The 137438-nt window shown below is 46.5% G+C and overlaps 10 protein-coding genes across 19 annotated transcripts; 8 read left to right on the top strand and 2 right to left on the bottom strand.

Annotated features, from left to right (window-relative positions):
* The first annotated feature begins 3608 nt into the window (after positions 1-3608).
* TXNIP (thioredoxin interacting protein) lies at positions 3609-8525 on the top strand. 2 transcript variants are annotated; one of them, XM_034965509.3, is made up of 8 exons: positions 3609-4934; positions 5484-5556; positions 5669-5816; positions 5930-6032; positions 6161-6417; positions 6524-6680; positions 6794-6945; positions 7075-8525. In XM_034965509.3, exons 1-8 carry the CDS (start codon positions 4685-4687, stop codon positions 7108-7110), a joined length of 1176 nt encoding a protein of 391 aa, XP_034821400.1. In that variant the 5' UTR covers positions 3609-4684; the 3' UTR covers positions 7111-8525. The 2 variants fall into 2 exon arrangements, with proteins under 2 accessions (XP_034821400.1, XP_063462130.1); XM_063606060.1 differs by having other exon boundaries at positions 4359-4934; positions 6794-8525.
* A 13609-nt stretch (positions 8526-22134) lies between these two features.
* POLR3GL (RNA polymerase III subunit GL) lies at positions 22135-71727 on the bottom strand. 2 transcript variants are annotated; one of them, XM_003806186.6, is made up of 11 exons: positions 71647-71727; positions 54616-54707; positions 40148-40245; positions 34490-34653; positions 26004-26170; positions 25559-25688; positions 23835-23903; positions 23447-23503; positions 23135-23208; positions 22890-23003; positions 22135-22622 (listed from the first exon to the last, which is right to left on the bottom strand). In XM_003806186.6, exons 5-11 carry the CDS (start codon positions 26127-26129, stop codon positions 22536-22538), a joined length of 657 nt encoding a protein of 218 aa, XP_003806234.1. In that variant the 5' UTR covers positions 26130-26170; positions 34490-34653; positions 40148-40245; positions 54616-54707; positions 71647-71727; the 3' UTR covers positions 22135-22535. The 2 variants fall into 2 exon arrangements, with proteins under 2 accessions (XP_003806234.1, XP_034822917.1); XM_034967026.3 differs by lacking the exons at positions 23835-23903; positions 40148-40245; positions 54616-54707; positions 71647-71727 and having other exon boundaries at positions 34490-34627.
* Positions 34352-37267, top strand: LOC134730468 (uncharacterized). Its single transcript, XM_063604736.1, has 6 exons — positions 34352-34373; positions 34507-34595; positions 34774-34903; positions 36291-36443; positions 36624-36831; positions 37225-37267. Exons 1-6 carry the CDS (start codon positions 34352-34354, stop codon positions 37265-37267), a joined length of 645 nt encoding a protein of 214 aa, XP_063460806.1.
* Positions 36691-39811, top strand: ANKRD34A (ankyrin repeat domain 34A). Its single transcript, XM_008950996.5, has 2 exons — positions 36691-36831; positions 37373-39811. Exon 2 carries the CDS (start codon positions 37493-37495, stop codon positions 38981-38983), a length of 1491 nt encoding a protein of 496 aa, XP_008949244.2. The 5' UTR covers positions 36691-36831; positions 37373-37492; the 3' UTR covers positions 38984-39811.
* On the top strand, positions 39898-65860 carry LIX1L (limb and CNS expressed 1 like). Its single transcript, XM_003806190.5, has 6 exons — positions 39898-41615; positions 51468-51631; positions 56394-56534; positions 61557-61652; positions 62268-62345; positions 62701-65860. Exons 1-6 carry the CDS (start codon positions 41324-41326, stop codon positions 62941-62943), a joined length of 1014 nt encoding a protein of 337 aa, XP_003806238.1. The 5' UTR covers positions 39898-41323; the 3' UTR covers positions 62944-65860.
* An 89-nt stretch (positions 71728-71816) lies between the features above and the next one.
* Positions 71817-73587, top strand: RBM8A (RNA binding motif protein 8A). Of its 2 annotated transcripts, none has more exons than XM_008951022.4 (6): positions 71817-71945; positions 72230-72289; positions 72424-72498; positions 72690-72826; positions 73131-73267; positions 73381-73587. In XM_008951022.4, the coding sequence occupies exons 1-6, from the start codon at positions 71879-71881 to the stop codon at positions 73424-73426; spliced, it is 522 nt and encodes a 173-aa protein (XP_008949270.1). In that variant the 5' UTR covers positions 71817-71878; the 3' UTR covers positions 73427-73587. The 2 variants fall into 2 exon arrangements, with proteins under 2 accessions (XP_008949270.1, XP_003806237.1); XM_003806189.5 differs by having other exon boundaries at positions 71821-71945; positions 72421-72498.
* Positions 73588-74072: 485 nt separating this feature from the next.
* On the bottom strand, positions 74073-80091 carry LOC100995783 (putative gonadotropin-releasing hormone II receptor). Its single transcript, XM_003806194.7, is given in 4 exon segments — positions 74073-74491; positions 74941-75151; positions 79405-79883; positions 79886-80091. Coding segments are annotated over 4 exon segments (1137 nt in total). The 5' UTR covers positions 79914-80091.
* A 446-nt stretch (positions 80092-80537) lies between these two features.
* On the top strand, positions 80538-87975 carry PEX11B (peroxisomal biogenesis factor 11 beta). 3 transcript variants are annotated; one of them, XM_003806191.4, is made up of 4 exons: positions 80538-80672; positions 81489-81604; positions 82291-82492; positions 86759-87975. In XM_003806191.4, the coding sequence occupies exons 1-4, from the start codon at positions 80617-80619 to the stop codon at positions 87162-87164; spliced, it is 780 nt and encodes a 259-aa protein (XP_003806239.2). In that variant the 5' UTR covers positions 80538-80616; the 3' UTR covers positions 87165-87975. The 3 variants fall into 3 exon arrangements, with proteins under 3 accessions (XP_003806239.2, XP_008949276.1, XP_034822428.2); XM_008951028.7 differs by having other exon boundaries at positions 80583-80668; XM_034966537.3 differs by lacking the exon at positions 80538-80672 and adding an exon at positions 80819-81350.
* Positions 87976-88108: 133 nt separating this feature from the next.
* ITGA10 (integrin subunit alpha 10) lies at positions 88109-110641 on the top strand. Of its 4 annotated transcripts, XM_003806195.5 has the most exons (30): positions 88109-89362; positions 91672-91783; positions 91987-92096; positions 92310-92401; positions 92626-92740; positions 94324-94451; positions 94935-95083; positions 96162-96312; positions 96504-96669; positions 96804-96877; positions 97101-97245; positions 97458-97606; positions 97844-97987; positions 98129-98332; positions 98935-99065; positions 99781-99947; positions 100044-100186; positions 100899-101012; positions 101222-101307; positions 101469-101610; positions 101783-101875; positions 102035-102111; positions 102264-102353; positions 102770-102854; positions 103026-103139; positions 103411-103491; positions 103729-103842; positions 105499-105594; positions 105860-105973; positions 106271-110641. In XM_003806195.5, exons 1-30 carry the CDS (start codon positions 89311-89313, stop codon positions 106334-106336), a joined length of 3504 nt encoding a protein of 1167 aa, XP_003806243.3. In that variant the 5' UTR covers positions 88109-89310; the 3' UTR covers positions 106337-110641. The 4 variants fall into 4 exon arrangements, 3 of the variants coding, with proteins under 3 accessions (XP_003806243.3, XP_063461921.1, XP_063461918.1); XM_063605851.1 differs by lacking the exons at positions 88109-89362; positions 91987-92096 and having other exon boundaries at positions 89744-91783; XM_063605848.1 differs by lacking the exon at positions 88109-89362 and having other exon boundaries at positions 91669-92096.
* Positions 110642-113269: 2628 nt separating this feature from the next.
* ANKRD35 (ankyrin repeat domain 35) lies at positions 113270-132629 on the top strand. Of its 2 annotated transcripts, XM_008951042.4 has the most exons (14): positions 113270-113454; positions 119808-119938; positions 120717-120805; positions 121164-121228; positions 122335-122392; positions 122569-122639; positions 122962-123068; positions 124200-124384; positions 125014-125051; positions 125221-127224; positions 130800-130889; positions 131144-131209; positions 131804-131909; positions 132431-132629. In XM_008951042.4, exons 1-13 carry the CDS (start codon positions 113416-113418, stop codon positions 131864-131866), a joined length of 3006 nt encoding a protein of 1001 aa, XP_008949290.4. In that variant the 5' UTR covers positions 113270-113415; the 3' UTR covers positions 131867-131909; positions 132431-132629. The 2 variants fall into 2 exon arrangements, with proteins under 2 accessions (XP_008949290.4, XP_034817578.3); XM_034961687.3 differs by lacking the exons at positions 113270-113454; positions 119808-119938; positions 120717-120805; positions 122335-122392 and having other exon boundaries at positions 121183-121228.
* The last annotated feature ends 4809 nt before the right edge of the window (positions 132630-137438 follow it).

The following is a 137438-nucleotide window of genomic DNA, read 5'->3' as shown; positions in this document are numbered from 1 at the left end:
GTTCATTATAGGTGCTTAATAAATGGCAATTACTTAAAAAGTCACTTGGAACTCTAACATGCTATACAATTTCTTTTTTTTTTTTTTTGAGATGGAGTCTCACTTTGTCGCCTAGGCTGGAGTGCAGTGGCGAGATCTCGGCTCACTGCAAGCTCCGCCTCCCAGGTTCACGCCATTCTCCTGCCTCAGCCTCCCAAGTAGCTGGGACTATAGGCGCCTGCCACCACACCCGGCTAATTTTTTGTATTTTTAGTAGAGACGGGGTTTCACCGTGTTAGCCAGGATGGTCTCAATCTCCTGACTTCGTGATTTGCCTGCCTCAGCCTCCCAAAGTGGTGGGATTACAGGCGTGAGCCACCGCGCCCAGCCTTTTTTTTTTTTTTTTTTTAAAGAGAGATGGGGTCTCACTACAATGCCCGGGGTGATCTTCTTGAATTCCTGGCCTCAAGTGATCTTCCCATTTCAGCCTCCCAAAGTGCTGGGATTACAGGCATGAGCCACCACACCTGGCTTACAATTGTTAATTGATTCTTATTGATCTATGACTTGGGGCAGTCTTCAAACTCTTAATTTGCCTCTAAATTCCTTAGGGAAAAAATTGAAAGGGAAAAGGGTGCCTATAATCCCAGCACTTTGGGAGGCCGAGGTAGGCGGACTGCTTGAGCAGGAGTTTGAGACCAGCCTGGCCAACATGGTGAAACCCCATCTCTACCAAAAATACAAAAATTACCTAGGCGTGGTGGAGCACATCTGTAGTCCCAGCTACTCGGGAGGCTGAGGTGGGAGAATCACTTGAGCCTGGGATGCGGAGGTTTCAGTGAGCCAAGTGACACTGCATTCCAACCTGGTTGAGAGTGAGCCCCTATGTGGAAAAAAAAAGAGAGAGAGAAAGGAAAATGGGTAAGGGTAAAAGGGAAGTTTACAGAGTAGAGGTGAGAGAAGTGATTAAAAGGACCAAGAAAGGGCTTTGTTCTGCATTAAGAACTATGAGTCTTCATGTTCTAAATGTTTGTCAGGCCAGAGGTTAAAGAAAAGAGAAATGCAATCAATGTCTTGTCTCTGACTGGCAACAAAGTGCTGAGGGCACTTCCCTCCCTGAAACTGCTGGCTTTATTCTGTCACTTGCAGTAAAGCAAACAAACAACAATCACCACTTGGTTTCCTGTTGGCACTGGGACTGAAGAGGGTAGAGAAGGGGCAGATACAGATGATCCAACTTGCAAAACTCTTTGACTGTGCCCTACTTTGCTGTTCCTCCTTGGCCCACCCCTTTTCCCAAACCTCGCAAGTGTTTTTATACCCTGAATTTAGGACAAGAGTTTACAAAATTTCTTTCTTCTTAGACCCAAGAACTGGGAAAGGAGAATCGGGGCAGGTTTTTATCAGAATACCAGGTTACAAGGTGAAAGGTCGTAAACAACTGTGTCCAGGAGGACTCCACTTCACAACATGCCTTGGCTACAGGCCTGGTAGGCAGCAGCTGCTGCCAAAGCTAAATAATTTTTTGGCATTTAAAGGAACCCAGGCATAACACAGAGCAACGTAGTCTGTAGTGAGCTCTGCAAATGGGAAGATACAAGGAAACCAGAGCCCAGAAGAGAAACTTAGAACGAGAGAATTGTCATAGGATTTTTTAAAACTCAGCAATTCAGTACTTCAGAGATGTGCCCAAATAAATATCAAATAAATTGAAAGGGAAAAGGGTGCCTATAATCCCAGCACTTTGGGAGGCCGAGGTAGGCGGACTGCTTGAGCAGGAGTTTGAGACCAGCCTGGCCAACATGGTGAAACCCCATCTCTACCAAAAATACAAAAATTACCTAGGCGTGGTGGAGCACATCTGTAGTCCCAGCTACTCGGGAGGCTGAGGTGGGAGAATCACTTGAGCCTGGGATGCGGAGGTTTCAGTGAGCCAAGTGACACTGCATTCCAACCTGGTTGAGAGTTGGATGTCTTAAGATGTCCCATATTACCACCACCCTGATCCATCACTAGCCACCATCTTTCCTATTCCCTCAAAATGTATGTAGTTAAGATTTAACAATATTTAACAATATTGACTATGTAGTTAACAATATTGATTCATATATTTGTCAGCATTTTGATGTTTGATAGTTACACTTTCATACCCATCAAACTAAACGTTCTCCCAGAAGCCACAATTTTGAACTTTTAAAATTACTTCAGTCAGGCCAGGCACGGTGGCTCACGCCTGTAATCCCAGCACTTTGGGAGGCCAAGGCGGGTGGATCACCTGAGGTCAGGAGTTCAAGACCATCTTGGGCAACATGGTGAAACCCCATCTCTACTAAAAATACAAAAATTAGCTGGGCGTGGTGATGCATGCCTGTAATGCCAGGTACTCAGGAGGCTGAGGCGGAGAATCGCTCTAACCCAGGAGGCAGAGGTTGCAGTGAGCTGGGGTCAGGCCACTGCACTCCAGCCTAGGCAACAGAGCAAGATTCCACCTTAAAAAAAAATTACTTCAGTCAGAGTTCCACCTCCTCTGCTCCCAGTAACTCAATCAATATTGTTAACCAACTGAAAACACCTCAAGCCTAGCTGGTTAAGTTTCTAGAACAGGGTGCCGCCTCAAACACACCCTAAGGATCAACATGTTCCTGGGGTTTCATGCATGTGTGTGTTTTCCAAGAGACTCATGATGCCTATTCTTGAGCTTGCTTAATATTGGGGTTGAGTTGTAACTCTCGTTAGCCTTAGGGTGTCAATCCAGCTAGGCTGTCTGAGGAAGGAAGAAGGCTCTTTAACAGCAATGAATAGGTTTTGTTTTGTTTTGTTTTTTTTTTGCTGATTGGGTAGGGTTTCAATATACTTGAATGCTTCTTAATTACCTCCCCATCTCAATCTTGGGACATTATCTTCCTCTTTCCAGCACAAGGAATTAAATAATAATCTTCTGATACCCCAGCACAGATATAGGAAGGGTCTATGAATCAAAAGGAGGAAGAATCCCTGCACTTTTGCATACAGGTTTTTCCTATTACATTTAAGAGTAAGTTCTCAGTACTCAGCTCCTAAAGCATCTCACAGCCAGCAGGGGAAAATCCATCTGACAGCTGGCCAAACGAAACCAACAAAGAATGAAGACAGAGGGTAGGGTCTCTTCTGGCTTGAATTTATAGTGCTCTGTTGACCGATCTTTCTTCTCTTTTCCTTCTTACTGTTTTCTAAACCGTTTAGGGAAAAACCTTTGAAAATATTTTTTAAAATTGTTCCTTCAAACAGGTGTGTGGCCATCTCTCCACTGAAAATTTGGATATAAACAAGAGGACTTTCTCACTTTTAACCAGATTTATGGATGTACATTTGATTTAGTGAGTTGGGAGAGGGGATGGAGACAAGAAAGAGTGAACATAACTGGAAAAAAGTGAAAAGAGTGAAGCATCCTTTTTTTCCCCCTTTTCCTTTTCCTCCAGAAGCAGGTAGGAAGTGGGAGATAATGAGCGCCTGGACACACCTCACTAAAGAGGTAATGAGGTAAATGGGGAACATAGACAAAGTGTTCCCCAACTTTGCAGGTAGAAATTGAAGAGATGACAGGATAAGCAACAGGATGTAAACACGCCCCTCCTATTTCCGTTCCACAGAACAGAGAGAACAGAAGAGAGGGTACAAGCTGGGGGTGGGTGACGAACAGCACAGGCACGCAGCCCCCAGCCCTAGCCCCAAGGGACTGGAACGGGAAGGAGAAGACATCAGTCCTACACACACAATGAGGCCTGAAAGTTCTCCTTTCCCTCAGAGACGGTGGTGTTTTTTATACTTAATAGGGATGCGGGGCAAGAGAAGGACAAAGGGCTGTTCCTGAACAGTAACACCAAGCATTCTGCGCTCCACAGCCCCAAACCTGAAAGTATTCTTGGAGCTATGGGATTTTCACACACTTGCTATTTATGAGCCAGGAATAACGACAGGCTCTAAAGTAACTGCACTGGCTAAGACTAGGCATGAAATTCCCTCATAAGCACATTTTCCTTTTACCTCAAAACACCGCTCTCAGACCAGAAACGTCCACACCCGCCCTCCGATGGCCTGTCGCCCTGGCTAGGTTTTAGGGTCAATGGGATCCTCCTTCCACTGGACCCGGGAGAAGACGCTCAACAGCCCCCTCCTTCCCCTCCTTCCTCTCCTTCCCCCCTCCCTGTGCCGCTGCAGAGCGCAACAACCATTTTCCCCGCCAGGAGCACACCGTGTCCACGCGCCGCAGCGATCTCACTGATTGGTCGGGCTCCTGGTAAACAAGGACCGGGCAGCCAATGGGAGGGATGTGCACGAGGGCAGCACGAGCCTCCGGGCCAGCGCTCGCGTGGCTCTTCTGGCCCGGGCTACTATATAGAGACGTTTCCGCCTCCTGCTTGAAACTAACCCCTCTTTTTTTCCAAAGGAGTGCTTGTGGAGATCGGATCTTTTCTCCAGCAATTGGGGGAAAGAAGGCTTTTTCTCTGAATTCGCTTAGTGTAACCAGCAGCGTATATTTTTTAGGCGCCTTTTCGAAAACCTAGTAGTTAATATTCATTTGTTTAAATCTTATGCTCAAACTGCTTAAGAATACCTTAATTCCTTAGAGTGAAATAATTTTTTGCAAAGGAGTTTCCTCGATTTGGAGCTTTTTTTTTTTTCTTCCACCGTCATTTCTAACTCTTAAAACCAACTCAGTTCCATCATGGTGATGTTCAAGAAGATCAAGTCTTTTGAGGTGGTCTTTAACGACCCTGAAAAGGTGTACGGCAGTGGCGAGAAGGTGGCTGGCCGGGTGATAGTGGAGGTGTGTGAAGTTACTCGTGTCAAAGCCGTTAGGATCCTGGCTTGCGGAGTGGCTAAAGTGCTTTGGATGCAGGGATCCCAGCAGTGCAAACAGACTTCGGAGTACCTGCGCTATGAAGACACGCTTCTTCTGGAAGATCAGCCAACAGGTAAGCGGCCCAATTCATTGTTGGAGGGTGAAAGCTGATTAGAGAAGAGAATTGAATACACAAAACCTGTACGAAATGTTTTAAGTTGCTCAGTTCGAGTGGTTTGAATTACGTGTTGTTGCTTCCTTTTTTCTGTTTTAATTTGCAGACATTCTCCGGCCCCCCCCCCACCAAAAAAAAAAGGGTGATTTGTACAATTTTTTATGGTGCTGTGGTCCTAAAGGGGATCCTGAGGGGCGTTGCCTCGGGTAGTTAAAGTCTTATGTGTGCATAAGTTGCTTATTCTTTGTCTACTTCCTGTTTGAGATGTTAGTAGAGAACTGTCCTGGGTGAATCTTTCAGTATTGCAGGGCTTGGCAACTTGCTGCCCGACAAAATACATCAGAATTTCTCTTTAAGAACAATATGGGATGGATTAAAAAATATATATATGGGATGAAATTGGGGGTACTTCAATACCTTGCATGCCACCCAAGCATTCCTTATCACACAGATGCATTTTAAGTGTAACAGGAAGCCTAATGGCTACTCGATTTTCTTTCCCTTCAGGTGAGAATGAGATGGTGATCATGAGACCTGGAAACAAATATGAGTACAAGTTCGGCTTTGAGCTTCCTCAGGGGTAAATATCAGCTAAATGCATCTTTGAACTTTTCTGTCTAAAATATCTTGCCCTCCTTTGATCACTTACTGTTCTTGGAGAGCGTTTTAAAATTTTCATTTTCTTGACACAGGCCTCTGGGAACATCCTTCAAAGGAAAATATGGGTGTGTAGACTACTGGGTGAAGGCTTTTCTTGACCGCCCGAGCCAGCCAACTCAAGAGACAAAGAAAAACTTTGAAGTAGTGGATCTGGTGGATGTCAATACCCCTGATTTAATGGTGAGATCCATTTTAAAGATTCTATTCTCCTGGGTCATGAGGATGATAAATCAGACGTCTTGGGCATTAGATTGAAGCATCTCAAAACACCTTTTTATCCCCTTCTATTATAGGCACCTGTGTCTGCTAAAAAGGAAAAGAAAGTTTCCTGCATGTTCATTCCTGATGGGCGGGTGTCTGTCTCTGCTCGAATTGACAGAAAAGGATTCTGTGAAGGTAAAATCCTAGTGCTTATGGCAGTTAAAACAGGAACTGGGTTTAGGGGCAAGGGCATGGGACTGGGGTAGAGGAAGTGTCATTAACTATACTGAGTATCAGTAAGTTTTCATCTTTCTCATTGCTAGGTGATGAGATTTCCATCCATGCTGACTTTGAGAATACATGTTCCCGAATTGTGGTCCCCAAAGCTGCCATTGTGGCCCGCCACACTTACCTTGCCAATGGCCAGACCAAGGTGCTGACTCAGAAGTTGTCATCAGTCAGAGGCAATCATATTATCTCAGGGACATGCGCATCATGGCGTGGCAAGAGCCTTCGGGTTCAGAAGATCAGGCCTTCTATCCTGGGCTGCAACATCCTTCGAGTTGAATATTCCTTACTGGTGGGTAGATGCAGGGTGGCTTCAGCAGAGAAATTGTTCATCTGTTACCACAACTGTCTTGTTTCTCCAGACCTCTGGTGTAATAAACTGCCATCTTCCTTTCTAGATCTATGTTAGCGTTCCTGGATCCAAGAAGGTCATCCTTGACCTGCCCCTGGTAATTGGCAGCAGATCAGGTCTAAGCAGCAGAACATCCAGCATGGCCAGCCGAACCAGCTCTGAGATGAGTTGGGTAGATCTGAACATCCCTGATACCCCAGAAGGTGAGCCAGACCTAATGTCTTTTCTTTCTTTCTGGTCTACCTGGGTTTGTAAAATTGTGATGGTCCAGCATTTCTTGGGCAGGATTCTTATGTGGCCATATTTTCTTTTCTAGCTCCTCCCTGCTATATGGATGTCATTCCTGAAGATCACCGATTAGAGAGCCCAACCACTCCTCTGCTAGATGACATGGATGGCTCTCAAGACAGCCCTATCTTTATGTATGCCCCTGAGTTCAAGTTCATGCCACCACCGACTTATACTGAGGTGAGGATTGTCATCTTTACTGTTAAATTTGTCCTAAGCTTTCTATAAGAAGTTGACTTAGACGGATTGCTAAACTGGTTTGTTCTTTTTGTTCTTACCTGAACTGAAATAGTCTGTTTCTTTCTTTAGGTGGATCCCTGCATCCTCAACAACAATGTGCAGTGAGCATGTGGAAGAAAAGAAGCAGCTTTACCTACTTGTTTCTTTTTGTCTCTCTTCCTGGACACTCACTTTTTCAGAGACTCAACAGTCTCTGCAATGGAGTGTGGGTCCACCTTAGCCTCTGACTTCCTAATGTAGGAGGTGGTCAGCAGGCAATCTCCTGGGCCTTAAAGGATGCGGACTCATCCTCAGCCAGCGCCCATGTTGTGATACAGGGGTGTTTGTTGGATGGGTTTAAAAATAACTAGAAAAACTCAGGCCCATCCATTTTCCCAGATCTCCTTGAAAATTGAGGCCTTTTCGATAGTTTTGGGTCAGGTAAAAATGGCCTCCTGGCATAAGCTTTTCAAGGTTTTTTGGAGGCTTTTTGTAAATTGTGATAAGAACTTTGGACCTTGAACTTATGTATCATGTGGAGAAGAGCCAATTTAACAAACTAGGAAGATGAAAAGGGAAATTGTGGCCAAAACTTTGGGAAAAGGAGGTTCTTAAAATCAGTGTTTCCCCTTTGTGCACTTGTAGAAAAAAAAGAAAAACCTTCTAGAGCTGATTTGATGGACAATGGAGAGAGCTTTCCCTGTGATTATAAAAAAGGAAGCTAGCTGCTCTACGGTCATCTTTGCTTAGAGTATACTTTAACCTGGCTTTTAAAGCAGTAGTAACTGCCCCACCAAAGGTCTTAAAAGCCATTTTTGGAGCCTATTGCACTGTGTTCTCCTACTGCAAATATTTTCATATGGGAGGATGGTTTTCTCTTCATGTAAGTCCTTGGAATTGACTCTAAGGTGATGTTCTTAGCACTTTAATTCCTGTCAAATTTTTTGTTCTCCCCTTCTGCCATCTTAAATGTAAGCTGAAACTGGTCTACTGTGTCTCTAGGGTTAAGCCAAAAGACAGAAAAAATTTTACTACTTTTGAGATTGCCCCAATGTACAGAATTATATAATTCTAACGCTTAAATCATGTGAAAGGGTTGCTGCTGTCAGCCTTGCCCACTGTGACTTCAAACCCAAGGAGGAACTCTCGATCAAGATGCCCAACCCTGTGATCAGAACCTCCAAATACTGCCATGAGAAACTAGAGGGCAGGTCTTCATAAAAGCCCTTTGAACCCCCTTCCTGCCCTGTGTTAGGAGATAGGGATATTGGCCCCTCACTGCAGCTGCCAGCACTTGGTCAGTCACTCTCAGCCATAGCACTTTGTTCACTGTCCTGTGTCAGAGCACTGAGCTCCACCCTTTTCTGAGAGTTATTACAGCCAGAAAGTGTGGGCTGAAGATGGTTGGTTTCATGTTTTTGTATTATGTATCTTTTTGTATGGTAAAGACTATATTTTGTACTTAACCAGATATATTTTTACCCCAGATGGGGATATTCTTTGTAAAAAATGAAAATAAAGTTTTTTTAATGGAAAAAAAATGTCTGTGAGATGGCTTTGGAAAAGTTTTTGGAAAGAAGGTGTGTCTAAAGGAGTTTTCCTCTACTTAACAATCCACACTAATGAAAACCGTGTGGAAAAAACACTCCCTATGGACCCTAAGGAATGTCGGCAGAGTGGGGGCTAGAAGGTGAAGAGGGAAACAGTTTGAGGCATGTTTCAGATTCACTGAAGAACTATACTGGGATTTTCCGGTTGTCTAAACTAGTTTTCCAAATCCATAGGTAATCATTACTAAATTCCTTCAGTTTTGGAGTTCATGGGTTCTTGAAATACAGGGAGATGATGTTTATGAGGGCATTTGAAAGAAAAGAGTGGCGGTTCCTTTTTTTGAGACAGTCTCACTCACCCAGGCTGGAGTGTAGTATGATCTTAGCTCACTGCAGCCTTGATTTCCTGGGCTCAGGTGATCTTCCCATCTCCGCCTCCCACATAGCTGGGCTACAGGCATACACAACTACGTTCAGTTAATTGTGTGTGCGTGTGTGTGTGTGTATGTGTTTGTTTTTTCTACGCTCAGCTAATTTTTTGATTATTTGTAGAGTTCGGGTTTTGCCATGTTGTCCAGGTTGGCCTCAAACTTCTGGGCTCAAGTGATCTGCTGGCCCTGGCCTCCCAAAGAGTTGGGAATACAGGCGTGAGACACCACACTCAGCTGAAGATCCCCTTTTTACAATATGGTTTTATCATAGGGTTTCTTCCCAATGTAAACTTGATTTATATACTAACAAGGATAACTTCAGGACTTAAGAGGTTATAGAGTTATGAGTATTAAATTCTTTGGAGGCAGCTAACCATTTTTTATTTTCACAGTTCCTAACCAAGCACATAACTCAGTAAATGTTTGCTAACTATTCAACTTCACCCTCATCCCTTAGATGCTTTGGTGGTTCCTATTCCTTGTAGGGTAATAGTAGTAGAGTAATACCACAATCCCATGTTTAATTGGTGTGATTTTCTTTCTTTCTTTCTTTCTTTCTTTTTTTGAGATAGAGTCTTGCTCTGTCTCCCAGGCTGGAGTGCAGTGGCCCAATCTTGGCTCAATACAATGTCCGCCTCCCAGGTTCAAGCGATTCTGCTACCTCAGACTCTTGAGTAGTTGGGATTACAGGCATGAGCCACCACACTCAGCTAATTTTTGTATTTTTAGTAGAGACAGGGTTTCACCATGTTGGCCAGGCTGGTCTCGAACTCCTGACTTCCCGTGATTCACCCGCCTCAGCCTCCTAAAGTGCTGGGATTACAGGTGTGAGCCACGGCGCCCAGCAGTGATTTTCATTCCTAAAGAACTGACAGGTGGAGAAACCCTGGGATGGCCAATTTAAATATTTGCACAGATCTGGTCCTGGTCCTTATTTGGGAATTGATTTTTCTGAGGACTTCCACAAACTAATTCCAAATAACAGGCTCCTGGAAATTCTACATGAAATCAGTGTGGGGTGTTGTAGCTCTAGCTACTCACAAGGCTGAGGCAAGAGGATCATTCAAGCCCAGAAGTTCTAGGTTACAGTGAGCTATGATTGCACCACTTGCACTCCAGCCTGGGGGACAGATTTTGTCTCAAAAATAAATAAATAATAAGCAAACTAAAATCAATGTGAATTTAACAGAAAGTGAGATTTAAAAGATCCTTTTCCATTTCAATCCTCATTTTTCGTTTATCTTTCATTTTCCATAGCACTCTCCTCCCTCTCTTTGTCTCTCTTTCATTACCAAAGTGTCAGTCTCTATTTCTCCCTATTGCCAGGGTGACTTTCACCTGAACTCCCCGCCCCTTTCTCACCTGTGCAAGAATTTAGTGGCTCCTCTCCTTCAAATCTGTGACCAGGAAATTAGGTCAAAGTTGATGGAAAAGTTTTTTCTGTAGCTTGTTTTCCAGGGACTAGAGGGGTGAAGCAATGATAAGAGCAGGCCGGAGAGCAGGACAAAGGAATGGAGAGACCATGGAGTACATGAGCCTGCTTGTGTGCACAGTTGGGCTACCAGTACCCAATATGAGAAGAGGGATGGCTTCGAAAGGATAGATAACTTTATACCCAAGGCCTCTTAGAGATCTGATCCTAGGGCCAGGCGCGGTGGCTTACACCTGTAATTGCAGCTACTCGGTAGGCTGAGGAAGGAGAATCACTTGAACCCAGGAGGTGGAGGTTGCAGTGAGCCCAGACTGCACCACTGCACTCCAGCCTGGGCGACAGAGCAAGACTGTCTCCAAAAAAAAAAAAAAGAGATCTGATCCTGGAAGGGCCAGAACATGGGCATCTCCTCCGGATACCCTTAATATCCTTTATCCAGCTGTCCAAATAGAACTTTCTATGATGATGGAAATTTTCAATACAGTAGCCACTAGCCCTGAAATGTGGCTACTATGACTGATAAACTGATTTTTTTTCTTATCTTTTTTTTTTTTTTTTTTTTTTTAGATAGGGTCTCATTCTGTCTCCCAGGCTGGAGTGCAGTGGCACAATCTTGGCTCACTGCAGTTTTGACCTCCCAAGCTCAGGTGATTCTCCCACCTCAGCCTCCCAAGTAGCTAGAACTACAGGCACATGCCACCATGCCCAGCTAATTTTTTGTATTTTTTGTAGAGACAGGGTTTCACCATGTTGCCCAGGCTGGTCTTGAACTCCTAGGCTCAAGCAATCTGCCCACTTCAGCCTCCCAAAGTGCTGTGCACACATTTTTTTTTTTTTTTTTAAACAGGGTCTTGCTCTGTCTCCCAGGCTGGAGTGCAGTGGCATGATCTCTGCTCACTGCAGCCTCCACCTCTCAGGGTCAAGTGATTTCCCATCTCAGCCCCCTAGTAGCTGGAACTACAGGTGCATGCCACCAAGCCCGACTAATTTTTGTATTTTTCATAGAGATGAAGTTTTGCCATGTTGCCCAGGCTGGTCTCAAAACTCCTGGGCTCAAGCAATCCTCCCACCTCAGCCTCCCAAAGTGCTAGGATTACAGGTGTGAGCCACTGTGCCCAGCCTGTAACTGAATTTTTAATTTTGTTTAATTATTTATTTATTATTATTATTTTTTTTTTGAGATGATGTTTCTCTCTTGTTGCCCAGGCTGGAGTGCAATGGCGTGATCTCGGCTCACTGCAACCTCCACCTCCTGGGTTCAGCGATTCTCCTGTCTCAGCCTCCCAAGTAGCTGGGATTACAGGCATGCGTTACCACACCTGGCTAATTTTGTATTTTTAGTAGAGATGGGGTTTCTCCATGTTGGTCAGGCTGGTCTTGAACTCCCGACCTCAGGTGATCTGCCCATCTCAGCCTCCCAAAGTGCTGGGATTACTGTGCCCGGCCCAATTTTGTTCAATTCAATTAAACTTTAGCTTTCTGTGACTAGTGACTGTCACATATGTGACTAGTGACTAGTGACTGCCATATTGAATACCACATCAAAATCTAAGGGAGTAAGCAGCTAGAGCTGTTCCCCCAGAGGAAACCTATCCTTCTCTTACAGCACAAAAACTCCGCTCTACTTCTTTTTGCCTTGTGTATACAACTTCTACCTCACCCCAGGACATTTTCCGCGTACAGGCTTGCTTCAGTACACTTCCTTGGGGAGTGGCTTAGCTATTTCCCCACTTAAGTGGGGGAATATTCTGGGTCTTCTTTGCCTATCCTCTTCTCACGTGCCTTTTAATTTTTAAGTAGCTATGACCTACATGTACAATCATTAGAGGAGATGTGGTTCTGAGTATCATTTATTCAGTAGGTTTAATCTGGTATAGGGAGATCTGAGAGAACTAAAAAAGAAAACTACCTAAAGAGAGAAAAGGGCAAGAAAATAAAATTAACAAGAAAAAGGGGCCAGGTGCTGTGGCTCATGCCTGTAATCTCAGCATTTTGGGAGGCCAAGGTGGGTGGATCATTTGAGGTCAGGAGTTTGAGACCAGCCTGGCCAACATGGTGAAACCCCGCCTCTACTAAAAATATAAAAAATTAGCCAGGCATGGCAGGCACCTGTAGTCCCAGCTACTTGGGAGGCTGAGGCAGGAGAATCGCTTGAACCCGGGAGGCAGACATTGCAGTGAGCCAAGATCACGCCACTGCACTCCAGCCTGGGAGACAGAGAGAGACTCCTTCTCAAAACAAAACAAAACAAAAAACAGGTACTTCAACAACCAGAGTCGTTGGCTGCCTTGATTGATACCTCTGAACAGACTGGAAACACAAGGATCTAACTTGGGTTGAGGCACTGGGAAGGAAAAATGTGGAGGGGAGGATCTGACAAAGCACATGTTCAGCAAAAAACAATCACACAAGAGCTGAAGGGCATGAAGTGGAGTCAAGGAGTGACCTTTGCACAATTCTTTTTTCTCTTTTTGAGAGAGGGTCTCACTATGTTGCCCAGGTTGGAGTGGAGTGGCTATTCACAGGCACAATCATAGCAAACTCTGACCTTGAACTCATAGCCTCAAGGGATTCCCCCTACTCAACCTCCCGTGTAGCGGGGACTACAGGCACACGCAACCTTGGCCAACAATTCTTTCAACAGACTACAGATCCCTCTTAGAATTATTTTCTTGGGCTACCTCTAGGTGATAAAATGCATAAGGTGAATAAGGAAAATATTTTACTGACCTTCCAATGATCACAAGTCCCTGCCCCCAGGCATCCTGGCCTCAATAGTTTGGGGATGGGGGATGGGAAGTTTTTTGGTCCTTTCTCTGTTGTGACCTCACATCGACCTCCATTTCATAAGCTGAAACACTCCTTTTCAGAGAGCTAAAGATCCAGGGCTGCAGGTCCTGGCACAATAGGTAAGTCTAGAACCCAGAAAAAGTCCAAAGATTAGTCTTCCTATACTATTAAGAAAAAATAGGCCGGGCACGGTGGCTCACGCCTGTAATCCCAGCACTTTGGGAGCCGAGGTGGGCGGATCACCTGAGGTCAGGAGTTCGAGACCAGCCTGGCCAACATGGTGAAACCCCATCTCTACTAAAAATACAAAAAATTAGCCAAGTGAGGTGGTGCGCACCTGCAGTCCCAACTACTTGGGAGGCTGAGGCAGGAGAATTGCTTGAACCCCAGAGAGGGAGGTTGCAGTGAGCAGACATCACACCACTGCACTCCAGCACCTGGGTGACAGAGCGAGACTCTGTCCCAAAAAAAAAAAAAAAAAAGAAAAGAAAAGAAAAGGAAAAGGAAGAAAAAATAGCATAGTATAGTAGTTAAGCACGTGGACACTGAAGCCAAACTATCTAAATTAAGATCTTACTTCTACAATTTAACCAGCTATGTGACCTTGGGCAACTTGTTTAAACCTCTCTATGTAACAGTTTGTTCATTTATAAAATGAGAGATAATAATAATGCCTACCTCAGAAGATTGTGAGAAATTTAAAAATATATGTAAAATTTAGAACAATGCCACATAAGTGATTGTTATCTAAAATAAAAGAAGAGACATATCCCTCATTACCCCCTTGAATAATTTACTTTCTTTCTTTCTTTTTCTTTTCTTTTTTTTTTTTTTTTTGAGACAGAGTCTCACTCCATCACCCAGGCTAGAGTGGAGTGGGGCGATCTCAGCAACCTCCTCCTCCTGGGTTCAAGCAATTATCTTGCCCCAGCCACCCAAGTAGCTGGGATTACAGGCATGCACCACCATGTCTGGCTGATTTTTTTATTTTTAGCTGAGGTGAGGTTTCACCATATTATCCAGGCTGGTCTCGAACTCCAGACAGCTCGACTCAAGCTATCCGCCTGCCTCGGCCTCCCAAAGTGCTTGGATTACAGGAGTGAGCCACAGCACCCACTTAGCCTCAGGGTGTTCTTTTTCACACTTCCAGTGTGCTTCACAAGCCTGTGGATTAAACCCTGTAACCTTCTAAAAATCATTTGAACTTTCTTAACTTTTCAGTACACAACTCCAAAGAAAAGCTTCCCACCATTTGGAGTGATAAACTGAGGAACAGAGAGTGCTGGATATACAATGTGATGCCACAGGTCTTCCAGACTTTTTCTTTCAAGGTATTGCATTCCATTTGATTTTTCTGTGGGGTGGACTAGACTGAGGAGCACAAAGGTCAGTGGAGGTGAGTCCACGGATGAGGCCCAGTTTAGCCTATTTAGGCTATTCTTGTTCTGTCCCAACCTTTCCCTTTGCTTGACCCTTCCCTACTCTCTGCTGGGCCTGTTATGTAAGGAGAAAAGAATGAACAGACTTTGACTATCAATTGATTGGTCATCTCCAGGCAACAGAGTGATGGGAGAAAGAAGACAGGGAAAACAAAGGTACAGGATTGTGAATTCCATGTGCCCTGAGTCCTGAGATGTTAGGCAACGTCCATTCTCAGTCCTTGTTGGGCTATGAAGTTGCTGACAATCAAAGTTAATCAAATGGTCAGTAAACAGGTTCTTGGAAATGTCTGGCTAGGTTCCCAGCTGGGATATTTTTAACCTCCTGGACAGATGGATAGAGCAAGGATTTCAGCTGCTGAGAGGGGAGGAGGTATTCAGGGGCATGAGAACTGTGCTTCCCTTTTTTTTTTTTTTTTTTTTTTTTAAGAGATGAGTCGCACTCTGTCACCAGGCTGGAGTGCAATGGCGCAATCTCGGCTCACTGCACCTCCGCCTCCCGGGTTCAAGTGATTCTCCTGTTTCAGCCTCCTGAGTAGCTGGGATTATAGATGCTCACGACCACGCCTGGCTAATTTTTGTATTTCTAGTACATACGGGGTTTCACTATAGATCCGCCTGCCTTGGCCACCCAAAGTGCTGGGATCACAGGCGTGAGCCACCGCGCCTGGCCAACATTTGTGCTTCCCTTATATGGTTCTGTAGCTAAAGATCCCTCCCTCTCCACTTCAGATTCTGACTTCCTCCCTCATCTAGCCAGACTCAGGGTTAATCCTTTGTTTCCTGCTCTCCCATTTCTCTTTATTCCCTGTCTTTCATGCTTGCTTCACCTTCCAACTCTGAGGAAACTCTGGTTTCTGTTTTACCTCTGGATTCCTGTAGATCAGGAAGAGGGTGGTTGGGCAGGGGCCAATGGCTCCTTTGTTTCCCCTGGAGATAGGTGTAGCTCTGCCAGTGGTACTCAGAGGCTTCTCTGCAGTTCTATCTCCTCAAGCTGTCCCGCAGGACAGCTTCAAACTCTCCTGCAAACTCATGCATCCCACTGCCCCCAACTCTTGGGAACAGAATTTGACACCCTGCAAGCCCAGGCCTGTGCTTCACATACTTTTGGAAAGTAGAAGAAATGATCGTGAAGGTCAGAGAGGTTGGAAATGGTGACCAAGTCTGACAAGGCAAGATCTGCTATCTCTGGTTTGGGAAAATTAGGTCACCTGGAAGGTGGAAGGGCTGGGAGAGAGGTCGATCATTAGCAAGTTCAGAATATCTTTTTGACTGTGAGGGAGGCCTGGAGGTTAGGAATGAAAGTGAGGAAGGAGAGACAAAAATTATGATAATTCCCTATTTGGGGTTTCATCTTCCCCTGGTGAATACCCTTTAAACTGAATACCCTTCTATATCCAAAGACTGCTTTCTTCTTTCCTCTTGTTCTTTCCTGTATCTCAACACCATTTCTGATAGTGCCCACCCTGCTTTGTGGTTGGAGGAGAAAATCCCTGACATAAGTGCTCCAAGATTGACGGGAAGCTGGTGGGGAGATGGACTTAGGTAGGGAAGGGAGATCACACTGTGATTCATGTTTCTCTTCTTTTGTCTTGATTTTAGCTGATGATGAACCTAAGCAAAGCTGGAGGAAACACTAAGCCAGAGGCAGCAAATCAGGGGCCCATAGGCCAAACCAGCTTGCAGATATTTAGAAACCCATATTTCCGGCTGGGTGCGGTGGCTCACACCTGTAATCTCAGCACTTTGAGAGTCTGAGGCAGGCAAATCACCTGAGATCAGGAGTTAGAGATCAGCCTGACCAACACGGCGAAACCCCATCTCTACTAAAAATACGAATTAGTTGGGCATGGTGGTGCAGGCCTGTAATCCCAGCTAGTCAGGAGGCGGAGGCAGGGGAATTGCTTGAACTTGGGAGGCGGAGGTTGCAGTTAGCCGAGATCGCACCATTGCACTCCAGCCTGTGCAACAAGAGTGAAACTCTGTCTCAAAAAAAATTAAAAATAAATAAATAAATAAATAAACCTGTATTTCCTTTCCTAAACATTTGAATCGGTTGTAAACATTTAAAAATCAGATTTCACTAACATCTACCGTTCTGGTGTCTCTTAAAAAGCAATCATATTTGGTAACACTGAGTCACATTCTTTCATGGCATTAATCAGCTGGAGCTGAAGGGGCTAGACAGGCTCTGGTTTGCCAGTTCTCACCACTCCCTATTGCATTACACTCGCATGCTTCGATCTTTTATATCTGCCTGACTCCTGTTTAGTGTTTAGGTTTGTCTTAGCTTGTTACCTCTGCTCTAAGTAGAGCTTCTCAAATATTTCTTCTGCAGGACCCCTAAGATACAAGAGAGTGAACCATTTTCCCCCAGGACTCCCAAAGCAGTCTAAAGTAGCCTGTCATAAGCCAGAAATGTCTTTGAAGTACCTATTTTCTTTAAAAAATGCAAATTTTGATTTACACTGCATAATATATTTGTGTTGGTTTTAGCATAAAAATGATTTATCTTCCCCCACCAAATCTTAAAAGTAAAATTAACACTCTGGAAGATGTGCCATGTGTATTCTGTGGCTCCAAATAGTCCTCACCATATCACCCTAGGAATAATCCAATTTAAACAGCACTGTATAAAGGCATGAGGTAAAGAGAGACTTGGAGAAAAGACACAGAGAAAGAGTCAAAAAGAGGAAAAGAATTTGAAAAACAACAAGAATGAGTCTGAGTGACAAGCTTTCTGTCTGGTCCTCAGCCAACCCTCCAGGCCTGGCCCAGTCCAGCCACTGAGAAGTGTATAAACATCCCTGATATCTCTGCACAGGTGTTAGTGTGGTGGCTCAGGGTAGAAAGCAAGACCCAAAACAGGAGCCAAGCCAAGTAAGGGAGAGGTGAGGGATCCAGAGCAGCCAAGTATGGTCAGATGAGAAAGATTGTCTAGGTGTGCCAGGAAAGAGGCTTGGAAAGGAAATGGAAGATTTAGAAAAGGGCTGATCAGCATTTGCCCTTTCTCCCACTGAGCCCATTTTGTGTCACTTCCTCTTATCACTCTGCCTAAGAAAAATGAGGTACAAGCATTAAATTGTCCTCCTTTGAAGAGGGAATTTCTTCTCCAAAATGGCTACATCTCTGGTCATACCAGAGCCTAAGGAGGATGAGTACCAGGGCTTCTTTCCCTGTCCAAATGGGACTCTACCTATTCTCTCCAAGACAGGAAATACCTCAAATCCACATCCCTAACTTAGGTGAGTTTCTTCCACCTACCCCTTTTGGTAAGACAAAAATAGGTCTAACTCCCTCCCTCCTAATCTAATATTATCAGCACTGCCCTGAGTGTACCAAAGAATATCAGAGACAGGATTTGGATATTTTCCCCCTTTCTCTACTGTAAACCAAGATCAATGTGGAATCACAAGGATGGGAACTATTCAGGAAAGGGCTGGGAGCACAGCCCAAAGCTGAGGATCCTGGGAGGAGGAGAGGTTTGAGAATGGAGAATAATCCCAGACTCTGAGGTCGTGGGGACCTAGCCCCTTCCTGCATTGGTTGGGATCAGGCCTGAGGAATCTCTGGATTCCTTCCCCAACATCTTGACATCTTGGATTCCCAAGGTGAGAGCACCTAGCCATTAAGGTCCCACAGTTAAGTTGGATCATTGTCTTCCCACTGACCCCCATTAAGGTTATGAGGGGGACCTCCCTTCTTTCCTAGATACAAAGAGGCAAATTAAAGTCTATTGGAGATGAGCCAAAGGCCTTTCTGAGGTGATAGCAGGAAACTGGAACTTATTTCCAGTTTTGTGGTCCCAAATAACCTTGAGGAAATGTGAGCCCCAGAAGGGGAAAGGTCAGTGGAGAAGAGGTCACTACTGGTTTGGCCAGATTAGTTAGTGGAGCTATTCTCGTTGAGCTCATTTCTCTTCTCCATCCTCTGGCTGGACATGACATATGAGGGGAGATGAAGAGGACATGCCCACCAGCCCCTTCTTCAGTCAGAAATCTACTGGTGGCCTGTTTGATTTGAGTCCTGGCTTGCAGATTGTGACCTTGAACTCTGCTGTAGGTGGTGTCCCTTTCTTGCTAGTTGATGGAATTGTTGATCTTCTTGCTACCCAAGCTGAAGCAGGTTCTTGGAAACGACTGGCCAGATGCCTGAGGTATCTTTAGTCTGCCTAGGCTGAAAATAAAGTGGGGAAATCCAGCAAATGGAATGTGTTCAGCCAAAGCTAGGCACATCCTGCCTTTGTTCTCAGGCCCATTTGAATTCTTACAGATGGATCAGCATAAGCCCTACTATGTGAGAGCTAGAAGGGCTCCCAGTGGACACATCTAGTCCAAATTCATATTTCACACATGAGGAATACTGAGGAGTGGAGACATACATGACTTTCTGAAGGGCACGAAGCTATGGAGTGGTGAAACTAGGACCACAAAATAGTGTGAAACACTGTCTCTTAAAAAAAGTGAATTGAGGAAAAGAACTGTCTGTTCCTTACCAAATTATAGGTGCCCAATTACCTTATTCATCTGACCCTCCAATTTTCTTTGGTCTCCACTCCCAATCTAAACTACATGTTGCTTCCAGGTCTGCCATTTAGCCTCCCTCAAACCACTTGAGTCACTGAGCCTGTTTGCAGACCCCTCTTAAACTGCCCACCTGAGATGGGAGAAAAATCATGAGGCTAGGGATGGAACATAGCATAGAGAAAAATAGGACTCTTTCCCTTTTTTTTTTTTTTTTTTTTTGTAGAGGCAGACTTAGGGAAGACTATGTTGCCCCAAGCTGGTCTTGAACTACTCGCCTCAAGCAACCTCCCACCTCAGCCTCCAAAAGCTGTGGGATTACAGGTGGGAGCCACCATGCCCAGGATAGGATTCTTGACAGAGAACCTACCCTGCCTGGGGCCAGTGCAGCCCAGGCTGTGGACATGGCAGCAATCTGTTCAACATAAGCCCTATCAGGCGAGTAGTACTGGGCTGAGCAGCACTGTGTAAGTCCTCTGTAAATGTTTGCAAGCAGGGGCTGGGCACGGTGGCTCACGCCTGTAATCCCAGCACTTTGGGAGGCCAAGGCAGGCAGATCACAAGGTCAGGAGTTCGAACCAGCCTGACCAACACGGTGAAACCCCGTCTCTGCTAAAAATATAAAAATTAGCCGGGCATGGTGGCACGCGCCTGTAATCTCAGCTACTCAGGAGGCTGGGACAGCAGAATCACTTGAATCCAGGAGGCAGAGGTTGCAGTGAGCTGAGATCGTGCCACTGCACTCCAGCCTGGGCAACAGAGTGAGACTCCATTTCAAAAAACAAAACAAGACAAAACAAAAAAAGTTTGCAAGTATGGCCTCAAGCCCTAACCTCTCAGGGGTTCTTCCAAAGTGAATAGGAGCCGTGACCCTGTTTACTAGGTCTTGGGCTTCAGGCCTGCCTGATAGTACCTATGGAAAGTAGGGGAAAGGTTGATGGAAACAAGTCTAGCTCATGCCTGGAACCACTTCAGAATCTGGGAAAGCTGCTGGGTCCTGTGTCCCTGGCTTTGTCCGGCAAGGTCACCTGCAGACAGGGCAGAGTCCAAGAATAGTCTGATCTTTCTGACACTTTGAAGTAATACAACTGATCTCAAGTGGTCACTCCAACCTTTGTCCTCATTTCCCCAGTTTCATGGGAAAAGGATGTGTGCACATAGGATGTGTGCTGCTTTTCCAGAATCTTCTTTGTTCCCACTCTTTTAAGTTCCCAGGCTGACATTGTGGGCTTTATGGGGTGGCTATGCTCCCAACACAGACACATATAGTTGACCAGGTTAGGACTTGGTGTGTGTATGTAGGGAACAATGCAAAAGGAAAATTTTCAATAGCTTTTACTTTTGTTTTTGCTGATCTCTCCCTAGCTATAATCACAGGCTGAAGTACAGCTATGGGAAACCCGTTACAGGTCCCCTATTTCCTTCCTGCCACTCAACACAACACCTCAGGAGGACTAAAAAAAGAAACACATCAATCATCATAAATTGCTCAATGACTCTAGAATGTTCTGTTTCTATTCCTGTTTCCTTCACTGCTTCTACTCTTTTCTTCTTTTCTTAGAGGCGGGTTCTTGCTTTGTTGCCCAGGCTGGTGGTGCAATCATATAGCTCACCGCAGCCTCAAACTCCAGGGCTCTAGGGATCCTCCCGCCTCAGCCTCCCTAGTAGCTGGGACTACTAGGGAGTGCCACCACGCTCAGCTATTTGAAATATTTTAAAATATTTTTGTTGTAGAGACAGGGACTCGCTTTGTTGCCTAGACTGGTCTCAAACTCCTGGCTTCAAGCAATCCTCTTGCCTCAGTCTTCCAAACTTCTGGGATTACAGGCTTGAGCCATGGCACCTGCCATTGCTTCTATGTAAACACTAACACACCCAAACTAGGCTTTTAAGGTGCTTTCCCTCAATGGAGTCACAGTCTTTCTTCATTCTTTACAATGGGGTCAGACATATTCAACCTTAGATTGACAGTCTCTATCACTTGATGCTGTAGGGAATTCAGTCGGCCTGCCTGAATGCAGTTGGGGAATTTTTTGAAGGTTCTTCTATACCCCATCTTACGGCTTTCAAATGCTCAGCAGGGTTGCTATGATAGCATGCCTTCTTATTCAGTTCCTATTCTGGACACGCAGCTTGCCCGTGACTGTTGCATGTCAAGTGGCTGGAACCAATCAGCTTATCTAAGGCTTCCTCAGAAGCCAATCAGAGCCTCGGAAAGTGACCTCACCCAAGGGAGAGCTCTGTGGGCGAGAAAGCATCTCTCAGATCTGTGAGTGTCCCTAAGTCACTCCCTTCCTCCCCACCCTCCTTACTTCCTGTAAAACAACACCACACCGCCTACCTCCCTTCCCCCAAAGAAAGGGAGTGAGAAAGGCTAACTAAATTCCACAAAGGGAAGAACCAAAAGAGAAACTGCAACTGCAACTCAGCCACACACTGGTTTCTGTAACTGGAGAACAGGATATTTAGGGGGACTTGCTCTGCACAGACATACCTTTCAAAGTGGCATCTCCAGAGTCTGGAAGAGGAGGGAGTATGGTGAATAAGTCAGCTCCTCCTCCCTCCTCATACCTGGTTTTCTTGCCTTTCCCCACAAAAATAGCTGTAATCATTTTTTGTAAATAAGGACAAGATCAAGGTCAAGTGTGGGAAAGACAGGGCCTATGTCCTTGTGAACATGTGTGAACAGACACAATCATGTCCTTGTGGCCTGAGGACCAGAGGCTCAGAAGTCAGCTGGTCTGCAGGGGGCATAGGCTGTTCTCTACAATTTACTTTGCATTGCCCTACAGATGAGGCCTTGAATATTCCTTGGCTGGGCTCGATTGTGAATATGTGTCCCACCATGGGGGTAGAAGGGAAGGGACAAAGGACAAGCAGGCTGTAGGGCTGTAACCCTCCAGTGTGTCACACCAGACCCGGCTTAGTTAAGCATTTCCTTCATTCCTCCAGACCTCTGTCACCAGACCTCACCCACAACAGAGAGACAGATAAAAACACTTTATTTAAAAGTATAAAACCAGGCTTACTCCTTCAAACTGCTCCCACCCCTAATTATCTCCACAAAGAGCTATATAAATTGGGCAGGGGTATGTGCACAGTCATCTCAGCTCTAACAACCCCAGTTCTTCTTTCAATTCTCCTTTCTCCCTTCATACAATTGAGATGTTTGTCCTTTGCACTTTCCCCAAGATAGCAAAGGTGATACAAATGTGGAAGGAGGGGAAGTGTAGAAAATAAACTGTCATCATCCTCTATTCCCATCTCCAGGGAACAGACAGATTATATGAACTCTGACCAAATGATTTGCTTGTCTGAAGAAACAAATAATAGGTACAGTTACTCTCTGTATCCTAAAGAAAGACACGAGGGTCCAGAGTCCTTCTTCAGTATATAGCCTCGTCCATATTGTCATCACTGTCACCACCAAAGTCCTCTCCATTGTCAAAATATGACATGATGTAATCAGTTTCCTGAAATGGAAAAAAAAAAAAAAGTAAAAGTCAATTTGGCATTCACCTTCCTTCCTGTGTACCAGACCCCTTTCCTCTCAGTCACACCATTCCAGGCCTGAGACATCTCTTCCAGCTGTAGTTTGTAGAAGGGGGGCAGATGAAGTAGAGAGAAGCCCCTACCCTGGGGGGCACTATCTCTGTTGGCATGCCAACCCTCTGAGGAGAGCAACCCTAGTATAAAGAGGGTAAAGGGAGGGGGACTAAGGTGGAAGGAGTCCCCTTCACCTCTTCGTGTTCTTCTTCATCATACTCTTCTTCTTCCTCCTCTTCCTTCTCTTCTTCTTCTTCTTTCTCCTCATCCTCCTCTGAAGTTACTTCTTCTTCCTTCTTCTCCAGGGTCTCATGTGGGGATGAATAGGAATAGAAACTCAGGTTCAGTTCACAGAAGGGAAAAATTGAGGCACACATGGGCCAAGAGAGAGGGAATGGATCCAGGGCTCAGGTGGTCTCTATGCACACTTCCTCCTCACCTCTAGTTTCTGTATTGTTTCCTCCTTATCTTCTGTGGTCTTAGGGGGCCTCTTGGGGAGCAGAATTGTAATCCCTGGTGGAGGGATCAAAAGGTAAACCTTCAGAGAGCAAATTTTGCCAGCTTTATAGCCCATCCTCATGCAAAGAACATGTCACTCTGCTGCCCTCATGTGGCCACTATGACATCTAGCAACAACACTTGGTAGATTGGGTATAGGAACTGGGATGGAAGGTGAGACCAGCAGCAGCCTCCGCCCTCAGGCTGATGAAGGAAACCTCTCTTCTCCCTCCTTTTTTCCAGATACACTCACGTTCCTTCTGTAGCTTCCGCACTCGGATCTTTAGCTCCCGGGGTAGACGCCGCCAATCTGGGAATAGTGGGAATGTAAATGTCAATAGGACCCTGCCTGGGGTCTCCAGTGAATACTGACTGGTTTTAAAGGGGGGTGAGGGTTTTAAAGGAGAGGAAGGAAGGGGCTGGGTCAAAGTTGTTCAGTGGCTTGGATATCTCCTGAGTAGTGGGAACTATTTAATAGCTTTTTCAGGTAGAATCTGAGAATGTGTTGGACCATAACTAAGGCTCTAGCTTACAGATGCTGGATCGGGGGAATGGGGTGGGGTCATGGGCGTGGTGGGAATAGCTTGAAGCATCCCATGCATTTGAAAGAAGGGCAGTCAATGAAAGGGCCCATCACCTACCAGGGTTCCAATCGATGGCATTGTCAATCGGACCTGACATCTGATATTTGTCTGAATAACGCTCCACATCTGAGGGGTGGAAGGGTCAAAGTTTTATCCCTTCAGAGACCCAGAACAGGACTGTTCCTGAGAGTCCAGCCCTCTCAATACTGAGGAGTTATCTGTTTCCTTACCCCAAACCCAGAGCCCAGGGGGTCAGCTTCAGTGAGGACCTTATCACTTTTTTTTTTTTTTTTTTTGAGACAGAGTCTCGCTCTGTCCCTCAGGGTGGAGTGCAGTGGTACAATCTCAGCTTACTGCAACCTCCACCTCCCAGGTTCAAGCGATTCTCCTGCCTCAGTCTCCTGAGTAGCTGGGACTACAGGCACACACCACCACGCCTAGCTAATTTTTGTATTTTTAGTAGAGACGGGGTTTCACCATGTTGGCCAGGATGGTCTCAATCTCCTGACCTCGTGATCCACCAACCTCGGCCTCCCAAAGTGCTGGGATTACAGGCGTGAATTACTGCGCCCGGCCCCTTATCACTCTTCTAACCTGTTCCTTTTCCACCCAAAATTACGATTTTTTTTTTTTTTCAGACAGAATCTCGCACTGTCGCCTGGGCTGGAGTGCAGTGGCGTGATCTCAGCCCACTGCAACCTCCGCCTCCCAAGTTCAAGCAATTCTTGCCTCAGCCTCCCAAGCAGCTGGGATTACAGGCATCTGCCACCAGGCCTGGCTAATTTTTTTGTATTTTTTGTAGAGACGGGGTTTCACTATGTTGGCCAAGCTGGTCTTGAACTCCTGACCTCGTGATCTGCCCACCTCAGCCTCCCAAAGTGCTGGGATTCTAGGTGTGAGCCACCACACCTGGCCTTTTTTTTTTTTTTTTTTTTTTTGAGACAGAGGTTTACTGTGTCACCCAGGCTAGAGTGCAGTGGCAAGATCTCAGCTCACTGCAACCTCCACCTCCCAGGTTCAAGCGATTCTCATGCCTCAGCCTCAGCCTCCCGAGTAGCTGAGACCACAGGCACACACCACTGTGCCTGGCTAATTTTTATATTTTTAGTAGAGACAGGGTTTCACCATATTGGCTAGGCTGGCCTCAAACTCCTGGCCTCAAGTGATCCACCCATGTCAGCCTCCCAAAGTGCTGGCCATTACAGGCGTAAGCCACCGCACCTGGCCATGATGATTTTTTTTTTTCTGTCCCTTAGTTCAAAGGCATGGCTATATTAAGAAATAGCGTGGTGCAGTGGAAAGTATGCTAGGGAATAAGAAACCAGGATTTCAGTATTCTCTTGTTGGTTGGTGCTTATAATATCCAGATTGTTAAAAACTTTGCTGGGCGCAGTGGCTCATGCCTGTAATCCCAGCACTTTGGGAGGCCAAGGCAGGAGAATCTCTTGAGCCCAGAAGTTCAAGACCAGCCTGGACAACATAAGGACACCCTATCTCTATTTTACAAAAAATTAAAAAATATATAATTTTTTAGAAAATACATCCCCCTACTTATACACGTGAAATGGGATTTTAATATTTAACCTCCTGCTGTCCCAAGACTATCATGAGACTCAAAACAAACCATGAATACTATAATGCATTTCAGATACAGGGGTAACTATTATGATCTCCCCAGTTAGATAGTATGCTTCCTGTGCCCCTCTGGCCCCCAGTGGTGCTGAGCACAGGGCACTCCCCATGGAAGGCACTCAGAATATGATGCTAGCATTCCAACTGACCTCTCTTGGGGACAGCTGGCCGGATGAAGTAGGGGAGCTGCCTCATGGCTCCTCGTAGCTCTTGCTTCAGTGCCAGGACATATTCCCCTTCCTCTCCTGAGGGCAAAGGTACTGGGTGGAACTCCAAGGGCTAAAGAGGCAGGGGCAGTGGTCAGTTCAGGGAGAAAATGCTACTACAAATTTAGGAAGACCCCTCCTCCCAATTTAGTCTAACACTCCCACTGAGCAGAGGGCCAAACGAGAATCGAGGGAGTAACATATTATTTTGAAAGCTGGGGAGAAGTAAAGGTGGACACTTCTTTGCCTGCAAAACATCCCTGTGCATTGGGAGTATAGAGAGAGGGCCAAGGCGAGGATGGTTTTATGATGGTCCAGGAGGAATTCAGAATCATGTACAGTCAGCCAGGGGCACATGAGAGTCTGGGAAGGGAGTGGAGAGACTCACAGGGAAGAGTGGAGAAGGCTGCAGGGTGGGTGGGGGCAAAGCATCCCCTTTCCCAATGCCCACGGCCTCCACGTTGAAGGTCAACTGGCCCCGGCCACGACCCCGGCCCCCACCCCGGCTGGCCATGGTGGAGGGGGCCTGGGTATTCAGAGATCCAGTGAATAAACCTAATAAAGACAAAAACAAAGAGAAAAAGAAATGTAGTAGAATGGACAGGAAGCCAAGGAGGTACAAGACATTCAATCTTTTATCTCTGGGACATGAAAAGTTAATGTCATTCAACAAATTTTGACTGAGAAGGCACAGTGTCAGAGAGAGAATTTCTGGAAATATAAACATGAATGAGACATGGTCCCCCAAACAGGTCAGATAATTACAATATAGTTTAGCACAAAGGAGAAAGTGCTGACACCTTTGGACAAAACTCTACATCCCTAAGACAATTTGATGTTTATCTCTATCTGCATTTCTTTATTTTTATTTTTAGAGATGCTCTGTCACCCAGGCTTGAGTGCAATGGTGCAATCACAGCTCACTCTAGCCTCGAACCCCTGGGCTCAAGATCCTCCTGCCTCAGCCTCCCAAAGTGCTGGGATTACAGGCATGAACCACTATGCCCAGCCACAAACTGCATTTCTACATATAACCTTTGAATTCTTTCTATCTCTGGCCTTCCAAACCCGACCAGGCCCCAATTCAATCCAATGCAATGCATTCGGCAAAACATTTATTAATCGTCTACCATGAAAAAGATAGTGTGTCAGGCACTGTGGGAGCACAGGGATGAGTCATCAATTTCATTGTACACCAGGGGAAAAGACACATTACAATCAAATTGATCTTTTTATTTTATTTTATTTGAGATAGGGTCTCTTTCTGTCATCCAGGCTGGAGTGCCGTGGTGTGATCATGGCTCACTGCAGCCTCAACCTCCTGGGCTCAGGTGATCCTCCTGCCTTAGCCTCCCAAGTAGCTGGAGCTACAGGTGTGTGCCACCATGCCTGGCTCTTTTTTTTTTTTTTTTTTAAGAGACTGGATTTCATTATGTCAAGTGATCCAACTGTCTCAGCCTCCCAAAGTGCTGGGATTACAGGCATGAGCCACCGCGAGAGGCCAAATTGATCTTTTTAAACACCACTTGGAAGCATAGAATCTTAGAATTGGGAGGACCCTTATAGAGGTCATCTAGTCTAAACCCCTCCCAGTGCAGGACTTCACTCTGTAAATTGTTTTGTTGTTGTTTGGTGTGTATGTGTGTCTTCTTTTTTTTTTTCTTGAGACAGAGTCTCACTTTGTTGCCCAGGCTGGAGTGCAGCAGTGCAATCTTGGCTCACTGCAACCTCTGCCTCCCAGGCTCAAGTGATCCTCCTGCCTCAGCTTCCTGAGTAGCTGGGACTACAGGCATGTGCCACCAAGCCTGGCTAATTTTTGTATTTTTAGTAGAGACGGGGTTTCACCATGTTGGTCAGTCTGGTCTTGAACTCCTGATCTCATGATCCGCCTGCCTCGGCCTCCCAAAGTGCTGGGATTACAGGCGTGAGCCACTGCACCCGGCCCTCATTCAATATAATTTAGGAAATCAGGAGGAATATCTTTACAGTGGAGAGACCAGAAAAACACTACTTCAACCAGATGACCAAGGTCAGCATCAGTACTCATAAATCATGTTTTCGGTATGTGCCCTTAAAATTACATGATAAAATGGTACTTCACCTCTGTGATCATCCTCCTAAAAACCCATAACCCCACACTAATAAAGAGAAAAACATCAGACAAATTCCAGCAGAAAGGCATCCTACAATATACCCAACTCCTCAAAACTGTCAGTCATCAAAAACAGTAAAGTCTGAGAAACCCGTCACACTTAAGAGGAGCCTAAGGAGACGTGACAACTAAATATAATGTGGAATCCTAAATGGGATTCATGTACAGAAAAAGAACAATAGGTAAAAACCAAAGAAATGTCAATCAAGTATCAACCTTAGTTAATAATAATGTATCAGTATTCATTCATTAATTGTAACAAATATACGAATCTACTTTTTTTTTTTTTTTTTTTTTTTTTTTTTGAGATGGAGTTTCGCTCTTGTTGCCCGGCTGGAGTGCAATGGCGCGATCTCGGCTCACTGCAAATTCCGCCTCCCAGGTTCAAGCGATTCTCCTGCCTCAGCCTCCTGAGTACCTGGGATTACAGGCATGCGCCACCACGCCTGGCTAATTTTATACTTTTTTTAGTACAGAGGGGGTTTCTCCATGTTGGTCAGGCTGGTCTCCACCTCCCGACCAGGTGATCCATCCGCCTCGGCCTCCCAAAGTGCTAGATTACAGGCGTGAGCCACTGCGCCCGGCATTTTTTTTTTTTTTTTTTTTTTTGAGATGGAGTCTCCCTCTGTAGCCCAGGTTGGAGTGCAATGGCGCGATCTCGGCTCACTGCAAATTCCGCCTCCCAGGTTCAAGCGATTCTCCTGCCTCAGCCTCCCGAGTAGTTGGGATTACAGGAGCCCGCCACCGTGCCCGGCTAATTTGTTTTTGTATTTTTAGTAGAGACGGGGTTTCACCATCTTGGCCAGGTTGGTCTCGAACTCCTGACCTCGTGATCCACCCGCCTCAGCCTCCCAAAGTGCTGGGATTACAGGCGTGAGTCACCGCGGCCGGCCAATCTACAATGTTAATAGGGGAAACTGTGCACTGGGACAAATGGGAACTCTTGGCACTATCTGCTAAATTTTTCCGTAAGTCTTAAATTGTTCTAAAATATATAATCTATTAATTAAAACAAAAACAAAAACAAAAAAAACTCGAGGCTGGGCGTGGTGGTTCACACCTGTAATCCCAGCACTCTGGGAGGCTGGGGTGGGATGACTACTTAAGTCCAGGAGTTTGAGACCAGCCAGGGCAACATAGTGAGATCCCATCTCTACAAAAAATAAAAAAATTAGCCAGGCATGGTGGCACATGCCAGTAGTCCCAGCTACGTGGGAGACTGAGGTGGAAGGATCGCTTCAGCCCGGGAGATAAGAGGATTCAGTGAGCCATGATCATGTCACTGCACTCACCCTGGGTGACAGAGACCTTGTCTCAAAACAAAAAGCTAAAACAAAAATCAAGTAGCAATTCAAAATTCCCAAGAGATTAGTTGGTGAAAAAAATATTTAAAAATAATATGTAGAAGGTAATCTTCTGTCAGAAATGCATACACACATATGAATTAAAAATCTGTTATAGAAGGATATGTACCAAAAATTAACAATGGTTAATTTGAAGGATGAGGGTTTTTTGAATTTTTTCTGGTGGGGAGAGTTGTGTATCTTTTTTTTTTTTTTTTGAGACAGAGTCTTGCTCTGTCACCCAGGCTGGAGTGGTGCAGTGATGCAATCTCGGCTCACCGCAGCCTCCACCTTACGGGTTCAAGCAATTCTCCTGCCTCAGCCTCCTGAGTAGCTGGGATTACAGGCACCCACCACCATGCTCAGCTAATTTTTGTATTTTTAGTAGAGAGGGGGTTTTGCCATGTTGGCCAGGCTGGACTCAAACTCCTGACCTCGTGATCTGCCTGCCTCAGCCTCCCAAAGTGCTGGGATTACAGGCATGAGCCACCATGCCCAGCCAGGTTATGTATGCTTTGTTTTTTTCTATACTGAATAGAATACTATAACAACATTAAAATATTAATTTAAAAATTTTTGGCTGGGCATGGTGGCTCATGCCTGTAATCCCAACACTTTGGGAGGCCGAGGCAGGTGGATCACAAGGTCAAGGGATCGAGAACACCCTGGTCAACATGGCAAAACCCCATCTCTACTAAAATACAAAAATTAGCTGGGCATGGTGGTGTGCGCCTGTAGTCCCAGCTACTCAGGAAGCTGAGGCAGGAGAATCGCTTGAACCCGGGAGGTGGAGGTTGCAGTGAGCCGAGATGGCGCCACTGCACTCCAGACTGGCAAAAGAGCGAGACTGTGTCTCAAAAACATTTTTTTTTAATGGGCCAGGTGTGGTGGTTCATGGAGGTAATTTCAGCACTTTGGGAGGCCAGGGCAGAAGGATCACTTGGGCCCAGGTGGTCGAGGCTGCAGTGAGCTATGATCACACCACTTTGCACCAGTCTGGGCAACAGAGTGAGACCGTGTCTCAATAAATAGATAAATAAAATTTAAATGTCGTAACAGAATACTAAATGAGATTAATAATCTGTAGCTAGGAGAGGGTAGAAAAATGTATATCTGAGGAATCTGGGAAGTTTCAAGCCCAACTGCCATAAAAAAATTGAGGAAACAATGGCTGTTGGTTAAGATATCAAATTGCAATCTGTTTGAAAAGAGCATATTAAGGGAGAGAAGATGTCTCATGGAGACTAGAGAAATAATAAGAATTTGTTGGCTGGGCGTGGTGGCTCATGCTTGTAATCCCAGCACTTTAGGAGGCTGAGGTGGGCGGATCACGAGGTCAGGAGTTCAAGACCAGCCTGACCAACAAAGTGAAACCCCGTCTCTACTAAAAATACAAAAAATTAGCCAGGCGTGGTGGTGCACGCCTGTAATCCCAGCTACTCAGGAGGCCGAGGCAGGAGAATAACTTGAAATCAGGAGGCAGAGGTTGCAGTGAGCCAAGATTGTGCCACTGCACTCCAGCCTGGGCAACAGAGCGAGACTCCGTCTCAAAAAAAAAAAAAGAATTTGTCACCGTGTCTTCAGCCCCTTTTAAGCGAGAGAACATTTTAACCAGCTGGTTAAGTATCTTTCCACTTGACAGATATAGTTCTGGCAGTGGAGATAGGAGCTGCTGTGACTGCAAAGCAATGAAGAGTCAATAAATGGCCACGAGCTTTGAGGTTAGACAAATTCGACACCATTTCTACATATTAAATGAGTGATCCTCTAAGAATGCAGGGGAAAAAGAAGACAAAATTTTATTTAATACAGGTTGGGAAATAAACCATCCATCTACCCCATTCATCTTAGGAATCTATAGGGAGTCTCTGCTATTAAAGATTGTGATGGAGTTAAAATTCTTGAGGATACTTAAGGTCTCCCATAATCTAGTCACAATCTGCTCCTCCTTAACATCAACCTTTCCAGAGAGTTTACCCCTGTACTCTGTTTTACTCCAAACAACACTCATATACACTATGCTCATTCCCAATTATTCATACATATATATTGTGGTGGAAGTTACTGAGAGGCAGGTTTCAACTAAACATACAGAAAAACACTAACAATTACATCAAATTTAAGGAAGGCAGTACATGTAGAGGTTAAGAATATGGTTTTGAATCCCAGTTCAATTTCCTAGCTACAAAACTCTGGTAATTTATTTATTGTCTCTAAACCTGTTTCCTCATCTGTAAAATGGGAATAAAAATAACAATAATAGAATCATTTCACTCAACAAATATTTACTGAGTGCTTACTATGTGTGCTAGGCACTGTTCTAGATTCTATGGATATAGCAGTGTGCAAAACAGACAAAAACGTGCTGCACCCACGGGGTTTAAATGGAGCTTTCATTCCAGTGGAGGCATCAGCAAACAAACAATACTTCAAACCATGAGACTAGGTGAGACCCCTAAAGGAGTGGATGTGGACAGAGAAAATAAGAAATCCAGGCACTGAGGCCTGGGGCACGCTGATGTATAGAATTTGCTACACATGTAATAAATAAAGCAAGAAATTAACACCCTTAAAATCTTGGAAATCCAAATTTTTAAAAATCATCTCAATAGAAAAAATGGGCAAAGGACATGAACAGGCAACTGGCAAAGAGAATGGCCATGTCTGGACATGGTGGCTCACTCCTGTAATCCAGGGTTTTGGGAGGCTGAGGTGGACAGATCACTTGAGGCCAGGAGTTCATGACCAGCCTGGGCAACATAGAGAAACCCTGTCTCTACTAAAAATACAAAAAATTAGCCAGGCACAGTGGTACACACCTTTAATTCCAGCTACTCAGGAGGCTGAGGCATGAGACTCACTTGAACACAGGAGGTGGAGGTTGCAGTGAGCTGAGATCTCACCACTGCACTCCAGCTTGGGCAACAGAGCAAGACTCTGTCTCAAAAAAAAAAAAAAAAAAAAGGAGAGAGAATGGCCAATAAAACCACTCTTCACCTATGAAAGTGACAAAGATTTAAATAATAAGCAGGCTGTCATGAGTTTTTTTTCAAATGGACACTCTCATACCTCACTGGAAAGACTATAAACATAATATTTCAAGGGGAGCAATTTGTCCAGTTAAATCAACAGCCTTTGAAATGTTTATATCCCTAATCCAGCAATCCCACTTTAAAAATATATTCCAAAGACATCAACAGATATACAGTCACAGATATAAGTAAAAGGATATTCATCAAAGAGCTATTTATGGTAGCAAAAATTCTGAAATAACTGAAACAATCTAACAATAAATGAATGGTTAAAAATACCCATTTTATTTATTTATGTTCTTTTTATTTTATTATTTTTTTTTTGAGACAGTTTCACTCTTGTCGTCCAGGCTGGAGTGCAATGGCGCAATCTCAGCTCACCGCAACCTCCACCTCCCGGGTTCAAGTGATTCTCCTGCCTCAGCCCCCCGAGTAGCTGGGATTACAGGCATGCGCCACCATGCCTGGCTAATTTTTTTTGTATTTTTAGTAGAGATGGGGTTTCTCCATGTTGGTCAGGCTGGTCTTGTACTCCTGACTTCGTGATCCACCCGCCTCGGCCTCACAAAGTGCTGGGATTACAGGCATGAGCCATCACGCCCCGCCTCTTTTTTTTTTTTTTTTTTTTTTGAGACAGGTTCTTGCTCTGTCGCTTAGGCTGGGAAGTGCAGTGCAGTGGCAATTTTGGCTCACTGCAGCCTCGACTTCTCCAGCTCAAGCAACCCTCCACCTCAGCCTCCTGAGCAGCTGAACTACAGGCCTGAGACACCATGCTTGGCTATTTTTTTTGTAGTTTTTGTAGAGACAGGGTTTTATCATGTTGCCTAGACTGGTCTTGAACTCCTGGGCTAAAGTGATCTGCCTACCTCAGCCTCCCAAAGTGCTGGAATTACAGGCATGAGCCACCACGCCCAGCCAGAAATGGCTTGCTTTTAAGAATGCTACCAATTCCACTGTAAAAGGACAGATTTCCCTTTTTTTTTTTTTTTTTTTTTTTTTGAGACGGAGTTTTGCTCTTGTTGCCCAGGCTGGAGTGCAATGGTGCGATCTGAGCTCACTGCAACCTCCGCCTCCTGGGTTCTAATGATTCTCCTGCCTCAGCCTCCCCAGTAGCTGGGATTACAGGCATGCGCCAACACGCCCAGCTAATTTTTGTATTTTTAGTAGAGACAGAGTTTCTCCATGTTGGTCAGGCTGGTCTCCAACTCCCGACCTCAGGCGATCTGCCCGCCTCGGCCTCCCAAAGTGCTGGGATTACAGGCATGAGCCACCGTGCCCAGCCATATTTCCCTCTTTTACAGTGGAAGTGTGGAATGCATTTCCTTTAGCTATATATTTCTTATTTAGAATATCTGTTGGATATTGACTAAAGAACAGGTATCAAAAAATGGAATGACCTACAAGAGAGATAAGAGAGTTCCCTTACTAAAGATGTTTACATAGAAGCTGGGTAAAAATTTACTAAATAGGGTTTGTAAGAAGGATGCATGGCTCTAGTAGAGGATTCCCTATGATCAGCATGATTTAGCATTGTGTCTGGCATATAGTAGGTGCTCAATAAATATTTGTTGAATGAATAAATACATTATTTCTATGGGCCTTTCCAAACTTGAGAAATTGTGATCCATAAAGCCTCCCCTCACCATTCCAGTTCTCCTTGCTTTCTTCCTTCTCTAGATTGTAGAAACAATTATGAAACACTAATATTATGAACCACTAATTTAATGGCTCTTAATTACATACTGTATTGTCTTTTATTGTTCCCTAGTTATGTTAGGAGTTTAAATTCTGCCTCCCCAAAAAGAGTGCTAGTTACCAGAAATCAATTCTACTTAACTAACGTTTATTGGGCACTATATATTAACTACTAGCACCTGTCCTACAAAACCTTCTATTCTAAAAGACATAGAAACGTTAAAGAGAGACAGTGCACTAAGTGTCCTAATAAAGGTATATACAAAACGCTATCGTAGACGGGGGAACAATTCATTTTGCAAGAAAGGCGGCCCAGGAAAACTACAGGTAGCATTTCAGCTAGTCTTCATAGATAACAGGAGTTTGTCAGGCTCTTGGGATAATATTAATAGATTAGGGGGAAGTTGATGCTATAGCAAAGACAGATACAAGAGGCTGTCTCGTTTTCTGCTTTAATGTCTCTCCCCATGCGCGATAGAAAACTACCATTCTCTAGTATACAATCAATACAGAAATGGAAGCCCAGGGGAGAAACGGTAGGGAGCCAGAAGGGGGCTGATCCAACAACCTGACGGAAAGCGTTGTCTATTTCGCAGCCTGGCCGGGGTGAACAAGTTTGGCAAGTGTCGGACCGAACCAGGTCAAGCCTTACCTGCTGCCCCTCCCCAGAGCGGAGCCCAAGCCGCGGCCAACTTGAAATGTACTGGGGTTCCTCAAGTCGGTGGCGTTCTAAGCCCGCCTCCCGGAGCTCCCTATTGGTGAGTTTTCTCGGCCAATGCAGGAGAAGCCGAGGAGGGAAGTCCGCCCTCTTGAAGCCTAGGAAGAGAAGGAGGGAGGGAGCGAGTACGCCCGGAACCGAAGCTTGCGAAGCGGGTCGCAGAGAGAGATGGGGGTTGCAGAATCAGCTGGGGTCACTTATTTCCGGTCTCACTCCAGATGAAGGAGCCACTAGCCGGCGAGAGTTCACCGAGGGAACGTGACACTCATATCTCATCGAGGGACCGTGTTGAGGGAGCCCCTACAGAGAGGCCAAAGGAGGAGAGGGCCTACGGAGAAATGAACCCCTGTAAAAGCTGCTCTTTAGGGATCAGTCTTTTTGTGACTCTAGCTTCATAGCTTGGTCTCTCCATTACTCCAGCCTTCCTTTCAATCATACACTGCCTCTCTCCAGCACCACCAATGGATACTTCTTTTCTAAAAATGTTTTTCTGTGGGTTGCTGCCGTGTCTGTGAGAAGGTGGGCAGAGGGTTCGAGAAAGGAAGGATTTGGGATCAGAGTACCAGGGTTGGGGAGGCAGGGCAGGAGCCCAGCTTTTTCTGCATTTTCCACTACTTTCCACTTCCTGCGAGCTCCTTGGGAAAGCCAGCAGAGTGGAAGGAGGAGTCCTATTTTCACAGAAAGCAGAAACAAGGGAGAAAGGTTCAGAATGGAGATGGAATCAAGGAGTTAGTCAAGAAGAACATCCCAGATGTCAGAGAAAATGGCCTGTAGACTGGGAGGCTGTAGGTGTAGTGGCAAGCGCCCAGTCTTTGCCATAGGACAGAAACATAGCTGTGAAGCTTTGGAGAGCTTGCTTAACCTTATTAAGTCTGTTTCCTCATCTGTAACAAGAAGATGATAGTTCCTATCTTATAGAGTTGTGAGGATTGAAAATAGTGTATGTAAAGCACATGGCACATAGTTGACACGTGTCCAAGAAATAACTAGTAAAAATGGGTAGCTTCCTGCAAATATTTCTCTCTCTCTCCCATCCCTGGGAACATTATTTTCAGTATCTTGCATCTGGGGGGCCTCCAGCCTCTGAATTAGCTCAGGACCCTGAGTGAACTTTTTAAATCCTTAGGATTTTTCTTTTTCTCCCACTTCCCTTGGTGCCTTCCAGCTGGACACAAACTCATTCCTAAAATATGTGGATGGAAGCTATGGTAACCATGGAGACAGGGCAGGTGGCAAGGAGAGGCAGAGACAGTGTGAGAGACCAATAGACAGATAGGAAGAGAGAAGATATAAGGAATGTTTCAGACAGAGATCGTCAAGCAAGACGGAAAAAATAAGACGTCTAAGCAAGACTGAGATTAAACAGATGCAATGTGAGAGAGTGTATTACAAGGTTCGCTCTTCTTCCTGCCCCTGTCCTATCTCCCTGCCCACAATAATACGGGGTGGAGGCACCTGGGAATGTCCCTTGCCCTATCTAATAGTGCTCCCATATCCACCTTCCTCATACTTATCTAAGAGGTCTACATAAGGGAACTGAGGTCCAAGTTTCTCTGCGATGGGTGTTCCGTTTTTGAGAGATGGGGCGGGGGTGTATCTGTGTCTGACTCCAGGCTGGACCGTGATCTCCTTCACAATTAAACTACAGGAAGAAAGCCACATCTCTTGCCTCTCTTTGCACAGTATGGACACCGGCTGTAGATCCAAAAAGCCTTTCTATACCTTTCTTACACAGTGTGCCATGTGCCGTGTATGGCAGGTCAGGTCTGGCGCACAGGAGCGCACAAACACACCAAGTGCGGAGAATGGGGATCTGCTGAATCTCAGCGAAGAATCTGGATGATGGTCCCTGTCTGGGTCGCGGAGGAGTCCCCTAAGGAACACTTAGGTTTGTTGGGGCTGAGGGGAGGTCGGCTGAGAAAAGAAGTCAGGATTGGAGCCTCTAGGTTTTTGAGGGTTTATGTGTGCATGAGTGGGGGAGCAGTTTGGTGCCTGACGCCCCCACCCGCAGTGACTAGGCTATAAATAGCACAGCAGAGCTCCGCCCCCCCCCCCCCCCCCCGCCAAGCTTCTCTCCTCCCGAGCCGGCGCTGTGCCCGGGGCGCTCCGGGAGGAGGGACCAGGATCCGGCGCCGGGGCGCAGATACTGACACCAAGGGAATCCGGGTGCCCCCCCTCCACGCCATGCGGGCCCCCAGGAAACTGGCTCCGCCACCTCGGCTGCCCCGTGGCCACGGCCCCAATCCTGGCCAGGCGGAGATTCTGCGGACATTCAGGTATCTATCTGGGCACACAGCCTGGGAGGGGAAAGAGCAAGGAGTGATGGGGAACATCGCAGGGGCAATAGAACCCCCCAATTCTCCCTCCACCCGTTTTAGGTCTCAAATGCAGGCTGCTTCCCTCCCCCCACTCAATTTTTGGGGTTGTGGCAAGCTAAAACAGGTTAGGAATGAGAATACATGTGTGACTGTAGGGTGCATGTATGTGGGTGGGTGGCGTTCAGCATCCTAGAAAGGGGGATCCCAAGTGTGGATAAGACAAGGGGGATAGAGGAAAGGTCTGATAAGCCATGGGGTGAGGGTGGGGGTGCGGACATCCCTGCGCGTGCACGAACGCATTTGCACGCGCGCTAGTCCTTCAGTGCGGGTGCACCCTTCCCACCTCCTCAGGCATGCGCTGCGGGGGAAGGGCCGGCTCAAAGGCATGAGTTAGAGGAAGGACTGTATGCCGTGAAGGTCTCCTCCACCCCACGCTGGGTCCCTGCATCTGTGCCTCAGTTTCCCTGCCGAATCTATCAATGAGATGTCTCTCTTGCAGGGATCGGCTTCGTCACTGAGACCTCAGGCCTCTGCCAGCCACTCCCCCTCCCCATACCCCTAGTCATCCTCGGCAGGTCTCAGTCTCGGCTCCATCTGTGCCCTCGCCCCAGCCGCAGCTATGTTGCACACCGAGGGCCACGCTCTTCTTCGAGCGGTGGGTCAGGGTAAGCTACGCTTGGCCCGTTTGCTTCTGGAGGGAGGCGCCTACGTGAATGAGGGTGATGCGCAGGGGGAGACTGCGCTAATGGCAGCCTGTCGGGCCCGCTACGACGACCCCCAGAACAAGGCACGCATGGTACGCTACCTCCTGGAACAAGGCGCGGACCCCAATATCGCAGACCGATTAGGGCGCACGGCGCTCATGCACGCTTGCGCCGGGGGTGGGGGCGCCGCGGTGGCCTCGCTGCTCCTTGCCCACGGCGCAGACCCCTCAGTCCGAGATCACGCGGGCGCCTCGGCTCTTGTCCACGCCCTGGACCGCGGGGACCGCGAGACCCTTGCCACACTGCTGGACGCCTGCAAGGCCAAGGGCACGGAGGTCATCATCATCACCACCGATACCTCGCCCTCAGGCACCAAGAAGACCCGGCAGTATCTCAATTCTCCACCATCCCCAGGGGTGGAGGACCCTGCTCCCGCCTCTCCTAGCCCGGGGGTCTGCACGTCGCCTTCGGAAATCCAACTGCAGACCGCTGGAGGAGGAGGGCGTGGGATGTTATCCCCTCGCGCCCAGGAAGAAGAGGAGAAGCGGGACGTATTTGAATTCCCTCTTCCTAAGCCCCCCGATGACCCATCCCCTTCCGAGCCGCTCCCCAAACCACCACGCCATCCCCCAAAACCACTCAAAAGGCTCAACTCCGAGCCCTGGGGCCTAGTGGCCCCTCCTCAACCAGTCCCACCCACTGAAGGGAGACCGGGGATCGAGCGCTTGACTGCCGAATTCAATGGCCTGACCCTGACCGGTCGACCCCGTCTTTCCCGACGTCACAGCACCGAAGGCCCTGAGGACCCGCCCCCATGGGCGGAGAAAGTGACTAGCGGGGGTCCTCTCTCTCGCCGAAACACAGCACCAGAAGCTCAGGAGTCTGGTCCCCCTTCAGGGCTGAGGCAGAAACTGAGCCGCATGGAGCCAGTGGAGCTGGACACCCCTGGACACCTTTGCCCTGACTCGCCTGAGTCCAGCCGCCTGTCCCTGGAGCGCCGCCGATACAGCGCCTCCCCGTTGACCCTCCCTCCAGCCGGCTCGGCTCCCTCTCCGCGCCAGTCCCAGGAGAGTCTGCCAGGGGCAGTATCTCCGCTAAGCGGACGGAGGCGGAGTCCGGGGCTGCTGGAGCGGAGGGGCTCGGGGACGTTGCTCCTGGACCACATCTCGCAAACGCGGCCGGGTTTCCTACCCCCTCTCAACGTCAGTCCCCACCCTCCCATCCCTGACATTCGCCCACAACCCGGAGGTCGGGCGCCTTCGTTGCCTGCCCCTCCTTATGCCGGGGCGCCAGGCTCTCCCAGGACCAAGCGCAAATTGGTGAGACGCCACTCCATGCAGACTGAGCAGATCCGCCTGCTGGGGGGCTTCCAGAGTCTAGGTGGGCCTGGGGAGCCAGGGCGCTGAGAGGAGTGAGAGGAGCCAAGGAGGGTGGGGATTAGGACCTTAATGGGATAGGTGGGAGAACCAGCTCACACACACACCACGAACAAAGGGATCTCTTGCATGTGCTCATGGGTGCACAGTGCACCCACACATGGTTAAACATGTGTCCATAAGCACAGTACTCTTATTAGCAAGAAAGAATAAGTACTCTATTTACTGGGTATATACACACATGTATTCATGCCCTGGTCATTTCACGTGCATATGGGATTACTTGTGGACCTACAGGCACAGCACATCAATAAACACACAGGGCTAGGGTCCTAAAGTCTCTTGCATTTGTTCAGAAGCAGTAGGGAACCCTTACTTATGGGCAGTCTCCGATGTCTTTGCCCTCCTGCAGAAGCAATCCCTTGCTTTCCATGTATGCCCTGAAACACAGCCTATCATGATTTTGCACACTCTCTCCGTGAACATCCCAGCCCATTCTGCAGGTCTTGCTTCTTTCTCCAGGCCTGGCTCCTTATTCACACCCTGCTTCTAACCCCAACCACTTTTCAGGATATCTTTTTCACTCTTCTTGGGGGTTCCTGCAGCAACCCCCAGCCTCAGTTCTGCTGCTGTCTTTACTGCTCTCAACTTCACTTCTCAACTTCCTGCTTTTTATTCCCACCCTGTTCCTCCAACAACTACAACAGATTGTCTCATTTTCCCAGGGGGTGGGTCATGGGCTCTAAGCTGCTCTTCTGTCTGTCTGAGCTTATGAACACCCCCACAGGTAGAAGTGGGGAGAAACCCTAAATCACTCCTCTCTCCACTTGACATATCAAATAAATGTGTTCAGAAGTCTCTGTTTTGTCACTTCTGCCTGGAGGTGTGGGTATGGGGAATGAGGAATGGGGAGGGAGGGTAACACTAACTTATAGCTATAATTATCCAAGGGATACTTAGCCGTTCCAGCCACCTTCTTTCCAAGAAACCAACTTTTCTATAGAGAAAAGGCAAGTGTCCTGTGTCCTGAAGATTTTAAGGCATTTGACAGGATTTCACTTCCTCCAGTTTCCTCTATGTCCAACCTTGAATTCTTTAAGGTTCCTACAAAGAGTTCCTCCCTCCATCATCAGCAGATATATCCCAGTAGATTAACTGTCTCCTTTTGAAACTTCCTATTTCTTGACTACTCACAGTTTTTATTCAGGGTCTAATTTTCATTTCACCAAGTGTGTTTCTTCTATTTTCTTCTACTTCTGGCCTCTATTTCCCCATCTTTGATTTCTGAGCCACTGTAGGAGAGATGGGGGGAAGCAGTTAATATAATCTCACCTAAGCAAAAATGGCCTGGTGACCACATGATAAAGGGTATGTAGAGTGTGTGTGTGTGCATGTGTGCAAGTGTGTGTGTGTGCAAAGTAATCAGAGGAACCCAGTCTGACATATTATACCAACAAGGATAATTTTCTTAATTCCCCCAACTGGACTTCTCAGTTTGCTAATTTTCTGCATGTATCCTAACTCTTTCTCACTCTAATGGGAGGCAAAGAGACTTGCCCATCCCACTCTCTCTTATTCCCTTCCTCTACTTAGAATAAGTGAACTCAGAAATTTACCCAACAATGTGGCATAGTAAAAAGATAAAAATATTGGGAATCAGAACACCTATGCTTAAACTCTGAATTCCACTTTGCCATCTCTTAGCTATTTAATTTTGGCCAATTTTTCTAGCTTCCCTCAGCATCTGTTTCCTTATCCCTAAAATAACAAAATCTAGTTAGTGATTGTGATTGTAAATAAGACATGCACTACAGTACATTGCATAGTTTATGTTCATTAAATGTCAGTATCTTTCTTGCCTTAGCTCCACCACCAATTGCATATGATGTTGGACAAGTCGAATTACTTCTCTGAGCCACATTTTCCTCACCTACAATCTGTGAAATGAAATGGTAGGACAAAATGATCTCTACTCTGTCTGCAATCCTCCCCAATCTTGCATCTAGGCCCATTTTTTTCTTCAAGCCCAGCCCCAAGATTCTGTCCTGCTTTCTAGTGCTTGCCACAGGACTCCCAAAGACGCGCCCAAGCTCTGCGTCTGCCTTTCAGAGGATACGCTTTTTCTCTTTGCAATTGGTTCTGAGAATCCCCACCCTCCTCAATAATTTGCCTATGGCGGAGCAGGAGCCCTCCAGCTCCCGCCCCATCACTGGTGATTGGCATGGGACCTAGCTCGTCCCCGCCCCCACTTGACTGAAGGTTCGGCCCTGGCACCGCCCTGAGTCCCCAGGCGCTAGCTGACTGGGGTGGTTGGGACCGTTAGCTCGGCAGGCTGGCAGGCTCCGGGGCGCTACTCCATTGGCGGCCGGGATGGAGACTATGCGAGCGCAGCGGCTGCAGCCTGGTGTGGGCACCAGCGGGAGGGGCACTCTCCGAGCGCTGCGGCCCGGAGTGACTGGGGCCGCGGCTGCCACCGCCACACCCCCTGCGGGCCCCCCGCCTGCCCCGCCGCCTCCCGCACCGCCCCCGCCGCCGCTGCTCCTGTCTGGGGCCCCAGGACTACCCCTGCCCCCCGGCGCCGCCGGCAGCCCGGCAGTGCTGCGAGAGGCCGTGGAGGCCGTGGTGAGGAGCTTCGCCAAGCACACGCAGGGCTATGGCCGAGGTGAGTCTGCGGGTCTGGCCTCCTGCGCGACACCCTCTGTAAGGGAGCCTTGCTCCAACAGTCCTCCGGATCGCTTTTCCTGGCGTGGAGCCCTCACATGCATTTCCTTTTGGGGAGTTTCCTTCTGGGCTACGCACACGCACAGACGCACACACTCATACACACGTTTAAGCCTCCTACCTCCTCCCCTTTACTGAGTTATTAATATATTCTCCAGGGACCCTTTTTCAGATACAATCCTCTTTTCTTCCTAAGCTTTTCTCCTTTAGAAATGGAATTCCTCCTCCAGCTTAATACCTTAACATCTCTCTGCCTTTGAGAACCAGTCCCCATTGTGTGGGATCCTGTCTTTTATTTCAGATCCAGTTTCTCATCCATACCCTCTCAGTCTTTCCTCTGTGATCTCTGCAATTCCTGGACTCACCTGTTAATTTGCTCCAGCCCCTTAACCTTGACTGTTAAATTCTTTACTTACTTACCTTCACTCTGAAATTTCAGTGCAACTTCAGATTTACTGGGGAACTAGGTAGTGCCTTCACAAGTCACTCATAGTAATTGTGTATTTAAATCCGGACCTGTACCACTGAACTCACACCAGCTTCCTGTGGCTCAGTACCTTACTTTGGTATCTTTTTTAGTATGGAGACTCACAACTCCAGCCTTTCTGTCTGGCTCTGTTTTCCTGGCCCTTGCCCAGGAACTGAGGATAAATCCCAGGCCTTGGCTCTTTCAATGTTAAATTCTGTGGAAATGTGCCAGGTTAGAAACTCTATTTCAGTTAGAAAACTTCGTTAATTTCTGGAAAGAGGGATGTGAGGGTTTTCTTTGTTGTTTTCGTTTAACTAGTGTAGTTTCCTGTCTGAGTTTGAGTTCCAGATTTATAGTGTAAGTAATAAGGAATATATAGTGAAGGGTGTGGAATACAGAATTTAAGCCTGGAATTTACAAGACATCCCTTCTGTCTGCTTGGCCAGGTCCTGCCTGACCTGGAAGTGACTATATCTTTAACTTTCTGTTTAACAATAATACAGAGAAAAGTTACAGGGCTTTTCTGTAGATTTTCTTTTTTTAAGAAAGTTTAGTGAAAAGAGCACACACAGGCTTTGGAGATCTTTGTCACTTACCAGCCAAATCTTTGGGGAAGGGACTTAATTTCACTGAGCTTCAGTTTATTCAAGGGTTACAATATGGATTGACTGAGACATTGCAAATGACATATAACCTAAAAATGATTATTATCTCAAATTTGTTGGTTCATAGTTCCTTAAGTAGAACATGCTTCACTTTTTCCCACTCTTAAATCCTAATAATGTAAACCCAAAAATTCCTATGAAAACGGATTTTTAGAGCCATTTTGCTATATGTGCCTAATGATTCATTCATCATCAATTTCCCTTTGTTCTTCATACAATTTGAACTCCTATTATAAGACAGGAACTCTGCTAGGTGCTGGGGATACAAATGGATGAATCTGAAACTCATGAGGAAATATTATTTTTCCAATGTAATCCCAAGATTTAACAAGGCTATGTGATGGAACTGCTATTAGCTACTATCCTGCTGCTTCAAGTCTCTAAGTCAAGATCAAGGGAAGGTCTTTGCCTCTGGGCACAGGAGTAGCCTAGAGTGGTCACACTAAATCTGAAGCCTTCCTCTTGGCAACTTACAGGCATTTATTAAAATTATAGAGGAGTACACCCTTTTTCTTGTCTGTGTTACCTGGAGAGCCTCTGCTTTGGCTCCTAAACTGGACATCCTGTAAAAACTTTCATTTCCTTAGCAAGGATGAGGGAACAAGGGGATTGTGCTGACAAAGGGCAATTAATCAGGCTTCACACTTCGTGGTGATTTTCTTTCCTATCTCCCCACCTCCCATCGCAGTCTTTCTCATTATTCTTGAGTTTCTCATTTCCAGTCTGAGTGTCCAGCCAGTACTTTAGGAGAGTCTGGCAGATAGTTCAGCTTCAGGCAAGCAGAATCTCTGCCCATTTGGCTCAGAAGTCCTTTACCACATGGAATCACTTATTCTGCTTCAATTCTTAGGCAAAGCTGCCACTGGCATATATTCACATACCCTTGTGACTGATGGCATGTTATTTGGGGGAATGGCTGTATTCCCCTGAATACAATTTACTTTAGCCTCTGCCTAGACAATTCATTCCCTCATCCAGCAATGCTTTACCACATCATCTTCAATTAACATCCTTCATCTTCTTCCTGAATGCTCCACATCCACCTTTTCCAATCAGTCTTTAGCTCTACCTTCACTCATGTGGGCTATCAGTATGTATGTATATATGTATGTATGTATGTATTTACTTATTTATTTTAAAAAGCTTTCCTGTCCTTTATCTGCCTCCCTCACCCACTTACCCAAGATACACACATAGCTCAGTATTCTGTAGGATCTTGATAAGTTTGTAGTGCATGGGATTTGTAATCAGAGGACCTAGCCCTGTCAAATAGTTGGCTGTGTGATCTTGGAGAAGTTGCTTAATCTCTCTATGCTTCATCTGTTCTCTTCATTCATTTACCAAATATTTATTGATCACCAGATGCAGTGGTGGACAAGGCAGATATTTAGTCCCTATCTTGATGGAGCTCACAGTTTACATTACAGAGCATGTATAAAGATTAATGGTGTAGTAAAGCAGGCCAGCCCAATACAAAGAGGGATGACTTTGGAGCCAAACAAACATTTGTTTCTAAATCCTGGTTCTGCCACTTCTGGCCTGTTCCTTAACTTGCTTACTTTTTGTAAAATGGGTATTATAATACTTATCCTGATAGTTTTGTGTGGATTAAATAAGACAACGAATATAAAGCATGCAGCACCTGGTACTCAGTATGGTTGCTACTATTGTGCATTTGGAAATGCTTTGGAAACTGCAAATGATAGGTACTGTTCTGCATTGCCATTTCCTTTGCACCCTTTTTTTCTATGGCATATAGTCTCTTTCTCATGTTTGACATCTGGCAATCTCTAAACTGGCAGGATCGAGTAACTCACTTTCCTTGCTCTGTAATTGCTACATTTCCCTCTTCAAACCTGTTGTTTTGGAAGTATTGCTATCCTTTTATGTTACAATATGGCTGCATGATTGGAGATTTTGCCCTGTTATTTCACTAAGTTGAACAAATGAATCTTGTGTAGTATTTTCTATTTAGTTGTTCCTTTTCCTCAGAATCACAGATAGCTTCTTTTCTGTAAGACTGGAGTTAAATGGGTTGGGCTGAATATTTCCAATTTTTGGAAATGCTGGATTAGTTCCTATATTAGTTTCCTGTGGCTGCTGTAACAAATTATCACAACTTTAGTGGCTTAAACCAACAGAAATTTGTTCTCTCATAGTTCTGGAGGCCAGAAGTCCAAAATCAGTATTACTGGGCCAAAATCAAGGTGTTGGCAGGGCCGTGCTCCCTCCAGAAGCTCTAGGGGAGAATTCATTCCTTGCCTCTTCCAGCTTCTGGTGGCTGCTGACATTGGTTTATTATGTGGTTTATTGCTGTATCACTATAATCTCTGCCTCCGTGACTCCTCCTCTTCATCAAATATGCCTCCTTTTTTTTTTTTTTAAGAAATGGAATCTCGCAGTGTTGCCTAGGCTGGACTGCAGTGGTGCATTCATAGCTCACCGCAGCCTGGAACTGCTGGGCTCCAGTGATCCTCCCACCCGCCTCAGCCTCCCAAGTAGCTAGACTACAGGTGCATGTCACCACACCTGGCTGATTTTAAAAAATTTTTTTGTAGAGATGAGATCCCACAGTGTTGCCCAGGCTGATCTTGAACTCCTGGCCTCAAGTGACCATCCTGCTTTGGCCTCCCAAAGTGCTGGAATTATAGGCATGAGTCAGTGTGCCCATCCTGCCTCCCTCTTATAAGGACACTTGTGAATGCACTTAGGGCCCACCTATATAATCTAGGTCATCTCCCCATCTCAGATCATTTAAACTCATCTGCAAAGTCTTTGCCAGATAAAGTCACATTCACAGGTTCCAAGGATTAAGACATGGACATTTTGGCAGGTGGCATTATTCAGTCTACCAGAGTCCCCTCCCAAAGTCACTGTTACTTTGCAGTCTCTCCTTCCAAAGAGACTGTGGACCGTGGGCTATTTAGGGGCAGATGTACCTTCTAAACATTGAAATAGGAAATAGATGAACTATTGTTAACTAGCTTCCCTATCTTCCATAATAATGTGAATAGAGTCTGTCTATTCTCGCCATCCTCTATGATCAAGGAGAATCTTTTTACTCACCTCTTAACTTCATTATCTCTTTATTCCTGCTTCCCCACCACAAAGTTGTATTTATTACTTTTTTCTTTTATTTTTGTTAATTACCTTCCTGGCAAGGTTGTATTTATCCTTATGATATAAAATTTTTACTGTAGTTTCATATATTGTTTTAATATTTTTATCCTGGCCAGGCACAATGGCTCATGCCTGTAATCCCAGCATTTTGGAGGCCAGCGCAGGAGGATTGCTTGAACCTTAGGGTTTGAGACCAGCCTGGGCAACATAGTGAGACCCCATCTCTACAAAAAAATTTTTTTAATTATCCAGGCATGGTGGCATGCATCTTGTAGTCCCAGCCACTCAGGGAGCTGAGGTGGGAGGATCACTTGAACCCAGGAAGTCAAGGCTGCAGTGAGGTGTGATTGTGCCACTGAATTCTAGCTTCAGCGATAGAGCGAGACCTTGCCTCAAAAAAAAAAAAAAGTTTTAGGTTAGGTGCGGTGACTCACACCTGTAATCCCAGCACTTTGGGAGGCTGAGGTGGGAGGATCATCTGAAGTCAGGAGTTCAAGACCAGCCTGGCCAACATGGCGAAACCCCGTCTCTACTAAAAATACAAAAATTAGCTGGGTGTGGTGGCGTGCGCCTGTAATCCCAGCTACTCGGGAGGCTGAGCAGGAGAATTGCTTGAACCTTGGAGGTGGAGGTTGCCGTGAGCCAAGATCATGCTACTGCACTCCAGCCTGGGCGACAGAGCAAGACTTTGTCTCAAAAAAAAAAAAAGTTTTTATTTTGGCTGAAAATGATCACTACCTCTCATTCCCATCCTATCCACTTAGACATTCGTATATTTTATCTCCTAAAGGCAAAAACTAAATTATTCTCTTTTTTGTTATTCAACAGCAGGGTATAAGCACTGAAATATTCCTATCTTGGTCTTTCTTGTGAGAGACTTTGAGAAAACAATTATCAGATGTGTATATCTCAGTTCTTCCTACCCTCCCACCTCACTGTTCTTTAGCCATCCTTATGTAAACCATTATATCCATGGTTCCTCATTGAAAATATGACACAAAATTTGGGTGCTCCACACATACCCATGCACAAATACTCATATGCACACAGACACACACATAATTTTACTTAACAGTTTTAGGAAGCTTGTGAACCTCCATGAAGCTCAGCTATGGACTGGACCTTGGAGCCTGTGTTAAGATTCCCAAATTGGAAAGAATATTGGCCCCCGGAAATCTAGATTCATGCCCCAACTCTGCCATAGCTATGTGACTTCAAACAAGTCTTCTGTTCTTTCTTAGCCAGCATTGGACTAGATGATCTCTAAAGTTCCTTCCAGCCCTAAAAATGAATAAGTCTAGAAGCATTTTCAAATGCGGATCACAATTAGTTGCTTTTTTCTTGACCACTTTGCCCAATTATCATTTCATACTCACATTTCTAAAATCAAGACTCCCCATGTCCCTTGGCCTTGAGTAATCATTAAAAAATGATTCTCTAGTCTGTGCGAAGGAATGTTTAACTGGATAGAGACTGAACATATGCTTTTTAATAGGACCTTCCCAATTATGGTGGTCTCCTTCTCTTCCTCTTTATTCCAGTATTCTCCCTGTTGTGTGCATGTCAAGAGAGCTGTCACCCAGTGCATTGTGCTAAACTGTCTCAAAGAGGGAACTGGAGCTGAAAAGATCTCATGGAAAGAACAAAGATGGCTGAGCTTTCTGGTCAGTATTGACCTTTGAAGAGCCCTGCCAAAACCAATAGAAGGAAAGAGAGTTTTCTTTTCATGCTGGATCTTTTTTTAAATTTAAATTTAAATTTTTTTTTGCCCATGACAGAGCCTCAGGAGGTCCTAATGACATGTGCCCTCATGCTGTCTTTTAATAGAAGAATGAGTATTCTTAAAAGTCAGTTAAATGTAGGTTATTAAAAAGAGTTTATGCTGCTTCTCCAACTCAGGCTAGTACATGGGTGTTTGTTTCAGTCACAGAGCAGGCGAGATAATTTATTATTGGCCACTGATTTCAAATTCCTTGCTTGCTGGGCGCGGTGGCTCACGCCTGTAATCCCGGCAGTTTGGGAGGCCGAGGCAGGTGGATCACCTAAGGTCAGGAGTTTGAGACCAGCCTGACCAATATGGTGAAACCGTGTCTCTACTAAAAATACAAAAATTAGCCAGGCGTGGCGGCATGTGCCTATAATCCCAGCTACTCAAGAGGCTGAGACAGAAGAATTGCTTGAACCTGGGAGGTAGAGGTTGCAGTGAGCCGAGATTGCGCCACTGCACTCCAGCCTGGGAAACAGAGGGAGACTCCAACTCAAAAATAAAATAAATTCCTTGCTTGCAGGAACTGTGAGTTATTCTTTTCATGCTCAATGCTTAGAATGATGCCATGTACCTATTAAGTGCTCAAAGTTTTGCTAACGTGTATATGACAGCCATGAAAATGTGCAGTTCTCATTGCCTGCTGCAGGGAGCATAACTAACAGCTTCAGCCACTGCCCACTCTGGGTCATCCATAACCACATTTGCACCACAAAGTCGCACATTCGCATCCATAACCACATTTGAAGGAAACACGCTTCCTGTAGGCTGCTCCCAGCCAATGACCTAGCACATCAGGGGTATTAACACAGGCAGATCCTGGTGAGATATGGGATTCCTTTGGCATGAGGACTTCTCACTGACTTAGCCAAATCTTTCTTAAAACTGTACTACAGCCGGGCGTGGTGGCTCGCGCCTGTAATCCCAGCACTTTGGGAGGCCGAGGCGGGCGGATCATGAGGTCAGGAGATCAAGATCATCCTGGCTAACACGGTGAAACCCTGTCTCTACTAAAAATACAAAAAATTAGCCGGGCTTGGTGGTAGTCCCAGCTACTCGGGAGGCTGAGGCAGGAGAATGACGTGAACCCGGGAGGTGGAGCTTGCAGTGAGCTGAGATCGCGCCACTGCACTCCGGCCTGGGCGACAGAGTGAGAATCTGTTTAGAAAAAAAACAAAAACAACAACAACAAAAACTGTACTACAGTCTGAGATTGTCATATCTAGACCTCCTTCTTTCCCTCTCTTCCACAGGCATGAGATCTTTGCTGTGCTCAGAAGGCTCTCCCTGTCGTCTCCTACTTCCTCCCTGATAAATCTCTTGCAATTGTCTATCCCATCTTGGTGTCTTCTTGGCAGATCTGAACTAAGGAAATATGAAAGAACGAATGAGACTTTGCTGCGATTAAGAGTAGAAGAGGAGAGGCCAGAAGTGGTGGCTCACGCCTGTAATCCCAGCACTTTGGGGGGCCAAGGTGGAGGAGGAGCACTTTGGGAGGCCGCTTGAGCTCAGGAGTTTGAGACCAGCCTGGGCAATGTAGTGAAACTCTGTCTCTACAAAAATTACAAAAATTAGCCGGGCGTGGTGGCATGCACCTGTGGTCCCAGCTACTCAGAGGCTAAGGTTGGAGGATCGCCTGGGCCTGGGAGGTGGAGGTTGCAGTGAGCTGAGATCGCTCCACTGCACTCCAGCCTGGGCAACAGAGTGAGATTCTGTCTCAAAAAAAAAAAAAAAAAAAGGAGAGTGGTCAGTATGTTGCAAGATATTTCAGAGCACCTAGGATAATTTATTATTATGAGGCTTTAGCTAAAACTATTTGAAATGTTTGGAACCCTAGAGCCAATGTGATCCTTTCTAAAAGCAAACTGATCTCATCCCTCCTTCTTTTTTTTTAATTAGTTATTTTTCCTTGGAGCTGAGTTAGAAAGACTCCCATCTTTTTAAAGTCCTCCAATTGCTTCCTATTGCTCTAGGATAAAGCCAATACTCTAACATGGCCTAAAAGGCCCTACTTGGTCTGGTCCCTGCCTCCTCTTGCAACCTCATCTTGCATTACACTTCCCCTCCCTCACTCTTTCATAGCCATATGGTCTTAATTCCCTTTATTCATCATGTTCCCTGCCGTCACGAGCCTTTGAACATGCTGTTCCTTACGCACAGAACACTGTCCTCTCACCTCTTGCCTAGTGAATTCCTAGTCATACCTAAACTTAGATATTGCCTCCTCAGGGTAGCTTTCTTTGACCTTCTTAACTAGGTCAGATACTCCGACATCTATCACTCCTTTATAGAACTTGATCACAGCTGCAATTTTACATTTGTTTGAGATTTGGTTAATATCTCTTTGCCTCTTTACACTGTAGGCTACATAAGGAAAACGTAGGGATGAGAGGAAGTTTTCTAGAATACAATGTCAGGTCTGGAGTTTGATTTTAGCCTACCTACAACTAATAAATTAGCCATTTACTGTTTCATGGGTGCTGGCAGAAGTCAAGAGACTTTGAGATTAGAGACAAAGGAATTTATTATTCATAGCACAGCAAGTAGCATGAGCATCATGTTTATATTAGTTCTCCTTGCCTCCTCCCAAGTCCAATGCAGAGGACTCAGGTAGATACTTGCATAGGCCATGGGTTGCTTCACAACAGAGGAACACTTATAGAACCCACAGCTTGGGGAACTTGCCATTTTACAACAAGCTGAAGCAAGCATGTTCTTTATCTGAGTGAAGATAGTACCTCATCCCTCAATATTTCTTGCTGCAAGCACAGTCCTGAAAAATAGCCCAAGTAAAGAGCAGTCAGGGATTTGCAATCTTGGTGTACCTAGCAAGATGTGAAGGAGCATGAGAGACCGACCCATGGAGGAGTGCTTCTTTTTAAAGTCCTCCAATTGCTTCCCATTGCATTGCTTCGCATCTCACCATATGGTTCCTCCAAAAACATTTATACCCAGGTAAAGCCTCAAAAGAGTTTTCTCTCCCACCCCCATGCCCTGGCTTCTCTCACTCGTAGTATGTACATAGTATTCTGGGTTGGAAAAGGAATCTGGCAATGGATGTGCTCACTAGAAGCACAGGCTCAAGAATGGTTATTAGGGCTATATTTCCTTGAGCCAGCAGTATTGCATAAAAGAATATTCATTGGAACCAAGACTACTTGAGTTTGAATACTCAAACTGCTACTTTCTCCTGGCATAACCTTGGGCAAGTTATTTAACCTCTCTATACCTCATTTCCCTCATCTGTAAAATATGGATAGTAAAAATATCTGCTTCATAAAGTTGCTGTGATTAAACACGTAAAGCAGTTACAGAAATGGGTGACATACAGTTCAATACATGTTAGCACTTATTGTGGTGGTTATTATCATCCTGGGCCAGCTAACCAATTGTGGAATAATCTGCTTGTATTTCATCAGGCAGTGATAATGGTCTGCTGACATTGGGAACTCTGCCTTCAATATTTAAGTTATTCTAGGACTAAGTTAAAATGTGAACTATTCAGATTGGAGGTGGGAGTGAAAAAAAATTTAAATAAAATAAAATGTGAACCAGAAAAGTGGTGGAGGAGGGCAGGCATACTCTGGTCTTTCTAGGCAAATTAACTTAATCACAGTCTAGGTTTATTAATTTAAATGCTTTTAAATGGCGATAGGTAGGGAGCTAAGGGGCAGACTCTTAATGTAGGTACAGGTTACAGGTACTGTATTGAAGTATAGCACCACTTGGAGGTGTTCTCATTCATTGCTGAACTTAAGTACTTCTCTTTTGTAGTGAATGTGGTGGAGGCACTTCAGGAATTCTGGCAGATGAAGCAGTCCCGTGGTGCTGACTTAAAGAATGGGGCTCTAGTGGTTTATGAGATGGTTCCCTCCAACAGCCCTCCTTATGTCTGCTATGTCACCCTGCCTGGGGGAAGCTGCTTTGGGAGTTTCCAGGTAAGAGTTGTGAGGTGGCAGTAGCAAAGGTAAATGCTTAGATGTTAGTAACGGCTTTCTCCACCACTTTGGCCATTAAACTGCCTGAAATCATATATTTGAGGACCTAAAGCAATTCTGGGAAAATTATTCTGGCAAGCATCTGAGGCCAATTTGACCATAGTAGAACCTCAGTAGCATGCTTTCCTTTCAAAAACTCAAACCCATTTTGAATTTGAGCAGTTATGAATATCCCCTTGCTCAGTATATCCGACTACCAGCATCCAACCCATGTTCCAATCTGGCTTCAGTTATTGCATTCCAACTTTCTTCCATCTCTTATTGAGGATATAGAACAATATTCCTTGCCTCCAGTACTTTTTCATAGGCAATTACTAAAGAAAGCAATGTTGGAGTTCTCTAAGAGGTCAAATCGGAGGGACTATGTATGCTGGAAACAGTACTCATCTAAGAGTTAGGAGATCCAAATTTACATTCTTCTGAATATCAATGGGGCAAATCTCTGGGCCTCACTTTTCCCATCTATAACATGAAGGAGATAGGTTAGATTATTTCTAAAGTCTTTTCTACTACTAACATTCTACAATTATGTGAAATACCTATGATGATGAAAAGAATGGTTGCCATTATGAGGTAGTAGTGAAAAATTATGGACTAGTACGAATATTCTCATCAAAGATGGATTTTTTACATTGCAGACAGGGAGGCAGCCTTCTGAAATGTCAACTTAAAAGTCTCAAATGGAATTTAGAGAAAATAATAAACACCTTTGTTCTGTTTTCCATATGGTTTGTGTAACCCTTAGACAAGGTTAAAGGCCCTACTGTGTGTCTGCATAGCACCTTGAACTTCCCCTATCATATCACTTATTACAACATATCATAATTGTTTGTCTCTCCTAGTGGACTATGTTCCATAGAGGCAAAGACTGTGTTTGTCTTCTTTCTTGTTAAATCCCTACCACCCATCTTAGTGCCTAGCAGATAGTAGGCAAATAATACGTCTGTTGCATGAATGAGTGCCATTGCAGCTTAGTTTCTGCCTCAAACAGAAGCAGTCCTAAGGAAGCTTCATTTCAAATCAGGTGATGAAATTTTTTCCCTTAGAACTTCAGTCATTTCAGGCCGGGCACAGTGGCTCACACCTGTAATCCCAGCACTCTGGGAGGCCGAGGCGGGTGGATCACAAGGTCAGGAGTTTGAGACCAGCCTGACCAACATGGTGAAACCCCGTCTCTACTAAAAATACAAAAATTAGCTGGGCATGGTGGTGCACGCCTGTAATCCCAGCTACTTAGGAGGCTGAGGCAGGAGAATTGCTTGAACTCTGGAGGCGGAGATTGCAGTGATCTGAGATTGCACCACGGCACTCTAGCCTGGGCAACAGAGTGAGACTCTGGCTCAAAAAAAAAAAAAAAAGAACTTCAGTCATTTCAGAGAAATAACTATATACCCAAGATGACAAATGTTTATGCTTTCACTTGTTTTTTTTTGTTTTTTTGTTTTTTTGAGATGGAGTCTTGCTCTGTCACCCAGGCTGGAGTGCAGTGGTACGATCTTGGCTCACTGCAACCTCCGCCTCCTGGGCTCAAGTGATTCTCCTGCCTCACCTTCCCCAGTAGCTAGGACTAGAGGCACATGCCACCACGCCTAGCTAATTTTTTTTTTTTTTTTTTTGGTACTTTTAGTAGAGACAGGGTTTCACCATGTTAGCCAGGATGGTCTCAATCTCCTGACCTTGTAATCCACCCGCCTTGGCCTCCCAAAGTGCTGGGATTACAGGTGTGAGCCACTGCGCCCAGCCTGTGCTTTCACTTCTAAGAGAATAAGATCTTTCCTTCTTCTTTTTTTTTTTTTTTTTTTGAGATAGAGTCTCGCTCTGTTGCCCAGGCTGGAGTGCAACAGCCCGATCTCAGCTCACTGCAACCTCTGCCTCCCGGGTTGAAGCGATTCTCCCTGCCTCAGCCTCCCAAGTAGCTGGGAGTACAGGCACCTGCCACCACACCCAGCTAATTTTTTGTATTTTTAGTAGAGATGGGGTTTCGCCATGTTGGCCAGGCTGGTCTCGAACTCCTGACCTCAAGCAATCCGCCCACCTCGGCCTCCCAAGGTGCTGGAATTACAGGCGTGAGCCACTGTGCCTGGCTGATCTTTCCTTCTTCTTCCCACCTCATTACATTGTTGAATGACTTGAAAATTTTATGACAATGCCCATAACTGAAACATAGTAATTTGATTTCTGTTATTTTTGGAAAGAGGAGAATTGTCTTTCTTGGCTTTTTAGCCTAAACTTTTTTTTTTTTTTTTTTGAGACAGAGTCTTGCTCTGTCGCCCAGGCTGGAGTGCAGTGGTGTGATCTTGACTCACTGTAACCTCCACCTCCCAGGTTCAAGCAGTTCTCCCTGCCTCTGCCTCCCGCCACCACACCCAGCTAATTTTTGTATTTTTGTATTATTTCACCATGTTGGCCAGGCTGGTCTTGAACTCCTGACCTCAGGTGATCTGCCTGCCTCAGCTTCCCAAAGTGCTGGGATTACAGGTATGAGCCACCTCACCCAGCTTTTTTTTTTTTTTTTCTTTCTTGAGACAGGGCCTCACTCTTGTCACCCAGACTGAAGTACAGTGGCACAATCATGGCTCACTGCAGCCTTAACTTCATGGGCTCAAGTGATCCTCCCACCTCAGCCTCCTGAATAGCTGGGGCCGCAGGCATATGCCACCATGCCTGGCTAATTTTTGTATTTTTGGTAGATATGGAGTTTTGCCATGTTTCCTAGGCTGGTCACAAACTCCTGAGCTCAAGCAATCCTTTCACCTCAGCCTTCCAAAGTGCTGGGATTACAGGTGTGAGCCACCTCGCCCGGCCAGGGGCAGGGTGCAATAACTGAAGCTAGATTAGAACATGGGCTGGGTGTTGATAGTCTGATATACTGAGCAAGGGCATATCCATAACTGCTCAAATTCAAGATGGGTTTGAGTTTATACCTCTTTATCCACTTTGGCCGGTGAAATTTCTCCCTCTGGTTTTCTTCACAGATGACTTTTTAAGCAACAGCACTATAGAGCAGGCCAGCAAGCTAGTAATAGACAAATAGAAACAGACAAATTGAAGCACTGGGAAGACTTAGGACTTACTTACCAAGCCTCATATGCTGTCTCAGAGAGCCTGTCAGTTAATAGAAATTAGGAATTATTGATATTAGGGATGCTTAAGTACTAAACACATCCTGGTCTACTTATTTATTGTTTTTTTAAGACAGAGTTGTGCTCTGTTGCCCAGGCTGGAGTGTAGTGGCACAATCATAGCTCACTGCACCCTTGACTCCTGGGCTCAAGTGATCCTTCCACCTCAACCTCCTGACTAGCTGGGACCACAGGTGTGCACCACAACCATGCCCAGCTAATTTTTAAATTTTTTGTAGAGTTGGCATCTCACTATGTTGCCCAGGCTGGTCTCAAACTCCTGGCCTCAACTGATCCTCCTGCCTTAGCCTCCCAAAGTGCTGGGATTACAGGCATGAGCCACCATGCCCAACCCCTGGTCTACTTTTTATTTTAAGTTTTCTTTTACAGACAGAGTCTCACTCTGTCACCCAGGCTGCAGTGTAGTGGTGTGATCATAACTCACTGCAGCCTGGAACTCCTGGCTCAAGTGATCCTTCTGCCTCAGCCTCCTGAGTAGCTGGGACTACAGGCACATGTCACCATGCCTGGCTAATTTTTTCTTTTTTTTATTTTTGGTAGAGACAGGGGTCTTGCTATGTTGCCCAGGTTAGTCTTGAATTCCTGGGCTCAAACGATCCTCCTGCCTTGGCCTCCCAAAGTGCTGGGATTACAGGTGTGAGCCACCAAGCCCGGCCTTGGTCTACTTTTAAAAACTGCAACATCACTTTCTTCCTTTCCTCTAATTACTCATAAATGACATAGGGCAAAGAGGCCTTTGAGACAGCCAATAAAGATGAATTATAAAGGAATACTATGGTGGCTAGAGATCTGAAGTTGAATAATTTTGAGACTTCTGCAGATCAGACTTGTTCTATGATACCTATGTTGGATACAATATAAAAACATGAATTAATTTTTATTTTTTTCCTTCTTAAGTCAGCTTTCCTTCCCTTAGTTACTCCTCTCCTCTTTGTTTCCACTGGGGGGAAAAAAGAAGTCTATAAATTCCTTCTTCAGACTTAAACCCTTCTCAGGGATAGCTCCTTTGGCTCACTACGTTATTTGAGAAAATGCCTGCTCACAGCTAAAAATGAAGTCCGAGATTCCAAGATGGGTGCTTCTGATAGAGACCAGTGGCCTCCTCTGTAGAAGCAGCCTAGACACAGCTTTGGTTCTAATCTTGGGTTATCTAGAGGAATCCAAAAAACCTTACCTGTCCGCAGAACAAGATACAGATTTCTATTAAGCCGGCCAGAATCTGACTTTTGAGTAACTAATTCTGTCGACAGTTTAAACGGGTATTTTTCATGACCAGTGATTATATGCTGACTTAAGCAGCCTTCCTCGTTCTGCATTCAGTTTGGTATGAGCTACAGCCCTCTCCCAGTTCCTTAATGACTTCAGGATGTTGAATCAAAATTATGTTTCCAAACATCCCAACCACTTTACCATAAAAACCTTGGAAAGTGTGTTGAACACAATTGATTTATCCAAAGAGCGTCCAAGTGTTTTCTATCTGAAGTGTTTCCCTCCCACTGTTCCTTCCTCTCTCTCATATGCACAAATACACATATTCTCACTCTTTCTCCCCTGCCTAGTTTTGCCCCACAAAAGCTGAGGCCCGGAGGAGTGCTGCAAAGATTGCGCTAATGAATTCTGTGTTTAATGAACATCCTTCCCGAAGAATCACTGACGAGTTCATCGAGAAGAGTGTCTCTGAGGCCCTGGCATCTTTTAATGTAAGTTGTATGGAGCTGGAAGGAAGGAGAGTGGGAGATGGGAGAACTGGCTGCTTGGGAAGTCGTAAATTACTGTGAAACAGAGCATGAATTCTTGTTTTCTTTCTGGTCCACCTCTCTGTTCTTTTGATTTATTCTCTGTCAGTCTATTGTGTCATGTGCTCCACCTGTCTCAGTCTCTAGTTCTGTATCTGTGTTTATGTTTTTTGTTGTTTTGTCTCTTTCATTGTGTCTCTTTGGTATCTAGAAACCTTTAATTGCAGATTTATGGAATTGTAGAGCTATTCCAAAATGAAAATTGAGCTTCAATTTTGCTTTTGCTAATTTGGGTTAAGACCTTAGTTTCTGCAGTTCTTTTTTTATGACTGTTTTTTATTGTCACTTGTCTCCTGCCTCCATTACTTCATCTTATTGATAAAGAAGACTTTTATAACAAAACGTCTTTTTAGGAACAAGGAGGATAATTTATTTACTCTCTTTATTTACAACTGTTCTTTCAAATGATGATGATAAGAATAACCATAATTAGCCAGGCGCGGTGTCTCACGCCTGTAATCCCAGCACTTTGGGAGGCCGAGGTGGGCAGATCACGAGGTTAGGAGATCGAGACCATCCTGGCTAACACGGTGAAACCCCGTCTCTATGAAAAATAAAAAAAAATTAGCCGGGCATGGTGGGGGGCGCCTGTAGTCCCAGCTGCTTGGGAGGCTGAGGCAGGAGAATGGCTTGAACCCAGGAGACAGAGTTTGTAGTGAGCCGAGATTGCGCCACTGTACTTCAGCCTGGGCGACAGAGTGAGACTCCATCTCAAAAAAGAAGAATAACCATAATTAATCCTAATTGAGTATTTACCTTGTGGCATGGACTGTTCTAGGGGATTTATATGCATTTTACCTCATTTGATCATCACAACAATCTTATGAGGTGTAAGTACTATTATTACCCCTATTTTACAGATGAGGAGACTAAAAACACAGAAGTGGAATGTTGCTTAACATGATATAGCTAGTAATTGGTCACGCCAAGATTAGAACCCAAGTTGACTTAATTTAATTACATCTTAGAAATTAACACCGCCATCTTCCTTCCTCTCCACAAATTCATTAATAGTCAGACCAAGTATCTGTTCTATTTGCATTTAATTAAGATGTAATTACAGGCCGGGTGCAGTGGCTCATGCCTGTAATCCCAGCACTTTGGGAGGCTGAGGCAGGCGGATCATCTGAGGCCAGGAGTTTGAAACCAGCCTGGCTAACATGGCAAAACCCCATCTCTACTAAAAATACAAAAGTTAGCTGGGCGCAGTGGTGGGCGCCTGTAATCCCAGCTACTCGGGAGGCCGAGGCAGGAGAATTGCTTGAACCTGGGAGGCAGAGGTTGCAATGAGCTGAGATTGTGCCATTGCACTCCAGCCTGGGTAACAGAGCAAGAATCCGCCTCAAAAAAAAAAAAAAAAAAAAGATGTAATTACATATACTAAATTACTTCAGTTATCTGCTTTGTGGATTAGTTGTTGAATACTTTATTGAAAGTTGGTTTCCCTCTGTTATTTAGGACCCAGCTGTTTTTCTCCCATTATTCTTTGCCCCAGTCAACAGCATCTGCAGGGAATGAAAACATTTTTATATTAATCCAAACCAAATAAAAAAAGAAAAAGCCAGCTAAAATTTTTTGGAAAGTACATTTGCTACTTTTAGGTCACCTAATGGTATTATAAAATGAAACAGGGCGAGGCGCGATGGCTCACGTTTGTAATCTCAGCACATTGTGGGGTGGATGCCAGCAGATCACTTGAGGTCAGGAGTTTGAGACCAGCCTGGCCAACATGGCAAAACCCCATTTCTACTAAAAATAGAAAAATTGGCCAGGCACGGTGGCTCATGCCTGTAATCCCAGCACTTTCGGAGGCCGAGGTGGGCAGATCACGAGGTCAAGAGATCAAGACCATCTGGCTGACATGGTGAAACTCCGTCTCTACTAAAAAAAAAAAAAAAAAAAATTAGCCAGGTGTGGTGGTGCACGCCTGTAGTCCCAGCTACTTGGGAGGCTGAGGCAGGAGAATCACTTGAACCTGGAAGGCAGAGGTTGCAGTGAGCCGAGATCACGCCATTGCACTCCAGCCTGGTGACACAGCGAGACTGTGTCTCAGAAAAAAAAAAAAAAAAGAAAGAAAAGGAAAAAAAAAAAGAAATAAAAAATACAAAAATTAGCTGGGCATTGTGGCACATGCCTGTAATGCCAGCTACTCAGGAGGCTGAAGAATGAGACTCGCTTGAACCTGGGAGATGGAGGTGCAGTGAGCTGAGATCATTCCATTGCACGCCATCCTGGGCAACAAAGTGACACCCTGTCTCAAAAAAAAAAAAAAATAGAAAAGGAAAGGAAAAAAAAAGAAACTGTGGATTATGGAAAGTAGGATGTGCAGTATTTATCTGATCATGGGCTCTAAATTCATTGCTGGCGCGGTGGCTCACGCCTGTAATCCCAGCACTTTAGGAGGCGGAGGTGGGCGGATTGCCTAAGGTCAGGAGTTCAAGACCAGCCTGGCCAACATGGTGAAACCCCGCCTCTACTAAAAATATAAAAATTAGCTGGGTGCGTTGGCGGGCGCCTGTAATTCCAGCTATTTGGGAGGCTGAGGCAGGAGACTCACTTGAACCAGGAGGCGGAGGTTGCAGTGAGCCGAGATTGTGCTATTGCATTCCAGCTTGGGTGACAAGAGCAAAATTCTGTCTCAAAAAATAAATAACTAAATTCATTGTTATTGAAATTATGGTTCTAGGCCAGGTGTGGTGGCTCACGCCTGTAATCCTAGCACTTTGGGGGGCTGAGGCGGGCAGATCACTTGAGCTCAGGAGTTGGAGACCAGCCTGGGCAGCATGGCGAAACTCCATCTCTACAAAAAACACAAACAGTTATCTGGGTATGGGGGCATGCATCTGTAGTCCCAGCTACTTGGGGGTCTGAGACAGGAGTATCACTTGAGTGAGGACGTCAAGGCTGCAGTGAGCCAAGATTGCACTACTGCACTCCAGACTCGGTGACAAAGCAAGACCCTGTCTCAAAAAAAAAAAAAAAAGAAAAAGAAAAAGAAAAAAGAAAGCAATTATGGTTCCTGGCTGGGCGCTGAGGTTCATGCCTGTAATCCCAGCACTTTGGAAGGCTGAGGTGAGCAGATCACCTGAGGTCAGGAGTTCGAGACCAGACTGGCCAACGTGTTAAAACCCCATCTCTACTAAAAAATACAAAAATTAGCCAGGCATGGTAGTGCACACCTGTAGTCCCAGCTACGTGGGAGGCTGAGGTAGGAAAATCGCTTGAACCCAGGAGGTGGAGGTTGCGGTGAACCGAGATCGCACCACTGCACTCCAGCCTGGGCGACAGAGTAAGACTTCATCTCAAAAAAAAAAAAAAAAATTATGGTTCCATAGTCTTCCTTTGGGATCTGTGTGGGATTGGTTCTAGGATCTCTCGAGGACACCTAAACCCAAGGATGCTCAAGTCCTTCATATAAAATAGCACAGTACAGCCTGGGCAACATAAAGAGACTTCATCTCTACAAAAAAATAATAAAATAATTAGCCGGGTATGGAGGCACTTGACTGTGATCCCAGCTACTTGGGAGGCTGAGGCAAGAGGATCACTTGATCCTGGGGAGATTGAGGCTGCAGTGACCATCCACTGTACTCTAGCCAGGGTGACAGACAGAATGAGACACAGTCTCAAAAAAAAAAAAAAGTACAGTATTTGCATATAACCTATGCACATCCTCCTGAATGAATGCTTTAAATCATCTCTAGAGTACTTATAATACCTAATACATGTAAATGCTGGGCCAGGCACAGTGGCTCACGCCTGTAATCCCAGCACTTTGGGAGGCCAAGGCAGGCAGATCACCTGAGGTCAGGGGTTCAGGACCAGCCTGGCCAACATGGTGAAACCCCGTCTCTACTAAAAATAAAAAAATTAGCCGGGCGTGATGGCACATGCCTATAGTCCTAGCTACTCTGCAGGCTGAGGCAGGAGAATCACTTGAACCCAGGAGGCGGAGGTTGCAGTGAGCCGAGATCGCACCACTGCACTCCATCCTGGGCGACAGAGCGACAGAATGAGACTCCGTCTCAAAAAAAAAAAAAAGTAAATTTTTATTTTTAATTTAAAATTTTATTTAATTCTCAAAACAATCATTTAAGGTAGCTCTATGATTATTCCCATCTTACAGAAGAGGAAACTGAAGAACAGAGAGGTTAAGTGACTTTACCAAGGCCACGCTATTTGTAGGAGCTCCAGTCCATGCTCTTAACTTCTATGCTGTATTGGTTTTTTTACATGCTAGGCTTGAATGCAGGACAGTGTGTCTTAATTCTAACCCTGCAGGGTTACATAACCAATAGAAGACACAATAGGCCAATGTCCAGGAGACCACACTGCTACCCAGAATTTCCACACTTATACCACATTTCAGAAAGTCAGTACAAAAATGTAAAATATTTCATTAATAATGTTTATACTGACTACAGTTGAAACATAATATTTTGAACATATTGGGTTAAATAAGATATATTATTTAAATTAATTTTACTTGTTTTTTTTTTTTTCTGAGACAGAGTCTCACTCTGTTGTCCAGGCTGGAGTGCAGTAGCCCGATCTCTGCAATCTCCGCCTCCCAGGTTCAAGTGATTCTCCTGCCTCAGCCTCCTGAGTAGCTGGGATTTACAGGCACCCACTACCATGCCCGGCTAATTTTTGTATTTTTAGTAGAGACACGGTTTCACCATGTTGGCCAGGCTGGTCTCAAACTCCTGACCTCAAGTGATCTGCCCACCTTGGCCTCCCACAGTGCTGGGATTACAGGCATGAGCCACTGCACCTGGACTTACCTCTTTATTTTTACTTTAATGTGGCAGAGAGGAAATTTTGAATTAAATATGTGGCTTGCATTATATTTCTACTGGACAGTGCTGCTTGAGATGATAATCCTGGTTGAAAATCTATTTGTCTTTTCTGTTCCTCTACTACCAGGGCAACAGGGAGGAAGCTGACAACCCAAATACAGGGATTGGTGCCTTCCGATTCATGCTGGAATCCAACAAGGGCAAATCAATGTTGGAGTTCCAGGTACTTTCCCATGTACTTCCCTGGTTCTAATAACATGGGTCAGCCTGCTACTGTAATATATAATGGCTCCTACTAATTCCTAACTCATTGATACTGGAAAAGAAAGAAGGTTGTTACACTATTTTTCAAAAATAAATACCTTCCTGGCTGGGCATGGTGGCTCAGGCCTGTAATCCCAGCACTTTGGGAGGCTGAGGCGGGTGGATCACTTGAGGCCAGGAGTTTGAGACCAGCCTGGTCAACATGGCAAAGCCCCGTTTCTACTAAAAATACAAAAATTAGCTATGATGGCACATGCCTGTAATCCCAGCTACTTGGGAGGCTGAAGCACGAGAATTGCTTGAACCCAGGAAGCAGAGGTTGCAGTGAGCTGAGATTGCGCCACTACACTCCAGCCTGGGTGACAGAGCAAGACTCTGTCTCAAATAAGTAAGTAAGTAAGTAAGTAAATAAATAAATAAATAAATAAATATTTTTCTTCCCCAAAGGCCTATCAGAGTTAGTGATGAGAGATGCTTCTACAAATCCATTTTGTAAAAGGTTTCCCATGTAATTCTGATGCAACCTCCCAATATAAAAATCACTGTCCTGGTACTTCCTATCCTCTTCCCCCAGGAGCTAATGACAGTTTTTCAACTGCTACACTGGAATGGCAGCCTTAAGGCCATGAGGGAACGACAATGCTCTCGGCAGGTAAGAGATTTTATGAGTGGGGGCGAATGAGGGGAGCACAATCTGTCAGTGGACTCTTTTGAGGTGGTTACTATGTTAGAAATAAGGTCTATTGTGACCTATGGTTGTGAATATTGAAAGCCTTACCTAAGTACCCTCTTCATTCCTATAATCTTTCCTGTGTAAATATTAGCTGTGATTCTTTTGTCTATCTTGCTTCCCGTAGCAGGAAGTGCCTTTAAAAATCTCCTTGAAGAACTTAGGTGCTGACCTCAGTTAGGTCTCTAAAGCTGAGTTCTTAGTCCCAGTTGGGTCAGTGTGGTATGATATGAACCTTTACCTTCTCAATGATGTTCACATTCCCCTCCCCTACTAGGAGGTGTTGGCTCATTATTCGCACCGGGCCCTGGATGATGATATTCGCCACCAAATGGCCTTGGACTGGGTGAGCCGGGAGCAGAGTGTGCCGGGGGCACTGTCTAGAGAGCTGGCCTCTACTGAGCGGGAGCTGGATGAAGCCCGACTGGCAGGCAAGGAGCTGCGCTTCCACAAGGAGAAGAAAGATATTCTTGTGCTGGCTGCTGGGCAGTTGGGCAATATGCATTCTTCCAACTGCTAGGCATCCACCCACATAACTCCCCAGGCTTTCCACAGCCTTTTTTTTATGTCTCCTTTCTAAGATTTAGGATGATTTTTTGTACATACTTTCTCATTTTTATACTTTAAAAAATATATATGTGTATAAATTCTACACCTAGATTCCTATTTGCTAAGAGATCCCTTTTCTTACTACCAGTTTTTGGATGTAGTTTTATTTGAAACATCTTCAGTCCACTTTACAACAAAGAGCAGGTTGTCTTTGCAGCTTTGTTAGCTCTTAAACTTCCAGATTAACTGTGTAGCCATTTCAGTAGCACTAAAAGATTAACTCTAGTGTTCATGTGTCCTTCTTTTCAAATATCAGGTAACTTGAATAAGGATTATGTGCCCCACCCTTACTCTCATTCCTGCTTCCTCTTGGACTCAAACAGAGTATGAGTATGAAGATTTTGCCTTTAGTTCTTGAACTGAACCTGCTTGCTATCCCTTTCCTCCCCACCACTACCTTATTCCTTCTCTGCCTCCAAATTGCCACTTTGTTTTGAGGCTTCCTTCCCTACCTTATTATTCTGAAGGAAGTAGAGATCTTGCTTCTGAAACCCCTCCTAAGAAACTGCCCAGGGACAAGATAAATTACAAACAATTCATGGGAGTTTACTACCTAAGTTGCTTCTAGGGCATATGTATACCATACTAGTAGTCTAGATTTCTGGATATACTCTACAGTAGTTAGGGGTTATGGTTGAAACTGATTCTCTTTCAGTATTCCCTCTAAACATCTCCCCTACTCCCCCAGCTTAGTTAAACCCTGCGTTTGGACCTTCCTGCCTGCAGCTATTAGTAGAAAGTAAAACATATTTCCATATTTCCCTTCACCTAACATTTTATTTTTTGGAAGTGTTATCAGTCCTATTTGGTTAGTGAGAACCATGTTCCCCTTATTCCCGCTAAGTTGCTGCTGTTTACTACCTTAGATTCTCATTTGTTTTCTCTTTCTTTCCTCTTCTTCCACATTAATTATTAGAACATAAGTTGATCAGGAAAATTAAATGAGACTTTAGTATTTTGGCACTTCCTAATTGACACCTTGGGAGACTGCAGGAAGGGAAAGAGAATCAATGATCAGTTATTTATGTGTGTGTGTGTGTGTGTGTCTGTGGTTTTTTTTTTTTTGGAAGACAGAGTCTCACACTTTTGCCCAGGCTGGAGTGCAGTGGCGTGATCTCGGCTCACTGCAACCTCTGCCTCCAGGGTTCAAGCGATTCTCTTGCCTCAGCTTCCCGAGTAGCTGGGATTACAGGCACACGCCACAACGCCTGGCTAATTTTTGTATTTTTAGTAGAGACAGGGTTTCACCATGTTGGCCAGGCTGTTCTTGAACTCCTGACATAAGGTAATCCACCCGCCTCAGCCTCCCAAAGTGCTGGGATTACAGGCGTGAGGCACTGAGCCTGGCCTATTTGTGGGTTTTTTTTGTTTTGTTTTTGTTTTTGTTTTTGTTTTTGAGACGGAGTCTTGCTCTGTCGCCCAGGCTAGAGTGCAGTGGCGCGATCTCGGCTCACTGCAACCTCCGCCTCCCAGATTCACACCATTCTCCTGCCTCAGCCTCCCGAGTAGCTGGGATTACAGGTGCCCACCACCACGCCCAGCTAATTTTTTGTATTTTTAGTAGAGACGGGGTTTCACCATGTTAGCCAGGACAGTCTCCATCTCCTGACCTCGTGATCCACCTGCCTCGGCCTCCCAAACTATTTGTGTGTTTTTCTTTTTTTTTTTTTTGAGACGGAGTCTCGCTCTGTCGCCCAGGCTGGAGTGCAGTGGCGCTATCTCGGCTCACTGCAAGCTCCGCCTCCCGGGTTCACGCCACTCTCCTGCCTCAGCCTCCTTAGTAGCTGGGACTACAGGCGCCCGCCACCATGCCTGGCTAATTTTTTTGTATTTTTAGTAGAGACAGGGTTTCACCGTGTTTGACAGGATGGTCTCGATTTCCTGACTTCGTGATCCGCCCGCCTCGGCCTCCCAAAGTGCTGGGATTACAGGCGTGAGCCACCGCGCCCGGCACTATTTGTGTTTTTAACACCATTCTCCCCCACCTCTCTCCTGGGTGACATAAGAGAGAAATAACCTGTAGTACAGCAGCTAGAGTATTCTCCTTTCAGAGAATTTTTTTGGAGGTCTCTAATATATATTTCCCCCTTGTCTCTGTGATCTCTTATTTATACTATATTATTGTCCCATGTACTTTCTAAACTGAGCTTGGAACATTTAGTATTCCTGCAATTGGACTTTCCACTTAACAATTATACAGACTTTGCTTTTAGAAATAGATTAGGTTCCAAACAGAAAGTTCAAGTGTAACAACAACAATAAAAATAGATTATGAAACAGGCTATAATTGGCTCTTTTGGATTTGATAGGGGCAAGATGAAAGGCAACTTTCTTGCTTTTGAAATCATGTTGGGTAAGAGGTAAGGAATCCAGCTACAATTTTATTAGTGCTTGAAACGGGCTTCCTTGAATTCTCCAGGCCCTATCATTTTTTTTTTTCTTACTAATCAGAAGAGAGCTGGGGTAGAAGCCCCATGTTTGTATTCCATGAAACACGTCGGGTTGGAGTAAAGGCAAAAACAGCTAGACACACCAGGTGTGTCTGTTTGTATTGACATTTATAAGCTGGCACTCATCAACACTCCTGTTTCTCCTTTCTCTGGGAAGTGTGGGTTAAGGGGTGTGAGTTGTGGGAAGAATTGCCCTCGTACCTCCTGGATTTATTATTTTTCTCAAATACCAACCAATAAGATCCCAAATAACTTCAGAAAAATTGTTTCCTGATCTGTCCACTTCTGGTGTCAAAGATTTTACTCATCTTCTTAGTACATTCTATGTATTTTATATGTATAATTTTATACAATTAAAAATAGATTTTTGTCTAGTGAGCCAGACTGACTCTTTCTTGAGACCTATATATTACAAAAGTGAGGGGGTGGGTTGCCCCTCCACACCTGTGGGCGTTTCTCGTTAGGTGGAACAAGAGACACAGAGACAAAGTATAGAGAAAGAAAACTGGGCCCAGGGGACCAGCGTTCAGTATACGGAGGATCCACGCCAGCCTCTGAGTTCCCTTAGTATTCATTGATCATTATTGGGCGTTTCCTGGAGAGGGGGATGTGGCAGGATCATAGGATAATAGTGGAGAGAAGGTCAGCAGGTAAACACATGAACAAAGGTCTCTGCATCATAAACAAGGTAAAGAATTAAGTGCTGTGCTTTGGATATGTATACACATAAACATCTCAATGCCTTAAAGAGCAGTATTGCTGCCCGCATGTCCCACCTCCAGCCCTAAGGTGGCTTTCCCCTATCTCAGTAGATGGAATATACAATCAGGTTTTACACCGAGACATTCCATTGCCCAGGGACGAGCAGGAGACAGATGCCTTCCTCTTGTCTCAACCGCAAGGAGGTGTTACTTCCTCTTTTACTAATCCTCCTCAGCACAGACCCTTTACGGGTGTCGGACTGGGGGACGGTCAGGTCTTTCCCTTCCCACGAGGCCATATCTCAGGCTATCACATGGGGAGAAACCTTGGACAATACCTGGCTTTCCTAGGCAGAGATCCCTGCGGCTTTCCTCAGTGTTTTGTGTCTCTGGGTATTTGAGATTAGGAAGTGGTTTGAGATTAGGGAGTGGTGATGACTCTTAACAAGCATGCTGCCTTCAAGCATTTGTTTAACAAAGCACACCCTGCACAGCCCTTAATCCATTTAACCCTGAGTTGACACAGCACGTGTTTCAGGGAGCACAGGGTTGGGGGTAGTGTTACAGATTAACAGCATCTCAATGCAGAAGAATTTTTCTTAGTACAGAACAAAATGGAGCCTCCTATGTCTACTTCTTTCTACACAGACCCAGTAACAATCTGGTCTCTCTTTCTTTTCCCCACAAGAAGCTCTAAAACATCCCTGTTCTTTTACATGTATACTAAATAAGAATTTTTAGGCCAGGCGCGGTGGCTCATGCCTGTAATCCCAGCACTTTGGGAGGCCGAGGCGGGTGGATCACGAGGTCAGGAGTTCGAGACCAGCCTGGCCACCATGGTGAAACCCCCATCTCTACTAAAAAAAATTAAAAATTAGCTGGGCATGGTGGTGGGCGCCTGTAATCCCAGCTACTTGGGAGGCTGAGGCAGGAGAATCGCCTGAACCCAGGAGGTGGAGGTTGCAGTGAGCCGAGACTGAGTGATTGCACTCCAGCCTGGACATCAGGGTGAGACTCCATCTCAAAAAAAAAAAAAAAAATTTATTAGCATTTTTGGGGTGGTAGAAATGATTGCATAAGGCAGCCTGCCTCCCTTTCTGCAGATATTTAACCTGGAGTTTGTCCTTGGTCTTTTCTCCTCAAGCTCTACCTACTCCCACTGGCAATCTCACCCATTATGGTGACTTGAACTCCACTATACACATGACTCTCAAATCTATTTCTTCCTCCCCAACCTGTTGTAAGCTTTTACATTTACTTTCCACATACTTGACACGGCCATCTGAATATGACAAAAGCACTTTGAAACATATCCAAAATAAAAAACATTTCTCCATACTCATTCCTCTTTGACTCTCTAGATCTATTATTCGAATTATTATTATTATTCTTATTATTATTTTTGAGACGAAGTCTTGCTCTTGTCCCCCAGGCTGGAGTGAAATGGCGCGATCTCGGCTCACTGCAACCTCTGCCTCCTGGGTTCAAGCGATTCTCCTGCCTCAGCCTTCTGAGTAGCTGGGATTATAGGCGCCCGCCACCACGCCCAGCTAATTTTTGTATTTTTAGTAGAGATGGAGTTTCACCATGTTGGCCAGGCTGGTCTCGAACTCCTGACCTCAGGTGATCCACCTGCCTGGGCCTCCCAAAGTGCTGGGATTACAGGCGTGAGCCACCACGCCCCGCCGATCTATTATTAGAATTATTATCTACACTATTACCTATGCCACACACCTCAGATCCACCCTCAACTCCTCTACCATAATGTAATCAGTCACTTACTGTTGAGTCTATCTCCTAATATGTTGTTGTTTTTGAGACAGAGTTTTGCTCTTGTTGCCCAGGCTGGAGTACAATGGTGCAGTATCAGCTCACTGCATCCACTGCCTCTTGGGTTCAGGAGATTCTCCTGCCTCAGCCTCCCAAGTAGCTGGGATTACAGGCACCCACTACCACACGTGGCGAATTTTTTTATTTTTAATAGAGATGGGGTTTTACCATGTTGGCCAGGCTGGTCTCGAACTCCCGACCTCAGGTGATCCTCCCGCCTCAACCTCCCAAAGTGCTGGGATTACAGGTGTGAGCCACTGTGCCTGGCCTACCTCCTAATATGTTTTGTCCATATTTACTGCCTGAGCTTAGGTTTGGTCCTTTCTCATCTCCAGACTGGATCACTACAATAGCTTCCTAGCTGGTCTTCACCTCCATTCTTAACATCCTCCTCCTCCTACTGTCATATTTCTTTATAAAATACTTATGACTGTGACACTCCCTTGCTTAAGCCATCACTGAACTATCTTTACCTTTAGCAGCATTTCCCAAAGTTTTTTTTTATTTTTTTTGAGACAGGGTCTCACTCTAATGAGCAGGCCAGAATGCAGTGGCGTGATTTTGGCTCACTGCAGCCTCCGCCTCCCAGGCTCAAGGAATCCTCCCACCTCAACCTCCAGAGTAGCTAGGTCTATAGGCACACACCATCACACCCAAGTAATTCTTTTTAAATTTTTTGTAGAGGTGGATCTTGCTGTGTTGCCCAGGCTGGTATTGAACTCCTGAACTCAAACTATCCACCTGCCTCGGCCTCCCAAAGTGCTGGGTTTACAAGCATGAGCTACCATGCCTGGCCTACCATTTCCCAGTTTTATATGTGTTCCTGAGATGATTTTAGATGATAGATGGGCAAACAGTTTTTAATAGTTGTGCTTTTATCTGAATTCTTAGTAGAAAAATACTGATTTTCCTTTCAGTGTAAATTTATGTTTAAAGTCAGTCTATTTAAGGAAAAATAATAAGCAACAACTAGTATGGAGGCTATTTTCAAATATTAAAAACCATGAATACTCAAATATTTGAAGTAGGTAAATTTCTTGCCTATAGGATAAATTCCAAAATCCTTAGCACAGCAGACCCTAAACTGTATTTCCAGCTTTATTTTCCAGTCACATAGCATCGGGCAGACAGAATTTCCTGCCATTCTAATATTCATTCATTCGATAAGTATCTACCAAATGTCTACCATGAGCCAGACATTGGGCTAAACTTCAGGGATTTTAGTTGTAAATAACTATCTCTGCCATAAGGATTATATTCTAACGGGAAAAACAGACAATAAACAAGTTAGAAAGTAAACAAGGTAATTAAAGATTCTGACTGGCCTAAGCAACATGGCAAGACTCCGTCTCTACAAAAGATTTTTTAAAAATTAGCCGCGTGCAGTGGCGTGTGCCTGTAGTCCCAGATATTCGGGAGGCTGAGGCAAGAGAATCACTTGGGCCTGGGAGGTTGGCTGCTGTGAGCCATAATTGCACCACTGCACTCAGCCTGGTTGACAAGAGTGAGACCTTGTCTTAAAAAAAAAAAAGAATGAAAGAAGATTCTGATTTAAGTTCTGTGAAGGAAATACACAGTTAAAGACAGGAGGGTGGAGAAGACCCCTTTGGGTGACAGTACTATTGAGATCTTAAAAATGAGGTCGAACTCGGCCGGGCGCGGTGGCTCACGCCTGTAATCCCAGCACTTTGGGAGGCCGAGGCGGGTGGATCACAAGGTACGGAGTTCAAGACCAGCCTGGCCAATATGCTGAAACCCCGTCTCTACTAAAAAAATTTTAAAAAGCTGGGCGTGGTGGCACGTGCCTGTAGTCCCAGCTACTCCGGAGGCTGAGGCAGAGGAATCGCTTGAACCCAGTAAGTGGAGGTTACAGTGGGCCGAGATCGTGCCACTGCACTCCAGCCTGGGTGACAGAGCGATACTCCATCTCAAAAAAAAAAAAAAAAAAATGAGGTCGAACCCAATATGTGAAAAGCTAGAGGAAGAGCACCAGGAACAGAAAGCTGCGGGGAGCAGTGGCTCATGCCTGTAATCCAAACACTTTGGGAGGCCGAGAAGGGCGGATGACCGGAAGTCAGGAGTTAGAAACCAGCCTGGCCAACATGGCGAAACCCCGTCTCCACTAAAAATACAAAAATTAGCTAGGTGTGGTGCCGCACGCCTGTAGTCCCAGCTAATCAGGAGGCTGGCGCAGGAGAAGCCTTGAACCCAGGAAACGGAGGTTGCAGTGAGCCAAGATCGCATCACTGCACTCCAGCCTGAGTGACAGAGTGAGACTCCGTCTCAAAAACAAAACAAACCAAGTTGCAAAAGCCCCGGGATGAGAAAGAGCACACCACAGTTGGGCGAAAGAGCAAGGAGAGCTTCATGGGTGAAGGAGAAGAACGGTGGTTGAACAGGTTGAAAACATAGGCAGAGCAGGCTTTGTGAGTTTGAATTTTTATTCTAAGTGCAGCAAAATGCCAAGGAAAGAGCCGGGTGCATGGTTACACCCCTGTCGTCCCAGATGCTTGGGAGGCGAGTTTCAGGCCAGCCTGGGTAGTATAGCCAAACCCCTCTAACAAAAAGGGTTTTTAGGCCGGGCGCAGTGGCTCACGCCTGTAATCCCAGCACTTTGGGAGGTGGAGGCTGGTGGATCACTTGAGGTCAGGAGTTCAAGACCAGCCTGGCCAACATGGTGAAATCCCGTCTCTACTAAAAATACAAAAATTAGCCGGGTGGGGGGGCGCCTGTAGTCCCAGGTACTCAGGAGGCTTGGGGGGCGCCTGTAGTCCCAGGTACTCAGGAGGCTTGAGGCAGGAGAATTGCTTGAACCCGGGAGGCAGAGGATGCAGTGAGCCGAGACTGCACCACTGCACTCTTAGCCTGGGTGATAGAGCGAGACTACGTCTCAAAACAATAACAACAAGGATTTTTAGTAGGTATGTAACCAACTGATTTTTAAAATGATCACAGTACCTACTGTGGAGAATGAATTAGTGTCTCCTAATCGCTTTTTAAATTTTATTTTTCGTTTTACTCTTATTCATTTTTTTTTTTTTTTTTTTTGAGACAGAGTCTCGCTCTTGTCCCCCAGACTGGAGTGCAGTGGCAAGATCTCGGCTCGCCTCAACCTCCGTCTCCCGGGTTCAACTGATTCTCCTGCCTCAGCCTCCCAGGTAGCTGGGATTACAGGTGCACTCCACCACGCCCAGCTAATCAGCTTCCGTTTCTCGGGTTCAAGCGATACTCCTGCCCCAGCCTCCCTAGTAGCTGGGATTACAGGCAGGGAGTTTTATATTTAAAAAAAAAATTTATATCTGTCTTACCAACCGTATTGCAACCAAGTCTGTTAGTTTCCTGAAGAGAAATTTGGTGCTGCAGGTTCCAGAAGCAGCTCTTTATGCCCTCACTGCTGATCAAACTATTTTTTAAAAACGCTCCTATCATACACCACGCTGCCTAAAGACAGGGTACAGGCCTGGGATTTTTGAAAGAAAAGGGTTTCTTCAATTACCATTTCCCAGTTTGGGATGAAGAGACGTAAAGAAGCCCTCTAATAAGGAAATTACGCCGGGCCTCACTGTTAATAGTACAGTATTTATCAGCAGCTGCCGCGGTTAAGAAGAAGCCACGGCCCCCTGTAGTCTGTACCTCCTAAGATGGCAGGATTTAGCTTGCGACCTGCTCAAGATGGCCACAGAAACACTTCCGGTATCTTTCCTCACTAGGCCCGCCCCAATTTGCGTGTTTTTACCGTGCAGAGGGAGGGATTTAGAGTTAGCCTTTGATTGGTCAGCTTGGCTGGCGACCTTTCCCCTCTGCGACAGTTTCCCGAGGTACCTAGTGTCTGAGCGGCACAGACGAGATCTCGATCGAAGGCGAGATGGCGGACGTGCTAGATCTTCACGAGGCTGGGGGCGAAGATTTCGCCATGGATGAGGATGGGGACGGTGAGGACAGTGGAGACGGCTGGTGGGAAGCGGGGAAGGTGCGAGAGAAGGCTATAATAGGAAAATTTACTCTCTTTTCTCCTCGGTCGTAACGATGGGAATCGAGGAACCGGGTCTTGGGTGGATTAGAGATTCCGCCCCCTTCAGGAGAAGGGAGGGCGTGACCGGGAAGGCACTAAGACTGGAGGCGGTGTGGGTCGGCTTGCTGGTAGTGTATTGGGAAAGAGACGATTGTTACAAATGACTGTCATAGTTACTTATTCTTTTATCTTCTGGGGCTCCAGAGAGCATTCACAAACTGAAAGAAAAAGCGAAGAAACGGAAGGGTCGCGGCTTTGGCTCCGGTGAGTGTGGGGAAAATGGGGTAGAGTGGCCTAGTAGGGCAGGAGCTACGGGTTTTGGAGTCCCCACCCAACTCATAGGAACAATGGGAGAAAGTGGGAGTTTTCGGTGATCTCGTGTATGTCCCTTATAGAAGAGGGGTCCCGAGCGCGGATGCGTGAGGATTATGACAGCGTGGAGCAGGATGGCGATGAACCCGGACCACAACGCTGTGAGTAATAATGGAACCTGTGAGGTGTCCGTGTCTGTGGTAGTAGTTAGAAACCAATAAAGTAGTTAAACGCAGTAGGAATGGGTTCAGAGATAGCTTAAACAATCTGAGTCCGCACTCACTCTATTCCTGTGAGCCTGCTTAAAGTGTCTCTCATGTACTCATACAACTTCCCCCCCGTCCCCCAACAGCTGTTGAAGGCTGGATTCTCTTTGTAACTGGAGTCCATGAGGAAGCCACCGAAGAAGACATACACGACAAATTCGCAGAATATGGGGAAATTAAAAACATTCACCTCAACCTCGACAGGCGAACAGGATATCTGAAGGTATCCTAAGTGACACTTTATTGCCTCCTTTCTTTCATAAGCCTTAGACAGCATTAGTAGTTCTGTGTTTGCTGTGGTTGGCCAAGAGCAAAGTTGAAATAAAATGACATTGGAAATCTATGTTTTGTCAGACACGCCAAAGAGACAGAAACGGAGATGATGCATATATACAGTAGAGATATATGATGTACATTCATTGTTTAAAGTGTGTAGATGTTTCTGAGTTTAGATTTGAGGAAAAAGATAGGCAGTGATACTTGGGGAAATAGGAGGGTTTTCATATCTGTCTTTTCACTTTCCCCAGGGGTATACTCTAGTTGAATATGAAACATACAAGGAAGCCCAGGCTGCTATGGAGGGACTCAATGGCCAGGATTTGATGGGACAGCCCATCAGCGTTGACTGGTGTTTTGTTCGGGGTCCACCAAAAGGCAAGAGGAGGTAAAATGAAGAGGGCAAATACTGTCTGGGTGAAGGGAATACGAACGAAACAGAATGAGGACTTAGTATTATGTCCCTCTAATGGACTCCTCTCCCTGCTTCTTTTTCCCTAGAGGTGGCCGAAGACGCAGCAGAAGTCCAGACCGGAGACGTCGCTGACAGGTCCTCTGTTGTCCAGGTGTTCTCTTCAAGATTCCATTTGACCATGCAGCCTTGGACAAATAGGACTGGGGTGGAACTTGCTGTGTTTATATTTAATCTCTTACCCTATATGCGTAGTATTTGAGTTGCGAATAAATGTTCCATTTTTGTTTTCTACATTTAATGGTACTTTCCTGTCCTAAAATTGAAAGTTCTAAAGCATAGCAAGGCTGTATGGATCATTGTGAAGATACTTCTAGGGACTGAACTCTATGTATTTCTTTTTTTTCTTTTTTTTGAGATAGAGTCTTGCTGTGTTACCCAGGGTGGATTGCAGCTGATCATAGCTCACTGCAGCTTCAAACTCTTGGGCTCAAGCCATCCTTCTGCCTCACTGTCCCTAGTAGTTGGGATTACAGGCACATGCCACCATGCCTGGCTAAATTTTTAATATTTTTGTAGAGATGGGGTCTTGCTGTGTTGCCTGGGCTAGTTATGTGAGTTTCTATATTAGACATAGTCTCAAGTTTCAGGTAGGGTTTAAAGTAGAGACACTGGTCAGTATTTCTTTTTTGGGGGGAACTAGGAGAGCAGGAGTAGAAGTGAGATGTTAAGATCTTATGGCACTAAAGACTTACTATTCTGTTCCTACATACTCTTAGGATCAGATAGATGTTATAGAAATGCCTTTTGTTTCTCCTGCCCTTCTTGATGTCACAGTTTTTTGTACGTCCAGCTGTCTAAAGGCATGAATCTCCTCTTGGAGCATTCTCCCAGACCCTTCTTTAGAAGAGTCTATACTAAGTTCTTGGTGCCCTCTTCGGCAGCCAAGGGTGAAGGCCCCATAGAGGAGAGGATCCAAAGGAGCATTGAGGAGGCCCAAGAGGAAAAGGATGTGGCTCAGGCTGGGAGGGACTTCAGTTAGCATGGTGGGGGAGAACCAGTACCACATACCCAGTAGGTAATAAGGTGTCCAGCAGAGGATGAAGGTCAGCAAGATAAGCAGGGCCAGTCTCAGGGCCCGGAGACGAACATGGGGACAATTGTCAAAGGAGCGGGGGAGGGCAAATTCACCAGCAGGGGCTAGGAATTTAGAAAATATACTGTAATTCAGACACTCAGCTTCTGATCTGAGTATAGGGTGAATTGATGGAGGGGCATAGCTAGTGAGACAGAGCTCGCCTCCTACAAGGAGGAGAATGTTGCAAACCGTTTTCCCCTTCCCAACCTGGGACTATATGATTTCTTACCCCCAGGGATTATGATAGAAATATGAAGCCACCAAGTCTAGACTTGATGGTGTTCAAGAATAAATAATACTGATTGCCTCCCTAGTCCTTGTCCAGCTAACTCAGCTGTTTATAATTGAAGGGATTCAACAAAATTATCTCTAGCATCAGGTGCTAGACATGGTTAGAATCTCACCATGGTTTAGTGACTGGTAGATAGCTATTAGGTAGGTAGATAAATAAATGATGCTAGAGGCAACAGGTCTAGGGTTAAGGATTAAGGCCTGGGAATTGGAGTCTCACCATGGCTCCCCTTCCTTGTCTGGGGGCTGGACACACTGAGGACAATGCGGCTATAGCAGATGGCCATGACAGTCAGTGGCAGCAGAAAGGGGCAGCAGAAGGTGAAGAGGTTATAGGTGGTCTCTTGCCATTGAGCCTTGAAGCTGCCTTTGGTGACACACTGAGTGAAAGGGACTGGGCCAGCTCAGTGGACGGTGTGGAACAGGAACAGCTGGAGTGGAGTTGAGGACTATTAGAACTGGTTCCCCTCACCACCCAACCTACCCACCTATGTCATACTATCTCCTCCCAATTCATCCTTAATTCCAAGTGAAGCAGCACAGTGCTGAGAAACAGTTCATCCATGGTGCCATGTTAAAGAAGTTGGAAATATATCTTGAAAATCCTATCTTCCTTTTAGGCTTGAATATGATGCTGAACAGTAAGTTTGTTAAATCTTGGAACTTAAAACAATCCTGCTTTCTCAAGTACTATTCTAACATTGCGCTTTATAAGGGATGATATTTCTACCACCTCACTCATATTTTTAGCTGAAATGATTTTCCTGGTATGTCTGTTATTTTGTGGAAAAAGAAATATTGTGTAAAATGGGTGCTGCCAAAATTCCAGGCCATTTTGCAGTGGCTCTGAAGTGACCTTTAGTAGTAATAGTCTTATGTGCAGTAACTATAATGGTAAAGAATGTTAAATAATAAAATTTAACATTTTCCAAATGCTATTGGGCTGCCCCTCCCCCTTTTTGTTAAATTGCTGGGTTTTCCAACTGAATCAGTAAAAACTATTTCTGTTTAGAGCTACAAGGTTAAAGTGCCTGGGTTCCAGTAATGGAGATTGAGTCACTATTAATTTGATAAAAGGTAAGCTCAGTAGGCATCAGATTCCTAGATATAAGGCATTTGGGAAAGTGATTTTAGCAGACATGAGGGACATTTAGGAAAGATGAATACTTTCAGCCTAAGACAGAATTTTGTGAACTGTTTGGAGTTACGATCAGGCTACTCTGAGCTAGTTGGGAAATGGTCTTTCCTCTTCCCATCTCTTGCATTCATATATTTCTAAGTTTTTTTTTGTTTTTGTTTTTGTGCTCTGCCTAAGAAGTGCTTGAGAATTGTGAGGAGTATAAAAATAGTCAAAGCTGGCTGGGCGCGGTGGCTCACGCCTGTAATCCCAGCACTTTGGGAGGCTGAGGCGGGCGGATCACGAGGTTAGGAGATGGAGACCATCCTGGCTAACACAGTGAAACCCTGTCTGTACTAAAGATACAAAAAACTAGCCGGGCGTGGTGGTAGGTGCCTGTAGTCCCAGCTACTTGGGAACTCAGGAGGCTGAGGCAGGAGAATGACCTGAACCCAGGAGGCGGAGCTTGCAGTGAGCAGAGATTGCGCCATTGCACTCCAGCCTGGGCGACAGAGTAAGACTGTGTCTCCAAAAAAAAAAATAAATAATCAAAGCTCTTGGATTTATAGTTTGGTCCACAGCCTTGTTTTGATCTTTCCTTTATCCTGTTTTATTGCCATTTACCATGTACTGTAGAAACATCCCTTTCAACTGCTGATAACTTGGAAACAAGCCTACAAAAATAAGTAATTTCTAACTACTCCTAATACTACCTATAACTACCCCTAAGCCCTTACCACTCTAACGTGACATTATTAAATTTTTTATTTTATTAACACTAATATTTTAACTACAATTACAGCATATGGGCAATACAGAATTTACCTAAAAGGATACTAATTTGGAACAAAAAAAAATCACCTTTTGCACATGTATCATGTCACAACCAGTTTGCCATTGAAACAAATAGAGGTTGCAAATATTGTCAGATTGTCAGGCTGTAAGAAAGGATGAAATTCATTTCCCATTGCATCATCTTGTGGCCCATGGATTTCAAGTGCCTTAGCCAAAATCATATAGCTAGTTAGCAGTAGAGCCGAGACTCAGAAAAAAACAAAGTAAAACAGGCAGACTGAAACAAAAAGTCTTCTAATTCCCAGTCCACATGTAAAATTTGCTTCATATAAACAAACCTAATTGTAAATGGCACTGTAGCAACAGGCTTCTTTTTAACACTTGGATTGGTAAAGGTCTTGTTTGCAACATATTAGAAGTATTATTTTTCTCTTTCCCCCCCCCCACCCCCAACAGAGTCTGGCTCTGCCGCCCACGCCGGAGTGCAGTGGTGCAATCTTGGCTCACTGCAGCCTCCACTTCCCAGGTTCAAGCAATTCTCGTGCCTCAGCTTCCTGAGTAGTTGGGATTACAGGTGCTCACCACTATACCCGGCTAATTTTTGTATTTTTAGTAGAGATGGGGTTTCGTCATGTTGGCCAGGTTGGTCTTAAACTCCTGACCTCAAGTGATCCACCCACCTTGGCCTTCCAAAATGCTGGGATTACAGGCTTGAGCCACCAGGCCTTTCTTTGTTCTTAGGAGTATACTCAGACTAACTTCTAGTAGTTATATTTCTAATAATTGAGGATGTAAGTAAGGATCAAATCTTAGTATAATGCATTGTCATTCCAGAGATAAATCCTAGACCCTTCTTGGCCTCCTTCTGACATAATTCTAATCCTACAGTCTCAGAGATGCTGTTGTATCCTGCCCCCCAACCCCATGATAGTGATAGTGGTTTTTGCCTTGAAGGAATTGCTTTGTATTTAGCTTTTTCCCCCCTAGATTTCTAGTTCCTTTTCAGTATTGGATTGGATTTGAGATTTGATTAACCTAGTACTCAGGTTCAGATGCTCGCCTCTTTGCAATTTTAACACTCGTTCGACAATAAAGTCAGTAAAAAACACAAATTTGGTTATGTCACTCTCTTTTTACTTTAGTGTCTCTCCACTGCACTCAGAATAAAGTACAATTTTATTATTTGTGATCTGGCTTGCTCTTCCCCTCTCAGTTCATTACTCACCATTTTCTAGTCCTCAGCTTTAGTAGCATTGAGATCCTCTATCCTCCATCCTCCCTAGCATTTCTCCTATTTTAATTGGTCTAACACCTATCTCTGAAGAATCAAATTTTAACATCTGGAAAGCTTTTCCTGACTGCACGGCTGTGTCAGACACCCCTATCCACTCCCCACCCCCATTGTCTTCTTTAGCTCCTTTAGCATAATACTTTTGAATACACTATATTGTAATTGCCTAATTTCTTTGTTTCTTGCAGTAGTCTATACATTTCTTGAAGGCAGGATTTTGCTGCCCTGTCCTTAGCAAAATTTGAGTGGCCCTGGAGATGCATATTACTTTTTGAATGGATAAATGAATGTACCACAAAGTTTTACCCAAACCACTGACTTCACTCTCTTAATAGACCCCCATGTATGTTTTTCTTCCCTGCCCCAATCTGAAGGAGGTGAGATTGGGAGGATACAAAGAGGTAGGAACCAAGTGTAATAAAACAGATGTAATGGAAGAGGCACAGATAGAGGATACTGTTTTTAAAAGGCAGGCTCTTTTATTATTATTATACTTTAAGTTTTAGGGTACATGTGCACAATGTGCAGGTTAGTTACATATGTATACATGTGCCATGCTGGTGTGCTGCACCCATTAACTCGTCATTTAGCATTAGGTATATCTCCTAATGCTATCCCTCCCCCCTCCCCCCACCCCCCAACAGTCCCCAGAGTGTGATGTTCCCCTTCTTGTGTCCATGTGTTCTCATTGTTCAATTCCCATCTATGAGTGAGAACATGCGGTGTTTGGTTTTTTGTCCTTGCGATAGTTTACTGAGAATGATGAGTTCCAATTTCATCCATGTCCCTACAAAGGACATGAACTCATCATTTTTTTACGGCTGCATAGTATTCCATGGTGTATATGTGCCACATTTTCTTAATCCAGTCTATCATTATTGGACATTTGGGTTGGTTCCAAGTCTTTGCTATTGTGAATAGTGCCGCAATAAACATGTGTGCATGTGTCTTTATAGCAGCATGATTTATAGTCCTTTGGGTATATACCCAGTAATGGGATGGCTGGGTCAAATGGTATTTCTAGTTCTAGATCCCTGAGGAATCGAAAAGGCAGGCTCTTAACAGATGTAAATTAACATACAAATAATCTTACAGAAGAGAGAGCAGAGGTAGCAGGGTGCGGTGGCTCACGCCTGTAATCTCAGCACTTTGGGAGGCTGAGACAGGCGGATCACGAGGTCAAGAGATGGAGACCACCTGGCCAACATGGTGAAACCTCGCCTCTACTAAAAATACAAAAATTAGCCGGGCATGGTAGCGGGCGCCTGTAGCTTCTCGGGAGGCTGAGGGAGGAGAATTGCTTGAACCCGGGAGGCGGAGGTTGCAGTGAGCCGGCAAAAAAAAAAAAAAAAAAAAAAAAAAAAGCAAGCAGAGGCTTACTCCCTGAGAATTAATGGCTAATGGCCCCCAAGCGCACCCTTTAACTCATGCTATGGACCCAAATCCCTGTCCTGCCCGGTCTTGAGTCCTAGGTCACTCACCTGGGGCAAGGCAAGCAGGAAACTAAGTCCCCAGGCTGCCCCCAGAAGTTTCCTTACACCTGAACGGGATCCAAGCGGGTTGAGTACTGCTGCCTGGCGGTCCAATCCAATGACCACAGGCAGGAAAGCTGCAGAATACGTGGCCATTAGTTTCAGGAACATGAGTGTCCGACATGCGATGTCCACAGCCAGCCATTGAACAGTGATATTCCAGGTGGCATCTAGGGGCATAACCACAAAAGTGACTAGTAAGTCGGCGGCTGCTAAATGGGTGAAGAGTCTCCTGACCGGAGAGGGGCGGAGCTGGCTGGGTTGCCGCCGTGTCACTGACCACAGGACTGCCAGGTTCCCTCCAGCCGAAGAAACAAACAGCACAATGGTCACTCCCACTCGGACCTTGGCTGCTGCCGAGAAGGTGGGCAGCTCTGAGCCCTCCACCTCCACTCCTGATCCAGCCCAGACCTCCTCCCCCGCTGCTGACCCCAAGGGGTCCCGTTGCCTGCAGACATGGTGGCCTGTAGAGAAACTGAGGAGGATGAAGTGTGGGTATGAAGCGGTTAGCTTTGGCCACTGATTCTTCGCCCTCCTTTTCAGGATCTGGAGCTGATTATTGCGAATTTCGTTCACTAAAGCCTCTGCTTCTGGAGACTCTCCATCTGTTCTGGAGGAGGTCACTTGTTCAACTGTCAAGGTTCTGCAGGGAACGAAGATCTGGTACCAATCACGCTCCTTTTTCCTTGGACAGACCAGCCTGGGCTTCAGGCCTCTACTGCCCTAGACCTCTTTAGCCCCTACAGCCCTGGATTCAGTCGGAGCCTGCGTGCATGTGTATTTGTGAGGTTCTGCCAGGCGCACACCTATCCCGGCGGCCTCCAAGACGTGGAGATCACTGCGGCGCTTTCTCGCCCCGCCCCGGCCCCTGCAGGCCCCGCCCTTGGTCATGAATATTTAAAGAAGAAGGTGCCGCTGGAGGCGTGCTAGGGAGTAGAGGTCGTCTGATAAGGGGAAGCTGTGACGGAGACACGCACAGTAATACACGGATGGAGGCTCAAAAGACACGAGTTTCGCGTCCTGAAATTCCGCTTCCAGGGCCAAGCTTTCTTTTCTGATACTGTTTGTCCCTCGCGAGGCACCGTTGGGTCGCGCAGTAGGCGTGACTAGGGGCGGGAAGTGGGGCGGGAGCAGGGCCGCGGAGCCTGGGCTGCGGCTGTCATGGACGCCTGGGTCCGCTTCAGTGCTCAGAGCCAAGCCCGGGAGCGGCTGTGTAGGTGCGGCCCGAATAGGAATGGGGGTGGGGCGGGGGAGGGATGGACAGAGGAAGACTCTAGTGAGGCGAAGTCAGTTTAGGCTACAGGGGGGTCAAGAAGGGTCAACTCCGGCTACGGGGGCCCGAACGGACCGTGAGGCGCAGATTTGAGCCGCTGTTGAGATGATTCCTTTCCGTTCGCGGAAGAGATGGGGAAACTGAGGCATGAGTGGGCCAGCGGGGAGGCCGCTCAGGGTTGCTGTGTCCACATAAGACCGACAGTGTCCTCACTGGGCGGTGATGGAATGAGGAGCATTCGCCCCACGGTGGATAGCCCCAGACTCTGCCCCCAGAGCTGAGGAGGCATTCCCAGTTTCCGTGTCCCCACACCGTGCTGCCATTCGGGAACTCCCCTGCCTCCGCCCTGGCGTTTGGTCTCCATTCAGCTAAAGGGCCTTGAAATCTCTCAGTTCACCTATTCTGAGGAATAAAATGCCCTCCAACTGTCTGCCTCCCCCTCATCGATCACGTACATGCTCACGCTGATGTGCTTGTGATGGACCCCTGCGGCCTGCACTGGCCCCTTCAGGCCTCATCATTGTCAAATCTCTAATTTGCTCAACATTCAGTAGTGCTCCCCACCCCTTTCTAGACTCTTTTTTCTCCTTATGCCTTTCCCTTCCTCTGGCCTGGAGAAATGGTGAGATATGGGCATGGAGGAGGAAGGGGAGTGTTCTCAAACTGGGAAAGGGGGAAGTCTGTCTGTGCCTTTTGGAGGATAGTTTTGAGCGGAAGGTCAGGGAGGTCTCCACCTTACCTTGCCTGCCCTCTCCTCTAGGGCCGCCCAGTATGCTTGCTCTCTTCTTGGCCATGCGCTGCAGAGGCGTGGAGCCAGTCCTGAGTTACAGAAACAGATTCGACAACTGGAGAGCCACCTGAGCCTTGGAAGAAAGCGTAAGTAACTCTGTCTTTCCTTTTGTCCCCCAACCTTTCCTCCGTCCCCAGCTCACCTTCCTTTGTCCCTCCTTCCTGTACCCTCTCTGCCTGTTCTTCTTTCTCATTTGGCTCTGCACTTACCCTCTGCATGAGTCCAGTTGAGATAAGAGAGCAGGGGTATGGAAGTAATTAGGAGGACTGGAGAGAATGGGTCAAGTTTGAGAAAACTAAACTGGCACAAAAATTAAATTTGAAATTGAAAAATGGACTGTTTCTGCTCTTTATTTTTTATTTTTTTGAGACAGAGTCTCTCGTCCAGGTCAGAGTGCAGTGGCGCAATCTTGGCTCACTGCAACCTCTGCCTCCCAGGTTCAAGCAATTCTCCTGTCTCAGCCTCCTGAGCAGCTGGGACTACAGGTGCCCACCACCATGCCGGGCTAATTTTTGTATTTTTAGTAGAGATGGGGTTACACCATGTTGGCCAGGCTGGTCTCAAACTCGTGACCTCAGGTGATCCACCCACCTCAGCCTCCCAAAGTGTTGGGATTACAGGCTTGAGCCACGATGCCCAGCCTGTTTCTGCTCTTTAAAAAAATTGTCATTATTATTGCTCAACTTTTGCCCTCTTGCTTTCTCTGTTTCTGTTTCTTGTTATCTGCCTCTCTACTTACAAATCCTTGCTTTCCCTTTCTAATCTCCACAAGTTCTACGCCTGGGTAATTCAGCAGATGCCCTTGAGTCAGCCAAAAGAGCTGTTCACCTATCAGATGTTGTCCTGAGATTCTGCATCACTGTTAGTCACCTCAATCGAGCCTTGTACTTCGCCTGTGACAATGTCCTGTGGGCTGGAAAGTCTGGACTGGCTCCCCGTGTGGATCAGGAGAAGTGGGCCCAGCGTTCATTCAGGTTTGATATCCTGTTCTCCTTTAAGATTTTTTTTTGTAGCCTCTATATTGCATAGCTTGTCTTATATGAGGGAAAGAGATCTTAGGATCTTTCCAGAGTATATAAGTCTTGATCAGTCACTTGGCTTCCAATCACTTAGATTTTAAACTATCGGAGAATATCAAATGGGGGGAGATGGAAGACAGATGCTCTTCCATAATGAATGACTAATATTGTGCAAGGTAAGATATTATATCACTTTAATTGTGCTTCTATACCACAGGTTATTCCCCCTCACTACCTGCTTACTCATTCATTCCAAAAATATTTATTAGATGCTTACTGTGGGGCAGGGGATAAAGCAAAGAGCTAAACAGATAATGTGCCTGCTCCCATGAAGCTTCTAGTTTAGTGAGGGAGTTAGATACTACAATGAATAACTTCTCATATATATTTGTGGAAAAGTATGCGGTATTATGAAAGAATATCACAAGGGGAGCTAATTTAGATTGGAAAATCAGGAAAAAACTCTTTGAGAAAGTAATATTTTAGCTCAGACCTGATGTCTGAGTAGGAGGAGTTAGACAAAGCCAACAGTAGCAGAAAAGACATTTCCAAACAGAGAAAATCGCACATTCTAAGTAAGGCTTTGAACTAAGAAAGACTTAAGGGAATTAGAGAAATAGAAAGAAAGCCAGTGTGATTGACAGTATTGAGTCCATCAGTTCAAATTTGAGAGATAGACAGGCACCAGATCTTTCACACAGGGCCTTTTAGGCAATGTTAATGTTTGTTTTATTTTATCCTACAATGGGACATTATTGAAGGATTCTCAGCAGGGAAATGACATGATTCAAATTGTGTTTAAAGGACATCTCTTTTTGAGATGTTGAAAATGGATTGCAGGCCGGGCGCAGTGGCTCACGCCTGTAATCCCAGCACTTTGGGAGGCCGAGGTTGGGGGGATCACGAGGTCAGGACTTCAAGACCAGCCTGGCCAACGTGGCAAAACCCCGTCTCTACTAAAATTACAAAAATTAGCCAGGTGTGGTGGTGGGCACCTGTAATCCCAGCTACTCGGGAGGCTGAGGCAGGAGACTCACTTGAACCCGGGAGGCAAAGGTTGCAGTGAGCCGAGATCGTGCTATTGCACTCCAGCCTAGGTGACAAGAGCAAGACTCCATCTCAAAAAAAAAAAAAGAAAAGAAAAGAAAAGAAAATGGATTGCAGTGGGTCAAGAGAGGAGGAGATGCCCTAATACGAGCAAGAGATGACGTTGGCTTGGACAAAGGAGGTAGCTGACAATAAAGGTAGAGAGAAATATGATGTGGGAGTAAAATTCTCTAACATATTATCTGTATTGTTTTTTGTTTTCCTATGATTGTACTTTTTCATTATATTAACCTTGCTTTTCCCTTCATCTTTCTCAGTGATTTACAACTTTAACATGGCTTATGATGTATGAGGGGTGGGAGCAGAGGCATGGCTGGAGCAGTATGGAAAAGCAACTCCCTAAAGGAGTCTATATGTTATATTTATTCATTTCATCCAACAGATACTTACTGAGCTCTTACTATATGGTAGGCACCAGTGTACATGCAGGGATACAGTGGTTAAAGATAAACAAGGCCGGCCAGGTGCGGTGGCTCACGCCTGTAATCCCAGCACTTTGGGAGGCCAAGGCGGGTGGATCACCTGAGGTCAGGAGTTTTGAGACCAGCCTGACCGGCATGGAGAAACCCCGTCTCTACTAAAAATACAAAATTAGCCGGGTGTGGTGGCGCATGCCTGTAATCCCAGCTACTCGGGAGGTTGAGGCAGGAGAATCGCTTGAACCCGGGAGGCAGAGTTTGCGGTGAGCCGAGATCGTGCCATTGTACTCTAGCCTGGGCAACAACAGTGAAATACCGTCTCAAAAAAAAAGAAAAGACAAACAAGGCCTCTGCTCCTCTGGAACTTACCTTGTAATGGGATGAGATAAACATAAATAAACAATAAATTAAAATATCAGATACTGGTAAATGTTATGCAGGAAATTAAAACAGTGTTATGGAGTAGAGAGTAACTGACTCAGTGCTTTAGATTTAGGGATAAGGGAAGGCGTCTCCGAAGAGGTGATATTTAAGCTCATACCTGAAGAGCAAGAAAGAGCTAGCTATGTGAGGGTTTTGGAGGGAGAATATTCCAGGTGGAGGGAGAATATTCCAGGTAGAGGGAATAGGTAGTGCAAAGGTCCTAAGGCAAGAACAAGCTTGATGGGATTAAAATGTAGAAGGAAACCAACATGGTTGGAGCATAATGATTGCAGGAAAGAATGATACAAGGTAAAGTTAGAGGGGTAGGGACCAGATGTTGAGTCTGTAAGCCTCTCTAAGGTATTTATATTTTATTATGAATGTGACAGGAAGAAAACCATGGAGAGCTGTGGTTTGTTTGTTTATTTGTTTTTGTTTTTTTTTTTTTTTTGAGATGGAGTCTTGCTCTGTCGCCCAGGCTGGAGCGCAATGGTGCAATCTCAGCTCACTGCAACCTCCATCTCCTGGGTTCAAGTGATTCTGCTGCCTCAGCCTCCTGAGTAGCTGGGATTACAGGCACGCGCCACCACACCCAGCTAATTTTTGTATTTTTAGTAGAGACAGGGTTTCACCACGTTGGTCAGGCTAGTCTCCAATTCCTGACCTCATGATCCACTTGCCTCAGCCTCCCGAAGTGCTGGGATTATAGGCGTGAGCCACTGCGCCTGGCCAACCATGGAGAGTTTTAAGAAGGGAAGTAATGATGTGATTTATGTTTATGCTAGCTATTATATGAAAATAGATTGTTGGGGGTGGGGGCAAGAATGGCCACAGTGAGACCAGTTAAAACATTAAAGCAGAAGTCCAGACAAGAGATGTTAGTGGCTTAGAGTATGGCAGTGCGGTGTGATAGAGAGATGTGGTTGGTTGGGTTCAGGATATACTTTGAAGGTAGTACAAGTTATTGAGTACAGACCACCATTGTCAGATTGGATTACAAATAAAAAACATGGATTTTTTACTGAAGAAATTTATAATTTAACACATTTGGCAATTACTTAAACCTCTGGGCCTTTTTTTTTTTTTTTTTTTACAGGAATAGGGATTGGATTTAGATCACCTTTAATATGTTTGAGTCTCTGAGACATCTGAAATTTGTTCTTTCAAAACAAGTTTGCCTTGTTATAGGTCAAGTTGAGAGAGAGAGAGGGAGAGTGTGTGTGTGTGTGTGTGTGTGTGTTGCCAAGTGGAAAATGAAATTTTAGATTGACCTTGGAAGATTTCATGATGCTCATGGAGTTTAAACCAGGATCTTAAGGTGCACATAAACATGTATTAGTTACAGAATGTTGGGAGGACTTTGTTTCTTCATTTTTATTGGGACATAATTGACAAATAGAAATTACATATATTTAAGGAGTTATAGCTCGATGTTTGTACATGTATGTTGTGAAATGATCACCACAGTCAAGCTAATTAACATATCCATCACCTCACATAATTACCTTTTTTCTTTTATGGTAAGAACACTTAAGATCTACCTTCCTGGCAGATTTCAAATATACAATACAGTATTGTTAACTATAGTCACAATGTAGTACATTAGATCTCCAGAACTTACTCATCTTGCATAACTGAAACTTATACGCTTTGACCAGTATCTTCCCATTTCCCTCACTCCCCAACCCCTGGCAACCCCCATTCTATTCTGTGCCCCTATGAGTTAGCCTTTTTTTTTTTTTTTTTTTTGAGACAGAGTCTTGCTTTGTTGCCCAGGCCGGAGTGCAGTGGTGAGATCTCGGCTCACTGCAACCTCTGCTTCCTGGGTTCAAGCAATTCTCATGCCTCAGCCTCCCAAGTAGCTGGGATTACAGGTGCTGGCCACCACGACTGGCCAATTTTTGTATTTTTAGTAGGGATGGAGTTTCACCATGTTGGCCAGGTTGGTCTTAAACTCCTGACCTCAGGCGATCCACCTGCCTTGGCCTCCCAAAGTGCTGGGATTACAGGCATGAGCCACCACGCCCAGCCTTATTTTAGCTTCCACCTATAAGTGAGATTATGCAGTATTTGTCTTTCTGTGTCTGGCTTATTTTGCTTAGCATAGTGTCCTTGATGGAGGACATTTCTAATAGGGGTAATAGCATTCACTTTACTTCTGATCTAATGTGTAATCTCTTTGTGCTACAGGAAAAGAAAATGTTAAAATGTGATGTTGGATATGTTAAGTAGGTATACATGCCCTTACTGACCCTTTTGCTCTGTGTATCAGGTACTATTTGTTTTCCCTCATCATGAATTTGAGCCGTGATGCTTATGAGATTCGCCTACTGATGGAGCAAGAGTCTTCTGCTTGTAGCCGGCGACTGAAAGGTTCCGGAGGAGGAGTCCCAGGAGGAAGTGAAACTGGGGGACTTGGGGGACCAGGGACTCCAGGAGGAGGTCTGCCCCAACTGGCTCTGAAACTTCGGCTGCAAGTCCTGCTCCTGGCTCGAGTCCTTAGAGGTCATCCCCCACTTCTGCTAGACGTGGTCAGAAATGCCTGTGATCTCTTCATTCCTCTGGACAAACTAGGCCTCTGGCGCTGTGGCCCTGGGATTGTGGGGCTTTGTGGCCTCGTGTCCTCCATCCTGTCTATTCTCACCCTAATCTATCCCTGGCTACGACTCAAGCCCTGACCTTCCGGTACAGGATAAGGAGGGGACCTGAACTGGTGAGATGGAATCTTAGATCGTCCCCCATGTGCCAGCCTCATTCGAATTCTACTCTTTGGTTAAAGTTAGAAATTCAGAGATTTAGGGGTGGAGGAAGAGCTTTGGGGAAGATGAGGTAAGGAAAGATGACTCGTGAAGTTAATAGGATGTCTCTAATTTCTAGATGTGCCTGAGCTTCTGTTCTTTTCCTCTTTCTTTGTGTCTCTCTTGAATGTATTTACTTTGTGTCTCTTAACTCTGTTTAAGGTTCTGTGTCTATGCATCTCTCTCTTTCTTTTTTCAACCTTCTCATTCTCCTATCCAGGGATTTAATCAGCAGAATTACTTTTTGATAGGGGAGGTATAAGGTTTGGCCTGTAAGGTTCTAACTGCCTTCTTTTTTCTCACAGAGGTGGCTTATGGCAGATTTTTCCTCCTTCAAACTCCAAATGTAATTTTTAAGACTATATGCCAGTGGACTCTTCCCTTGTATCTCTGCACCACAAGTTGTTGGATGTTTCCTCTTCCTCCCTCATGTCTACCTCACCAACCTCGCTCATCATTTGGCCTTTATCCTTCCTTGTACACATACCTTCAGATTTCTGCTTACACTTTGATTTCAGAGCTTTATTCCCCAGTCTGTTCTTACTCCTTTGTCGCTTATCCAGAATGATGCTATGTGTAGCATCTTGCTGTAAATCCTGTACAATGATTCTGTGTAAATAGCTGTGGCCTATGCCAATAATGAAGAGCAAGCCTTTCAGGTAAGCAAATTAAAGTTCAGTTTGCTCATCGACATTTGGTCTGGTCCCTCATTTTTTGGTAATTTGAGGCCCCTGTTCCTGTCACTGTGGTTTGGGTTTTTCTCGGGATTAGCCACTAACATCACCCACATTATTTTTATTGAGCAACTACAGTATGTAAAGCAACATACTTAGTGGGCATCCAAAAATCTAAGAAGCTCCACACTCCCAACTTTAAGAAGTTTATAACCTAGCTGAGGAGTTGGGGTGGCAGAGGAGTGGTCTAATACTAAAGTTATTGTCCTGGCTCCACAAAGCACATCTCATACCAGTTCAGATATAATCCCTCTAAGAAGCAGAATGCCATATGACAGCATAGGCTAAGAGCCAAGAACAGAACCAAGTGGAGTGGGGCTGGTAAGGATTTGGAGCTGTGTCTTCACAAGTTGAGACTCCCCTGGGTGGGTAGGGAAATGATACCACTGCTATCAGCTCTTTCATTTTCCATATTCCAGGTTGAGATAAATAAGGTTAGGAAGTGAATCTATCGGCCAGGCGTGGTGGCTCACGCCGGTAATCCCAGCACTTTGGGAGGCCGAGGCAGGTGGATCTCTTAAGGTCAGGAGTTCAAGACCAGCCTGGCCAACATGGTGAAACCCTGCCTCTACTAAAAATAAAAAATTAGCCAGGCATGGTGGCATGTGCCTGTAGTCCCAGCTACCTGGGAGGCTGAGGCATGAGAAATGCTTGAACGTGGGAGACAGAGGTTGCAGTGAGCCAAGATTGCGCCACTGCACTCCAGCCTGGGTGACAGAGTGAGACTCTGCCTTAAAAAAGAAAAAAAAAAATCTGAATCTATCTCCTATCTCCCAGCTGGGTGCAGTGGCTCACTTTGGGAGGCTGAGGTGGGAGGATTCCTTGAGTTCAGGAGTTCAAGACCAGCCTGGGTAACATAGTGAAACCCTGTCTGTATTCTCAATATAAATAATTTGTCTAAAACTTTTAAACAAAAGTTTAAGATTCTTTTCTGATAAAAAAGAATCCATCTCCCACTCCTGTTCCAAATTTGAGGAAAGCATTATTGACCTGGCAACAATAAACAGTAGAAAAAAAGAAATAGCAGAAATGGGCAAAAAAATATGTTCTCTGGATATAGAGATGAGGCCTCCAGGGGGCAGCACCAAGGCAGAGAAATAGACTAAGATCGCTCAGTGTTTTCCTTGGTCTGGGGCTCCCCACAGTTCCCCACCATCACTCCTCCCATTCCTTCCAACTTTATTTTTAGCTGCCATTGGGAGGGGGCAGGATGGGAGGGAAAGTAAAGAAAACAGAAAAGGAGAGGGACAGAGGCCAGAGGACTTCTCATACTGGACAGAAACCGATCAGGCATGGAACTCCCCTTCGTCACTCACCTGTTCTTGCCCCTGGTGTTCCTGACAGGTGAGGGAAGTTAACTTCTTGGTTTCTGGTGGGGATGGAAGATACATAGATTGTTTGGAATTGGGACCATTAGAGTTAAAATTCTTTGGGATTTAGGTTAGGAAGCGAACACTGGTTGTACATTTCTTGTATGTGTGTCTGTGTCCTTGTGCATTTTTATGCCCTCACATATGACTGTTTGAATATTGAGACTGGCAGGGGCTAAAGCTGCCTAGGACCTTGTGTAAGATTTGTATCTAATAATAATTATAATTATATAATTATAATCGTATAATTATATATTATATATAATATACATATAATATATAACATAATTATATATTATATAGTTATATATTGTATATAATAATAATTATTATTATTATTTTTTAAAGATAGGGTCTCACTTTGTTGTCTAGGCTGGAGTGCAGTGGTGCAACCACAGCTCAGTAGTTGGGACTACTAGGTACGCGCCACCACGCACAGCTAATTTTTTTTTTTGAAACAGGGTCTCACTCTGTCACTCAAGCTGGAGTGCAGTGGCATGATCATGGCTCACTCTAGCCTCAACCTCCCAAGCTGAGGTGATCCTTCCATCTTAGCCTCCCGAGTAGCTGGGACTATAGGCGTGTGCTACCACGCCTGGCTAATTTTTTTTTTTTTAGAGACAGAGTTTTGCTATGTTGGCCAGGCTGGTCTTTAACTCCTGGACTCAAGCAATCCGCCCCCGACAGCCACCCAAAGTGCCGGGATTATAGGCATGAGCCACCATGCTTGGCTGAGATTTGTATCTAAATATATAAAATCTTCATCCTAAGCCCTATAGGGGTAAGGAGACAAAAAAGAAATGTGATGTGACCTTCCACGTGGCTAGTCTGATTCCTATTATCCCCTCCCTAACTTCTTACCCTTGGTGGTCCCTGGGGCCTGAGGCATAACTGACTAACTATGTGGTCAGAACTCTGGGTTTATCTAACCAATGAGCTGCAGTTTCTGGTCATACAGCCCTGCCAGTTTTCTGGATGCAAAACTGCTCACATACAAAACACCTTTCTGAAAATGAGCATGGTTTGGGATAAAGCTATAGCCATTGGTAATGGTGAGGGGGTAGCCTGAGAGGGGGTTGCTTAGAAGTACAGAGCAAGACATAGTTGGGGAAAGGACCATGGGAAGGACAAGAGGCCTGGAATTTTTCCTTGGCAGTGCCCTGTAATCATTGTTTCCTAAAATACCAGCTCTGATTTTAAAGGCATTGGGGTCAAAAGGGAAGATCAGCTAGGGTCGGGCACCTTTAGAGTGGGCTGAAGGCTGAGGAAACCATGGAGGTAGGTAGGGGACCAGTTGGGAGAGTAGATTAGTTAAAAAGGAAGCAGGTTGTGGGAAACTTCAGGATGATGGGACCCTTGGAAAGGATGGATGGCAAACTATGTGTGTGGGCAGGCGAGTGGCCCCACCCAGTTAATTACCACTGAGATTTCCAAGGCTGGAATCAACCAGGGACCTAGACATTGGAAAAAGACAGCGAGAGTGTGACAATGACACTGGAAGTCAGGAGGAGATAGAGAAGGAGAGAGCCAGACATGCAGTGCTCCTTAGCTTCCTTTCATTCCCCCTATCTTGGGGAGAATTGGAAGCAATGGTTGTTCTGGGGATACAGAAAGGCCCTATCCCTCTTTTGACCCTCACAGTTTGTTGAGGAGAGTGTGTGGAAGGAATGTTGTGGAAAAGAGTAGCCAGGCGCGGTGGCTCACGCCTGTAATCCCAGCACTTTGGGAGGCCGAGGCGGGCGGATCATGAGGTCAGGAGATCGAGACCATCCTGGCTAACACGGTGAAACTCCGTCTCTACTAAAAATAAGAAAAATTAGCCGGGCGAGGTGGCGGGCGCCTGTAGTGCCAGCTACACGGGAGGCTGAGGCAGGAGAATGGCGTGAACCCAGGGGGGCGGAGCCTGCAGTAAGCCGAGATCACGCCACTGCACTCCAGCCTGGGAGACAGAGAGACTCCGTCTCAAAAAAAAAAAAAAAAAAAAAAAAAGTAACTTGACCTTTTCAGACATGTCTGTGAATGAAATTTCAGGGGTGGGAATGGAAATACAGCTGTACATCAGCATGGCAGAGGGCCACAGTTTAGGCATCTGGACACAAACACAGGAAGGGAATCATCTTTGCCTGGAGCTCTGAGTACATGACACTGAGAGAGGCCAGAAAAGCTTATGAGTGAAAAAGCAGGCAGGCAGACTGAGATTAAGACGCTTCCTCACAGCTTCTCTCGGGCTGTGCCTCTAGCCATTCACTACCTCATACTAACATTATGATCCTGGCCCCACAGGTCTCTGCTCCCCCTTTAACCTGGATGAACATCACCCACGCCTATTCCCAGGGCCAACAGAAGCTGAATTTGGATACAGTGTCTTACAACATGTTGGGGGTGGACAGCGATGGTGAGGAAGAAACCGGAGTGCCAGGGGATTGGGACTGCAGTAGTGCTAACAAAGGGGAGGCAAGATAGATGGGACTCTAAACTAATCTGGCCTTTTGAAAGTGGCTGGGGCTCTAAACTTACCACCTCCATGCTCTTTCCCTTTGGCCTATGTCAAGGGTCATGTTTGCCCTGTGCTTACTTACATTCACATCCTCTTCCCAGGATGCTGGTGGGCGCCCCCTGGGATGGGCCTTCAGGCGACCGGAGGGGGGACGTTTATCGCTGCCCTGTAGGGGGGGCCCACAATGCCCCATGTGCCAAGGGCCACTTAGGTGAGAAGATGCCTGACCCTTCTCCTAACCCCTGACTTTGATACTCTAGAAGCTTCAACTCCCTATACCTCAGCTTTTTCACCCCTAAAATCCGCATACTCCCTGTCCCCAATCTGATACCAATCCCTGCTCATTCTCCTCCAAAATCACATGAATTCAAGCACCCCATCTATGACCCCATGATCTCATTCTCTTCCACCTCCTTCCAACCAGGTGACTACCAACTGGGAAATTCATCTCATCCTGCTGTGAATATGCACCTGGGGATGTCTCTGTTAGAGACAGACGGTGATGGGGGATTCATGGTGAGCTAAGGAGAGGGTGGTGGCAGTGTCTCTGAAGGTCCATAAAAGAAAAAAGAGAAGTGTGGTAAGGGAAAATGGTCTGTGTGGAGGGGTCAAGGAGTTAAAAACCCTAGAAAGCAAAAGGTAGGTAATGTCAGGGAGTAGTCTTCATGCCTCCTTCAACTGGGAGCGTGTTCTGAGGGTGCCCTCCCAAGCCTGGGAGTAACTATTTCCCCCATCCCCAGGCCTGTGCCCCTCTCTGGTCTCGTGCTTGTGGCAGCTCTGTCTTCAGTTCTGGGATATGTGCCCGTGTGGATGCTTCATTCCAGCCTCAGGGAAGCCTGGCACCCACTGCCCAACGTGAGCCAGAGGAAGGCTGAGTACTTGGTTCCCAGAAGGAGATACTGGGTGGGAAAAAGATGGGGCAAAGGGGTATGATGCCTGGCAGAGGGCCTGCATGGCTATCCTCATTGCTACCTAATGTGCTTGCAAAAGCTCCATGTTTCCTAACAGATTCAGACTCCTGGCCAGGTGTGGTGGCCCACACCTGTAATTCTAGCACTTTGGGAGGCCAAGGTGGGCAGATCACTTGAGGTCAGGAGTTGAAGACCAGCCTGGCCAACATGGTGAAACCCCATCTCTCCTAAAAAAAAAAAATACAAAAATTAGCTGGGTGCGCTGGTGCATGCCTGTAATCTCATCTACTCGGGAGGCTAAGACAGGAGACTCTCACTTCAACCCAGGAGGTGGAGGTTGCGGTGAGCCAAGATTGTGCCACTGCACTCTAGCCTGGGTGACAGAGTAAGCGAGACTCCATCTCAAAAATAATAATAATAATAATTCAGACTCCTTATCAGGAGTCCATGATCTGGCCTGGCGCAGTAACTCATGCCTGTAATCCCAACATTTTGGGAGGCCAACGCAGGAGGATTGCTTGAGGTCTGGAGGTTTGAGACCAGCCTGGGCAACATAGAGAGACCCCATCTCTACAAAAATAAAAAATAAAAAAATTAGCTGGGTATGGTGGTGCATGCCTGTGGTCCCAGCTACTCAGGAGGCCAAGGTGGGAGGATCACTTGAGCCCAGGTGGTCCAGGCTGCAGTGAGCCATGATTATGCCACTACACTCCAGCCTGGGCGACAGAGTGAGACTCTGTCTCAAAAACAAACAAAATGGGCCAGGCGCGGTGGCTCACGCCTGTAATCCCAGCACTTTGGGAGGCCGAGGCCAGTGGATCACGAGGTCAGGAGATTGAGACCATCCTGGCTAACACAGTAAAACCCTGTCTCTGCTAAAAACACAAAAAATTAGCCGGGTGTCGTGGCGGGCGCCTGTAGTCCCAGCTACTCGGGAGGCTGAGGCAGGAGAATGGCGTGAACCCAGGAGGCAGAGCTTGCAGTGAGCCGAGATTGCGCCACTGCACTCCAGCCTGGGCAACAGAGCGAGACTCCATCTCAAAAAAAAAAAATGTTCTCTACCCACATGCCTTTCCTAATATTCTCTTCTCCTTAAACATTTTCAGTCTTCATAGTTGCTACCATGTTTCATTCCTCACCATCAGAACCACTCTGCTTTAGTTCCCCCACCATACAGTCATTGCTATGTTCCTACATAGCATTTAATTCCTTCTTGTTTTTTAGAACATTGTAGATATAAATTATATCTATGTATATAAATGTGTATGTGTGTGTGTGTTTATATACCTATATATACATATATACATATATATACATTTATATGTATACTTACATACACACAATTACTAAAGATTACTAAAGGAATATTTTATTAATTTCTACACTTACACAGAGCCTGGCACAGTACCTTCTTTGCATGTAAGAAGTGCCTTATAAATGTCTAAATTGAACGTGTCCTCCTGTGACCTCTTTCACTTGTTGCCCCCAGCTCAGTGTCTTCTACCTCAGTGTTCCCCTTCCTTCTAGGCTGCCCAACATACATGGATGTTGTCATTGTCTTGGATGGCTCCAACAGCATCTACCCCTGGTCTGAAGTTCAGACCTTCCTACGAAGACTGGTAGGGAAACTGTTTATTGACCCAGAACAGATACAGGTAAGAGAAGGCAATATGAGCTGGGCACAGTTGCTTGTGGCAGCTACTTAAGAGGTGGAGGTGGGAGGATCCCCTGAGGCCAGGAGTTCAAGACTAGCCTGGGCAATACAGTGAGACCTCATCTCTAAAAATATGAAAGAAAAAAAAAATAGCCAGGCATGGTGGCATGCGCCTACAGTCCCAGCTACTCAGGAGGCTGAGGCAAGAGATCAGTTGAGCCCAGGAGTTTGAGGCTGTAGTGAGCTTTGATCACACAACTGCACTCCAGCCTGGGTGAAAGAGTGAGACCTCATTTCTTAGAGAGAGAGAGAAAGGCAATATGGATGGGCTTGGAAGGGGAGAGACAGAGAGAGAGGGGATAAATGTAGGTGTTGTCTTCAGTAGTATCCAGGTGTTCATCTCTCCTCTCTTATATACTTTCTTCTTCCTCCTCTCCCCCCATCTCACATACATACATTTCATTTGAATGCGCTTTATTCCCAGGTGGGACTGGTACAGTATGGGGAGAGCCCTGTACATGAGTGGTCCCTGGGAGATTTCCGAACGAAGGAAGAAGTGGTGAGAGCAGCAAAGAACCTCAGTCGGCGGGAGGGACGAGAAACAAAGACTGCCCAAGCAATAATGGTGGCCTGGTGAGGCATTGGGAAGACAGGTGTGGGAGGCTAGAGCAATGAAGGCTTAGAAGAGTTAGGGCGGGGCCAGGCATGGTGGCTCACGCCTGTAATCCCAGCACTTTGGGAGGCAAGGCAGGCAGATCACGTGAGGTTAGGAGTTCGAGACCAGCCTGACCAACATGGAGAAACCCCATCTCTACTAAAAATACAAAATTAGCCAGGCGTGGTGGCGCATGCCTGTTCAGAGGCATGCTACTTCGGAGGCTGAGGCAGGAGAATCACTTAATCCCGGGAGGTGGAGGTTGCAGTGAGTCGAGATCACAACATTGCACTCCAGCCTGGGCAACGAGAGCAAAACTCCATCTAAAATAAAATAAAATAAAATAAAATGAAAATCTTTCCCTTAAAAAAAAAAAGAAGAAGAAGAAGAGTTAGGGCACGTTTGGAGTGCAGTGTGTATATCCCAAGATGTCTTGCATACTTTCTTTGTATGTACACTAATGGTACAAAGAGGAAGGCTAAGTGGGCTGTCATTGTACTCCCTCTCACTGCATTTCTACAAAGTGTCTATGTCTGTGTCTCTCCATATTTCACAGACAGAAGTCTCTTTCTATCCCTCCACTCCAACAATGATCCTGGCCCACAGGTTCTCCACTACTGATGTCCTAGCCCACGTTCCAAACATGATCCAAAACTCATCTCTAGGGGCACGGTGGTAAAATTGAAACAAAACAAAACAACTCATCTCTGGGAGGAGTCCCTGCCCAGACCATTCTTTTCCGTTCTATATTTCATCGATATTTCTCCTCCCAAGTGCAATATTTGTTGAATGAATCTGAGTGTATGAACGTTGTACTTATTTGGACTGATAAGCTACTCTGTATGTTCTATGACATTCAAACATTTGAGCTCTCACTCCATGCCATCTCCATGTTAAATACTCAGGAAATGGCCTAAAAGGCAAGATGCCTGACCTCAGGGAAGTACTGATGTTAAATCCTGTGTGTGTGTGTGTGTGTGTGTGTGTGTGTGTGTGTGTGTGTGTGTGTGTGTGTCTGCATACATCTGATCTCACCTCACTCCTTTCTCTTCTCAGCACAGAAGGGTTCAGTCAGTCCCATGGGGGCCGACCCGAGGCTGCCAGGCTACTGGTGGTTGTCACTGATGGAGAGTCCCATGATGGAGAGGAGCTTCCTGCAGCACTAAAGGCCTGTGAGGCTGGAAGAGTGACACGCTATGGGATTGCAGTGAGAATTCACCCTGGATCTGGAAGAGTTGGGGAGTGGCAGGGGGGCAGTGTCTTGTGAACTGTCCAAGGACTGGGAACTTGAGGAAAACAAGGGCATTAACTACTTCCCAGACTTCAGCCACAGCATGTTAGTTGGCTGTGTTCTGTACCAACTCTAACGCCTCATTCCTTGATCTTATGACCTCTTAGGTCCTTGGTCACTACCTCCGGCGGCAGCGAGATCCCAGCTCTTTCCTGAGAGAAATTAGAACTATTGCCAGTGATCCAGATGAGCGATTCTTCTTCAATGTCACAGATGAGGCTGCTCTGACTGACATTGTGGATGCACTAGGAGATCGGATTTTTGGCCTCGAAGGTGAGGATTACTCTGGAGAAATGGCCAGGGCGGGAGAAGTTCTGGAGTGTAGGTGGGGCTCTGGAGTGAGTTCAGTAGGTCAGAGGGGAAACTGTCTTCCCCTGATATTGTCTCAATGTTTTCTCATGACCAAGGGTCCCATGCAGAAAACGAAAGCTCTTTTGGGCTGGAAATGTCTCAGATTGGTTTCTCCACTCATCGGCTAAAGGTTGGACAGATTGACCCCTTCATTACTTCTCCCATTCTCTGACTCAGATAACTTCAACCACAGGGCCCTCCAGATTCCTCCTTTAACCAGCCTCCATGCTCACCTTCCCATGCCTTTCCAACTGATCCCAGCAGACCCTCAGTGATCTTTTCACTCCTGGAACGTTTTTTTCTCTTTATTCCCCACTGTCTTCTCAGTGACCCCATCTGCTTCTGTCCCACAGGATGGGATTCTTTTTGGGATGGTGGGGGCCTATGACTGGGGAGGCTCTGTGCTATGGCTTGAAGGAGGCCACCGCCTTTTCCCCCCACGAATGGCACTGGAAGACGAGTTCCCCCCTGCATTGCAGAACCATGCAGCCTACCTGGGTGAGCAGCAGAGAGTTGCAGAGGACTTACAGGGTAGGGGAGGAAATACATCCCTAGTGGGGGCGGGTATGAAATACTCCCTCTTAACTCATGCGGTTTCTCACTGACCTCTGGCTACTTCCCTTGGGACCTCCTGCTATACCTTTAGGGAACCCCCCTACTCTGGACCCCATCTTCTTTTCCTTTACCTCTGTTACTTTGCCCACTTCTAGGTTACTCTGTTTCTTCCATGCTTTTGCGGCGTGGACGCCGCCTGTTTCTCTCTGGGGCTCCTCGATTTAGACATCGAGGAAAAGTCATCGCCTTCCAGCTTAAGAAAGATGGGGCTGTGAGGGTTGCCCAGAGCCTCCAGGGGGAGCAGGTAGGGCATCCAAGGAAGGGTGGGACCTTTGGATTCCCAGGGACCTCTGGGCTGTTGGGGAGGAGTGTGAAGTGGGTAAGAGAGAGGCCTCCAAAGTCTGTGCGGAATTCTGGTTGGCAGAGTCTGTCAGGGATGTAAGGAGCAGACTAGCAGGCTGGTGAGTGCTTCCCACTGAGTCCACTTGTCTACAGTTACCTTCCCTTTTCTCTGGGGTCATCATCACCCACCATTCCCCAGATTGGTTCATACTTTGGCAGTGAGCTCTGCCCATTGGATACAGATAGGGATGGAACAACTGATGTCTTACTTGTGGCTGCCCCCATGTTCCTGGGACCCCAGAACAAGGAAACAGGACGTGTTTATGTGTATCTGGTAGGCCAGGTGAGACTTGCTGGGACCCCCTGCCCTGGACTTGCATTGTGGGGGTGGAGGGAGGAAAGGAGGGAAGGTGCACATATTTGAGGGTTTGCTGAGAGGTTGGGTCTGCCAGATTAGCATCTTCTATCTTCTCTCCTCCACCAGCAGTCCTTGCTGACCCTCCAAGGAACACTTCAGCCAGAACCCCCCCAGGATGCTCGGTTTGGCTTTGCCATGGGAGCTCTTCCTGATCTGAACCAAGATGGTTTTGCTGATGTGGCTGTGGGGGCACCTCTGGAAGATGGGCACCAGGGAGCACTGTACCTGTACCATGGAACCCAGAGTGGAGTCAGGCCCCATCCTGCCCAGGTCAGGAGTACCCAAATAAAGCAGGGGCACGGTTGTAGGAAGAGGAATAGGGGGATGCTCTTTGCTTGTCAATAGTCCCCTTGGCTTGAGACCCAAACTGAACAAGTGCTTTTATTAGTAGGCAAAAACATAAGGCAGTGGACAGGTTGCTGAACTAAGAACTCCTGAACACAGGCAAGTTTCTCTTATTCCCAGGACTGACGGGAGCATTATAAAGAGCAAGGCATGGCCGGGTGTGGTGGTTCACGCCTGTAATCCCAGCACTTTGGAAGGCTGAGGCAGGCAGATCACCTGAGGTCAGGAGTTTGAGACCAGCCTGGCCAACATGATGAAACTCTACTAAAAATACAAAAAATTAGCCGGGCCTGGTGGCGCACACCTATAATCCCAGCTACTCAGGAGGCTAGGGCAGGAGAATCGCTTGAACCTGGGAGGCGGAGGTTACAGTGAGCCAAGATCACACCATTGCACTCCAGCCTGGGCAACAAGAGTGAAACTCCATCTCAAAAATAAATAAATAAATAAAAAGAAAGAGCAAGGCAGGAGGCCTGAGAAACTAGGTGTATGGGTCCCTGCCTCAGTCTTCTCTCTCTTCCTCTCAGAGGATTGCTGCTGCCTCCATGCCACACGCCCTCAGCTACTTTGGCCGAAGTGTGGATGGTCGGCTAGATCTGGATGGAGATGATCTGGTCGATGTGGCTGTGGGTGCCCAGGGGGCAGCCATCCTGCTCAGGTGAGGGGTCCCAGCTCAGGTGGTGGTGGAAAGCATAGCATAGCTGTTAAAGGCAAGGGCCTTAAAGTCACAGACGGAGATTTGGTTTTCTTGGTCAACTTACTCTGTGCCTCCATTCTTAGTTTATAAAATGACAGTAGTAATAGTACCTACCTTATAGGTTTATTGTGAAGATTAAATGAGATAATCCATATAATGATTTGAACACAGTGCCTAGCATGTAAGTGCGTATTGAAGTGAATCTAGGGCTGGGTACAGTGGCTCACACCTGTAATCCCAGCACTTTGGGAGGCGAAGGTAGGAGGATCATTTGAGGCCAGGAGTTCAAGACCAGCCTGACCAACATGGTGAAACCCCGTCTCTACTAAAAATACAAAAAATTAGCTGAGCATGGTTGTGGGCGCCAGTAATCCCAGCTACTCGGGAGGCTGAGGCAGGAGAATCACTTGAACCCAGGAGGCAGAGGTTGCAGTGAGCTGAGATCGCCCCACTGCACTCCAGCACGGGCCACAGAGTGAAACTCCATCTCAAAAAAAAAAAAAAGATCAATGACATGAATCTATTATCTTACTTCTGTCAGAGGGTTCGGGGGAGGGTGACATGTGCATTCAGCCCCTCCTTCTTTGTTTTGACCATGGGGAAGCAAACACTGGGCTTGCACTTCTCAGAGGGCTTACCTCCTACTGCTAGAATTTCTTTTCCACACTGTTCGCAGCTCCCGGCCCATTGTCCATCTGACCCCATCACTGGAGGTGACCCCACAGGCCATCAGTGTGGTTCAGAGGGACTGTAGGCGGCGAGGCCAAGAAGCAGTCTGTCTGACTGCAGCCCTTTGCTTCCAAGTGACCTCCCGTACTCCTGGTCGCTGGGATCACCAATTCTGTGAGTGACTAAAATGCATCACAGGCAACTCTCAATTCCTTGCATGCCTTCCTCACTAGACCCCTTTCCACCCTCACTCTTGCCTCCTTCATTCAGACATGAGGTTCACCGCATCACTGGATGAATGGACTGCTGGGGCACGTGCAGCATTTGATGGCTCTGGCCAGAGGTTGTCCCCTCGGAGGCTCCGGCTCAGTGTGGGGAATGTCACTTGTGAGCAGCTACACTTCCATGTGCTGGTAAGGAGAGGGCAGTAACTGCTTAGCTTCAGGGCCTGAGAATGAGGAGAAAGCTGGGTCAGAGGAGGAATTTTAGCTGAATCAGCAAGAAAGCCAAAGCCGGGAAAATGAGATGATTCAGACTTTGGAGTCAGGGCTGATCTGGGTTTGAATCCTAGCTCTGCCATTTACCACCTATGAATTCTGGCAAGTCCAACCCTCAGTTTTCTTGTCTGCAAAGGGGTGATAATAATAACCGTATCATAGGAGTTGTATTAAAATTAAATTTAGCCGGGCGCAGTGGCTCACGCTTGTAATCCCAGCACTTTGGGAGGCCGAGGCAGGCGGATCACAAGGTCAGGAGATCGAGACCATCCTGGCTAACATGGTGAAACCCCATCTGTACTAAAATTACAAAAACTTAGCCGGGCGTGGTGGCAGGTGCCTGTAGTCCCAGCTACTCGGGAGGCTGAGGCAGGAGAATGGCCTGAACCCAGGAGGCAGAGCTTGCAGTGAGCCGAGATCATGCCACTGCACTCCAGCCTGGGCGACAGAGCGAGACTCCGTCTCAAAAATAAATAAATAAATTAATTAATTAACTAATTAATTAAATTTAGTAATACAGTTAAGATCTTAGGACAGTGCCCAGCACACAGAAAATGCTTCATAAATGATCACTACAATTATCACAAGATCCTTGACTCTGTGACTCTGTGACTCTGTTTTCCTTCAGGATACATCAGATTACCTCCGGCCAGTGGCCTTGACTGTGACCTTTGCCTTGGACAATACTACAAAGCCAGGGCCTGTGCTGAATGAGGGCTCACCCACCTCTATACAAAAGCTGGTCAGCAGTGCCATGCCCTGCCCCTTGCTCCCAACACTGCCCTCCTTCAAGAGAAAAGGGAGGGAGGGAGAAGACATGAGATCATGGTGAAATCTGACCTGGGCTCCTCTAATCAAAATATACCCACTTTTGTCTTTTCACTTTCCCCCTATTCTATTCCTTTCCTCCTTGCTTTCCTCTCAACCCTTAGCCCCTTCCCTTTCTTCCAGGTCCCCTTCTCAAAGGATTGTGGCCCTGACAACGAATGTGTCACAGACCTGGTGCTTCAAGTGAATATGGACATCAGAGGCTCCAGGTTGGATGGACATGTACTAGGCAAACCAGGGTGACCTGAGACAGACTGGAAGGGACTTGAAGGGCGGGTAGGGGGTTGTTTCTTACCCATGATAACAAAAGTGAGACTTTTGGCACTCCCCTCCTTCAACTCCTGGTCTCTCCCTCATTCATCATTCCCAGGAAGGCCCCATTTGTGGTTCGAGGTGGCCGGCGGAAAGTGCTGGTATCTACAACTCTGGAGAACAGAAAGGAAAATGCTTACAATACTAGCCTGAGTCTCATCTTCTCTAGAAACCTCCACCTGGCCAGTCTCACTCCTCAGGTGCCTTTGGAGGAGGGGGTGTGGGAGAAGGAAAGAAAGGAGGAGGAAGAAGATTGGGGTATTGGCCTCAGCTGTGAGGTCCTCTAGAGAAAGGCTCAGTGTTTAGAGGCTGTGGGTAGGACAGCAGTTGCAGCCCCAGCTCCAGCTTCTATCTCCATTCCCCTGCCCTCAGAGAGAGAGCCCAATAAAGGTGGAATGTGCCGCCCCTTCTGCTCATGCCCGGCTCTGCAGTGTGGGGCATCCTGTCTTCCAGACTGGAGCCAAGGTGGGTTGGGGTCTAGGATGAAAAGAGGGCTCTAGGAGGGCAGAGGCTGGGATCTGAGGGTCCTGGGACTTCAGGGAAGGGGGCGCACAAGGGCTCCTGTTCCTCTGTAGTTTTTCCATGAGGAAGACTCTACCATTACCCTGTGTCCCCTGCCCCTAGGTGACCTTTCTGCTAGAGTTTGAGTTTAGCTGCTCCTCTCTCCTGAGCCAGGTCTTCGTGAAGCTGACTGCCAGCAGGTGAGAATGAAGGGAACTTTCTTCCAGACCTCTCCTCCTACTGAGTCTTGACTGGAGGGGTGGGGAGGAACAACATTGATTCCTCTATTAACAGAGAAGGGTGTCTTCTGAGGAGGGGTTGAGATGTGAGCCTCTCCCCTCTGACCCTACAGTGACAGCCTGGAGAGAAATGGGACCCTTCAAGATAACACAGCCCAGACCTCAGCCTACATCCAATATGAGCCCCACCTCCTGTTCGCTAGGTATGCCCAGCTTCTAGGGTGGGACCCAGTTCTGACCTCAGACTCATACCCTTATGCTGCTTCCCTCCCCTTCCATGTGCCTCAGTTTTTCCAAAAACCCAAGCCCTTGCGGCTGCTCAGTCTTTTTGCCCTCAATCCTATTCATGCTGAATCTTCCCTTTTAAGCATCTTACTTTCCTAGGTATAGTGTTTTGCCAGGCCTTGGGCACTGGAGCTGGGATGAGGGGATATGGGATGTAGCCATAAAGCTTGCATTGTCTGTGTCATGTTCTACTTCTGTCTTCTCCATGTACCCCCATCTCTTTATCCATGTGCTGGCCCTGCCTCCTCTGAATCCACGTCTGTGTGCTGATCATGTGCCCCTGTGTCTGTGTTATGGCTGTGACCATGTACTTCCTGACTTGGTGTTCATACAGTGAGTCTACCCTGCACCGCTATGAGGTTCACCCATATGGGACCCTCCCAGTGGGTCCTGGCCCAGAATTCAAAACCACTCTCAGGGTGAGAAGCTGGAGGGGTCTTGGCATGAGGAGAATGTGGGGGAACAACATCTTTGTGGGAAAAGGATGGGAAGGGTCTCTCTTGGATTTTAATGGTATCTAGGGTGAAGGGGAACAAATGAGGAAGGGTCTTCTGTCTCCCACTTCTTCCTATTCCCAACCTTCCTCTTAGGTTCAGAACCTAGGCTGCTATGTGGTCAGTGGCCTCATCATCTCAGCCCTCCTTCCAGCTGTGGCCCATGGGGGCAATTACTTCCTATCACTGTCTCAAGTCATCACTAACAATGTGAGTCTGGTCTAGGAGGGCATGGAATCCTGCCACCTTGAGCTGGTGAACTCACTGAAGCTGGACACCACACCAGCTCCCTATCTGTTGGGCCTCTGCTCTTGGGGCTCTTCTCTCTGGGGGGCTTTCTTTTTACACATGTGGCTTATTAGAGAGAAGAAAAAGGTATTATAAGGGGAAGAACTACAAGGGTGTAGGTATGTTCCAACTCAGCCTTGAGTGGCTAGCACCACCCCATCAGGAGGGTCTTTCAAGTTGGATCTTCCTCTAGGCAAGTTGCATAGTGCAGAACCTGACTGAACCCCCAGGCCCATCTGTGCATCCAGAGGAGCTTCAACACACAAACAGACTGGTATGAGTCACAAAGGGGTGTCCAGAGTGGGAATGCAAGTGGAGTTGGGTGACTTGGGACAAGAGGTTAGGAACTGGAGCAGGGAAGAAGGGATCTTTCCACCCCAGGGTCCTGATCTGGAGTGGGAATGAAAATGGAGTCAGGTGCCTTGGGACAAGACTGTGTGAACTAGAGGTGGGGAAAGAGGATCTTTCTACCCCAGAGTCCTGATCTGTCTCTCTCTCTCTCTTCTGTTAGAATGGGAGCAATACTCAGTGTCAGGTGGTGAGGTGCCACCTTGGGCAGCTGGCAAAGGGGATCGAGGTCTCTGTTGGACTATTGAGGCTGGTTCACAATGAATTTTTCCGAAGAGTAAGCCTTTCCTTTTCTACTACTCCCCACTTCTGCTCCTTTCTGGAACTTTAGCATAGGTTTTGGAGGTAGACAGACCCACGTTCAAGTTTCACTTTTGCCTCTTACCAGCTATTTGACCATGAGCAAGTTATTTCATCTCTCTAAGCCTCTTTTTCCTAATCTCTAAAATGGGAAGATAATACCAATTTCATGGGGTTGTTATAAAGAATAAATGAATAATGAGCTGGACATATGGTGAACACTCAGTGGAAGCTAGTTATTATCCTTGTATTTTCCTCCACTGACCATTCCTTTTTTTTTTTTTTTTTTTCTGACCATTCCTTAGTGCTGTATCAATCAACATTTGCAGGATACCTAAATTTAATCAGTTAAGAATCCATCAAGTTCCTATTACGTAAAAGGCCCTGTATTAGGTTGACACTGAGAATATCTCCAACATTTAGCCTCATGCCTAACTCATTGTAGGCGCTTAACATATTTTTGCTAAATGAATGAATTATTGATATTACATGCAGGATTTGTACTGGGGAGTGGTGGGAAGTAAGATTGTATAGGTGAGAGGGATCTAGATTATGAAAGGCCTCTGAAGCCAGGGAGAAATTGAACTTAATATGACAGGTAGTGAGGAGTCAGTGTGAGTTCCTCCTGGGCAGGGAAATGGCATCTTAATTGTAATGGCTGTTTGGCACTAAGGTCAATGTTGTGCTTTCCCATATCTACCTGGAATAACACAAGATCCCTGGGATGTCATCATATGTTTTAGGGAAGTTAAGTCCAATAAACCACCCTTCTCCAAGTCTCTGTCCTTCTTTGGTATCTTTTTTTCATTAGTCTATTCATGCTTTCAACAAAGATTTATTAAGAAACCACTACATGGCCGGGCGCGGTGGCTCACGCCTGTAATCCCTGCACTTTGGGAGGCCAAGGTGGGCAGATCATGAGATCAGGAGATCGAGACCATCCTGGCTAACACGGTGAAACCCTGTCTCTATTAAAAATAAAAAAATTAGCCAGGTGTGGTGGCAGGTGCCTATAGTCCCAGCTACTTGGGAGGTTGAGGCAGGAGAATGGCATTAACCCGAGAGATGGAGTTTGCAGTGAGCCGAGATCATGCCACTGCACTCCAGCCTGGGTGACAGAGCGAGACTCCATCTCAAAAAAAAAAAAAAAAAAGAAATCACTACATACTTGGTACTCTGCTATCTAGTAGGCACTAAGGACACAAAGGTTAGTAAGGCACAGCCTTTAACCTAGAGGATCTTATAGTTCAGGAGTGAAAAACAGAAGTAAACACCAGTGTTGGTGGGGGTTAGGAGGAATGATTTCCCTAAATCCCAGAGGGGATGACATCTAAACTTCAATCTAAAGGAGGGGTAGAGGTCAGCCAAAGGAAAGAGGAGTAGAATGCATTTCAGGTAAAGCACCAGATATATTGATTGTCCTTGGAAAACAAACAGCAGCAGCAGATGTGACCAGGGGTTTTCCATCTATTACCCTTCCTCTCTTTTCCCATTGGTCTTCAGCCTTTTCTTCTGGTCTTGAGAGCCCTCAACATTATGCCTCTCAGCCTCAACTTTGCTGTTGGGATTCCAAAGAACTATATCACCTGATAATGGCTCATTTTAAATGTCTTCCTATCCACTTGTTCCATAGGCCAAGTTCAAGTCCCTGACGGTGGTCAGCACCTTTGAGCTGGGAACCGAAGAGGGCAGTGTCCTACAGCTGACTGAAGCCTCCCGTTGGAGTGAGGTAGGGCTGGAGACCGAGTCTGAGAGCTGTGAAAATAATGATGATGGGTATGTGGTAGGGCCACCCGTGGGCTTTTTCAGAACGAAGGCATCTCCATCAGGCAGCAGGATCCTAGTGTTCCACTGCCGCCATTCCTGCCTCACTTTCTTTCCTTTAAGTAGCAGGAGGTTATTTATTCTATTTGGGGGCTGGCTTTGATACAATGTGGGGTGAGACTAGCTGGGTTATAGGATGCATGTAGAAAACTACTCTTCTGTCCACGCAGAGCCTCTTGGAGGTGGTTCAGACCCGGCCTATCCTCATCTCCCTGTGGATCCTCATAGGCAGTGTCCTGGGAGGGTTGCTCCTGCTTGCTCTCCTTGTCTTCTGCCTGTGGAAGGTAAGCACTGCTTTAGTGGGGAGTGTGGAGCATGATGCCCATGAGTTGAGGGATCCTTGATTATAGCAGAGAGAACAGGATTTGTGCTGGGCAGCTAACCAGGCTGTGGATGTCATGCCCAGATCTCCTTCACTGTACCCCACAAATGTTGGTTAAATTATTCTAAGCCAAATAAAATAAATTTGAATTCCATTTTTGGAAACAGAACAAAAGTGAAGACCTCAGATAAGTCTGAGAGCTACTGGCAAGGTTCCCAGTCTAGGCATTTGGCAGTGATGCTTATCTTTTCTTCTACAGCTTGGCTTCTTTGCCCATAAGAAAATCCCTGAGGAAGAAAAAAGAGAAGAGAAGTTAGAGCAATGAATGTAGAATAAGGGTCTAGAAAGTCCTCCCTGGCAGCTTCTTCAAGAGACTTGCATAAAAGCAGAGGTTTGGGGGCTCAGATGGGACAAGAAGCCGCCTCTGGACTATCTCCCCAGACCAGCAGCCTGACTTGACTTTTGAGTCCTAGGGATGCTGCTGGCTAGAGATGAGGCTTTACCTCAGACAAGAAGAGCTGGCACCAAAACTAGCCATGCTCCCACCCTCTGCTTCCCTCCTCCTCATGATCCTGGTTCCATAGCCAACACTGGGGCTTTTGTTTGGGGTCCTTTTATCCCCAGGAATCAATAATTTTTTTGCCTAGGTGCCTGACTCCTTTCAGATTCCCTCTTTATCTTCCCTCACAGTTTGGAAAGGATGAGGGTTATCTTCCTCGATTCTTCCACCCTCTCACTTTCCTGCCTGTTCCCCACTCCACAGGAGGGAGCTGACGTTGGCTTGAAAGGAGTAAAGTCAACATCTGCTGCTTTCCTGTGGACTCTGGTGATTCATAGAGCCGGATGGGGAGAGTCAACAGGAAAAAAGGAGGGAGGAGGAAAAGCCACAAGAGACATTCTGTACAATTCCAAGGAACAGAGAAGCCTTTAGACAGGCAACTGCCATCCCCCCTGAAACCTGAGACCTGTAGTGCACTCGACCGCCCTCAGGTGTTGGTGAAACAGAGCTGCCCCCAGGCTCGCTGGGCATAGGCTTCCTGATTCCAAGCCTTTTCTGGGAGCAAAGCCAGGGCCTGGTGCCTGATTTTCTGAAGCCAGGAGCCCTCAGGTGGCTGGAGCTGGAATAGCAGGGAGGACTGGGTGTACCTAGGCAGTATTTTCTCTACTTCTCTCAAGTCTTATACTCACTCTTGAGCCCTCCTTGGGGCCTGCTTAGAAAGCAGACAGGAGAGAGAGTACTGCTACTTGATGATGGGAAATGCTTTCACTTTACCAGCTTTGGGAAGCAGCAGCCCCATGGGATCTAAAAGTGTGGAGTCTGCATTAAGAAACCTACATGGGTGGCATGGGGCTCTGGGGAGCAAGCCCTTACTTGCTCAGCACTGGTTATGTAGCACAAATAGCTCCTAGGAAAATGTTTCTGGGGCAACCCTAGAACCCTGGTCATATTTTGCAGGGTTTCTCTGGTGGAATCAGTTTGCCAGCCCTTGCTTGATGCTTACTGGAAATCTCCAGGTTAATTTCTATCTCTGATCCCTCCCCAACCCACTCCATATTTGGGTCATGGACAGTAAAGGCAGTTGGATTCTTATAGACAACTGGGTAACTTATATTTCTTTGTAATCAAGACTTGAGATATCGAAGTCAGTTATTGGTCTCCAGAGTGCAGCTCTGGGAGCCTTTTGAAGAATCAGCACTCATTAAGAGCTGAGAAGAGAGAAGACCTGATTGGGTGGTTGACTAGCAGTCACAGAACCTGTCCTCCCAGGCTGTTCCTGAGGCCTGACCACAGTATTTATTTTGGCATGTCTCTGGCCTTCTGCAGAGGCCCACCCTCATGGGCATTGTCTCTGTTTCCCAGTGGGGTGGACAGTATATCAGATGGTCAGAACAAATAAAGTTCAGTGTCAAATGACTTTTGGCTCTATATGTATTCCCTAGGATATAGACTGCTCAGTAATAGTGAGAGGTAGATACTTGTTTTGCCTGGGATTTTACAGAGTGGAGTCCCTGGAAGGCAAAGTTAAGAAGTATTTTAAATGTTTTCTGTGGCTTTCCCACAGGAGATGTATTCTAGCCTCCTGTAATTCTCACCTGCTTAAGTGACCAGAAAGTATAAAGGTCTGGGAAGCACAGAGGCTTAGATTGAAATCCTATCTGCCATTTATGGCCTTCAGCAAATCATAACTTCCTTGAGGCTCAGATAATAAAAGGCTGTGTATTACAGTGGTTAACAATGAAGGCAGATTTGGGTTTAAATCTAGGCTACACAACTTAAAAAGTCTGTTTGACCTAGGACAGACTTAACTTCTCTAAGTCTTGGCTTTCTCATCTTTAAACCTATTAGGGTCATGAAGACAAAATGAAATAATCCAAGAAAAGTGAGCATTTAGTAAATGCTCAGTAAATGGTAACTATTATTATAAAACTATTTTGTCATAAAATAATCTACCATATCATGCCTTGTGAGGATTAAGGGAGAAAGTATACTGGAGCACCAGGTGGTGGTGTTCCTGCTCTCTGACCCATCTCCCAGATTGTGAAGATGTGTTTCTACGTGCTATTGTCTCATCCACTAAATCTTGTCCTATGCCTCATCTTTTTTTTTTTTTTTTTTTTTTTTTGAGACAGAGTCTCGCCCTGTCGCCCAGGCTGGAGTGCAGTGGCACGATCTCAGCTCACTGCAACCTCTGCCTCCTGGGTCCAAGCAATTCTCCTGCCTCAGCCTCCTGAGTAGTTGGGACTACAGGTGTGCACCACCATGCCCAGCTAATTTTTGGATATTTAGTAGAGACAGGGTTTCACCATGTTGACCAGGCTGATCTTGAACTCCTGATTCACGTGATCTGCCTGCCTCAGCCTCCCAAAGTGCTGGGATTACAGGTGTGAGCCACTGTGCCTGGCCTGCCTCATCCCTTTTGAAATAAGCTCTTTGAGCCCTCTAAGGTGATAATTAGCTGAAGAATTTAAGGTTCTAATGGTAGAGATCAAATCTATTTGATTCCATTAAGCAGGTATCTTCTAGGCTCCTCTTGAGACACCCAGAGTTTTTCCATTATCCTGAGAGAACACGTGTACTTAAGCAATGGCCTTCTAGAGACCGAGTCTCTGCCTCTATTGCCTAACCCTGAGAATTGTGGCCTGTCTGGCCTATTTGGCATGAACACCATTCTGTGTCAACCTGCTGAGTTGTTTTGTGACAGGAAAGGGTTTCCATTGTGACCCTCAGTGCACTTCATACAGGCTGTAACTTAATCAGCTTTTATGGAGCACACAGTTTCTAGGGCTGAGACCGCAACCAGATTATGTTGACAGACTCTCCTCTCCTCTTTACCCTCAGTCAGCCCCCAAATGGAGGTAGGTTTCCTTGAGTACTGGTTCATCTAATGCTCACACATATATACATATACACACATATATATGTGTGTGTGTTTGTGTGTGTATACATATATATATATATTTAAATTTTTTTTAGAGAGGGGGTCTCACTATGTTGCCTAGGCTGGTCTCCAACTCCTGGCCTCAAGCAATCCTCCCGTCTTGGCCTTTCCACATGCTGGGATTATAGGTGTGAGCCACTGTGACTGACCTCATGTAATTCTTTTTTTTTTTTTTAGGATTAATTTCTTTTATTTATTTATTTATTTATTTTATTTTACTTCAAGTTCTAGGGTATGTGTGCACAACATGCAGGTTTGTTACATATGTATACATGTGCCGTGTTGGTGTGCTGCACCCATTAACTCATCATTTACATTAGGTATATCTCCTAATGCTATCCCTCCCTGCTCCCTGACCTCATGTAATTCTTTATCCATATGATTAAGAGAGCACTTTTAATATATTTTTCCAACTAGAGATTCCCCTCCTATCCATCGTCAGCTCCAGACTGGGGCTTTCTCTAAACCCAATCTTGTTACCCCTTTCTTTGCAATAGTATTAGTTTAAGAAGCAACTGTGTATTGTTCCTTCCTTTCCATGTTGTTGCTCCTTTGCTTCTTCATTAATTTTTTTCATTCATTTATTCATCAGATATCAAGCACGTAATATGTGCTTGACAATGGCAATAATATAAAACACAACTACCATCAAAGAGTCCAGTCCAGTAGCAGAAACAAACATGTAAACAAATAGTGGCAAATACAGCCTGGACGCAGTGGCTCACGCCTGTGATCCCAGGACTTTGGGAGGTCGTGGCAGGTGGATCACTTGAGTTCAGGAGTTCGAGACCATCTTGGACAACATGTGAAACCCTGTCTTTACCAAAAATACAAAAACAATTAGCTGGGCATGGTGGTACGCACCTGTAGTCCCATCTACTTGGGAGGCTGAGGTAGGAGGATGGCACGAGCCCAGGAAGTGGAGGTTACAGTGAGCCGACATCACGCCATTGCACTGCAGCCTGGGTGACAGAGTGAGACACTATCTCAAAAACAAAAAAAAATGGCAAATGCAAAGAGGTGGTTGCTATATATCAACAAGCACTAGGAGTATGTCATACAAGAGGCATACTTTGTTGGGCGGTGGGGGTGGCGGGGTTGTAAGGGAAAACTTTATAGAAAAAAGAAATTTGGCTGGGGGGGTTGTTCTGTGCAGGAAACGCACAAGGGGAGAAGAAAAGACACACACAATACCTTTAAGGGTAAACAAGCTTTATCCCATGTAAATGGCAATGGAGATATAATAAGCAAATGGTACAAGCAAATTAATATAATAAGCAAATTATATAATAAGTAAGCAAATGATATAATAAACAGATTGATATAATAAGCAAATTGCAATGGGAAGGGGAGAAGGGAAAAGATGTTTACACTCACCAGACTATGGAGGATTTACCACCAGACTGGAAAGCAACAGCCTGGGTTCCAGAGTTGAACACCGCACTCATAAGACTATAGAGGATTCACCACCAGACTGAGAAGCAACAGCCTGGGCTCCAGAGTCGGCCACTCATCCATGCACAGACGAGGAGAGGTCTCATGAAGTTTTGGCGCAGTCTGGGACCCTAGCTCTTTTTGTAACGAGTTGTTTGGCATGAGGCCCAGTCACGGGGCCCTTGGCGACTGGGCTCAAGGAACACAAAACATTCAACTTATTTTTGCAATTGTCTATTGTTTTTCAATAACTAACGTGTAGGAATAGATTGAAATAGAGATTTCTCCAAAACAGTGCTGGACGAACACCTCAAGGGGCTCACACAACCTGTTCTGGGACTTGGTGACCATTGTTTCTGTCCACGTTCAACTGAGTTCAAATTTAATATTTAACTTTTCCACCACAGGGATCAAATGTGACAGGAGGCATTCTTGGGAGGATTAATCACCAGCTGCAAAGGGAATTGTAAATTAGAACAGTTTGAGGCCTGGTGCTCTGGGAGTTGAGGTGAGGAGAATCGCTTGAGCCCAGGAGTTCAAAACCAGTCTGGGCAACATGGTGAAACCCCATCTCTACCAAATATATGAAAATTAGCTGGGCATGGTGATGTGCACCTGTAGTCCCAGCTACTCAGGAGGCTGAAGTGGGAGGATCCCTTGAGCTTAAGAAGTCAAGGCTGCTGCAGTGAGCCCCGATCATGCTATCACACTCCAGCCTGGGTGACAGCGAGACCCAGTCTCAAAACAAAAAAAACAAGGCCAGGCATAGTGGCTCACGCCTGTAATCCCAGCACTTTGGGAGGCCAAGGCAGGTGGATCACTTAAGATCAGGAATTTGAGACCAGTCCGGCCAACATGGCAAAACCCTGTCTCTACTAAAAATACAAAACTTAGCGGGCGTGATGGCACATACCTGTAATCCCAGCCACTTGGGAGGCTGAGGCAGGAGAATTGCTTGGACCGGGAAGGCAGAGGCTGCGGTGAGTGAGCCGAGATTGTGCCACTGCACTTCAGTCTGGGTGAGACTCTGTCTCAAAAAATAAAAATAATAATAATAAAAAAAGAAACAGTTTGAGTGGCTCTTTTGTGTGAAAGTAATGAGAGATGGGACTGGGAAAGAGGGCGGCAGCGTATGACTCCTGAAGAGCCTTGTAAACCACTTAAGAACTTTGGGCTTTACCCTGTAGATTTTCATATGCATTTTAGTGAGCTCTCTCACTAAAGAGAAAAGGGGAGAGGAGAAAAGAAAGACAGGAAGACCAGTTGGCTGCGACTGACTGTTCAAGAATTACCAAGAGCCTGAACTTCAAGGGAATTACCAAGAGCCTGAACTTCAAGGGCAGTGGAAATAATGAAGACAGTTTTTTGTTTGGTTATTTTTTGTTTCTATGCGGGGGCGGGGGCGGGGGCGGGGGGGGGGCAGCTTAAAATAAAATTGCTCTCCTCGCTGTCTGCTGTTTTCTAATTCAGATGTGCGTTTAAAAATTGAGCCTGGGCCAGGAATAGTGGTGGCTCATGCCTATAATCCCAGCGCTTTGGGAGGCTACGGTGAGGAGAATCGCTTGAGGCCTGGAGTTGAAGACCAGACTGGGTAACATAGAGACACTCCATCTCTTAAAAAAAAAAAAAAAAAAAATTAGCCAGGCGTGGTGGTGCATGCCTGTAGTCTCAGCTACTCGGGAGGCTGGAGTGAGAGAATCCCTTAAGCCCACAAGTTGGAGGTTACGGTGAGCTATGATAGCGCCATGCACTCCAGCCTGGCCGACAGAGGGACAGATTAGAGACACTGTCTCAGAAAACAGAAAGAAAAAATAAAATTGAACCTGATCCCCTTTCCTTAGGTTTTGTCCCCCAGGTTACCGTGGGCCGCGCATTATCTCTGCTCTGCTTAACACTACAATCTCCTATTTCCGAACTGCTCTCTTCAAATGCTCTTTTTTGCTTGGGTTTTTGTCCGGGGAATAGTGGCGGGGGAGAGGCGGTGGGAGTTGGCGGGGGCAGAGGTAACTTTACCAGTGATTAAATGCAAATGCGACAGTCCGTGAGACCGAAGCCCATGGTAGAAGCCGGGACCCTCCTGCCTCTGGCTGCCGCTCTCCGAGGGGCGGGGCTGAGGCGGGGCTTGGGGCGGAGGCCCCGCCTGGAACTGAGGGTGGGGCGGGTCCGGGTCCGGGAGGAGTCTCAGCCGGAGCCCACCCGGTTCCTTTCCTGATTGAGCAGGTCGGATCCCAGGGTGGGTTCAGATTTGAAGGGCGAGGTTCGAGGCCAAGCCCCCGTCGCAGCCTAAGACTGCGGGCTTTTCTCCTCTGCAGGGATGGGGTAGGGCAGGGCCAGGGGCGGAGTTTTGAGCCCAGCCCTTGGGTTCTTGCCTCTGATTGAGCAGGGCGGGTTCTGAGGCGGATCTTGGGGCGGGGCCCGCTCTGCTTTTTGACAGCTGTCTCTTGCACAGCCGCAGCCAAGTCCGGTGGGTTCGGGAACCTGTGGCCCGGCTCTCTGCGCGTCCCCATCCCCCGTGGCCCCGACCCCGGCCATGAAGCGTATCTTCTCCTGCTCCAGCACACAGGTGGCGGTAGGTGCCAAAATGTGTGGGAGGATGGGGTTGGGATCCCAGCTCTGTGGTGACAGAAGTCTTTAGTCCCGTCTCAATGCATCATCGCCTTTTCTTTTTATCAGTCTTTCTAGCTCTTCTACTCTTGCAAGGAAGCCCGCCAGCTTTGCCTTCCTCAAGACCCTGCCCTGCAGCTTCTGACTTGCCCTGCTCACCTCTGCCATCCCCAAGGCCCTTTCCCCGGCCCCTTTCTTGTCCTCCTAGCATCTACACCCCCGATTTCTGGTTCGTTTTCTGCAACTCTGTCCCCTTCCCATGGCCCTGACCCTACTTCTGCTCCGTCTCCCAGTACCAAACCTCCCCCAAGCATCTTCCTCAGCCCCTGCCTGGCCTCAAGCTCCATTCTACACCACCAAGTCATGCCCCAGAGCCCCATATTTCATCCCTGCCCTGTCCCCACAATCTTGCCTTCCACGTAGCTCTATCCTTGCTGTTTCCTGTTAGTTCAACAAGCACTCCCAGCCCTGTGCCTTCTGCTAACCCTTTTTCACAATCTCCTCTGTCATTGCTTCCCTCCTGCCCCATGCCACTTTCACTCCCATCTCTCACCAGCACTGCTGTTCCTCAAACATCACTCCATACCTTTTTCCAATTGATGCTCCCACAACAGCAACCTTCTGTTCTCCCCTCCAACCTCTGCCCTACTCTGCCCAGTGGTCGCCAGTCCCACTTTTCCTCCTGCCTGCTTGCTGTGAGTTAATATTGCAGTCTGGTCAGCCTCACAGGCACTGCCAGAGGATGCACAGTTGCCTGACTGCTCCCCAGAGGACTGGGTGAGTTGCCTGCAGAGTCCACCCCAGCCAGTTCACTGCAGTGTCTGATCATCAGACTGGTTCTTGGGCCAGTCAAGGCTCAAGGCCTTTCTGCCTGCTTTTCCCCAGATTATTCATTTCCTGAACCCTTGCCCAGTTGTTTAGGAATGATACTCTCTGTTTCCTTTGGTTGAGGTGGGGGAAAGTGATGATGAGAGAAGAGGATAGAGCAGACTCAGAGTTCCCAGCAGAAGTCACTCTATTCCCCATGTTCTCCCAGAAAAAAAAAAAACATAAGATTATAGAAGGTGGTGGCTTAGGGAGGGTATTGCTTCTTCTTCTCTAGAGATCTCTTACAGAGAGCCCCCTTATTTGGAAATGGAATTTTCTGTAGAGGTTGGGGTTATGGCTAATTTAGAAGCAAATTAGCCAGCTACTTGTAGCAATATTGCTTTGCTAACTTGACTTAGTAGTATCGTTCATAAGCAAATATCAGAAATGTTCAATTAGCTCATTCTGCATGGGCAGGTTACAGAATCCTGGAAGCAAGCTATGAGGCAAGAGTATGAACTCTGTTGAGGCCTGTCCTTGTCCCACTTACATTTGCATCTCTACTTAGTTTCCACACATTGATCAACCAATCAAAAGGTATTTACTATTATATGCACCAGAAACTGAGGCTGCCCAGACTCAGTCTTAACTCATAATGACTTTTTAGAAATTCATACGGACTCTTCCTTAGTTACTGAAAGTATTCAATGTTGCCTTTCCCTTACAGGTTTGTGGAGTCTGCCTGCTTCTTAGGAATGGGGAAACTATTTCATTCTTTCTGATCCCCCAATCCTTGGGCAGTACCTCCTTTCCAAGGTGCTGGAATGAGTGGGCTGGCTTTTGGAATTTGGAACCATCCCTCTGTCCTCCTTGATTCTAGCTGTACAGAGGTTTGACCATAAAGAATGACCACCCATTCTAAACTTTTAGTATAACAAGATCTTACTATAATGAGATTATGGGAAGTAAGTTGGATGGGTTTAGAATTATCTAGCTGGAAAGAAAACTGTTTCTTCAGACAGATTGGAGTCATAGAAAGCTTGCAAATAGGCCAGTTTCAGCTGCAGATTGGTTCCTCATGAAATTTCCCCACACTTCTCATGATAAATTCCTCCACTGTTTTGGGTGGCAAACTACTCTGGAACCATTTGTCAGAGAAGTAGTGTGGCAGTCTTTCTGGCCACTCCAAAAGCCTGGCTTCCCAGTCACACTGGAAGACTGCCTCTACCCATCTCCACTCACACATTTGGGTCCAGGGCCAGAGCCCTGCACTGTCAGTCTGAGTAAGGACTGAAAAAGCAGTGATCATTTTAAAGCTAATCTAAGTTACCAGTATATAGGAAAATACACACACAAAAAAAACCCAACTCCTATAATCCCATTTTATTTTAGTCAAGTAGAGGATATCCTTGAGGGTATCTTACCTATGAGCTTACTCTGCCTAGGTAGACCAGAAGTAGACCAGAAGAGAGCTTTAAATAATTGGCACTGGATCATCTGGGCGCAGTGGCTCACGCCTGTAATCCCAGCACTTTGGGAGGCTGAAGCGGGTGGATCACCTGAGGTCAGGAGTTTGGGACCAGCCTGGCCAACATGGCGATACCCTATCTCTACTAAAAATACAAAAATTAGCCGGGTGTGGTGGCAGGCACCTATAATCCCAGCTACTTGGGAGGCTGAGGCAGGAGAATCGCTTGAACCCGGGAGGCGGAGGTTGCAGTGAGCCGAGATGGTGCCATCGCACTCCAGCCTGGGCAACAAGAGCAAGACTCCGTCTCAAAAAAAAAAAAAAAAAATTGGTACTGTCTACTGCAATTACAACTTTGAGAATTAGGTCCTGGTTCCCCTTTCTGTTTCCACTCACCTGACCTACGGCAGAAGTCATTCCTTCTCTCTCTACTTGCTGGTGTGCTTCCATGTTATAGGATGCTTATAGGTACACAGCCAGAGATATAAGGAGAAGGTACAATTACTTCTACAAAAGTCCTCTAATCTCAGCTATGGAAATACAAAGCTTATACTTATTGAGTCTGCTGATTAATTTGGTGATTGCTCCCTTGAGGCTGTGATGGTAATCTAGTGCCTCCTTTCCAAGGTGCTGGGGTAAGCTACAGACTGGATCTTGACATTTGAAAGCATCTCTCTGTCCTTTACTTCAGCTCTGCAGAGGCTTGGCCATGAAAAATTTCTACCCATTCTAAACTCTACTTAGTATAATAATGAGATTATAGGAAGTAAATTGGGTGGATTTAGAACTATCTAGCTGGAAAGAAAAGTATCCAGGCCAGGCGTGGTGGCTCACACCTATAATCCCAGCACTTTGGGAGGCTGAGGTGCGGAGGATCACTTGAGCCCAGGAGTTTTTGAGACCAGCCTGGGCAATGCAGTGATACCTAATCTCTAAAAAAAAAAAAAAAAAAAAAAAAAAAAAAAAAATTACCTGGGTGTGGTGGAGCATGCCTGTAGTCCCAGTTACTCAGAAGACTGAGGTGGGAGGATCACCTGAGCCCAGAGGTCAAGGCTGCAGTGAGCCATGATCATGCCACTACACTTCAGCCTGGGCAACAAAGCAAGACTCTGTCTCAAAAAAAAAAAAAAAAAAAAAAAGGAAAGAAAGAAAAAGAAAAAAGAAATAAAAAGAAGTGGAAAGGGCCAGGCGCGGTGGCTCACGCTTGTAATCCCAGCACTTTGGGAGGCCGAGGAGGGCAGATCACGAGGTCAGGAGATTGAGACCATCCTGGCTAACGTGGTGAAACCCTGTCTCTACTAAAAATACAAAAAATTATCCGGGTGCGGTGGTGGGCGCCTGTAGTCCCAGCTACTCGGGAGGCTGAGGCAGGAGAATGGCGTGAACCTGGGAGGTGGAGGTTGCAATGAGCCAAGACCACGCCACTGCACTCCAGCCTGGGCGACAGAGCAAGACTCTGTCTCAAAAAAAAAAAAAAAAAAAAAAAAAGAAGGGGAAAGAAAAGTATCTATATTGCTAAGAAGCATCTTTACCATCTGTACAGCTTGGCTGTTATTCACTGGCTAGTATCAGCAAGATCCCTTCCACTCTCCTGGCTGGAGAATTCTGAGCCCAGGAACATCTAAAATGTGCTCAGGAAGGATGGATTGTGCATCTACTATGTGACAGACACCGAGCTAGATGCCTTATAGGTTGTTATAGTATTAGGAAACTGAGGTTCAGAGATGTTGTTACATGCCTAAATTCACAGAGGCAGACAGCGTTAGAGTCAAGACTTGAAACATTTCGAGAACTGCAGGTTGACGTCAGCTGATGGCAGCACCCTGTCGTGGGGCATAGTTCTAGCTCTCTGCTTTCCTGGGGGTGACCTGGTCTCCAAAGGGCATTAGAAAATGCGTTCTTACATGTCAGAGTCTGTTAGTATGTGAAGGAGTCATTTTGCTTATTTTGTCCTTTGAGAGTTAACCTGTTTGGAGACTCCATGCGACAGTAGAGTCTGAGGGTGGGTGGCTTTGCCCTGGAGGCAACTTGAGACTGTTTATCTGGAAATAAGTAAACCTGTTTCTATAGCTTGTAGTAGTGTGGTCTGGTGGGGAGAGCTAGGATTTGGCATCAGGTGGACTGGGTTCTTTTTTTGTTTGTTTGTTTGAGATGGAGTCTTGCTCTTGTCACCCAGACTGGAGTGCAATGGTGCAATCTCAGCTCACTGCAACCTCTACTTCCCAAGTTCAAGCAATTCTCCTGCCTCAGTCTCCTGTAGCTGGGATTACAGGCACCGGCCACCACCCCCAGCTAATTTTTTGTATTTTTAGTAGAGACGGGGTTTCACCATGTTGGCCAAGCTGGTCTTGAACTCCTGACCTCAGGTGATCCACCGTCTTGGCCTCCCAAAGTGCTGGGATTGCAGGCGTGAACCACCGCACCCGGCCATGGCCTGGATTCTAATTCCAATTTTGCCACTCTTTTTCGTGATCTTGAATGGTTATCTAATCTTGGTATACTTCTGTTCTTCTGTCAAAGAGATGGAATAATAGCCCTAGCTACTTTCCAGGGATGTTGAGAGACTAATTGAAATAGCATGTGAAAGGACTGTGAGAAGTTACAACTTCTGTACAGGAGTATTACCTCAGAATCCATCTACCTTAGATAATTTTATGGTTTGGATATTTAGAGCTTTCCTGTGGTTGATTAATAATTTGCCCTGGCTACGTAAACAGTGTTTGAAAATGAGTTACTGGGCTTCCACAGACCCTATTTTTCTTCACCCCTTTCTATAGCCTCTTGTTGAGATTATACCTTATAAAATGCTATGTGCCACCACCAACACCCCACTACTTCCTGTTTTGTTACAAGGATGCCATATATTTGTATGGCTCTTTACAGTTTATAAAGAGATTTTGTATATATTAGCTTGTTTAATAGTCACAGCATGATGAGGTAGTTGTTATTAGCCATATTTTATAGAAGAGGAAACAGGTTAAAGGTGTTTAATGGCTTACTTTAGGTCACATAGCCAAGAATGTAGCTGAACTAGGTCCCAAACTCAGGCCAGCCAGCGAAATATTTGTCTGGCAGCCTTTACATCAGACCACAGATCTTTGCATCTGTCTCTTCCTTTTCATTCCCTTCTCTGGACAAAACCAGGCTTTTCTGTACTTTCAGCCCTGGGTGTTTTTACATAGCTGTCTCTTTTATGCCCTGTAACACTTCAATTATTATAATTACCCTACCACCCGCAAAACCCAAGCTGGAATGATAGAACAATGCATGCCCAGGTGTGGCTGTTGTCTAGACAGCTGCTCCCTGCCAGGGAAACTGGGAGGGAGGAGAAGGGGAGCTACCTCTTGCTGCTTCCTCAAACATAACTAGAAACCTCTTTGCCTTTTGGTTGTTGTTGCCATGGAAAGGAGAGAGACGGTCGCCAAAGGGCCTAGATATGATATGGGAAAACAGAAACTCTAGTTTCCTCTTTTAATTGTGGGGCCCAAAGCCAATGAAAAGAGGTGGAATGGTTAGGTATTGGAACTCCTAGCTGTAACCTGAAGCTCGGTGCCTTAATGTACTTCTCAAACAACTGACAACAAAAAGCAGAGCAGCAGGGTTTCAGGGGTGGAGGCGGTGGTGAGAGGCAACATGAGTCCTCAAAAGTGGTCACGTTGGTTCCATTTGCTCCAGCAAGACCTAGAGAGCAAAAGGGAAAGGATTGCTCTGAGGTTGGGCACTGAACAACATCTCTAATCATGATGACAAAAGGACATTTGAAATACTGTGCATTCAGCACTCAAATGATTTTTAATTCAGTGGTCCAGGGTCCTTCTGGCTCAGGGCTGGAAATAACCAGCAATAGTTCTTGGTGGCATATTAGCTGGTTAAGATTTAGCTAGGCCCACCTAAGAAGGACTAAATGATCTAGGATGTGTGACTTGTGGAAGAGAAAAAGGAATGTTCCTTTTCTCTCATTTGGCATCCTAACCATTTGCCTCTTTTCTTTCTCCACACTACCCCCATGCCCTATATTCACACAACTTGTGGCTCTGGACCAGGTGGAGAGATGGAACCGCCATGATCAGAAGCTGCTGGAGGCAGTGCACAGGGGGGATGTGGGACGCGTGGCTGCCCTGGCCTCCAGGAAATCTGCCCGACCCACCAAGCTTGACTCGAATGGCCAGTCCCCGTAAGTCAGTCCTCCTGCCCCTGCCCCTTACATGTGGCTCCCTTTTGAAGCCCCCAAATCCAATATAACATAGGACCAGGGAATGCCTACAACTTCAGAGCTCTTTTCATTGTCTTAATTAGCAAGTATATCAATAGTTTTTTGCTACATATAAGTTCTACACAAAGTGAGGAAAGAAAATATTGTTCCTGAGCTCCATCCATTGCACAACCCAGATTGACACCACTGACTTGTAAAGTACATAAAGCCCATTAAACAAACAGAAAATGAATATATACACTAAGTAGAGTGTTTCTTCATTGCACAAGTAGGAGGGTGTGTATGCATGGGAAATTTGAAATGAAGTGGTAGCATGGGAGTCACATGGCTAGAGGGAGTAGTGATTAAGTCAAAGGAAATGTTATCCCTTGTCTCTACCCAAAGCCTTCGAATGTCCAGCCTTCACTCTGCTCTGGCTGACTCTTTCTGTGACACTTCCACTTCCGTTAAGGTTCTGTGCTCAGAGAGGCAGGTAATTATGTGTTCCCTAGACACCCCTGCAATAGTCTGAGATTCCTTGAGACCTGTAGCTCTTATTTCTTCCTTGCTTTTAGCATCCTTTGTGATTGGAGGCCATATAGACTTCTCTTTCTCAGAAATTCAAGCTAGGGGAGCTTCTTTTCCTGCTTTTAGGATTGGCTTTGGGGTAGGGAGCATAGCAAGAAGGGCTTATCAAGATTCTCCCATTCCTCATCCCTGGTCCCTTTATCCTTTGGCCTCTCGGCCTTGATTCTGGCAGGTTTCATCTGGCAGCCTCCAAAGGCCTGACAGAATGTCTGACTATCCTGCTTGCAAATGGGGCTGACATCAACAGCAAGAATGAGGACGGTGAGTGAGCCGGAGCACTGGGCCACGCTGCTTGCTTGCCCCTGGTACAGCAGCAGTCGGGGGCGGTGCTGGGCCCTGCTGGACATTCCTACTGTGGCCCCTTGCTTCTCTCCTTAGTAAGTTCTGGCCAGCATCCTTCCAGGAGTTCCCCTCCCCGTAAGCTGGGCACACCTCTCCCCCACTCTCACCTTCATCACAGGTACCAGGCACTTGGGGAACAGGAATTTCTGGCCCCATGTGGCTGAAAGCTTCTCTCCCTAATCTCCTGATTATCTGTGCGTCTCTTGCCTTCCCTCCCTGTGAGTCATCAGCATGCATGGGGCCACCTACCTTCCTTCTCCCCTTCTTTCTGTTCCAGGAAGCACTGCCCTACACTTGGCCACCATCTCCTGCCAGCCACAGTGTGTTAAGGTTCTGCTTCAGGTAAGAGCAGTCCCTTGATACTACTCTTATGAAGGGAAGAAGTGGTCCCAGAGTTTTCTAACTTCATTTCATACTTAAAAGGAATAGTTGGCCAAATGTACTCGCCTCATCCCCAATAGGAGGGCTGATCATCATTTGTTTGCCAACATTTATTTAACACCTACTATGTGCAGGCACCATGTTTGATAGTGCCTTTGAGGGCAGGTTATAAAGCAGAGTTGCCAGGCACTATCGATTTTGTCATTAGCAGAGCCACTGCAGAGACTTCCTGCTATGATGAGGGGCAAGAGGAAGGAGGACAGAGATGTTCAAATTAAACCAAAGCCCTACTGTCTGTTTCTGAAGAGTTTATAGTCTAGTAGTATAAAGAGAAATATACAAGTAAAATGACATGTGGATAATTTATAAATGAGTCTCCAAAAGTACAAAAGGCAGTTACTGGCCGGGTGCGGTGGCTCATGCCTGTAATCCCAGACTTTGGGAGGCCGAGGTGGGCAGATCACAAGATCAGGAGATCGAGACCATCCTGGCTAACACAGTGAAACCCCATCTCTAATAAAAATACAAAATATTAGCTGGGTGTGGTGGCACGTGCCTGTAGTCCCAGTTACTCGGGAGGCTGAGGCAGGAGAATCGCTTCAACCCAGGAGGCGGAGGTTGCAGTGATCCAAGATCGCACCACTGCACTCCAGTCTGGGCAACAGAGAGAGACTCTGTCTCAAAAAAAAAAAAAAAAAAAAAAAAAATCAGTTATCTTAACCGGCCATCAGGCAAATGGATGTTCTACTTTCGTTCTTCCTAATCCTTTCCAAATTTCACAATTATGTTTCTAAAGTACCAGCCACGGGGACATTGGGTGTCATTTTCCCTAACACGTTTATTACCATCTGATTTTTCTTAGCCCCCTGGTTTAGAAACCAGGGCTGATATTCAAGGCTGCCTATCATCAGCAATGGATGAACTGGGCTTGCCTAGTAGACAGCCTTCTCCAAAGTGGACCTCCTGCCCCTCCTCATATTACCATGGAAATTGGTGACCCAATGGGGGTATGGGATGAGGATGTTAACACCAAGCTCCATGCTGCTTCCCTTTGTGGCCATTTGCAGCATGGTGCTAATGAAGATGCTGTGGATGCAGAAAACCGTAGTCCATTGCACTGGGCAGGTGTGTGCAGGGGACTCATGGGAACAGGGCTGCAGAGACTACAGGGTGGGAAAGGGGAGGCGTGAGGAGGGAAGGGCAGCCAGGGCCAACCAATGAAATGGTCGGAAGGGATGTTGGGTCATAGTCTGAGTAGGCTTTCTTCATGCTTCCCCTTAACCCAAACATCTTCTCCCCAGCCTCCTCTGGCTGTGCCTCAAGTGTGCTCCTGCTGTGTGACCACGAAGCCTTCCTGGACGTGTTGGATAATGTGAGTGTCAGATGGGCAAGTGGGCAGTGTCCTACACAGAAGGGCTGCTGCTCTCTCTCAGCTTGACTGGCCAACTTCCATGACCTAGGGTTGTGTTAGCACCACCCTTCTCTTCCTTCTCCTCCTGCTTCTCCTCTTCTTCCTCACAGAGAGGTTAAGCCTTATCTTCTGGAGAGCTTCTAACCCTCCAAAAGGGAGTGTTCAGACCCAAGATCTGGGCTTTTATTTTTTTTGGAGAGGTGTGAGGGGAGGGGAGCCGGTAGGATTGTCAAGCCTCTGCAGTCCCTGGCTGCTCATGAACCTCTTCCTACAATCTGTGCAGGATGGACGTACACCCCTGATGATCGCATCGCTGGGTGGGCACGCGGCTATCTGCTCACAGCTGCTTCAGCGAGGCGCCCGAGTTAATGTTACAGACAAGAATGACAAGTGAGCCCCCCTCGTCTACGCACCCCAATTCCCATGCCTGACCAATTTAGAAAGAAGCCAGTGGGCAACGTGTGTGTGTGTGTTTGTGTGTGTTGGGGAAGTAGTCAGGTTGGTCTTTGTGTTCTTGGGAACCTCATTCCTTCCCAGTGGAGGTTCTGAAGAGCTCTGCCTGCTGCCACCACCATCTTCATAGATAGATGACCCCAGAAGTAGAATCGATACTTCTGGACCCGTTGGCTGAATTTACTGGTTGTCAAATTATCTTTTAAGCAAGAGGATCCTTTTTTCCAATAAAAAATGTATGTAGAATCCCTGTGATCCCAGCACTTTGGGAGGCCAAGGCGGGTGGATCACGAGGTCAAGAGATTGAGACCATCCTAGCTAAAATGGTGAAACCCCGTCTCTACTAAAAATATAAAAAATTGGTCGGGCATGGTGGTGGGTGCCTGTAGTCCCAGCTACTCGGGAGGCTGAGGCAGGAGAATGGCATGAATCTGGGAGGTGGAGGTTGCAGTGAGCCGAGATTGCATCACTGCACTCCAGCCTGGGCGACAGAGGAGCGAGACTCCGTCTCAAAAAAAAAAGTATGTAGAACCTTGATATACAGAGCAGATAAAAATGGAGCTCATCCAGTTGGCCCCCTAATTTCTGTTCCTGCAGCTCTAAGGAATGGCATTTGAAAAGCCTAGTCCTGGCCTGGTGCAGTGGCTCACACCTGTAATCCCAGCACTTTGGGAGGCTGTGGAGGGCGGATCACCTGAGGTCAGGAGTTCAAGACCAGCCTGACCAACATGGAGAAACCCTGTCTCTACTAAAAATACAAAATTAGCCAGGTGTGGTGGTGCATGCCTGTAATCCCAGCTACTCGGGAGGTTGAGGCAGGAGAATCGCTTGAACCTGGGAGGCAGAGGTTGCAGTGAGCCGAGATCATGCCATTGCACTCCAGCCTGGGCAACAAGAGTGAAACTCTGTCTCAAAAAAAAAAAAAGAGAAGTCTAGTCTGGTCTAATGTTGGTCTGTTGTTCTCCTGACCCCACTGAATGAGAGCTTACCCTGTGAGTGGAATGTCTGGAACCAGGACTTCTGGGTTTCATGCGGAAAGTCTGTGTTCAGATTTGTCTCAACCCACAGATCAGCTTTGATCCTGGCCTGTGAGAAAGGCAGTGCCGAGGTGGCTGAACTGCTCCTGAGCCACGGAGCTGACGCGGGGGCTGTGGACAGCACAGGGCATGATGCTCTGCACTATGCTCTGCACACACAAGACAAGGCACTGTGGAGGCTGCTACAGCAGGCCCTGAACCGGCGGCGGCGGGGCGGTAAAGGCCCTTTTGTAACTTCCACGTTCTCTAAGAATCAGAGAAGTTTCTTAGAGTCCCATTTGTTTCCATGGAAGTAATCTATCTGACAAATAATTGTCACCTGGGTTGAGAGGTTACGTATTTATTGCTGCTACTGTGAGAGGACCCCAAATCCCCATCCCAAAAGTATGATCACAAAATTCTTTAATGCAGCCTGGTCTCTCACTGAGGACAACTCTGGCTAGTGTTGTTTCTGGCGTTTATGAGTTGTAATTGTACATCTATTTGTGTGATTTGTTGGTCACTCTCTCTTTCCTCTACCAGATTGTAACCCCCTTAGGTGACAGGCCATTTCTGTTTTGCTCACCATTGAAGTTCCAGTGCTTATTAAAGTGCTGCACATAGTGACCAATAAATAAATGAGCGAACAAAATGAATGAAGTGGCCCATTTCTGGGATAGGAAACCAAAGTTGCTGGATAGTTAGGGATCCACTAAACAAGATTGGCTTCTGGCACCAGGAAGATGTGCAGTGAGATTGATCACAGAGAGGCCACTCCTCTCAGAAAAAGTCTGAAGATAAGAATGTGGGCTGGAAGTACATGGAACCTGTCTTCTCTCTCATTTTCCTCGTATCTTTTCTTATAGGTCAGAGGCTAGTCCAGCACCCAGATCTCGCATCCCAGGTAAGACCCTAAGTGCCTCCCCCTTTTGCTTTTGACACACCCCAGGCTATCCCACTGTGACTATTCCTAGTAGTCCTTGGGGTGTCAAGACATTTAAGAGAAGAAAGGCACTCCTAGGGCTCAGTTCGTTGCCTAGTGGCCACACTTTACTATTCTGTTTCCAACATAGGCCTCTCCATCTGAGCCCCAGGCAGGTTCTCCTCCTAAGAGCTCATGGAGAGCAGAGCCTGAAGAGGAGCAAGAGGAGAAGGAGGATGAAGACCCGTGCTCGGAGGAGTGGAGGTGGAAGTATGAAGAGGAGCGGAGGAAAGTTGTTCAGCTGGAGCAGGAGCTGGTGCAAAAGACAGAAGAGTGTAAGACTCAAGCTGCAGCCTATCTGGACCCTGAGAACCAGATTCGAGAGCAGGCGCAGGAGCTAGGGGTCCTCCTATCCTGGGAGCCCAGAGCTTCAGGAAAGCAAGGCTCTAGTCTCCGGCCTGGAGGGGATGGCATGGAGCAGGGTTGTCCTAAGGACATGCTGGCTGAGAGTACACAAGAGCTAAAGAAGCAGCAGCAGGCAGCAGCCACAGTAAATCCAGTATTAGCTCCAAAGAAGGCTGAGGACTCAGCCCCAGGAAAGATCCAGTATGAAGTCCATGGAAGGTCCCAACCAGAAGAACAGGGGCCACCCCAGAGCCCAGCATCTGAGACCATCAGGAAAGTCACAGGACAGCAACTGCCTACCAATGGGGCACAGACCTTTGGCCCTGATCATGCTGACCAGCTGCCTGCTGGTCAGAAGGAGAGTTCCCAGGTTCTAGGAGTTGAACCAGGAGGCACAGTGGCTGAACCAGTGAGCCCAGCAGCCATGAACCAGCTTCTGCTTCAACTAAGGGAGGAGCTTGCTGCAGTGTGGCGAGAAAAGGATGCTGCCCGGGGGGCTTTGTCAAGACCGGTCATGGAGGGAGCCCTGGGGACTCCCCGTGCTGAGGCAGCAGCAGCTGCCTGGGAGAAGATGGAAGCCCGACTGGAGCGGGTGCTGGCAAGGCTGGAATGGGCAAAGGCAGGACTACAGGTGAAACCTGAGGTTCCTTCCCAGGAGTCCAGAGAGGGAGCCCTAAAGGCACCCCCAGGGAGCATCAAACAGGATGAAGAGAAGGAGAAAAGGGTTCCTGGGGCTCGAGGAGAGCCTCTAGGGGCCCTTGGAGGGGCAAAGGCCCTAGGAGGCCTGGCAAAGGGACAGCTGGAGAAGGAGATGTCAGTACTGAGACTGAGCAACAGTAACTTGCTGGAGGAGTTAGGGGAGTTGGGGCGGGAGCGGCAGAGGTTGCAGAGGGAGCTACAGTCCCTGACCCAGCGGCTGCAGCGGGAGTTTGTGCCCAAGCCAGAGGCGCAGGTCCAGCTACAGCAGTTGCGACAGAGTGTGGGGCTGCTGACAAATGAACTGGCCATGGAGAAGGAGGCCACAGAGAAGCTGCGGAAGCTCCTGGCCTCCCAGAGCAGCGGTCTCCGAGGGCTGTGGGACTGCCTGCCCGCAGACCTAGTGGGCAAGAGGAGTGCACAAAGCAAAGCAGCGGAGTCCCTGGAGGAGCTGCGGGCTTGCATCAGCACCCTGGTGGATCGGCACCGGGAGGCCCAGCAGGTGCTGGCTCGGCTGCAAGAAGAAAACCAGCAGTTGCGGGGGTCCTTGTCCCCGTGTAGGGAGCCAAGCACCTCCTTAAAGGCCCCAGCATCCCCCCAAGTGGCCGCTCTGGAGCAAGACCTGGGGAAGCTGGAGGAAGAGCTGCGGGCAGTTCAGGCCACGATGAGCGGGAAGAGCCAGGAGATCGGAAAGCTGAAGCAGCTGCTCTACCAAGCCACAGAGGAAGTGGCTGAGCTAAGGGCCCGGGAGGCAGCCAGCCTACGGCAACACGAGAAAACTCGGGGTTCGCTGGTGGCCCAGGCTCAGGCTTGGGGCCAGGAGCTAAAGGCTCTGCTGGAAAAGTATAATACGGCCTGCCGGGAAATGGGTCGGCTGCGGGAGGCGGTGGCCGAGGAGCGCCGCCGGAGCGGGGACCTGGCCGCTCAGGCAGCCGAACAAGAGCGCCAGGCCAGCGAGATGCGGGGGCGCTCCGAGCAGTTTGAGAAAACGGCAGAGCTGCTGAAAGAGAAGATGGAGCATCTCATTGGGGCTTGCCGAGACAAGGAAGCCAAGGTGAGCAGCTGAGGTAGCCCTGGGGAGCACTGGGGAAAGTTTCTGTGTATTTGGGAGTTTACTAACCTGAATCCAGCAACCTTTATTGCAGCAGTGGGTCAGATTAACACCCCAAACGGAGCACCAGTCCTTTGCAGGGACCACACTACTATGTTCTCGTGGGTCTGAGGGGGTTGGTGAGATTGGAGGTGAGGTAAGGTATAAGTGGAAGAGAGAAGGGGGCTTAGGTACTAAAATTTGGCACCCAGATTCAGAAGCAGTGTGCTCAGGGCTGCCACCAGTGCAGCACCATCGTTTATTAGCATTTGGACTTGAATTGCATATTAGCCTGGGAAGAGGCCTAATAGCATGATGGGTTGCTGTGGTTTTACTGAAGTTCTGAGGAGGTCACTCAGGAACTAATGAGTTAAGAAAAGTAGACCCAGCGAGAGCTGCTCTTCTCGCCTCCACTTCAGGGTGGGTTCTACAAAACGATGTCCATTGGCAAAGAGGGCACCAATGCAAAGAAAAAAATCTTGAGGCCGGGCGCGGTGGCTCACGCCTGTAATCCCAGCACTTTGGGATGCCGAGGCGGGTGGATCACCTGAGGTCAGGGGTTCGAGACCAGCCTGACCAACATGTGAAACCCCGTCTCCACTAAAAATACAAAAATTAGCTGGGCGTGGTGCGGGCACCTGTAATCCCAGCTACTCAGGAGGCTGAGGCAGGAGAATCGCCTGAACCAGAGAGGCAGAGGTAGCAGTGAGCCAAGATTGCACCATTGCACTCCAGCCTGGGTGACAGAGCAAGACTCTGTCTCAAAAAAATAAAAAAAAATAAAAAAAAAGAAAGAAAGAAAGAAAGAAAGAAAGAAAAAAAGCTTGAAAACCACTATTAGATACCAGAGTTTCCTAACGCTTGCTCTAAATGTGAGTCTACATGTTTCTATGAGACATGTTTTATGAACTCTAAATATGAATTTACACATGGATTTAGTACTTCCAGACTTAACCGTGAAATGAATGATTTCAGACTTCTTATTAAAACTTGGATACATGGTCAAATTTAGAATGATTAAAAAATATAAAAAGGCCGGGCATGGTGGCAAAAATTAGATGGGTGTGGTGACATGTGCCTGTAATCCCAGCTCCCAAGAGGCTGAGGCAGGAGAATCACTGGAACCTGGGAGGTGGAGGTTGCAGTGAGCCAAGATCGCACCACTGCACTCCAGTCTGGGCAACAGAGCGAGACTCCTCCTTCTCCTCAAAAAAGTTATATATATATAAAAGAATGTATGTTTTCTATAGTGTGGAGTACATAAAAATAGAAGGAATGTTATCCAGAATAGGAATCAGTGCGGGTTGAGGTTAATTAAAGAAAGTATTTTTATGTTGCATTGAAGGAGAAGTTGAAAGTAGACAATCGGGTAAAAGCAAACATAGTGTCATGGTTAAGAATGTGTTCTCTGGACCGAGATTGTCTGATCTTGGGCAAGTTATTTAACATCTCTAGTCCTCAGTTTTCTTATCTATAAAATGAGGATAATAAAATGGTTGTGAAGATTACATTAAATAAGAAATTATATTTATTTAAAAGATTTGGGGCTGGGTGCGGTGGCTCATGCCTGTAATCCCAGCACTTTGGGAGGCTGAGGCAGGAGGATCACGAGGTCAGGAGATCGAGACCATCCTGGCTAACACGGTGAAACCCCGTCTCCACTAAAAATACAAAAAAATTATCTGGGCGTGGTGGTGGGCGCGCCTGTACTCCCAGCTACTCGGAGAGGCTGAGGCAGGAGAATGGTGTGAGCCCGGGATGTGGAGCTTGCAGTGAGCTGAGATCGCGCCACTGCACTCCAGCCTGGGTGACAGAGCCAGATTCTGCCTCAAAAAAAAAAAAAAAATTTGGAACTCTTGGCCCATGGTAAGTACTCAGTAAAAGGTAGCTATCATTATTCCTACTACCACTATTCCTATTACTGCTAGTTACCATTAACTGCATTTGTGCCTCTGCCTCAATAAGCCATAAGGACTCATCTCCATTTCCCTTAGTGGTCAGTAGCCAGGAGTAGGTTAGGATCTGATACCAAGTTAAGAGCATCGGCCAAGGAGTCAAAGAGATTGTGGTTCAAATCATGATTTCATCACTTATTAGCTGTGTGATTTTGACAAATTACTTAATTTAGTCTCTTTATCTACAAAACGTAGATTATAATACTTCCCTCAGGCGGAGCACAGTGGCTCATGCCTGTAATCCCAGCACTTTGGGAGGCCAAGGTGGATGGATCGCCTGAGCCCACGAGTTTGAGACCAGCCTGGACAACATGGCAAAACCCCAACTCTACAAAAAAATACAAAAATTAGCTGAGTGTGGTGGCATGTGCCTGTTCCTGTGCTACTCAGGAGGCTGAGGTTGGCTTGAGCCCAGGATTTAGAGGTTGCAGTGAGCTGAGATCACATCACTGCACTCCAGCCTGGGTGGCAGAGTGAGACCCTGCCTCCAAACACAAAACAGGCTGGGCGCAGTGGCTCACATCTGTAATCCCAGCACTTTAGGAGGCTGAGGTGGGCGGATCACCTGAGGTCAGGAGTTCGAGACCAGCCTGGCCAATGTAGTGAAACCCCGCCTCTACTAAAAATACAAAAATTATCTGAGTGTGGTGGCGCATGCCTGTAATCCCAGCTTCTTGGGAGGCTGAGGCAGGAGAATCACTTGAACCTGGAGGCGGAGGTTGCAGTGAGCAGATGGTGTCACTGCACTCTAGCCTGGGTGACAGAGCAAGACTCAGTCTAAAAAACAAGCAAAAAACAAAAAACAAAAAAACAAACTTCCTTCAGAGAAGTATTGTTCCTCCCGGAAGAAAAGCTGTGTTTTTTTTTTAATTTTTTTAAGTTTTCAATGTTTTATCATATTTGATAGCAGCTTTTTTTTTTAATTGGTCACAAAACCTAAGCCCATATACAAAATTAGGAACACATTTAGATGCCTCTTTTGAAAGAACATTTTAGTCTTTTTAAACTGAGTTTTAAAAAAATAAAAACAATGCAAATTTTAAACACTGTTTTGAAAACTTAAAAGTGCAGCAATATAGTTAGTTTCCTTTATCTACGAAATGGGGCAATTCCAATTCAGAACTGGTAAGGTCACAAATTGAATCAAGGAAATGCATACAAATGTCTGCACTACTTGATGCTAATGTTCACTTAAATGTTAGTTTGCACTTTAAAACATAAGAGGAAATAGGAATCATCACAGTAGAGGCCCAATTTTAATCATAATGTGTGCAAATTTTAAAAGGTAACTGACAAGTAAGGAAAGTCCAGAAGAAACTAAACTGGAAGGGGTATAGTTCACAATATCAAAAAGATTTGGACTTTTAAGGGTTTCACCGAAGTTTGTGACCTTAATTAGCTTTTACGTTGTTATTCCTACTTTTAGTGAACACCACACAGAAGAAAAGCTGTTTTGAGTGTTAAATGAGACAATTTGTATAAAATTGGCACATATTAAATACTCAGTAAAAGGAAGCTGACCTTGACCCTTGTGGGAGAAATGACTTGGAGCCTCATTGGTTGCCTCTTTCCTCTTGGCCTCAGATCAAGGAGTTGTTGAAGAAGCTGGAGCAGCTTTCAGAAGAGGTTCTAGCAATTCGGGGAGAAAATGCTCGCCTTGCCCTGCAGCTGCAGGTATGTTTTGGCTGTCAGGGATGGTGCTGGAGAAGAAGGTCAGCAGTGGAAGTGATGTATATGTGGGAGACATTCTAGGAATTACTGAGGGAGACATTCTAGGAATTACAGAGGCCTGGCTAGGCAGTGGTCCAGGATGGGCCAGTGATGGGCCAACGAGCCCACCTGGTACTGCTGACCACTTCATTGTGTTGCTCCTCATGCTTGGGTGACTGAGGGTGGACGTGTGACTTCCCATTGATGTTCATTCCCAGGATTCCCAGAAGAACCATGAAGAGATCATCTCCACCTACAGGAATCATCTACTGAATGCTGCTCGGGTGAGCATGGTGGAGTTTTGAGGGAGGTATAGGCATAAAGCTGAGTATAGGGTATTGCATTTAGGGTCCCTCTCTCTTCTCCAGGGTCCCTGTACATACTTGCTGTTTCTCGGAAAGCTGGATCCAGTGCTAGATCTCTGATCTCATTTGGTAGATCAAGAGAGGTTGTGCATGAATGTGAGAAGGGGAGGTGTTTCCCCCTCTGTTTCAATTCTCTGGCCTATAGTAAGGACTTTTCCTGTCCCCAATACCCTTTCTCAGTCTCCTCCTGGAGCCACTTAGTCCGAAACAAGAAAGAAGAGGTAGGTGTCTTGCTCCCTTGTTAGGAATAATAACTACAAAGAATGGAACACCTATTGTGTACCTGGTGCTTTGCTTCATATTCATGGTTGTAATCCTCAGAGCAATCCTGAAAAGTAGACATCATTATCTTCCCTGTGAAGATAGGGAAAAAGCCATGGAGAAGTTAAATACTATAAGTGAAGGTATATAGTAAATAAATAGCCTTCCACTGTACCACAGAACCTCTCCCTCACCTCTCTCTCTCCATTTTCTGTTCTTCATCTCCTTTTCTTCCTTTCCTGACATCTACAGGGTTACATGGAACATGAAGTGTACAATATCCTGCTGCAAATCCTTAGCATGGAAGAGGAGTGAGGCAGCCTCACTGTGTGCCCTCAGGGATACAAGATTCTCTGTTGTGAGTTGTGGGTTAAGGGTGATGAGGGAAGGAGTTTGGGAGAAAGGGCTTGGGAAAGGTGTATGGAATGAAATTAGTCCCTTTTGCCCCCGTGGTGGCTGACAATGGGGAGCCTTTTGGGGCATAGAGCATTTGAGGTGACTGAGAAGACAGAACATGGAGAATCACTGGGTGGAGTCAGGAATCAGTGAGCAGGTGGACTAAGGGGGCTGACTTATGAGATGGAGACTGAAAAGAGGGGTTGGGTCTGGGGTAGGGAGATGCCAGTGAAAGATGAGTGATGGTAGGATAGTGGTAGACAGTTGTTCCTTAGGGCAGGACTCTACAAAATCCAGAATCTCTTCACTTTGATACCATTCATTCAAAGAGCAGTCATCCCCCAAACCTCCCCCCACCCCAATGCAGATAGTCCCCTTCTCCAGTCCAGATAGATGAGGGTCCCTTTTAGCATGTTGATATGAGTGGGAGGAGACTGAGGATATGGAAGTGGGTGCATTTCATCTTTGAATTTCTTCTTTCAGGGAATAAGAAACCCTGGTTGACAGAGGTTTCAGGCTGTGGTGGGCGGGGGTGTTGGCCACTAGGCAATGGTATGGGCAGGGCTTCACCTGACATTATGGACCTCAGACCTGAGAACCTGGACCCTGGAATCAGCATGGATGAGACCAGAGGAGGTATGGATGGAAACAAGCTCTATGGAAAATAAAGCATGAGGCAGGACGGGGCTGAGTGTAATTTTTTTTTTTCTAAAGGGGAGTGCGGAAAGGAATATCTTTCATCCCTTTATTCTTTTCTTTCTTTCTGGAAACAAATATTAACAGTATGTCTTTATTCTTTTTTTGTTTTTTAGTTTTTAAATTTTTTTTTTTTTTTTTTTTTTTTTTAGTTGATCATTCTTGGGTGTTTCTCGCAGAGGGGGATTTGGCAGGGTCACAGTACAATAGTGGAGGGAAGGTCAGCAGACAAACAAGTGAACAAAGGTCTCTGGTTTTCCTAGGCAGAGGACACTGTGGAGGGCCCTGCGGCCCTCCGCAGTGTCTGTGTCACTGGGTACTTGAGATTAAGGAGTGGTGATGACTCTTAATGAGCATGCTGCCCTCAAGCATCTGTTCAACAAAGCACATCTTGCACCGCCCTTAATCCATTTAACCCTGAGTGGACACAGCACATGTTTCAGAGAGCACAGGGTTGGGGGTAAGGTCACAGATCAACAGGATCCCAAGGCAGAAGAATTTTTCTTAGTACAGAACAAAATGAAAAGTCTCCCATGTCTACTTCTTTATACACAGACACGGCAACCATCCGATTTCTCAATCTTTTCCCCACCTTTCCCCCTTTCCATTCCACAAAACCGCCATTGTCATCATGGCCCATTCTCAATGAGCTGTTGGGTACACGTCCCAGGCGGGGTGGTGGCCGGGCAGAGGGGCTCCTCACTTCCCAGTAGGGGCGGCCGGGCAGAGGCGCCCCTCACCTCCCGGACGGGGCGGCTGGCCGGGCGGGGGGCTGACCCCCCCACCTCCCTCCCGGACGGGGTGGCTGGCCGGGCGGGGGGCTGACGCCCCCACCTCCCTCCCAGACGGGGCGGCTGGCCGGGCAGAGGGTCTCCTCACTTCCCAGTAGGGGCGGCCGGGCAGAGGCGCCCCTCACCTCCCGGACGGGGCGGCTGGCCGGGCAGAGGGGCTCCTCACTTCCCAGTAGGGGCGGCCGGGCAGAGGTGCCCCTCACCTCCCGGACGGGGCGGCTGGCCGGGCAGAGGGGCTCCTCACTTCCCAGTAGGGGCGGCCGGGCAGAGGCGCCCCTCACCTCCCGGACGGGGCGGCTGGCCGGGCGGGGGGCTGACCCCCCCACCTCCCTCCCGGATGGGGCGGCTGGCCGGGCAGAGGGGCTCCTCACTTCCCAGTAGGGGCGGCTGGGCAGAGGCGCCCCTCACCTCCCGGACAGGGCGGCTGGCCTGGCGGGGGCTGACCCCCACCTCCTTCCCGGACAGGGTGGCTGCCAGGCGGAGACTCTCCTCACTTCCCAGACGGGGTGGCTGCCGGGCGGAGGGGCTCCTCACTTCTCAGATGGGGCGGTTGCCGGGCGGAGGGTCTCCTCACTTCTCAGACGGGGCGGCTGGGCAGAGACGCTCCTCACCTCCCAGACAGGGTCGCAGCCGGGTAGAGGTGCTCCTCACATCCCAGACGGGGCGGCGGGGCAGAGGCACTCCCCACATCTCAGACGATGGGCGGCCGGGCAGAGACGCTCCTCACTTCCTAGATGGGATGGTGGCCGGGAAGAGGCACTCCTCACTTCCTAGATGGGATGGCGGCCGGGCAGAGATGCTCCTCACTTTCCAGACGGGGCAGCCAGGCAGAGGGGCTCCTCACGTCCCAGACGATGGGCGGCCAGGCAGAGATGCTCCTCACTTCCCAGACGGGGTGGCGGCCGGGCAGAGGCTGCACTCTCGGCACTTTGGGAGGCCAAGGCAGGCGGCTGGGAGGTGGAGGTTTTAGCGAGCCGAGATCACGCCACTGCACTCCAGCCTGGGCACCATTGAGCACTGAGTGAACCAGACTCCGTCTGCAATCCTGGCACCTCGGGAGGCCGAGGCTGGCGGATCACTCGCAGTTAGGAGCTGGAGACCAGCCCAGCCAACACAGCGAATCCCTGTCTCCACCAAAAAAATACGAAAACCAGTGAGGCGTGGTGGCCACTCAGCAGGCTGAGGCAGGAGAATCAGGCAGGGAGGTTGCAGTGAGCCGAGATGGCAGCAGTACAGTCCAGCTTCGGCTTGGCATCAGAGGGAGACCGTGGAAAGAGAGGGAGAGGGAGACCATGGGGAGAGGGAGGGGGAGGGGGAGGGGGAGAGGGAGGCTATGTCTTTATTCTTAAAAACATTTTTTTACAAGTAGATTTTTTTTTTTGAGGCAGAGTCTAGCTCTGTCGCCCAGGCTGGAGTGCAGTGGCACAATCTCAGCTCACTGCAACCTCTGCCTCCTGGGCTCAAGTGATTCTTGTGCCTCAGCCTCCCAAGTAGCTGGGATTACAGGCATGTGCCACCATGCCCAGGGATACAAGTAGATTTTGTTTTTTATTTTGCAAATAGACTTTATTTATTTATTTTTTTTTTATTTTTATTTTTTTTTTTTTTTGAGACGGAGTCTCGCTCTGTCGCCCAGGCTGGAGTGCAGTGGCGCGATCTCGGCTCACTGCAAGCTCCGCCTCCCGGGTTCACGCCATTCTCCTGCCTCAGCCTCCCGAGTAGCTGGGACTACAGGCGCCCGCTACCACGCCCGGCTAATTTTTTTTTTTGTATTTTTAGTAGAGACGGGGTTTCACCGTGTTAGCCAGGATGGTCTCGATCTCCTGACCTCGTGATCCGCCCGCCTCGGCCTCCCAAAATGCTGGGATTACAGGCGTGAGCCACCGCGCCCGGCCTAGACTTTATTTTTAAAGCAGTTTTAGGTTCACAACAAAATTAAGCAGAAGGTACAGAGATTTTCATATATTCTCTGCCCCCATACAGGCACTGCCTCCCCAATTATCAATATCCTCACCAGAGTGGTTTATTTGTTATAATTGATGAACCTACATTGACACATTATTATCATTCAGAGTTCATGGTTTACATTAGGGTTCACTCTTGGTGTTAGAGAGTCTGTTGGTTTGGACACATTTATATTGACATATATCCATCATTATGTTATCTTTTTTTGTTTTTGTTTGTTTGTTTGTTTTGAGGCAGGGTCTTACTCTGCTGCCCAGGCTGGAGTGCAGTGGCATGATCATAACTCACTGCAGCCTCAACTTCCTGGGCTCCAGTAATCCTCCAACTCAGCCTCCCAAGTAGCTGGGGCTACAGGCGAGCACCACCACAACTGGCTGATTTTTCTGTATATTTAATAGAGACCAAGTTTTGCCATGTTGCCCAGGCTGGTCTCAAACTCCTGGGCTCAAGCGATCCACCTGCCCCAGCTTCCCAAAGTGCTGGGGATTACAGGCATGAGCCACTGTGCCTGGCCATCTCTACATTATCATACACAGTGGTTTCGCTGCCCTAAGAATCCTCTTTGCTCTGTCTGCTCATCTCCCCATCCCTGCTAACCCCTGGCAACCACTGATCTTTCTCCCATCCCCAGTTGTGCTTAGTTGGAATTATACAGTATGTATCCTTTTCAGACTGGTTTCTTTGAGTTAGTAATATACATTTAAATTTCCTCCATGTCTTTCCATGGCTTGATAACTCACTTATTTTTAGTGCCGAATAATATTCCATTGTCTGAATGTGTCACAATTTATTTATCCATTCACCTACTGAAGGACATCTTGACTGTTTCCAAGCTTTGGCACTTTTTTTTTTTTTTTTTTTTTAGCAGAGTCTCACTCTATCACTCAGGCTGGAGTGCAGTAGGGCAGTCTCAGCTCACTGCAACCTCCGCCTCCTGGGTTCATGCGATTCTCCTGCTTCAGCCTCCCGAGTAGCTGGGATTACAAGTGCATGACGCCACATCCAGCTAATTTTTTTGTATTTTTAGTAGAGACGGGGTTTCACCATGTTGGCCAAGCAGTCTTGAACTCCTGACCTCAGGTGATCCACCCACCTCTGCCTCCCAAAGTGCTAGGATTACAGGCTTGAGCCACCATGCCTGGCCTTGGCAGTTATTTAATTTGTTTTTGAATGAAATTCACAAATGGCCCTATAAGTCAGCAACTTTCAAACTTTTTGATCCCTAGTAAGAAATAAAAAAAAATTTTTTTGAGGCAGAGTCTCACTCTGTCACCCAGGCTGGAGTGCAGTGGTGTGATCTCAGCTCACTGCATCCTCTGCCTCCTGGGTTCAAGGTATTCTCATGCCTCAGCCTCCTGAGTAGCTGGAATTATAGGCGTGCACCACCATGCGTGGCTAAGTTTTGTACTTTTTGAAGACACAGGGTTTTGCCATGTTGGCCAGGCTGGCCTCAAACTCCTGTCCTCAAGTGATTCTCCTCCCTAAGTACTGAGATTACAGGTATGAGCCACTGCATCTGGCCAAGAAATACATTTTGTATCTTGTGTATACACAGCTCAAATAATACTTTACTATTTCTCTTCTATTCTTTGCTAATATACTCCATCAAAATGCATCCACTAATGGGTCAAGACCCACGATTTGAAAAATAGCCCTCAGTGAAAATGGGGTTTGACACTCTTCCTTTCCACTTTCTCAAATCTGTCACAGCTCTAATCTTTTTTCTCTGCTTGGGACTGTTGAATCCATGATTTTTTTTTTTTTTTTTTTTAAGGGGAGATTGAGAGACCTGGATTTTCTTCAGGATATACTTTCTAAAGTATTTTATCAAGTGTTAAACAATGTGTCTATATTTGACACACATGGTCTCACTGTTCTTTGTCCCAGGTGACAAAAGGGATGAAAAGTCTGATTCCTGGGTAGAGGATGAAGGGATACCCAAGTTTCATTTTTGCCTGTGATTCCATTCTCAGACTGAAAAAAAAAAAAATGTATCTCTCTTGGCCACTTCCCCTGGGTCTCCTCCTCTGCCTGCCCTT

Source organism: Pan paniscus, chromosome 1 (genome assembly GCF_029289425.2).
Source record: "Pan paniscus chromosome 1, NHGRI_mPanPan1-v2.0_pri, whole genome shotgun sequence".
Taxonomy (NCBI): Eukaryota; Metazoa; Chordata; class Mammalia; order Primates; family Hominidae; genus Pan; species Pan paniscus.
This window is presented reverse-complemented; position numbering and strand designations above follow the sequence as displayed.

What these genes read in the sequence shown, in the direction of transcription:
- TXNIP (XM_063606060.1), top strand. Translation starts at nt 4,685, where the DNA reads ATGGTGATGTTCAAGAAGATCAAGTCTTTTGAGGTGGTCTTTAACGAC. An exon ending in TCTGGAAGATCAGCCAACAG is followed by an intron (nt 4,935 to 5,483) that starts GTAAGCGGCCCA and finishes CTTTCCCTTCAG; the next exon opens with GTGAGAATGAGATGGTGATC. An exon ending in GGCTTTGAGCTTCCTCAGGG is followed by an intron (nt 5,557 to 5,668) that starts GTAAATATCAGC and finishes TTCTTGACACAG; the next exon opens with GCCTCTGGGAACATCCTTCA.
- POLR3GL (XM_003806186.6), bottom strand. Translation starts at nt 26,129, where the DNA reads ATGGCCAGCCGGGGTGGGGGCCGGGGTCGTGGCCGGGGCCAGTTGACC. An exon ending in GCGGAAGCTACAGAAGGAAC is followed by an intron (nt 23,209 to 23,446) that starts GTGAGTGTATCT and finishes TCCCTCCACCAG; the next exon opens with GGATTACAATTCTGCTCCCC. An exon ending in AAACAATACAGAAACTAGAG is followed by an intron (nt 23,004 to 23,134) that starts GTGAGGAGGAAG and finishes TCCCCACATGAG; the next exon opens with ACCCTGGAGAAGAAGGAAGA.
- LOC134730468 (XM_063604736.1), top strand. Translation starts at nt 34,352, where the DNA reads ATGGAAGCCCAGGGGAGAAACG. An exon ending in GGAAGCCCAGGGGAGAAACG is followed by an intron (nt 34,374 to 34,506) that starts GTAGGGAGCCAG and finishes GCCCCTCCCCAG; the next exon opens with AGCGGAGCCCAAGCCGCGGC. An exon ending in GAGATTCTGCGGACATTCAG is followed by an intron (nt 36,832 to 37,224) that starts GTATCTATCTGG and finishes CCACCTCCTCAG; the next exon opens with GCATGCGCTGCGGGGGAAGG.
- ANKRD34A (XM_008950996.5), top strand. Translation starts at nt 37,493, where the DNA reads ATGTTGCACACCGAGGGCCACGCTCTTCTTCGAGCGGTGGGTCAGGGT.
- LIX1L (XM_003806190.5), top strand. Translation starts at nt 41,324, where the DNA reads ATGGAGACTATGCGAGCGCAGCGGCTGCAGCCTGGTGTGGGCACCAGC. An exon ending in GCTGCTTTGGGAGTTTCCAG is followed by an intron (nt 51,632 to 56,393) that starts GTAAGAGTTGTG and finishes TCCCCTGCCTAG; the next exon opens with TTTTGCCCCACAAAAGCTGA. An exon ending in AATCAATGTTGGAGTTCCAG is followed by an intron (nt 61,653 to 62,267) that starts GTACTTTCCCAT and finishes CTCTTCCCCCAG; the next exon opens with GAGCTAATGACAGTTTTTCA.
- RBM8A (XM_003806189.5), top strand. Translation starts at nt 71,879, where the DNA reads ATGGCGGACGTGCTAGATCTTCACGAGGCTGGGGGCGAAGATTTCGCC. An exon ending in CATGGATGAGGATGGGGACG is followed by an intron (nt 71,946 to 72,229) that starts GTGAGGACAGTG and finishes CTGGGGCTCCAG; the next exon opens with AGAGCATTCACAAACTGAAA. An exon ending in TGAACCCGGACCACAACGCT is followed by an intron (nt 72,499 to 72,689) that starts GTGAGTAATAAT and finishes GTCCCCCAACAG; the next exon opens with CTGTTGAAGGCTGGATTCTC.
- PEX11B (XM_003806191.4), top strand. Translation starts at nt 80,617, where the DNA reads ATGGACGCCTGGGTCCGCTTCAGTGCTCAGAGCCAAGCCCGGGAGCGG. An exon ending in GCCCGGGAGCGGCTGTGTAG is followed by an intron (nt 80,673 to 81,488) that starts GTGCGGCCCGAA and finishes CCTCTCCTCTAG; the next exon opens with GGCCGCCCAGTATGCTTGCT. An exon ending in TGGGCCCAGCGTTCATTCAG is followed by an intron (nt 82,493 to 86,758) that starts GTTTGATATCCT and finishes TCTGTGTATCAG; the next exon opens with GTACTATTTGTTTTCCCTCA.
- ITGA10 (XM_063605848.1), top strand. Translation starts at nt 91,781, where the DNA reads ATGGTGAGGAAGAAACCGGAGTGCCAGGGGATTGGGACTGCAGTAGTG. An exon ending in AGAGCCTCCAGGGGGAGCAG is followed by an intron (nt 97,607 to 97,843) that starts GTAGGGCATCCA and finishes ACCATTCCCCAG; the next exon opens with ATTGGTTCATACTTTGGCAG. An exon ending in TTGTCTTCTGCCTGTGGAAG is followed by an intron (nt 105,974 to 106,270) that starts GTAAGCACTGCT and finishes TTTCTTCTACAG; the next exon opens with CTTGGCTTCTTTGCCCATAA.
- ANKRD35 (XM_008951042.4), top strand. Translation starts at nt 113,416, where the DNA reads ATGAAGCGTATCTTCTCCTGCTCCAGCACACAGGTGGCG. An exon ending in GCTCCAGCACACAGGTGGCG is followed by an intron (nt 113,455 to 119,807) that starts GTAGGTGCCAAA and finishes GCTCTGGACCAG; the next exon opens with GTGGAGAGATGGAACCGCCA. An exon ending in GAACCGGCGGCGGCGGGGCG is followed by an intron (nt 124,385 to 125,013) that starts GTAAAGGCCCTT and finishes CTTTTCTTATAG; the next exon opens with GTCAGAGGCTAGTCCAGCAC.